General features: G+C 42.2%; 4 protein-coding genes across 9 annotated transcripts in view; 3 read left to right on the top strand and 1 right to left on the bottom strand.

The window, feature by feature from the left end:
- The window catches only part of LOC137623317 (uncharacterized), a 209,531-nt gene extending 194,076 nt beyond the window's left edge, over positions 1 to 15,455 (top strand). For 4 of the 5 annotated variants that reach the window (XM_068354117.1, XM_068354119.1, XM_068354120.1 and 1 more), the window contains exons 10-12: positions 5,092 to 5,514; positions 10,058 to 10,316; positions 13,931 to 15,455. In XM_068354117.1, the coding sequence (XP_068210218.1) occupies positions 5,092 to 5,514; positions 10,058 to 10,316; positions 13,931 to 14,050 (802 nt within the window). In that variant the 3' untranslated portion in view covers positions 14,051 to 15,455. The remainder of the gene's footprint in view (positions 1 to 5,091; positions 5,515 to 10,057; positions 10,317 to 13,930) is intronic. The other variant, XM_068354118.1, reaches the window with a different exon arrangement.
- Positions 15,456 to 32,953: 17,498 nt separating this feature from the next.
- On the top strand, positions 32,954 to 93,589 carry mRpL21 (mitochondrial ribosomal protein L21). The gene is made up of 5 exons (XM_068354112.1): positions 32,954 to 33,197; positions 78,123 to 78,272; positions 78,931 to 79,094; positions 79,821 to 79,977; positions 93,432 to 93,589. The coding sequence occupies exons 1-5, from the start codon at positions 33,131 to 33,133 to the stop codon at positions 93,533 to 93,535; spliced, it is 642 nt and encodes a 213-aa protein (XP_068210213.1). The 5' UTR covers positions 32,954 to 33,130; the 3' UTR covers positions 93,536 to 93,589.
- Positions 93,590 to 93,679: 90 nt separating this feature from the next.
- LOC137623314 (small ribosomal subunit protein uS8A) lies at positions 93,680 to 115,156 on the bottom strand. 2 transcript variants are annotated; one of them, XM_068354113.1, is made up of 4 exons: positions 115,012 to 115,156; positions 104,877 to 105,024; positions 101,828 to 101,993; positions 93,680 to 93,789 (listed from the first exon to the last, which is right to left on the bottom strand). In XM_068354113.1, exons 2-4 carry the CDS (start codon positions 105,007 to 105,009, stop codon positions 93,696 to 93,698), a joined length of 393 nt encoding a protein of 130 aa, XP_068210214.1. In that variant the 5' UTR covers positions 105,010 to 105,024; positions 115,012 to 115,156; the 3' UTR covers positions 93,680 to 93,695. The 2 variants fall into 2 exon arrangements, with proteins under 2 accessions (XP_068210214.1, XP_068210215.1); XM_068354114.1 differs by having other exon boundaries at positions 114,934 to 115,047.
- A 14,197-nt stretch (positions 115,157 to 129,353) lies between these two features.
- crm (cramped chromatin regulator) overlaps positions 129,354 to 144,179 on the top strand; it is a 118,425-nt gene continuing 103,599 nt past the window's right edge. Inside the window, exons 1-3 of the mRNA XM_068354111.1 lie at positions 129,354 to 129,920; positions 143,228 to 143,373; positions 143,553 to 143,756. Coding sequence (XP_068210212.1) covers positions 129,859 to 129,920; positions 143,228 to 143,373; positions 143,553 to 143,756 — 412 coding nt within the window. The 5' untranslated portion in view covers positions 129,354 to 129,858. The remainder of the gene's footprint in view (positions 129,921 to 143,227; positions 143,374 to 143,552; positions 143,757 to 144,179) is intronic.

Raw genomic sequence — 144,179 nt, 5'->3', positions numbered from 1 at the left:
TTAAGATAAACCCAGAACTTAACTTTGATGATAATCTAAACCTTAAACTAGGACAGGCATAGTACATTTTCCATTGTCAAGTTCAAGTTCATATTAAAATTTGCAGGGACAAAGTAGGTAAATCAATACCCTGAGATGACTTCTGCCTCCTATTCATCCTAGTATTGCTCTCTCTCACACAAGAGAATGAAAGAAACAGAAGGCAACTGTTTCTCATACACTGCACAGTAATGACTAAAGTTGGTACAGTCATGATCTGGCTGCCCATGAATGTGGATGAGTGCTGTAAAGATGGTACATGTCTAAGCTGGGTGTCAGCTGACAGCTATTGTCACAAGCACAATTTGGCTGGCAGTGACTATAGAAAAGGATTGCAAAGTATGCAAGAATTTGGGCTGGCTGTCTTGAGAGTGCAACAGATCATTGTAAAGTTGGCAGAAGCTCAAGTTGGCTGATGTTTGTGATGTATAAATTGAATCTGAACTGTGAAGTAGGAGTTGGATGGACAGAAGGAAAAGGGTATTTGCAGATGAATGAAATGTAGATACTGATAAACAGTAAGGTACCATTGTAAGAGATCATCCATTAGTAGGTTGGCCAGGGCACCAGCCACCCATTGAGATACTACTGCTAGAGAGTTACAGGGTCTTTTGACTGGCCAGATGGTACTACATTGGATCCTTCTCTCTGGTTACGGTTCATTTTCCCTTTGCCTACACACACACACACACACACACTGAATAGTCTGGCCTATTCTCTGTCCTCATACACATGACAACACAGATTACCAAACAATTCTTCTTCACTCAAGGGGTTATTGCGCTAATTGTTCAGTGGCCACTTCCCTCTTGGTAAGGGTAGAAGAGACTCTTTAGCTATGGTAAGCAGCTCTTCTAGGAGAAGGACACTCCAAAATCAAACCATTGTTCTCTAGTCTTGGGTTGTTCTCTAGTCTTGGGTAGTGCCATAGCCTCTGTACCATGGTCTTCCACTGTCTTTGATTAGAGTTCCCTTGTTTGAGGGTACATTCGAGCACACCATTCTATCTTATTTCTCTTCCTCTTGTTTTGTTAAAGTTTTTATAGTTTATATAGGAGATATTTATTTTAATATTGTTAATCTTAAAATATTCTATTTTCCTTTTTTCCTTTCCTCACTGGGCTATTTTCCCTGTTGTAGCCTCCGGGCTTATAGCATCCTGGTTTTCCAACTAGGGTTGTAGGTTAGCTAGTAATAATAATAATAATCTATACTACCCTGTGCAGTAGAAACATGGAGACAATAAAAATGCAAGAGATTTTGAAAAGGGGAAACTTCAGAGTTGTTAAAGCTGTGTAGGAATATTGAATTATGTTTGAGGAATTCGTGTAGATAAGTAATGTCTAGACTTTAAGATAGAGTGTGACCTAAAAGCTTGAGATGTTTGTACCTGTGATAAGAAGGGAAGATGAACAATGTGCGAAAAGGTAGATAAAGATATAACAAGAAGGTAGAACCACAGGAAGTAAGGAGAAAGGAAGTAGATGAAGTCCTAGACCCGATAGAAATGTGAATATAGAAAGATTGTAAGTCAAAGAAGTGGAAAAAATTCATTTCCCATCTTAACTTCATAAAGACAAGATGTATCTTATTCTCTGAAGAACAATAGCCAATGTGAGAACAATAGGTTTGGCAGTACCGTAGTTCTTTAGTAACTGTAACTTTGTTTATCGCACATGTTTTTTCACCTGATTCTGAGGTCTAGATGTTTTGCAAGGTATTCAAAGGGTACTGAGAATAATGGCCAATCAGGTCACCTGTGGCACTAAGAAACTGGACCCTATTTGTGTCCCAAATAAGGTTAATTAATTGACTGCTTTTCCGAGGGTTGTCCAAATCTGAAACCTTAATTGTAAAGTTTACTTCCTTAGAAGAGTTAGCAGTATTAAAAGTGAACTCATCTCTAGCCATAGCTGATTATGCATTAAATTGTTATCAGGAAAACCTGCAGTAGGGGGTTAGTTATATACCACTTTCTACCCAAAGGTTTGGTTGGTGATTTTAATCTTTTAAAAAAAATGTGATTTACATCTTCCCTAGTTCGCTACCTCCTGGTGTTTAAGTTTCAGAAACCTTCCTTTCTGTGTATAGGCAATTAGAATAGTTTCAGAAAACTTCTTGTCTGTACAATATATGCAAGCAGAATATGGAAGCAAATGGAATTTTAGAGGAATAAGCTCTTGTAAGTCTCCTCACATTTCTTGAGGATCTTTGTAGCATATCGTCAACCCATACCCATGTTTCCTTTTAGCCTTCTACTTTACCTCTGTTCGTTCCTGCTTCATTTCCTCCATCTTACTGCCCATCCTCTCAAATTGACTTCAGAGCATTGGGTAGTAGGTTAGCCAAGCACCAGCCACCCATTGAGATACTGAATTACTGCTAGAGTTATTGGGTCATTTGACAGACCAGACAGTAGTACATTGAATTCCTCTCTCTGGTTATGGCTCATTTTTCCTTTGCTTACAGATACTGTACACCAAATAGTGTGACCTATTCTTTCCACATTCTCCTCTGTCCTCATACATCTGACAACACAATTCTTCTTTGCACAAGGGGTTAACTACTGCACTCTAATATTTCAGTGGCTACTTTCCTCTTGGTAAGGATTGAAGACTCTGGGTATGGTCAGCAACTCATCTAGTAGAACGACACTCCAAAATCAAACCGTTGTTCTCTAGTCTTGGGTAGTGCCATAGCCTCTGTACCATGGTTTTCCACTGTCTTGGGGTAGAATCCTCTTGTTGAGGATGCAGTCGGGCCTACTATTCTATCATATTTCTTTTCCTCTTATTTTTGAAGTTTTTATAGCTTATATATAAAAGATTTATTTTAATGCTGTTATTGTTTGTAAACTATTTTATTCCAGTTGTTCATTACTTCTCTTGTAAGTTATTTATTTCCTTATTGCATATCCTCACTGGGCTAGTTTTCTCTGTTGGAGCCGATGGGCTTATAGCATCCTGCTTTTACAACTAGGGTTGTAGCTTAGCTAGCAATAATGATAATAAGAATACTGAATGGTTTCCTAGTCCCTATTGCTAAGAACATAATCTAAATTTATAAATCTAATCCATTCTGTAGCTATGACTAGACATTAGTCTTATACTTTACCTGTGTTCAAGACTTCTTCCTTCCTTCTTGCTGTAACTACCTTTATAGTCCAAATTTATAAATCTCCGCAATTTCCCTCTTGCTTGATAGGGTGTAATTTTGAATTCTGGACTCTATGTAATTCATAGATGTTGGTCTATCTATCTACCATGGCACTTCTCCCAATTTGGGGGTGGGGCGGGTTTAGCCGACATAAAAAAAGGAACAAATGGGGACTTTTCTTCTCTTCGTTCCTCTCAGCCTAACGAGGGATTCAGCTAAGTATGGTAGATGTGGGTTGTTGTTGTTGTAGATTGCCTGGCCCTTACAGCCAGGCACGGGCTCTTGCACACTTGCAGCCCGTAGGTGTTTGTTGGGTTTTGGGGTTTGTAGGTGATTTAGGTTATAGAATAATCTGCAACTTTTATTTGTAGGTGGTTTGGGATAGGATGTGGGTTAAGGATGATCAGCAACTTTTATTTGTAGGTGGTTTGGGATAGGATTTGGGTAAAGGATGATGAGGAGCTTGCTTTTCTTACTTTAGAGGCACCCTAGCCTCTTTTTGGTCAAAGGAAAGGAAGAAGGTGACGAAGGGGAGGATGCTTGGCTACCGTCGTTTAGTTGGAGAGAAAGAATTACAGAAGTAAGTCCCGATGAGTAGAGGGGCTTGGGAAGGAGTTTGGAAAGGTTTAGTTAGAGGTATTAATACAGGACAAGTAAAAACCTTCCCAAGTAGCTTGAGCTCAAGTTTTTAGGATGGGCGATAGTATAGTTTCAGCTGGATAGGAGAGCTGAAAATGAGAAATTGGTTAACGGATATTAGCGGTAGAGAAAGGGTGGAATAAACATTCCTCTACCTGAAAATACTAGAACAAAAATAAAAATAAAATTTTAGTTGTTTATTATGGTCGTTAATGAGATGTTTATGTACTTTCAGATTTAATGTTTAGTTGAGGGGGATTCCTGAGACTTAAATAAAGAGAGAAGAGAGATAGCCATTGGGAGAGGAGGTGAAAAGAGGTAAAGCATGGTTTAAGTTAGGTTATTTAAGTTCAAACTGGTGCTGGTATTACGTTATCTAGGGGGAGGGTAGCTGCGGAGAAAGGCTGAGAATATATCAACATTAGCAATAATGTGTTCTACAATTGTCTCAGTTACAGGAATGTTGAGATTGAAATCATGTCTTAGTAGGCTCGTTTCTTGATAATTCAATAGGTAGTGTTTCAGAGGTTTGTCAGTTAGTTGCTGACAGTTGTTGCACGGTCTTTCAGGTCTCTGTTGTGCTGCTGGGTCCTCGTAATTATCAATGATGATTTACCAGTTACACAGATATCCCAGTCGCAGTCTGCAAATAATGACTGCAACTTGGCGCTGGATATTTCTTGCAAGTGGGTACGGAATCAGGTTTGTTGCTTTGATGTACCATTTGGCTGATCTGGATCCATCAAGGAAAGCTCGCCTTACTTTGCTAGTCTTTTGCATGTTGCAAAAGGCTGTCGTTCGTTTCTTGATGGTTTTCAGTGAAGGTTGAAGTATGATACTGATTGTCTGGCACATTAGGGCAGATTTGGCTAGGTGATCGGCCTCGTCATTGCCATTGATTCCATTGTGACTTTGGATCTAATTTAGGGTTATTTGCCTGTTGTTACTTTGGTGAGCTAAGGCTAGGTACTGTATTACTGTGATCAGGTAGATGGTGAAAGTAGTATATGTACTCCAAAGGAATTGTTTAACTTAAACACAGAAGCCTGTGTAAAAGTAATAGAATCTGATGCTATGTGGTATTGTTCATTTGCTTTCTGTATAGAAAATGTAGATGTAAACTTGATCAAATATATGCAGTAATTAGCTAATGGCATTCTTTAAATATAATTGTTCATGTGGTACCAATTATGGAAAATGTATTTGTACATTATAACTTCTAGTGTAAACTTACTAAAAAGTGTATTTGTTTTACAGAGAACCATTAAATATGAGGTCTATGCATGAGGCACTATCAGATTCTTTAGAGAATTTAAGTCCTGCATCTTACAATCTTCGCTACTCTGTACGACCACGACATTTCCAGCCAGTTAACTGGTCCAGAGATAATTCCCCTGATCCATACAGTTCTTCAGTCCGTGTAAGACACAGAAATTGGAGTGGTGCAAGTAATTCTTCTGATTATACACCGGAGGATTTAGACCCAATGCCTTTGAATTCTGAGGGTGTCATCATGCTTCCTAGAATCCGTCGTCGTAGTGGTGGTAGAAGAATTTTTTCTGAAAATAATTCTTTGCAGCCAAGTCACACTTCTAGCCATTTGGATCCTTTTAATCGTTCTTTTAGTGAAAATATCTTAGAATCTCAGGAGACCAAGGCAGATTTTACAAACTCCCCAAGGTAAGCATTAATTTTTACTTGTCTGTACTATAGCCTAATCTATTTAACATCAAATGTATTTCTTATGAATTGAATTGCTAATGAGCAATACTGTACTATTACGGATATTATTGTTAGAATTGATATTATTATTATTGATAATAGTATTGGTTGTACAGTAGTCATAGATATTGTTTATTCCTACATGGATACAAACATCTGAGTTATTTGAATGGGTTACTCTCCGTTTGGTTTTATACGACTAAACAATAAAAAGAGGAAAAAGGGTTCAGTTGCAACCATAATAGGTTACTTAGCAACTCTACTGCTGGGAAATGTTATGTTGTGCTCTTATTTTCTACGATCACGACCTCCGCTATATTACCCTAATACTGTAGTACTTTTCGTGCCTTTTGTGATTTTCATTGTGATTATGTCTAGTGTTTCTAGTGCTATGCAGACCTGCCCCAGCTATGATGGGTGCCTTTGTGGCACCTTTATGAAGACGGTTAAGGTTGAACTACATCCCCTTTGCCCTTCATGCCATGGTAAACAATGTTCTGTGGAATCTCTATGTGATTATTATTGAGAGTGGCCATCCTCCCAGAGGGAGAGGTCCTGTCTAATGAAATGAGCCAAAAGGGATCGTTCCCCTCCGAATGAGAGGCTTTTCAAGGCTGACTGCAAAACAACTTTCTGGACACCTCCGAAAGTCATCAGCAGCAGTTTACCAAGCCAAGTGAACAGTCTTCTGTGGTTGGTGTCATATGGGGAATATTGCACTACTCAAAGCCAATATTCCCCTGATTGAGAAATCCTTTTCTGTCACTGCAGATAAAGACTACTGCTTGGAATTGAACTCAGTTTTTGAACTAGAGGGGCTTGATAACTCCTCTTCATGGGACTTCTCTGCTCACGTTGGAAGTTTTGAACAGATTTGCCCATCTCGGGAGCTTAAACCTTCCTCTTGGAATGTGACGAAAGTTTTTAGGTTCCTTAAAATAGTTCCCCATGTACCTCTGCCTAAAGCTCTGGACAGAAACCTTACCTCCTTGTCTTACCCTCAGTCAAGAGAGTGAGTGAATTACAGTCTATACTACCATGCGTTGCATTCCAAATAGTTGAAAGAACTTTCCTTCTTTTTTGTTCCACAGTTTGTGGTTACAACAAAAAAATCTGGCTATACTTGACTCTAGATTTGACTCACAATCTCGTCTCTCAAAGAGGTAACTGATGTTCCATATAATCGGTTACTCTGTCCAAAAAGAGCAGTCGGCAAATCTCTGAAGAGAACGGCCTCTCTCAGGCCTAAACTTCATAACTTGTGTAAGTGTCAGGGAATTCCGAAGACTTTTTTTCCCTGGTAAAGATAGTACTGCTTATTTGTGATTAGGTATGGTAAAACAAATTCAGAAATTTAGAAATAATGTTTAATTACAAATTTTGATATATTAACACCTCTATGGATTATGAAATTAAAAGATACAGTAGATTATTGAAATAAGGAAATAAGCAAATAACGAACAACAAAAATATTAAGTAACTTATCTGTCTGACACCCTTTTAATATCAATTACCAAAATAAATCACCATATGTCTTGTTACGAATAAATACCTCAGCAATTGCGCAAGAAAAATAAACCTTACAACACTGTACATAACACAATTTACTGTTCATGGGTCTCTATGAAATTTATCATACGCTACACCAATTTGAATGTCAGATTCAGAGTCACTTATATAACGTATGCTTCAATGTAACAACGGGAACCTGTGATAATAGTTCAAGTATTTTCAAAAAGTGCAGTAATTGCTCTGGGATTGTTTAAGGTCATGCACTGTTTCCCCAAGGGTTGAGGATTACCCTAGCTGAAAACAAAAGGAAAGAAACATACCTTGTGAAATTTAACTACACTTATGATTAACACTACACTTATTTTAATAACTTAATTCGTAAAGAATTTTAATTAAATACGCACTTATAGACAATTTTAAATACACTTTTAAAGACTTAAAAAATTTAAAGATAAACACATTTCACAAAAACTGATATAACAATATTCTGTATAAACACAGGCAGTTAATCCACTTACTGCACGGCTAGGTGATTATAACGTGACTAAAGAAAATACCAAATTTATTTTTCCTAGTCTATTATGGAATGGAAAAATACAAGGACAAAATCGTTAACAGAAACTTCGCAAATACTGTAACTTCAAATCCAGTCAATAGATGGTGTTACTGTACTAACATTATGAAATTCCCTGACAGTAAGCACAGGCTGCTTCAAAAAGAAAGTATCTAAGAACACACTTTTTCTTTTTGGTTGCATGAGACCATTATGAGAGCACCAACCACCTGATAAAATACTACCACTAGAGAGTTATTAAGTACAATACTTTAACTGGCCAGACAGCACTACATTGGACCCCTCTCTCTGGTTACAGCTCATTTTGTCTTTGCCTACATACACACACACCGAATAGTCTGGCTTAATCTTTCCACATTCTCCTGTGTCCCTATACACCTAACAACACTGAGGTTACCAAACAATTCATCTTTGTTTAAGGGGTTAACTACTGCAAGGTAATTTTTCAGTGGCTACTTTCCTCATGGTAAGGGTAGAAGAGACTTTAGATATGGTAAGCAACTCTTCTAGGAGGACGACACTCCAAAATCAAACCATTGTTCTCTAGTCTTGGGTAGTGCCATATCCCTTGTACTTTGGCCTTCCACTATTCTATCTTATTTCTCTTCCTCTTGTTTTTTTTTATATAGTTTATATATAAAAGATCTAATCTGATATTGTTAATGTTCTTTAAATATTCAAATTTCTATTATGTATTACATCTCTTCTAGTTTATTTATGTCCTTATTTCCTTTCCTCACTGGACTATTTTTCCCTGTTGGAGTCCTTGGGCTTATAGTCAATAGATGGTGTTACTGTACTAACATTATGAAATTCCCTGACAGTAAGCACAGGCTGCTTCAAAAAGAAAGTATCTAAGAACACACTTTTTCTTTTTGGTTGCATGAGACCATTATGAGAGCACCAACCACCTGATAAAATACTACCACTAGAGAGTTATTAAGTACAATACTTTAACTGGCCAGACAGCACTACATTGGACCCCTCTCTCTGGTTACAGCTCATTTTGTCTTTGCCTACATACACACACACCGAATAGTCTGGCTTAATCTTTCCACATTCTCCTGTGTCCCTATACACCTAACAACACTGAGGTTACCAAACAATTCATCTTTGTTTAAGGGGTTAACTACTGCAAGGTAATTTTTCAGTGGCTACTTTCCTCATGGTAAGGGTAGAAGAGACTTTAGATATGGTAAGCAACTCTTCTAGGAGGACGACACTCCAAAATCAAACCATTGTTCTCTAGTCTTGGGTAGTGCCATATCCCTTGTACTTTGGCCTTCCACTATTCTATCTTATTTCTCTTCCTCTTGTTTTTTTTATATAGTTTATATATAAAAGATCTAATCTGATATTGTTAATGTTCTTTAAATATTCAAATTTCTATTATGTATTACATCTCTTCTAGTTTATTTATGTCCTTATTTCCTTTCCTCACTGGACTATTTTTCCCTGTTGGAGTCCTTGGGCTTATAGTATCTTGCTTTTCTAACTAGGGTTATAGCTTAGATTGTAGTATGATCATCATCATCATCATCATCATGATAATGATAATGATAATGATAAAAGTGTCACCATGCCCCCCCCCTCAAGCACATGATTTCCTTGGACTTGCTTCAACCTTAGAGTTCTGCATGAACCACTCAGTCGCCTAAGTGCTTAGTGCGTGAGTCTGGAGGAGACAAAACACCTTCACAGGCCACATCTTGAAAGATTGCACTCATAGGTCTGTGGCATTTTTTCCTTGCATTCTATCATTGCACCTCAACAAGTGATTTAACTTGTGCTCTTATGGGACACCTAACCCTTTCTCACAGCATCAGTTATTCTGTGCTCTTATGGGACACCTAACCCTTTCTCACAGCATCAGTTATTCTCTGCATTATAAGAGTATGAAATGGGGTTATTACTTGGATCTCACCCAAATGCTGGTAAGAATAATAAGTTGGAGACTTCCTCCTACCCAAGGAAGACTCCCATTTAAACGACTCAGAAGGTTGTATCCGTGTAGGAATAAACCCCTAGCTATGCATATCCGAGTCATTTAAGCAAAGGTCCCATCTTAACTGCCACGCAAGTCTTGACCAGGATAGAATGGGACCTGTAGCATAACACATAATGCTGCCCAGCAGTAGAATTGCTAAGTTATCAATTATGGTTGCAACCAAACCCTTTTTCTCTTTTTATTGTCTGGACGTAGAAAACCAAACTAGCAGTAACCCATTTAAATGACTGGTTTGTATAGCTGGGAAAAATACAAGTTATTAGGAAATTTGTAGTTTTTTCGCAATGAAATTTATCACATATATGTTATTTAGAATGTAAAATAGATTTGTATTTTACTATGTAGGTTTTCGATTGATATAGAACATCTAAGAGCAGAATTGGGGTTCATTATTTTTTATTTTCCAGAGATGAAGTGTTTGACAAAGAAGCAGTGGTAGATAAAACATCACCTGACAATTCCAATTTCGATACTGTAGACAATCCAAAAATAAGTTGTGCAATGGAAACATCCAAATCAAATGGTGAAAATCCTGATGTAAACATGAATCAAACAGTAGACTGTGATAGTGAGGAAGAACACCGTCATTCAATCAAGAGGCAGTTATCCTTTCCTTCAACAAATGAAACCCTGGCCAAAATAAATGATGTGAAAAAATATTTACAGGTATTTATTTCCATTTTTTTTTAAGCTACTGAAAACTGTAGCGTCTTTCACCTCTCATGGTAAGTAAATCTTTTGCCACATTAGACTGCTCAGTTCTGCATGCATTTTTATTCATTTTTATTTGGCCTTATTTTGCTGTATTCATTATCCAAGTAGAAGTTCAGAAATGTGTAAAGGATGGATAGGTATACAGAGAGAAAAGGAGGAAGGCTAAGAGCCATGTTGCAGGGTCAAAGGAAAGGATTTGTAGTAATGAAATTAGAATTTATCCACAACCAATGAGGGAAAGATGTTTCACTGCAAATTTCACGAAAAAAGGTTGAAGAAACCTTACATTCGAGGTTTATCAAAAGTGAAGCATAAGAGGTTGAAATTAAAAATTAGAAATGGGGAAACAATGGAGGCAATACTTGAAAATGTAATGCATAAGGAAAATGGATATGAACTAAAGAATTATTTCATGGCAGAGAAAAGTAGGGTCAGGGACACTGAAGATTTTACAAGAGCCCTAGGAAAGATGAGCAATTAAGAAGCTCTAAGACCATCAGAAGTAACAAACATTTTCTTAACAGGAGAGTTGTCATATGTAAGCTTAAAAAAAATTTTGGCAGCATGATGAAACTAGAAAAGCACTCTGAGAGTTCAGACCTCTGCCATGGCAGCTCATTTCTTGAAACCAGCTTGTCTTTCCCAGAATCAATTTAGAGCGTAGTGTGTGACAACCATGTGCAAACTTGGTGTTAAGGTTAGGGTTAATTTGGTCCTTGACCTTTACCGTACTTATTGAGCTAGGAATTTCAAATTTAAATTACTTCAGTCTCAACATAATAATTAATCGCTAAAAGTTTTACTAATCTATGAGTAAAACTGGGCCAGGAAGTTGTTCACAAACAGACAAACATGCAAAAACACAACCTCCTTTCAACTTCATTTGCGGAGGTAAGAGGAAATAAGATATAAAGAATAGGAAGATTATACAAAAGTTACTTATAAGGACAAGAATGCAATAAAGTTTGGAAAGTACAGAAAAAAAAGAAGATTATTTTACTATCCAAAGAAACTACTGTAGCCTATTGTACATACATACATACATACATATACCAAAGGCACTTCCCCCAATTTTGGGGGGTAGCCGACATCAACAATGAAACAAAACAAAAAAGGGGACCTCTACTCTCTACGTTCCTCCAGCCTAACCAGGGACTCAGCCGAGTTCAGCTGGTACTGCTAGGGTGCCACAGCCCAACCTACCACATTATCCACCACAGATGAAGCTTCATAATGCTGAATCCCCTACTGCTGCTACCTCCGCGGTCATCTAAGGCGCCGGAGGAAGTAGCAGGGCCTACCGGAACTGCGTCACAATCGCTCACCATTCATTCCTATTTCTAGCACGCTCTCTTGCCTCTCTCACATCTATCCTCCTATCACCCAGAGCTTTCTTCACACCATCCATCCACCCAAACCTTGGCCTTCCTCTTGTACTTCTCCCATCAACTCTTGCATTCATCACCTTCTTTAGCAGACAGCCATTTTCCATTCTCTCAACATGGCCAAACCACCTCAACACATTCATATCCACTCTAGCCGCTAACTCATTTCTTACACCCGTTCTCACCCTCACCACTTCGTTCCTAACCCTATCTACTCGAGATACACCAGCCATACTCCTTAGACACTTCATCTCAAACACATTCAATTTCTGTTTCTCCATCACTTTCATTCCCCACAACTCCAATCCATACATCACAGTTGGTACAATCACTTTCTCATATAGAACTCTCTTTACATTCATGCCCAACCCTCTATTTTTAACTACCCCCTAACTGCCCCCAACACTTTGCAACCTTCATTCACTCTCTGACGTACATCTGCTTCCACTCCACCATTTGCTGCAACAACAGACCCCAAGTACTTAAACTGATCCACCTCCTCAAGTAACTCTCCATTCAACATGACATTCAACCTCGCGCCACTTTTAATTATTAATAGCTGATAAAAATCTGAAATACTGAAGTCATGCACCTAATGGTGAAGTGTGACAAGTCATACTTGGGGGAGTACATATTCTTGAAATTTGGCTTCGCATGTGTATGTTACATAATCCCCACAAACTAGATAGTTGACTATTATTAACTTTTTGTATTAAAATATGTGTGAAAGATATTTTTAATATTGTGTGAATGATTTACTAGAATTTTGTAAGATTACATGAGTTTTATAATTTTGTCTTTTAGAAATTAATTTTTCTTAATCATGCGTTTATATGGGTTGCCAGTTCCATTGCAGAGCCACATAATCTAGATTCCATACAGTATGTTAGTTCTGCTGTCAGATGTAGTGTGTGAATGATCACTGACATCTGGTAGTGAATCCAGTTTAATAAGATGTTTGCCCTATGGCCTTGACTTATAGGGAAAGGTGACATTGTTGAAATTGCGGGTCGTGTCACAAGCGGAAATCAGTTTTTCCCCCAGAAACCTTAACTGATGGTTCTGGAAGAAAGCACCACTTCAAAAGATACGAGTTACTTTACTCGTCAATAGCAGCCCCATAAGTGCCTAACTACCGCTTCCCATGTTTTAAGGCCCATGGTGTATGGCTGCTATAAAGGGTAAATCAAACATTTCAAAAGGAAGCACAGCCAAGAGGGAAATTAGCTGGCCTAACTGTACCATGCAAGGATAGCATTTTCCCTACCACGAACTACCTGCCAATCAAACTGTGCCAAGGACCAGGGACTCCCAACTGATAAGAACCTTTCAAACAAATCATTGTCTCATGGCAGGCAGGTAATTGAAGCCTGTGGTCTTGACAATAACTACTGCAATAAAGGAAGATTGACACTCATGAAACAAACATCTTTGAAACTTGTAAGCTTCCATCATTGAGAAACTAATTTAAGTTGAAGCAGGCTATCTCCAGGGCCTATCCAATGGCTCAAAGAGATCTAGTGTGTACACTACAGTCCATGCTGTGTTTTCATCCTTGTTACTTGAGAATTTTTTATGTATTCATTGGCGTTAATTGTGATGCTGGTCATAGTTTGATACTTGGAAGGGATCATGGTGTATCAAGTTTAATGTTAAAATGATTATCTTTAATTTTTCTGATGACCCTTGCAAAGGTTTTTTTTTCAAAAGCAAATTCATTGTGAATGATGGCAGTTAGACTTTTATCTCAAGGTACTCATAGGTATAGAGGCATTATCAGTGAAAAGATTTTGTTTGTGTTTAGGGTGTATATGGTCATACACCTCATATTGTAGTAGTTATGCTCTTAGGCTGCTGTTTACTCCCCATGATTTAAATCCTATGCTAACTTCAGCTACAACTCAGGCAAGATAATTCATATTGTTTATTGTGTTTCTGCAACCATTTAGATGAGAAATTTTTATGCATGACATATAAAGACGCAACTTTAAAGTTGTATACTTGGAGATCCAGTTGTGAAGTTTTTATATTTTCTTAACCTTTTAGTCAGTGAATATAATAATACTGTGCCAATTTTTTTTCAAATGAGAGGAAAATCAAATGAAAAAAAGCATGATTTTGAATGTATGCTAATATTTCTTCTTATTGAATACCTAATATTTAACCATCCTTCTTTTTCAGGTACATGATTCAGATCCACAATATATAGAAAAGCTGCTGAGAGTCGAAAGTTTTGTGAACAAAAAAAAATATGAGGGAAAGCGCCGAAAAAAGGACGAATCTAGCAGTTTAGATTATTGATGATAACTTGATATAGCAGTGATAGAAGTTATTACTCAGGTTTGCAAATTTGTAGTTTGTTACAAATACTGGTTCTTATCTCAACATGGAAATAATTTGAATTATCAGGCCAGGAAATCCTCTCTTGGATTGATTTCCATTGGGACTTTACTGTTTCTCTCCAAAAGGAGTTAACCCTAGTTACTAGTTCAGGTGGTGTAGGTCTATAATCAACCTCCATTCCATTGCCTTTCAGAACCAGTTGCCTCGACTGCAAAATCCCCTCAAATTTACTCTTGTACACAATGGCATCAATTTCATCTTCCAAAACCTGGAAATAGCTTATAACTTGGAAAAAGACTATAATGTCAGAAGCATAGTACAGTATAGGTATTGAATTGTGGTAAATACAATAAAACCAAAATTTAAAGGCATTGAGAATAAATCCCAGATAGTTTTTAAAAATTGTCTTCCTTACAGCGACGAAAATATTAAGAATTTTAATAGAATTCTTCCCAAGTTAGTAGTGCATAATTTTCTCATTGATAAAGTACAAGTTCATTAACATGAGTTTTAGAAGTGTGAAAGTGAACAAATCTTCAATTTTTTTCTGATTGTTAGGTTGCACAAATTATAACCATAAAAGTGGAGATTTTATTTTTAAAATTTTAATCATCTTTTATTTGTTTACTGAGAGTTTGCAATGTGTAATCATACCAAAACTGGGTTTTCACAAAGTAAGGAAGTTTTAAAAATGTGTTATTATACAAACAAGCTGTTTTCCTGATGAACCACATTTAGGTAACTGACAACATTAATCACTTAATACACCAAGAAAGAAAGCTTATCAGCATCATGTTCAACAACCATACACATACGTGCAACATTTGATTTTATGTTAGACACACAGTTGTGTTTTCCATGGTTAATAGGGTTCTATTTTTCCAATTATTATTATTATTATTACTAGCCAAGCTACAACCCTAGTTTGAAAAGGAAGATGCTGTAAGCCCAAGAGCTCCAACAGCTCTCTCCAGGTCTTTTTCCAATCCTTTTAACACCTTTTTTTCTGGGAGACATGACTAAACCATCCTAAATCACACCAGTCAACCCATTAACCTGTGCTGATCCCTTTATCATTTGGGAGGAACGTAGAGAGTAGAGGTCCCCTTTTTGTTTTTGTTTCTTTGTTGATGTCGGCTACCCCCCAAAATTGGGGGAAGTGCCTTGGTATATGTATGTATGTATGTATGTATGTATGTACATATTTCCATATATTCTTCCTTTCTTTTCTTCTTACACTTCATATACTACTTAAGAAGTCTATCTCAATAAATCAATTTTTTATTTAATTTTCCCTCAATATCTATAATCCACCTCCTCCAAAGAGGCAAAGAAGGTATATAGGTAAAACTATGAATAGGTGTTTTATAAACATACAGTTTTAAATATTTAACTTAGCCGGTGAATATATAGCTGCAACTCTGTTGCTCGACAGACAAAAAACTGTACAAAAAAACTCGCCAGCGATCGCTATACAGGTTGCGGGTGTGCCCATCAGCGCCAGCTGTCGGCCAGATACCAAGCTCCATGTAAACAAAGACTCAATTTTCTCTCTGTCGACGTGTCGACAAGACGTACTTTACTCGCTGTTGCTAACTGGAGTTTTTCACATCATCTTTGGTGAAGTACTATATTCTGGTTTTGAGCTTTCGCTGTGCAGGGTTTTTCTTCAAATAAATCCTTGAACTCTTTTTTGTATCGGATTCATTGTTGATGACTTAGATCGTTTTTTGGAATTTTCCCTTGACCAATTCAAAATGGCTGACCTTTCACAAGTTCCCAAGTTTAGAAAATGCAATGCTAGGGACTGTTCTAGGCGTCTTCCGAAGGCTTCTCTCGACCCTCAGACTGTTTGTTCCAATTGCCGGGGTAAAACCTGTCAATTGGAAGATCGGTGTGAGGAGTGCGTGGGCCTTTCGGAATTCGATTTTATCGAATTTGAAAAGTACACACGCAGGCTAGAGAGAGATAGAATTAGGAGAAGTTCTTCTAGGTCTATTGATGTTTCCTCTCCTCATGCCCCACAACCTATTCCTTCCCCTGTAGTGGTTGTTCCTAACCCCCCTCCTAGCACTCAGGAACCATCGATGGCTGACATGATGCGTGCCATCCATGCCCTGGGGGAGAGAGTTGAGTCCCTTGCAAGTGACCGCAATCAACTCATGGCGGATGTTAAGGAGCTTAAGTGCCAAAGTGCCGCGGGAAGTGATAAAGTGCCAAGTGAAAGTGTTGTGAACAGTGTTGCGCTTGAGGGTTCGTCTGTTCGTGCCTGTCGTCCTCCTAGTCCGGGACCTCTTGCAAGCTCCCAAGTCCAGGGGAGAAGCAATGTCGCACGACGCATGAGTTCGAGAGGCTTTAATCAGCGAACAGACGTTCCCTCCATGGTATCAGGCGTATCTCCCCAAGATCGCCCCTACCTACGTAAGACGAGAGAGCCCGTTTATACCTCGTCGTCTGAAGGTGTTTCTCGTAAGAAACTTTGGACCAAGGTCTCACGACCTTTAAAGCGTAAATCGGTCCCTTCAGGACAAGTCCAACGTCCCGGTTGTAGCCACTGGGTCAGTTCGGACTCGTTGCCGTCATCTAATGACTGCTCACCGCCTAAGAGAGGCAAAGCGGTACCGCTTCAGTCACTAACACCGTCTGTCGCCGCACCTGCTCCCGTAGACCCTAAATGGGCTTTGCTGCAAGACATGCAGTCCAAGCTTACGTCTTTGATGCAGGACTTTCATGCGGAGAAGGTTGCTACCGTACCTTCTGACCAACAACCTTCCAAGCGATCGGTTGTGCGTCCTGTTGACGCTGAGGTAACCTTCTCGCGTCTACCAGTTGAGGTGGTTCCTCCACCGATGTGATCCAGTGTGGGTTGCCAGCCACACGTTGACGTTAAGCGACGCACGGAGGTGGTTGTTGACGTTCAGGACGTTCAACAACCATCAGAGGTGACTTGTTTTGACGCGGTGCGTCAACCTCCGCGACCCGGTGTGGTTTCCACTGCTCAACCCAGACGGTCTAGACAGTCTCGGGTGGACGCTGTGCGTCCTCGCGCTCCCATGGTTCTTGACAGTTCACAGACTGTGCATCAGTTCCATGACGTTGCGTCCGGCTCCGTCACGCATGCACCAGTGCGACCGGACTCAGCGAACCAGACGTTGCCCACTCCGTTGCCGTTTCCTCATCAGTTTTCGGATGAGGAACTTTCTGATGAGGATGTTGCTGAACAACAAGACAATCAACAGTCAGAACTGGACGAGCCTAAGTCAACTCAACCATCTTTGGACTTTAGAAAAGTCTTGGCTGTATTCAAAGAGTTGTTTCCTGACCAGTTTATTTCTGTGGCTCCTCGTTCTCCGCCGTCAGAGTTTGTATTAGGCATGCCTTCTACTGCACCTGCCTTTACTAGACTCGTCCTCGCACGCTCGTCTAAGAGAGCTTTGCGGCTGATAGGAGACTGGTTAGAGTCCAAGAAGAGTTTAGGGAAGACAGCATTTGCCTTTCCCCCATCTAAACTCTCTTCTAGATCGAGCGTCTGGTATGCCACGGGAGAAGTTCTCGGCTTGGGAGTTCCTGCCTTAGCCCAGGGCGACTTCTCAAGTCTTGTAGACTCTCCCCGCCGCCTTGCCATGAGACGCTCGAAGATTTGTTGGTCACCATCGGACCTGGACCACCTTATGAAAGGGATCTTTAGGGCTTTTGAAGTCTTTAACTTTTTAGACTGGTGCTTAGGAGCCCTGAGCAGGAAAATCTCTTCGACAGATAAAGATATTTCTTTGCTCATTATGTCCTGCATGGACAAGGCCGTCCGTGATGGGTCCAATGAGCTAGCTGCCTCATTCACGTCCGGAGTCCTGAAAAAGCGAGAGTCTCTCTGCTCGTTCCTGTCTGCTGGAGTTACACCATGCCAGAGATCTGAACTTCTCTTTGCTCCCCTTTCCAAGTGCCTGTTTCCAGAAGTCTTGGTAAAGGAAATTACTGCTTCATTAGTGCAGAAGGACACTCACGATCTAGTTGCGTCCTCAGCTCACAAAGCTCCCCCTTTGCCTTCATCTTCCGCTAGACCGAGGATAGACACTCCAGCGTCTCGCTTTATTCCGCCCTTTCGTGGCAGAGCCTCCAGCAGAGGAGGTGCTCGTGCCGAAGGGAAGCGAGGGAAGAGGAAAGGATCCAAGTCCTCTAAGGGCAGAGTCTGACTGCCCGCAACTTCAGACAGCAGTGGGAGCCAGACTCAAGAACTTCTGGCAAGCCTGGGAGAGGAGAGGCGCAGATTCACAATCTGTGAAGTTACTCAGAGAGGGGTACAAAATCCCTTTTGTACGCAAACCCCCTCTAGCAACGTCTCCCATCGATCTCTCTCCCAGGTACAGAGAGGAAGAAAAGAGACAAGCCCTGAAACTGGAAGTGTCTCTTTTGCTAGAGAAGGGAGCGGTGGTCAAAGTCTCGGACCTTCAATCACCGGGATTTTACAACCGCCTCTTCCTAGTTTCAAAGAAGACAGGAGGGTGGAGACCGGTGCTAGATGTCAGTGCTCTGAATGTCTTTGTCACAAAGACGAAGTTCTCCATGGAGACCACAAAGTCAGTCTTAGCAGCGGTCAGAAGGGAAGACTGGATGGTCTCGCTAGACCTAAGGGACGCCTACTTCCACGTCCCCATTCACTCAGACTCCCAACCTTTTCTGAGATTCGTTTTCGAAAATGTGGTCTACCAGTTTCGGGCCCTGTGCTTTGGCCTAAGCACAGCTCCTCTCGTGTTTACGAGGCTGATGAGGAATGTGGCCAAATTTCTCCACTTATCGGACATCCGAGCCTCCCTTTATTTGGACGACTGGCTTCTCAGAGCCTCTTCCAGTCGTCGCTGTCTGAAGGATCTCAAGTGGACTCTAGATCTGACCAAGGAATTGGGACTCCTAGTCAATTTGGAAAAGTCACAACTGGTCCCATCCCAAACTATTGTGTATTTAGGGATGGAGATTCACAGTCTAGCTTTTCGGGCTTTTCCGTCGGCCCCCAGAATAAGTCAAGCCCTGTTATTCATCCAGAACATGCTGAAGAAGGAACGCTGCTCAGTCAGGCTGTGGATGAGTCTGGTAGGGACGCTGTCATCCCTGGAACAATTTGTGTCACTAGGAAGACTACACCTCCGTCCTCTTCAATACCATCTAGCTTTTCACTGGAAAAAGGACAAGACGCTAGAAGCGGTCTCGATCCCGATTTCCGAAAAGATAAAGTCTTGTCTGACTTGGTGGAAGGACAATATCAACCTAAGAGAGGGTCTTCCCCTGGCTGTTCAGACTCCCAACCACGTTCTCTTCTCGGACGCATCGGACGTGGGCTGGGGCGCGACACTAGACGGTCGGGAATGCTCAGGACTGTGGAACTCGAGTCAGAGAAGCATGCATATCAACTGCAAGGAGCTGTTGGCAGTACATCTGGCCTTGAAAAGCTTCAAGTCTCTCCTTCGGGGCAAAGTGGTGGAAGTAAACTCAGACAACACCACGGCCTTGGCGTACATCTCCAAACAAGGAGGTACCCACTCACTGACGTTGTACGAGATCGCAAGGGACCTGCTCATCTGGTCAAAAGGTCAAGACATCTCCCTAGTAACGAGGTTCATCCAAGGCAACTTGAATGTCATAGCAGATTGTCTCAGTCGGAAAGGGCAAGTAATTCCAACAGAATGGACCCTCCACAAGGATGTGTGCAAGAGACTTTGGGCCACTTGGGGCCAACCAACCATAGATCTCTTTGCAACCTCGCTGACCAAGAGGCTTCCAATCTATTGCTCCCCAGTCCCGGACCCAGCAGCAATACATATAGATGCCTTCCTCCTAGATTGGTCACATCTGGATCTCTACGCATTCCCACCGTTCAAGATTGTCAACAAGGTACTGCAGAAGTTCGCCTCTCACGAAGGGACAAGGTTGACGTTAGTTGCTCCCCTCTGGCCCGCGAGAGAATGGTTCACCGAGGTACTTTGATGGCTAGTAGACGTTCCCAGAAGTCTTCATCTAAGGGTGGACCTTCTGCGTCAGCCTCACGTAAAGAAGGTACACCAAAGCCTCCTCGCTCTTCGTCTGACTGCCTTCAGACTATCGAAAGACTCTCGAGAGCTAGAGGCTTTTCGAAGGAGGCAGTCAGTGCGATTGCTAGAGCAAGGAGAGCGTCCACCATTAGAGTCTACCAGTCGAAGTGGGAAGTCTTCCGAGACTGGTGCAAGTCAGTTTCTGTATCCTCGACCAGTACCTCTGTAGCTCAAATGGCTGATTTTCTCTTATACCTGAGAAAAGGACGATCCCTTTCAGCTCCCACTATCAAGGGCTACAGAAGCATGTTGGCATCAGTCTTCCGGCATAGAGGCTTAGATCTTTCCAACAATAAAGATTTTCAAGACCTCCTTAAGTCTTTTGAGACCACCAAGGAGCGTCGTTTGGCTACCCCTGGATGGAATTTAGACGTGGTGCTAAGATTCCTCATGTCAGACAGGTTTGAGCCGTTACAATCAGCCTCCCTGAAAGATCTCACTCTAAAGACACTTTTCCTGGTATGCTTAGCCTCGGCTAAAAGAGTCAGTGAGATTCATGCCTTCAGCAAGAACATCGGATTTTCGTCAGAAAAAGCCACCTGTTCGCTGCAACTTGGTTTTCTAGCCAAAAATGAGCTGCCTTCTCGGCCTTGGCCTAAATCTTTCGATATTCCCAGCTTATCGGAGATCGTAGGCAATGAACTAGAAAGAGTCTTATGCCCTGTTAGAGCTCTTAAGTTCTATTTAAAGCGTACCAAACCTTTACGAGGCCAATCTGAAGCTTTATGGTGTTCAGTTAAGAAACCATCTTTGCCTATGTCAAAGAATGCTTTATCATACTTTATCAGATTGTTAATACGAGAAGCTCATTCACATCTGAGTGAGGAAGACCAAGCTTTGCTTAAGGTGAAGACGCACGAAGTTAGAGCTGTAGCAACTTCCGTGGCCTTTAAGCAAAATAGATCTCTGCGAAGTATAATGGACGCAACCTATTGGAGAAGCAAGTCAGTGTTCGCGTCTTTTTATCTAAAGGATGTCCAGTCTCTTTACGAGAACTGCTACACACTGGGACCATTCGTAGCAGCGAGTGCAGTAGTGGGTGAGGGCTCAACCACAACAATTCCCTAATTCCATATCCTTTTAATCTGTCTCTTGAAATGTTTTTAATGTTGTTTTTATGGGTTGTCCGGAAGGCTAAGAAGCCTTTCGCATCCTGGTTGATTTGGCGGGTGGTCAAAGTCATTTCTTGAGAGCGCCCAGATTAGGGGTTTGATGAGGTCCTGTTGTATGGGTTGCAGCCCTTGATACTTCAGCTCCTAGGGGTCTATCAGCATCCTAAGAGGATCGCGAGGCTCCGTAAGGAAGACGTACTTATAAGGCAGAGTAATCGTTCAAGTCGACTTCCTTACCAGGTACCTATTTATTTTGTTTTTGTTATTTTGATAACTTCTAAAATGAAATAAAAACTCTTAGCTCATAAAATGTAAACATATTTTACTGGTCTCTACCCACCATCCTGGGTGTGAATCAGCTATATATTCACCGGCTAAGTTAAATATTTAAAAATGATATTTTAATTATAAAATAAATTTTTGAATATACTTACCCGGTGAATATATAAATTAAATGACCCTCCCTTCCTCCCCAATAGAGACGCAGTGGGACGAGGAGAAAATTGAGTCTTTGTTTACATGGAGCTTGGTATCTGGCCGACAGCTGGCGCTGATGGGCACACCCGCAACCTGTATAGCGATCGCTGGCGAGTTTTTTTGTACAGTTTTTTGTCTGTCGAGCAACAGAGTTGCAGCTATATATTCACCGGGTAAGTGTATTCAAAAATTTATTTTATAATTAAAATATCATATTATCATATATTATATAAACTTTCCCTTCTGTTTGAAAATTGAAACATATTGGAAACCTCAATGTTAAAGTTATCAACCCAAATGAGTTCTTTCTTTAAATTTGTTGATCATGAAAATGATGTATGGATAGAAAAGTACTGAAGGAACGAAGCCTTCCTCCAATTAAAAACAGATATTTACTTTAAATGTCTTGCAAACTCTTAAATTTGCCTTTTTTCTTTCATTTGTTGCTAAGAAAATTAAGACCTATATCACTCCAAAATAATGTCAAAACTGTGTTACAAGACACTTGCTATACTAAATAATGTCCCAACAGTATTACAAGACACTTGTAATCCAAAATTTCAAAACGTAGTTAGAAAGCACTTGTAATCCAAAATAATGCCCAAATGGTGTTACAAAACACTTGCAATCCAAAATGATGTCCAAATGACATTATAAGACACTTGAAATCTGAAATGTCAAAATACAAAATAATGTCCATATGTTGTTACAAGACCCTTGTAATTAGCAAGTCTTTCCTTACATTTGCTAGACATTTATTAGTACTGTATACTGTTCAGTAGTTTGTTTATAGTTACTATGTATTTTGTATTTAAAGAAGTATAGTGTGTTAGATCAATTGTTATATATTTCTAACAAAAAAGCAACTTAACTTTTTGTCTGTGTGCAATTAATAACAATTAATCATTTGGTGCTTAAGGTTCTAATCGTAAAGTTGTTAATAGTGTTTGCTGTGTGTAATGAAAGAGTTTTATGTATGTTACAAGGATAGAGTGAAAACTATTTTTCACCTAATCTGTTTGAAGAAAGTACGGATTAAGTATTTGATAACTCTTTGGTTCACAACATTCAGCTCCCCAAGTAGAAAAACTGTATTGTCATAGAGGAGATGCGTTCTTGGATAGGTACATGCATCCCAGCCAAATCAGAGCCTATTCTTCCTTGTTTGTCACTAGTTCATAGTTCTATTGCTCTAAAAAATTTGTCATTTGGTAAACTTTGGTTTTTACCTTTCACATTGCTTTGACTGACATGTGGTGTATGCATCTCATTGCAAAATAGTATGCCTTTAGTTTTAGTTACAAGGCCGTTATTGAAGGAAACCATTGTATAGTAGCTAGCAGACTTGAATGTAAGAACGACCTTCATTTTATTCAAAGAGAAGGGCTAGTAATCTTGATGTGCTTCAAGATTAAGTTTGCCTCTTGTATTTCTTATATGTATTGGTAAATTTTATGTTTTGATTAGTCTTTTCCTGTGTGCATTAATTCAGTGCATGCAAAAGGAATTGCAAAAGACATTCGAGGTAGTCAAAATATACTACTGTATATATTAATCTTCCCCCAGCCTGTTGCATCATGAATCGGGTAATCTCCTGTTTATGCCTGCTCAGTCTTTTTCAAACATCCAGTGTTTTTGGTTTATCTATCTTTAGTAATTGAGTGACTTGAATTCATTCTTTGTAATTTATGCATGTTATCATATAAAAAAGCCCTAAAACTTAGTATTAGTGATGCTCAAAAAGTTAATCAACTCGAGAGTCTAAAATTGGGACTCTCCAAAATATACTAAAAGTCATCAGTCAGAATAGTAGTTCAGAAAGAAAATGAATGGTGTATCCTTTGGATTTACCCTACAGTAGTAAGTTGTATTGGCAATGGAAGATAGGTGCATAGGTAAAACTTAAAATGTGTTGAATACTTTTAAAAGACAGAAATGCAAAAATAGTGGCTTTGGACAATATGTGATAAGTGTAAATTAGGATTTTGATTTTGTTTAAGTATTCCTTTGGCCCCTTGCCGAACTTGTTTTATATGCTTCTACTTTAACTCCATTCTCACTTCTTTTCTTCCTTCATGTTGTCCAATGGCTTTTAACTTTACATCATAGTACAACTTAACTTTTACTTTGTGGTGCTACTGAAAGGGTTTTCTCCCAGTTGCATTTGGATGCTAAATGTCCTCACACCCTATTCCTTAGGCTATATAGCCAAAATTTATGAATCCAATAATCAAAAGAAATTTTGACATGAATTTAAAAAGGCATTTATTGCTTTACTGGATATAAAGAATCTTACTACAGAATTTTGCCCTTGGATGAATGTGGTGTCAAGTCTCCCATAATATCAATGATCACTGGCTACCCATGAAGTCGTTATTGACCAAATGAAATAGATTAAAAACAATGCCAATCAATTTTTGTCATGAAACCTGATAATAGAATATTTTTAAGCTTAATCTACACCTGAAATCCAGTGAATAATTCCATCTGCTTCTGCTCTTGACATCCTTCAAGCAATTCCATCATCCTGTTCAGCTTGTGATAGATATCTAAAAGAAAATAATTTATTCAACCTCATCATGAATAGATGTTCCAAGTGGACCTCAAGCTAGTGACCCCTGTTCTCGCACTTCTGAATCTGCATCTTAGATTTGTTTTTAAATACTTTTCTGTTGTTTTCTTATCTTTTAAAGGATCTCCTGAATTTGAGAAACTATAACTTTCAGGCATATTCCTTCAGGTTTCCATTTGAGATCATTGGGTGTTTGATCCTTCCCTTCTAAATTAAAATGCCGAATTGTTATAATTTAAAGATTGTTTGCGTAACAAATATGAAATGAATTAATTTGTTACAAACCTATTGCTAATAAGGGAAATGTCTTTTTCCCAACCCTTATTTCCTGCAACTCTAGTTCAGCTTGCACAAAAAATAAGTCATGGAGTGCAAACCCTGATATCAGTACAGTGTATGATTATGCAATAAGACAATACAATTGCAATTCAATTTCAAGGGGAGCTGATTTGTGGATATTTGAAGGCATAGATAAGGACCAATTTCATATATAATGTTTTTTTTATAATTTTTTACTAAAAAATAAAACTTAGTTGGTTCACCATCCGTTGAGAGTACCGCAGTGCCTTAAATAAGCTGTCTTTCATCAAGCCAAGAGTATTGCTATTTAATGTGATGTCTTTATTTTCAGAAAAGACTTTTTATATTTATGTGATAAGACCATTTTTACTTTGATTGGTAATAAATCTGTTATCAAAGTCTTTCAAATGTGATAAAAACTATGGATAATTTTAAATTGTTGTAATTAGCTTCAAGTTTAAGCCACTGGTTACTGTATGTCCTCTAGAATGTAGACTATTTCTTAAGAGTAAAACATTCTTCTCATTGTTAATAGCATTATGAATAACAGCAGATATATTTTATTGTATGGTTACTGGATGAAGCGATCTTTATTGGAGCCATATAGGGTATAGCAATATTTTCCCCTGTGAAAATAACAAGATGGATTTTTAATCTTCACTTGATCTGTTATTTTGCAGTGTTTTGCAAACGGTGAATTTAATGGAACCCCCAAATAATTACTAAAGCTTTGCTGTCATCAGTAACCATATACAATTATGACATTAAATATGTCTATGAAAAACTGTTATTTTATCTAGTATAGGACTTCAGAAGTTTATCTTTGAGGAATGAATATACAAAAGTTGCTAAAGTAAACATGTAAATTTATGAATATATCCTTATTATTTACATTCTACAGTAATTACAGTACTGAGGATATTACATATAAGGTGAAATGAGTAGTCTGGATTGTTTTGTTTGAAACTAATTGATTTAGGTTGTACAAAATCACACAATTTCATGACAAGTTTTTATGTCCAGATAAGCATTAGATTTTTCTGTATAGAGTTCAAGCTTTTCAAGAAGGTAATTTGGACACTTTATATGAAACATTTTCTTTGTGGTTAGAAAAGTTATAAAATTTTTGTATCTTGAATTATGTAATATGAACCCTCATTCCAGTACATAAACCTTTATTCCAGTAACTCCCACAGTCAATTCCACTCCTTGAAGATAACCATCAGTTTTGGATAGGTTACTGTCTACCAATAAAAGTGGAGTAAGTTACAGGTACATGTTGGTGCCTTATTGAATTATAGATTTTAGACTTCTCAAATTCATTAGATAATACAGTACTTGATTTACCTCTTATTATCTTTGTTGTCTTGTTTTAAGTCCTCTGTTTAGATGTCAGGCCCACATTAAAAATGTGATTCGTACATTAATTTTCCCTTTAGCGTTTCCATGATAATTTTACACAAAATAGTGGTTAAAGCTCTTTTTAATTGTAATATTCTATCAATTAATTTTCCATCTTATTTTACTTTGAGGTCACTGAGATTATAGAATATCTTGTAAAGGAATCTTCCGTCAGATGTGCTTGTTCGAAGTTAGATGTTTCGTTTCAAAAATTGTATTTGACTGTTTAGAATAATTTTTGTATTTGTATATCTTTCCATATTGGTGTAAAGTAACATGGCATTTTGATATTACTGCCTCATTGGTTTCGTTCACTTCTTAAAGTCTTTCACTGTCTTATTAGTGTTTTTTTTTTTTTTTAGGCTTTGATTAAACCTCCTTACATCATAGTACATGATATTATAACCGACTAGGATCCTAGATTAAATTCCAGTCAGCACAGGACCTCTATGTTAGTTCTTTCACCTGTGTGATTTATAGAATAATTTATTTTGATAAATGGTTAATATTTATAATAGTAATTTAAAAACAAACTTGAGGCCTTCAAAGATAGTTTATAGTCAACTTCACAATGATTTGATTGAAGTACATAGATTTACATATGCTAATATTGCCAATGCTTCTAGGAATAGGAATAAAATGGAAAAAATACAATTTAAAACTTAATTGGTTTGTCAGCCAAAAATTAAACTGCCAGAGTTTTCACCTGCCAAGGAATTAGAAATTATAAGGTAATTTGTCAGCTTACTGGTCATCATACAAATGATGTCTTTGAAGGCAAGGGAGATAGGAGTTAGGCAAAGTCAAGTTGGAGAAATACTAGAAAGGAAAAGGAAGAAATTTTTAGCTTTCTGAAAAGTAAGAACTTTATTAAACTTACCCATTCAGTTACACTTCCAAGGTTTAGTTAGTATTGTTACTTAAAGTCCCATTCTCCACCGAAGAACTTTTATAAAACCTATACCACTTCCTCAGTTTTTATTGTTTGTCTGCATTTATTGTAATTTCTTCTATGTCAAATTCTCCAGAACCCAAGAGTGCAGTAGATAGTGGCAGGGGCAGTTTTACTTAGTCCAGATATATTTAGGTATGTTTATACACTGTCAGCCACATTGACGACAAAGGTGGATCCTCAAAGCATTACAACCTTTTTTTAGAATTCATTGGCGTTGTGGAAGTATATTATGCTCAGGTCAACTAACCCCAACTTCTTAGTTTCCTTTGCATATAATTTTTTGATTATGGTACATTCCTTTTAGCACTGGCTTAGATAAGAGCATATGTAAAGAAAAAAATATTATGATATAATTTGTTCACTATTAGATACTGTATTTGAATTGAGCTTCAACAAAAATTTTTAGCCTCACTGTGTACGTTTTGATACAGTTCATAATACTGTACTACAGTATACTATACATTCATAATGTACCTATTCTTTATTTTTGTCAGTCATGGCTACTAAAGAATCTTCTTTAAAAATCAAGACAGGTCATTTAAGTTATCACAAGAATTTCGTTAGGAATGATTACATACTGTATTGATTTTTATCTTGCTGTTGTATGTTAACCCTTCTAAAAATAATAATATAGTTTTGCAAGTTTTTTTATTTGTGCTATGTGTATTAAATACACAATACATAACTCTAATGTTTTGACTGCCAACTTTGCATCAATTTCCTGTTAAAAACATTCTTGCTATGATAGGTATACTGTATATCATTTTGTTAAATGTAAATGAGGGAATTAATCAAACAAAAATTATAAATTGTTGCAAGAATTGACAAATGTGGAAATACAGAACAAGATGTCATTAAATTTGCATTTGTTAACCATTAAGCATAAATGTCATTTACCTCTCAAAAAAAAAAAAAAAAAAAAAAGTGTAATAGTGAAAAGTCTGTAAATAGGAACTTGGATAACCTGATAATGCTATACATTGTATTACTTTGTACCACCCTTTATTTTAAATTCATAGTATGTAACTCAACAATTTATTCTCGGTATTCAAACTTTGTTTTCTTAACGTAGATTATGCCAGCTGGGCCTGGAAATTTTCTTGGATAATGATCTCAACACAGAATAAATGTGAATATGTTCATTAGTTACGATTTTACACAACTGTTTGCTTAGGAACTTTTTAGTGAGAGTGAGTTTGTTAGTTTTCCATCCTATACATTACATGAATATGCTTTACAACAGATGTTTTGTAATATGCTCAAAGGGTGTAGAATTATTTATCACGAGTAATTTACCAGTGCCGACTTTTACAAGCAAGACATCTTGATTTCATTGCAGTGTGTTTGCTTGTTCAGAGATATTAATCCATTTAAGTGCTACATTCATGACTTCTAGTGTAATGCATTTTGTATACAATATAGGTATAGAAAATTGAATAGTATTGTTTACCTTTATGTTTGTGACGGTTTTATATTTATGCATTAGATATTTTATAGAAAAGCTATTTGTTGTGGTGTGAACATGAGATAAAATCATTTTAGAATTTTAATTGTCGTAAACTTTGTTTCATGTTTATTTCGTGAATGAGTGATAATTAACAAGTTTTCCAAAAATTAGTGAGTTTCATTTGCTACCCTTATCTTCAATAACTTTTATGTGATAGGGTTTGATGTACTGTATTGTACAGTTGGCCCTCCTTGTTTGCGGGTACTGTACTGTATTGCGTTTGAGGCTCTCCTCTTTTAAAGAATTCCTTTTAATAGCAAACTCTAACCTTTATGAATTGTTTTTATTTTGTATACAGTCTTTTGAATATACATTAAGTGTTATAATTACTGTATAATTGTACTTTAAATACTTGTAATACACTACAGTAATGACTGTGACTACAGTAATTTCACACCATTCACCTATCATTCCCTGAGTACATCACAGATTTATAAATTTATTACAGGTATATGTAAATATGTACTGTACTGCAGACTCCTCTATATATTGTGGGTTTCTGCTGACATAAGTTTCATATTTTTTCAATTTTCATAATGTAATTTTTTGTCCAAAAAATTAGTAAAGTAAATTACAGTAATAAATGAAAATACAAATATTTGCTTGGTGGAGAGTATATAGAGAATACAGTTTGTTTATTATATCATGAAGAAGAAAATATGGAATGTGCCATAAGTGACAAAGAATCACACATATGTATGGAAAACCAAACTTGGGAAGCATTAGAGAGAGTCACCTAGCGTAGGCTGGGGATTATGTACAAGGGATGCATAACTGGTAGAGGAGACATCACCAATCCTAGTACGCTCATCAGTATCCTGGCTGTTGATTGGCTGTCGAACCACTGGTTCATACCCAACATCACTTTGCATCTTTATCTGCATTGTGTATTTTTTCTCTAAAATTGTAAATTTCTTTCAAGCCCCATAATGCTAGCTAAACATTGTGCACCTTTTAAGCCTTCTTGTTTTACTGTTTGTCTTGGTTTCAACACTTCTTAGGTTTGATTTTTGAAAGTATTTTATTGAGATACTTTATTGTATTGTCTTTTAACATAAGTCTCATTTCAAAGTTTATGACTGATCTATTTAACATTGTTACTGATCTTTAAATGTTTTATGATTTATTTTATTACTTCTCATAAAGGGTTTATTCATTGTTTCTCTATTTCTTTTCAGCACTGGGGCCCTTAGGCTTATAGCATACAGTATTGCTTTTCCAACTAGGGCTATTGCTTAGCTAGTAATAATAACAATTGCTTGACCAGTAAGTTATATTTGAACACAACCAATCCCTAGACTATTTGTATTCATTCCTACAACTCTGATTGTATTTTAACCCTTATTTGTCTTCACTGTGTAGGTCTTGATATCAACAAGATGAATTTTTGAATTTATGATTCTTTGTTTTTCTGAGGTCAGTATATGCTGACACTGAAAATAGTTCCCAGAACTCTTGGTTTCCTAAAACTGCACATCCTCAAAAGCCTGGAGTACATATTAATGAATATTTAGAAGTGTTTGAAGTGCCACAATACATAACCACAATGAATGTTGTATTGAAAAACCGTGTTTTCAATTTGTGCATGATTTTCAAGGTTTTGATGAGCCTGTAAAGGACATATTGAGGAATTTGGTGTTCCTTAGTGATGAACTTGAGGTGGAGTTAGATGTAACAAATGACAAACTAAGATTTGTTGGAGGTAATGAGCAACAGAAAATTGAAGAATATTTCCCTGATCCAGAACCAAGGAACTTCATGTTCAATATCAAAGTATCTGTCGATCGGAATCCTGGGATCCTTAAGCAGAACATATGGTGTTGAAGATTTGTTCCTGCCTTACAGGACAATTTGTTACCTCAGAGAAGGAACATTATCTATAACATTAGATTACTTCTTAGTTATAGTAGAAAACAAAAAGTTACAGTTATCACCTTATCTTGAAGCCATTGATGTTGGGTTTTACAGCAAAAGGTCTTGAGGACCAATTTTATTTATACTGTAGTTACATCTTCACCATCAACCACATCTTCATCCTCCTCCACAACTAATTCTTCACTTCCAAGTACAGCTTCCTTCATATCCAGTAAGCAGAAAAGAAGTCAACTTCAAGGTAAAGTAGCTGTTATTAATGTGTCACTATTACTAAAGTTTATTGTATCATAATATTGTAACTAATCTTTTTTCTCTCTCTCTCTTTCAAATGTTATACATACAGTACTACACAGTTGTTACCTGTACTTTACATGGAAGCTTACTTCTGTAAGTACTGTATATGATATTTATAAAATGATAGCTACTTGTATGTACCTTTTCATATTTATTATATGTATAGGGAACTCATAAGCAAATCTTTAGAGCCAAAATCCAGCCTCCATTGAAAATATACATACAGTTGGTATCTTAGGAACAATTTAATTGCATATGCCAAGTTATTACTGCTATACAGTATATAGATATATATGCAACAGAGTAAAAGACAGGTGAATACATACAAAGCAATGAAGTTAAACCTTAACTATCGTTCATAGTTCTATAACATCAAATACAAGCAAGCATCCTATTCTCAACTTCAGCCTCACATCCTCCCTCCTTACTTCTAACAGATCCGAAGTATCCAAGATGTTTGTTTGATTGTATGTAACACAACTATTTTTTTTTTTTTTTGTCTATGGTTAAGGTGTATTCACAATTATATGATATAATTGAGTTACATAAAACCAAATAAAAATCAAAGGAGAGTAATGAGATTGGTAATGATATGTAAGAGTATTTTTAAGACCTTGTGTAATACTGTAATGTCTTTTTTGTCCTTTCTTTTAAGGTCTGTTCTTTTTTTTATGGTTATAAAATTACGAATAAATACCCATTACAGTATTACGGTACTGTTTTATGGGATTTCAGTGCCTTCCCACAAATTTTAAGGTCTGACTGTAACAAAAAATAATTCCCCTAAAGGGAGTTGGTGTCATTAGTGCACCTTACTTGATCCACTTTAGGCATTACTTGAGGCTTTTTCCAGTGTCCCTTTGGTAAAGCCAAGTACTGCTCTAGAACAATGCTGAACATGACAAATCAATAAATTTTCAGAGGTGACTGGATGTAGCTAAACATGTTCCACTGACATGCATTGTGACTGGCCACCATCATCTCACAGCTAATTCATGTAAACATAAAATGATGATAAAGCAGATTATAGGTAATTATGATAGACGCATATACTTTGCTTGCACTGCACATCCATGTAGATTACCGTTTGCCAGAACAGGGGAACAGTTAGATAATATATGTGCGACTGAAGTGATTCACGACAGAGTAGAGTGGCAGCCAATCACGATGCTTGTAGATAGTTTGTCAATTTTTTTTTCTTTTTTACTGCACCTCCGTCGCAACCCTGAATTGAAAACTTGCAACTTCCTTCAAGTCATGAAAAGTTAATTTGATCATCTATATAACTGTCATTGGTGAAGAAATACAGTCGCTGCTCTAGGCTGCTTATTACATACAGTTTTACTAGCTACTGGTAGGAATGAGATGGTCCTGGCTGGTAGTTATAGACTGCAGACTGATTATCAGTTTATTTGTCTCTCCCCGCCATAGGGGACTGGCACGTGCCGGCATAAGGCGTAGTGTAGGCATTACTTAGTGGTCTGTGGAGTAGATCCATTCCTTCAGCCTCAAACTGCACTGATTTTATATCATTCTATTTTATCTCCTTTGTCGATATATTCTATCTTATTGTCCAACCTCTTCCGACAATTACCCTATTGTGTAAATCTTGCCATATACCTTAGATGCACTGAGGCGCTGAATTGTAAACAGATACCAGCTATTCAGAAATTCAGTCCATAAATCCAACATTATCTCTCAATGCTTAAAAGAAATCAGGATAGAAGTATGCATAGTTTTTGTGCAAAGGTGGGCACTTTTTAATATTAAAATTTCCGTAGTATTTTTTTGTTCCATTTATATTTTTCAAGTCAGTCGTTGAGAAATGTTTACAAATGTTAATTTTGTTTTTACTTTTATTTTATGAGCCAAATTTTTTAAAGCGAACCATACATTTAAGATCATATATACAACACAAAATATATTTTTACAAGCAAAAACAATATGGCCTATATAAGGTCTATTGTTTTAGTTACCCAAACACCTGTCCTGTATTCCTATTTTTTCATACTTCTGTTTTCTGTGTAATTGCTTACTATTATGTGAACTGTATTTATTGTAGTCTTGTCAACAGCAACTTTTTAAAATGGTGCTATTACTCTGCCACTGTTTCAAGAAAATATAAAACAATACAAGATATATTTTCCCAAGTAAAATTAATATAATTTTTTATACATATAAAACTGTTGCTTTAGTTACCCATATAACTGGCCTGTATTCCTATTTTCATACCTACGTTTTCTATGTAATTGCTTACTATTACGTGAACCGTATTTATCGTAGTTTTGAGACTAGAAGTTGACTCTCTTGTTGTGCATTCGGCACTCGGCAAGTTGTCATGGTGCATTTGGGTAGTTAACATACTTAAGTTAACACATTAAACGCCAATTGCTCTCATACGAAGCCACAACGGGTTCAACATCACATACAAACCAAGTAAACTTTTCTTCACTACCATTTAAAAGATGTTTCGACCCATCGTTGGTCGTCTTTGTAGAGCCTCCTTTGGGTTGCAGAGAAGTCTGCAAAATGGTAAGTGAATGGGTACTCTGTGTTTGTAGAATGACAGTCCAAACTAGGGTAACCTTATACCTGTACACCCAGTTTTCAATGGAAATAAACCATTACAATAATTATACTGTCGAGTTTAATAAAATTCCGGTAGCTAATATTTACAAGCTTGCTCCGGTAAACTGAGTTTTTATTTATTTATTTTTTTTTTATCTTTTTCTCCTGATTTTATTTTACGTTACCAGAAATTTTGTTTTTCAAATTGAGGTTTTGCGGAGCTTTTGTATATTAGCGGCGAGTTCCTCCCGCGTCCATTGAAAATGGACATCAGCTAACCTAAGCTTGCCTCCCTAATATAACCTACGAGCCGTGTTCTTACCTATCACACTACTCTCCTAAGGGGGGGGGGGGGATTAGGGTAATTTTGTATTGTATTACAGGGTGAGATTTTGAACAGAAAATGTTTTCCTATAGTAAATAACGTGATTTAACCGAGTTTGATGTTCATTTCAATCGGAAACATACAGATCAACCAATTCGGCTAACTTTAAGTTGCAAGGTGTCACTTCTCTTACGAATGTACTGCGAACGATAACATTAGCAACGTTACCAATAATACACAGTGTTACCAACGTTGACGTATGGTACCAACGGCACGCTGACATTACTAACGATAGTAATGATAGATATTTCCATACATACAGGTATTTTAAATAATTTCTCCCTATATTTTTTACTCAATATATAAAAAGTATAAAAAGGGCACAGAACCTAACAAACCCACCTAACCTAGCCTAGTAGTATGACAGGTCACAAAATAATATTTGATCTACATCGGACGTTGGCAGCACTGGTTACTGTATTTTTTCATGACACAATCTTTGCAACGGCGCCTCCAAAGTTTATCCAGATTATTATTATTATTATTATTATTATTATTATTAAATGCTAAGCTACAACCCTAGTTGGAAAAGCAGGATGCTATAAGCCCAGGGGCCCCAACAGGGAAAATAGCTGTTTTGTATTTTCCTCCGGATATTATAATTTCAAGAAGGTAATGTATAGAGAAGAAAAAGCTTGTTTTACGTTTATATATCGATTCCCTAGTATGTTTTCCCCACCCAAAACCCCGAGTTCCCACTGGGGGTCCCCCATTATCGGAGGATATAGATGTATATATATTTCTGAAACTATTCATTTGCGACGGGAACGAGTGTCATTTTCGAAGAGAGCGTAATTTTTTCTATAAGAAAAAGTAGTTGTTTTCCTAGGTTACATTGCCCTGTAATACACTACAATGAAATCGGGATTAGAATGTAGTTTGTTGGGACAAGTGATATCTTTCTTATTACTAGCCAAATCGTTATTCCTTATGGGGAAAATATGTTCTTTACCATGATCCGATATACCTTAATATGAAGTTATTTTATCATTTTAAAGGTATAATTTAGAGTGCTGCCCATAGTTTTTTTTTTTTTTTTTGTAGGGGAGCGTCTTATGAAGGGCATCCTAGGGCTTGCCCCCGTCTAGGCCTTGTGACTTGGGAACTATTAGGTCAGGTTAGGTGGATTTATGGTGTTTATATGATAGCGACAGTGTTTGGGGGATCGCAGGGGACCGTTAGTCCCTCCTGTTAGGTCATTAGAAAGCATTTACAAATTTAGTGAATTCATTATTTCATTCTGTTAAACTAACCGTGAAAAATTCGATGAGTGATGATTTTTACTCAATTTTCTGGTGATCACGACCGTCTTAGTATGTAGTTTGTTGGGACAATTATTTAGAAAACTAGTGAATACTATTTCATTCTGTGGTCATTCCCTTGATAAAAGAGCCGAATTTGGACATTTTTTACTCGATTTTCTGGCTGTTCTAGGCCTGTCCCAACAAACTGCAAAGGCCCCCACCCCAGTTTTGCTAGATCAAATGTCTTAACCTAAGGTACCCCTTTCTAACCTTACCTTTGGTCACATGTCGTCGCCTTTTGACCCGATGCCGGTAATATTTCGATTGAAGCCCACCCAGCCGTTACTGCTTGCCAGTACATAGGAATATGTATGTTTTTCTTTATTTGGAGTGAAGCAAGCGCACAGTCTTTCGATAGTCCTTAATGGTTTTTGCTCTGCTGTGCATGAGGGAAGCGAAAAAAAGAAAAACTTCAAGCTCCTATGTACTGGCAAGCGGTAATGGCGCGGGGTGGGACTTTATCGAAATATTACCCCAATTACCTCCGCAAAGAATAGTTATCAGGTATGTCCCTCCATTCTACTGACTACCCTAACTTACAAAGAATTTTCTTAAAATGTGAATAGCATTGGCATTTTCCAAGTCAATTGTTGGGGTCTTGGAATGTACTGGTGAATTACATTGTGCTCGCTATTGTCGAACCCTTGTGGGATATTCTCTTGTTTTCTCATGAGGTAATCATTACCTAACATTTTCAACTATTTCAAACTTCCAAAATGTTTTTGTTGAATTACCCGGATATTTTCACATTTTTCCCATTTCATATGATACGCGCTTCAGTTAGTAGGTATGCGTTATGCCATGAGGACATTGCAGTTGAGAGTTCAAACTATTGGTAAAATTATAGAACACGGAACTACATTTCCAATAGAAAAAAATAACTTCTTACAGTTAATATTGTGCTTTCAACAAAATTTACCTTTATTTCTACTGTAAGTAAACTGTTTGCCCTTTATCCCCACCCCCCTTTTCCAATGGACACAGGTGGAAACATGGGACTTTGGATGGGTGAAAACCGGAAAAAACTTGATTATTTATCACTTTTGAGTTGTAAAAGACCACAGAACCTAACAAACCCGCCTGACCTAGTCTAGTAGTTCCCAGGTCACAGTCGGCGTCAATGACCTTAGATGTCAGGATGCCAGAAAACTTTCAATCAATCAATCAATCCCAGGTCACAGACCTAACCGTGGGGCAAGCCTCTTACTCCCCTTCTCAGGTTATAGACTTGTCCGGAGCAAGCCCCCCCCCCCCCCCCCCCTCCCCCCGACTCCATTCCAAGGTCACAGACCTACCCAGGTCATAAACTCTTAAAAGTAAATCACAAATAATTCATTACCTTATGACTGGCACGTACGTCTTTTTTATTCTTGGCAATCTTCACTGTCTAAATACAATAGAAAATGTGTTGGTCTTCCTTAATAGATAATTCGGAATCGCACTTCTTTTACGAACAGGAGCAGATACATGTGATTTTCAATATTAAACTTACCCGATAATCATGTAGCTGTCAACTCCGTTGCCCGACAGAATTCTACGGAGGGATACGCCAGCTATCACAATACTAGAAGGGGGTGTATTTACCAGCGCCACCTGTGGCCAGGTACTCAAGTACTTCTTGTTGACACCTCCTCAATTATTCCTCTGTCGTGCTTCCGGCAAGACGTTCTGGGATACGCTTATGTTCTTGGAGTATTTTCACGATTTTGGTGAAGTATTTCTCTTTGATTTCGGCTGTCGCTTTACTGGAAACTTCTATATTAGCTTAGTTAGCTTTTGGAATTAATTTGATTAATTATGGTGACGAGAGAGTTTGAACTCTCGTTCACCTTTCAATGGCCGACCCTTCCCTTAGACGGAAGTGTTGGTGTCTAAGAGAGTATAGACTCTCTTTCTTAATTTTGCTTAACGAAAGTTATAGATTTATTTTATATCTCTCCGCCTCTTATAGGCCTCTTCGATTAACTTCCTTTTATTATAAACTCATTAAAATTAATTTTTATATTTGTTTATATTCGACCTTCCTAATAGTAGGCGGTCTTTTACCGAAGTTAATAAACTTTGAGCCCGTCATTTCGGTTTTACCTGTTAACATATTATGCTATTTCCGCCACAGAGTTTGAAAGATTTTCTTTGACAGTCTCGTACTGTTTTCAAAGTTGAACTAACGTTTTGTTTTGTCTCTGCAGTTGTTGACGTTCAGAACGTTCAACTTGCACTCTATCGTTACGATAGAGAAAGAATGTTCACGGTTTCACGTTGCAGTAAGAGTAACCGTGTCTAGCGTTTTGTTCATTCTTTCTTTACTTAATGGTTTTGATCCTAATAAAGGAACTTTTCAGTTTTTTCCTTTAACAATAATATGTTTTAACGATATATATGTTTGGGCTCTTCTCTCAGGTTCTAAGTCGAGAGAGAGAGAGAGAGAGATAGAGACGGAGGGAGAAAGAGGATAAACGTTTCATTCAAGCCTGCCAGGCGTACGAGTAACGTCGTTATCGTTTTTGCTCTTCTCCCTAGTCTCTTTAGGGGAAGAAACTAAACGTTTCTAGAGTGATCTAGTGTTTAGTCTCTTTCCAACCACTGAATTATCTTTCATTAGATTTTTCTGTTACATTGTAATTCTGTTTTCGCAATTACTAACTTTGAGAAAGGATAGAATTGCGTATTTCAGGTACTGTACAAACCACTTAAAGTTTCGAGTTCAGTGAAATAAGTGCAAACAGAAATCAAAGTGATAAGTGATTAGTGCGTGAGGGTACTTTTGTGCGCGCCAGTCGTCCTCCCAGTCCGGGACCTCTTGCAAGCTCCCAAGCCCAGGGGAGAAGCAATGTCGAAGGGCATAAGGGTTCAGCAGGCCTTGATCGGCGCACAGAAGTATTCTCGGTGGTTGTGGGCGTGTCTTACCGAGACCGTCACTCCCACCCGCAGACGATTGAGCCCTTATTTTGCTCGTCTGCAGAAGAGATTAGGGGAGAAAATAAAGGCAGAGTAACGCTGGTCTCAGGTCTCAAGACCTCTTAAACGTTAAGTCCAGACCTATGCCAGACGTACGAAGTTAAAGTTCACAACCCGAATGCAGTCATTGGGTTAGCTCTGACTCTCCTCAGTCATCAGTTGATTACACTCCGCCTAAGAGGAGTAAGGTTCTGCCACAACAGATCTCTGCTGTTAAGGCTTTACCTCAGCAGAACTTAGTGTCTGCCGACCCCAAGTTAACTCTACTGCAGTCCATACAGTCACAACTTTCGGTCTTGATGCGTGAGTGTCGGGCTGAGAGTGTTGCGCCTCCGCCTCCGCCTACACTCCCCCCCGCCTATGATCGCTCCGCCTGATCACAGTACCTCCTGCCAGGCGTACGATGTTGTGAACTCTACTACAGTCCATGCAAGCACAGCTTTCGGACTTGATGCGTGAGTGTCGGGCTGAGAGTGTTGCGCCTCCGCCTACACTCCCCCCCGCCTATGATCGCTCCGCCTGATCACAGTACCACCTGCCAGGCGTACGATGTTGTGAACTCTACTACAGTCCATGCAAGCACAGCTTTCGGACTTGATGCGTGAGTGTCGGGCTGAGAGTGTTGCTCCTCCGCCTCCGCCTACACTCCCTCCACCTACACTCGCTCCGCCGGATCGCAGTACCATCTGCCAGGCGTACGATGTTGTGGACTCTACTACAGTCCATGCAAGCACAGCTTTCGGACTTGATGCGTGAGTGTCGGGCTGAGAGTGTTGCTCCTCCGCCTCCGCCTACACTCCCTCCACCTACATTCGCTCCGCCTGATCGCAGTACCACCTGCCAGCAGTTCCACCTGCCAGGCGTACGATGTTGAGCCACGTGCTGAGTTTGCTGTTCCCTGTGGTGTTCAGCCTCCGCCTTCCTTAAGGCAACCTTTACATTGGGATCAGGAGGATTATACCTCTCTTCCTCCGCCTCCACTTGCTGCTCCACCAGTGATGCAACACTCGGTTGAGGTACAACAACCTCTCCCGTCCATGAGTCAGTCTCCTCAGCTCTCGCTGCAGCGAGCTCAACCCTCCACAAGGCAAGCACCACAACACCTTAGCCTTGCGCCTCAGGAGCCTCAGCTTGCGAGACATTTACCTTGTTCTGCGCAGCCTCTTCCTCATCGCCCTCCGCTCACACCACAGGAACTGGAACTTGCTACTCCGCTTCCGCCAACCGCTCAGCAAGCGCACCCTTGGGTTCAACCACTCATGCTAGGAGTCAGCCTCCTCCACCCATGCGCCTTCCTTCTGCTTGTCTTTTATTCAGCCTTTGCAGACTGAGCCTCAGGTGTTCCCTCATCGGAGTCTTGAAGAGGAAACCACAACTATTGTTGTTCCAGCTCGTTCTGACTCTGCTGTTCAGCATACCTTACCTCCATTTTCATACCATGGTTTAAACCCCATGCAAGCATGCATAAAGCACTCTAGCACTGGTCATGGAATTTCTGAGAAATGTTAAACGCCATGCACACGCTCTGCTTTCCTTACAGCAGGCTCTGCTTACAGCAGGCTCTGCTTACTACATGCTCAGCATACAGCATGCTCTGCATTCAGCATGCTCTGCATACAACATGCTCTGCATACAGCATGCTCTGCATTCAGCATGCTCTGCATACAACATGCTCTACATACAGCATGCTCTGCATACAGCATACTCTGCATACATCATGCTCTGCATACCTTACCGCATGCTTCTCAACACATCTTGGGTTGTTGCCAACTCACTAGACTGTCAAGCAGTTTCATAACGTTGCCTTCTAGTCTGCTGCTTTTGCACCAGTGAACCCTCACTCAGAGAACTTAGCTTTTCTAGGATAAGGTCCCTGTAGATGAGAAAGTTCTTTTCTCCCTCCTTCTGATATTCCCTTGAGGACTCTGTCATTTGGAGGGAGCCTTTAGCTGCATAACCTCTTATGGACTTTTATTTAAGCATAACATGCTTACAGGGAAGGTAATGGTTCCACTTCAGCCGCTAATCCCGTCTGTTACCACACCTGCTCCCATAGACCTTGAGCTGTGTTGCATGACATGCAGTCCAAGCTTAGTCCTTGTTACAGGATTTTTTGTTTACGGAGTCAATGTGTCACGGGGAAGACGTTCAACAACCAACAGAAGGGACTTGTTGTGACGCAGTGCGGCAACCTCAGCAACCCGTTAAGGAGTTGTCTGTACGACCCAGACAGTCTAGACAGATTCGGGTTGTCACTGTACTTCCTCGCTTGCCCATGATTGACAGTTTACAGACTGTGCAGCAGTATCATGATCTTGTGTCCGGCTCCGTCAGACGACTGGCTTTTAAGAGCTCCCACAAGTCGTCGCTGTCTGGAGATTTTCAAATGGACTATGGATCTGACCAAGGAACTGGACCTCCTGGTCAATTTTGAGGAGTCTCAGCTCGTTCCATCCCAGACCATTGTCTCCTTGGGTATGGATCTTCAGAGTCGAGCTTTTCGGACTTGTCTGTCGGCCCCAAGGATCTTCCAAGCCCTAGAATGCATCCAGAGCATGCTGAGAAGGAACCGATGCTTAGTCAGGCAGTGGATGAGTCTAACAGGGACACTTTCATCGCTGGCCCTGTTCATCGAGTTAGGGAGACTCCACCTCCGCCCCCTTCAGTATCATCTAGCTGCTCACTGGATAAAGGACATGACGCTAGAGACGGGCTCAGTTCCTGTTTCCGAAGAGATGAGGTCTACTCTAACGTGGTGGAAGAACAGCATTCTTCTCAAGGAAGGTCTACCATTGGCTGTTCAGACCCCCGACCACCGTCTCTTCTCGGACGCATCGGACACGGGCTGGGGTGCGACACTGGACGGACAGGAATGCTCGGGAACATGGAATCAGGAGCAAAGGACACTTCACATCTATTGCAAGGAGTTGTTGGCAGTTCATCTGGCCTTGATAAACTTCAAGTCCCTCCAGCTTAACAAGGTGGTGGAGGTGAACTCCGACTACACCACAGCCTTGGCTTACATCTCCAAGCAGGGAGGGACTCATTCGAGGAAGTTGTTCGAGATCGCAAGGGACCTCCTCATTTGGTCAAAAGATCGAAAGCTCACGCTGGTAACGAGGCTCATTCAGGGCGATATGAATGTCATGGCAGATCGCCTCAGCCGGAAGGGTCAGGTCTTCCCCACAGAGTGGACCCTTCACAAGAATGTTTGCAGCAGACTTTGGGCCCTGTGGGGTCAGCCAACCATAGATCTATTCGCTACCTCGATGACCAAGAGGCTCCTCTTGTATTGTTCTCCGATTCCAGACCCAGCAGCAGTTCGCGTGGATGCCTTTCTGCTGGATTGGTCCCATCTCGACCTGTATGCATTCCCGCCGTTCAAGATTGTCAACAGGGTACTTCAGAAGTTCGCCTCTCACAAAGGGACACGGCTACGTTGGTTGCTCCCCTCTGGCCCGCGAGAGAATGGATCACCGAGGTACTGCAATGACTGGTCGACGTCCCCAGGACTCTTCCTCCTAGAGTGGACCTTCTGCGTCAACCTCACGTAAAGAAGGTTCACCCAAACCTCCACGCTCTTCGTCTGACTGCCTTCAGACTATCGAAAGACTCTCAAGAGCTAGAGGCTTTTCGAAGGAGGCAGCCAGAGCGATTGCCAGAGCAAGGACGACATCCACTCTCAGAGTCTATCAGTCTTAATGGGAAGTCTTCCGAAGCTGGTGCAAGGCCAATGCAGTTTCCTCAACCAGTACCACTGTAACCCAGATTGCTGACTTCCTGTTACATCTAAGGAACGTAAGATCCCTATCAGCTCCTACGATCAAGGGTTACAGAAGTATGTTGGCAGCGGTTTTCCGCCACAGAGGCTTGGATCTTTCCTCCAACAAAGATCTACAGGACCTCCTTAGGTCTTTTGAGACCTCAAAGGAACGTCGGTTGTCCACTCCAGGCTGGAATCTAGACGTGGTCCTAAGGTTCCTAATGTCATCAGGATTTGAACCGCTCCAATCAGCCTCTTTTAAGGACCTCACATTAAAACTCTTTTCCTCGTGTGCTTAGCAACAGGTAAAAGAGTAAGTGAGATCCACGCCTTCAGCAGGAACATAGGTTTCACATCTGAAACGGCTACATGTTCCTTGCAGCTCGGTTTTTTGGCTAAAAAACGAGCTTCCTTCCCGTCCTTGGCCTAAGTCGTTCGAGATCCCAAGCCTGTCCAACATGGTGGGGAACGAACTGGAGAGAGTACTTTGCCCAGTTAGAGCTCTTAAGTACTATCTAAGAAGGTCAAAACCATTACGAGGACAATCAGAAGCCTTATGGTGTGCTATCAAGAAGCCTTCTCTACCAATGTCTAAGAACTCAGTTTCTTACTACATCAGGCTTCTGATTAGAGAAGCAAATTCTCATCTGAAGGAAGAAGACCTTGCTTTGCTGAAGGTAAGGACACATGAAGTGAGAGCTGTGGCTACTTCAGTGGCCTTCAAACAGAACCGTTCTCTGCAGAGTGTTATGGATGCAACCTATTGGAGAAGCAAGTCAGTGTTCGCATCATTCTATCTCAAAGATGTCCAGTCTCTTTACGAGTACTGCTACACCCTGGGTCCATTCGTAGCAACGAATGCAGTAGTAGGCGAGGGCTCAGCCACTACATTCCCATAATCCCATAACTTATTAACCTTTCTCTTGAATACTTTTTATGGGTTGTACGGTCGGCTAAGAAGCCTTCCACATCCTTGTTGATTTGGCGGGTGGTCAATTCTTTCTTGAGAAGCGCCAAGGTTAAAGGTTGTGATGAGGTCCTTTAGTATGGGTTGCAGCCCTGTATACTTTAGCACCTTTGAGTTGATTCAGCCTCCCAAGAGGAACGCTGCGCTCAGTAAGGAAGACGATCTTATTAAAGGCAGAGTAACGGTTCAAGTCGACTTCCTTACCAGGTACTTATTATTTCATTGTTATTGTGGATAACTGATTATATGAAATACGGGATACTTAGCTATCCTTTAGTCTTGTACACTGGTTTTTCACCCACCCCCCTGGGTGTGAATCAGCTACATGATTATCGGGTAAGTTTAATATTGAAAAATGTTATTTTTATTAATAAAATAAATTTTTGAATATACTTACCCGATAATCATGATTTAATCGACCCTCCCTTCCTCCCCATAGAGAACCAGTGGACCGAGGAATAATTGAGGAGGTGTCAACAAGAAGTACTTGAGTACCTGGCCACAGGTGGCGCTGGTAAATACACCCCCTTCTAGTATTGTGATAGCTGGCGTATCCCTCCATAGAATTCTGTCGGGCAACGGAGTTGACAGCTACATGATTATCGGGTAAGTATATTCAAAAATTTATTTTATTAATAAAAATAACATTTTTAAAGCATAAACAAAAGAGTAAAATTAATATTTCAAGGGAATAGAATGTCAATATTTTGTTCAGTTTTTTGTGGATTTATTCCCCGAAAATAATTTTTAGAGAAGAACAGGTTAGTTTTACCATTTTGAATTCGCCTGTTAATTTTCCCCACCCAAAACCCCGTTCGCACTGGGTGGCCACCATTACCTTACGATATATAAGGGTACATCTTATTAACCATTTATTTGTGACGGAAATAGATAATTTGGGTAAATATATGATGTTTTAATTTCTAGCCAAATACATGAACCATATATTTTTCCTACTTGTTATCTTGTGTTTTATGCATTTTTTACCATGATTATTGGGGCAAACCACCCATTCATGAGTGTTTGGACCCCCTTATATGATGATAAATTTGGAGGACCCCAGTGGGAAACCGGGATTTTTTGGGTGGGTAAATGTCACAAATGAGTGATTTGCACCAATAATAATGGACAGAAATGCAAAATAAGCACAAGGTAACGAGTTGGAAATACAGTACTGTATGTATATACTGTATGGTTCAATGTAAGTGGCAGAAAACAGGCAAAAACGTGATTTATTACTTTTGAGATTTGTAAAAGGGTACAGGACATAACAAACCCACCTAACCTAACCTAGTAGTTCCCAGGTCATAAACCCTAGGTGGGGGGCTCCAAGCCCCTTGGACCCCCCCCCCCCCTTCCTAGCGGTCATACAACCCCTAGCCGAGGGGCACAAACTAAAAGTAAATCACGAATAAATCCTTACATTATGATAAAGTACATCACAAATAAATCCTATATTATGGAAAAGTAAATTGCAAATAATTTTTTTTTTTTTGTTTTGGCAATCCTTACAGAAGCTTTGCAGTAGAAATGTGCTGGTCTTCCCAGAAAATTAAGTCAGAATCGGACCTTTGAGGCATTATATCGCGGTTATTTTTTAATTTCACGTGAGTAACAATAGCTTTACTCTGAACGGAGAGCATTTCCATTAAAATCAATTCCCGACATAAATGAAATTACACTATGCAAGTATTTCGAAATAGGTGTACTTTCCATAAGTTCCCTCTTGAAGATATTTTTATGTGATGGTGGTTAAGTTAAAACTGAAGGGGAAGGTAAAAAAAAAATGGCTGTTGTAAAAAACATCCGGGAACTTGGGAAGAAGTACTAGTAAGTTGTTAATTATTTAAAAAAAACCACCTGACAAATACGTCATTGTAAATGCACAGAAAGCTCCCCAAACCATGGTAAAAATGCACAATAAGTCCCCTTCTGTCTCTCAGATGTAAGTAATGAACTTAGAGTTAGAGATAGACTTCACATTTTAATAGACCGATACGTAAGTTGTTATGCCCCAGCACCCATTAAACGTATAGAGAAAAATATCAAACTAGCCAGCACTTTTCCATTTCTTATAGCGAATTCCAGTTTCGCTAGAAATTGAAATATCATATATTTACCGATAACTTTCGAAGAAAACGGGTGTTTTTTTTTCTATATAAAACCTCATACCTTTAGTAGTAAAGCTTTTGCCGTGTTTTTCTATAATGATACCGATCTATTTGGGTAGTCTTGTCATTATTATAACTCCATTTACCAGATATTGTCATATGTTTAATTGTCAAAGGATTCAGTATGTTTATAAAGGTAAATGGAAATACAAATGGTAGTGTGTAGGTAGATGGGTCACTAAATTCTCAGTCAATATACTCACCTATTTCGCTAAAATGCATTGTGCAGCATGTACTTATTGTAAGAGCTAAAGAGCAAGGATATATTTTTTAATTGCAAAAGAAGCGAGTCATAGCTGAGCAAAGACCATTAAGTGAATTTTTAGTGTTCCTTCAATAAAGAAACTCATGATTAAGTGTTGTTGATGACAGACATGGCTAATAAGAACTCATTTTCTATGTGAGTGGCAAGCCTGGTGACCCAATGATCTGTACTCTATCCGTGTTTTATTAGTGCTAGTGATATTGTGCTAATTTTCTTTTAAATGGCCAGACCCATAGGCATCATAGTTCATCTTGAGGAAAGATGGGGTTACAGGGGACAAAACCCCTAAGGAGAAGGAGGTAACCCCCCACCCCCCATCTAGGCTAGGTTAGGTAGGTTGGGTTAAGTTTTCACATAAACTTATTTTTAGGGTTAGAGATGATTTAACTCTAGCACCTCATTTCTTAGCCTCCTCTTTCCGAGAGGAAAATATTAATCATCCCATAGAGAGTTGGGAATTCTGGGAAGACTCCAGCATTCCACTTGCTGAAGAACTTACTATTGGTTACAAGAATTCCAACTAAGACTTTTCAAGACCTGCTTATGTAGAGTTGTACCAGCTTCTTTGAGAGGGTATCGACAGGTTGAAAGCACCGTGCCTGTATCTAGTCCCCTTCTCGCCTTATCTCCATTTCTGGAAGAAATTAGTAATGCTCACCAGCTAACTGCCAATTTCCGGCATTTATCTTGACTCGGAAGATCTTTTAGTACAGTACAGTATATTAATAATTGTCTGTTTTAAACATCTGACTTACCTGGTAGTTATATATATAGCTTAGTCCTTGACGTCATGGCAGAAATTTCAAAACTCGCGGCAATCGCCAATTGGGTAGCCAGGTGTACCACCAGTGTGCCCTCTACCCAGGTACCTGGAACCATTCCAATTACTGTATTCTTCAGATCTTCCCTGCCGCTTCACCGGTGACATCGTTGGAATTTCGCTCGCTGTAGCTTGTGTTAATTGCAGTTATTTTGGTGATGTACAATTTGGCTTTGGTTTTCGCTCGTTTGGATTTGTTTTTGGATTTTTCTTGGACCCGATTAGATTTTGTTGTTTTGACCCTTGCTTGTATGATCCCTCTTTAAAAATTTTCATAATGTCTGACACGTCTTCAAGTGTTAGGTGTGTGAGATGTAAGACCCGGCTTGCTAAAGCCTCTGTTGATCCCTACTCTATTTGTGTGAAATGTAGAGGTAAAGTGTGTGAGTTGGTTGATTGTTGTGATGAGTGTGTTATTTTGTCTGAGAGTGAGTGGTTGGAGTATGACCGCTACACTCGTAAGCTTGAGAGGGATAGGATCAGGAGAAGTAAGAGTTTATCTCTTTCTTCTAGGGATTGTTCCCCTCCCAGTGTCAACGAACCTATTGATCCTTCCCCTGTTGTGGTAGTTCCAGATCCCACTACTGTTAAACCTAATGAACCAACTCTAAAGGACATGATGGTGGTCATTCAATCTCTGGGTGAGAGAGTGAAATCGCTCGCAGCGGAGAGGACTAAATTATGGTCCGATGTCAAGGAATTAAAGAGTGCAAGTGTCAGTGCTAAAGGTTCAGTGAAATTAATCCATGCAGTGGAGGGTGCGTCTGCTCGGACCTGTCGTTCCCCTACCCATAGACCTCTTCCAAGCTCCCCAACCCCTGGGAGAAGGAATGTCGACAGGCAAAAGGAAGCGAGAGGCGTTAGCGCCCGAGCAGTCGTCCCCTGGAGCGTTCCTGTTGACGTTTCCCAGGATGCTCGCCCTCGCCATGGGAAAGGCGAGGTAAAAGTGTTTTCGTCCTCATCGGATGACGCAGCGCCCAGACGGGACTGGCGTCTTGTATCTAGACCTCTGAAGAGGAAGATTGCTGCTGTTGAGCAGCGTCGTGTTATGACGCCTCAGACTCCAGGTTGCAGCCATTGGAGCAGTCCGGAGCGTTTTCCTTCCTGCTCCAAGGAGTGTTCTCTTGCCAAGCGCCCTTCTACGTCAGTAGGAGATAGAAGGAAGTCGGAAGCTGTCAGGCATCCATCCTCATCGGTTGGAAGACAGTTATCGGAGGCTGGCATGACCTCTGTGCTTGCTCCTCCTCCTCCTTCGGATTGGTACTCGTCCCCTGAACAGTCTGCTCTTTCCTTGAGCGACGTGGAGGAAGCAGCGTCTCCTGATTGGCCACAACAGCAAGTGGATCTGAACCTAAGTGTACTGCAAGATATGCAGCAGAAACTCTCCTCCCTCATGAAAGTCTATCAGCCTGTAAACAAGAAGAGAGCTGCCCACCAAGACACCGAGCGTCAGGAATCTTCACGCCTTGACGCTAAGTGTCAGGAAGTTAAGCGTCGAGAAGAGGAACGTCATGCCAAACGTCGAGTAACTGGCAGTCATGACGCCGAGCGTCTATGAGTTGGACGTCGGGACGCCGTGCGTAAAAACCTTGGTCGTTATGAAACCGAACGTCGAGATCGTGAACGTCTGGTTCCGAGCGTCAAGTGTTGGAACACCGTGACGCCAGGTGTCGTGATATTGGACGCCATGACGCCAGAAGTCAGGACAATAAGAGACCTGTCAGAAGAACGGAACGACGACTGTCACCTTTCCCCTAATTATCCCTTAGAGGAAGTCTCGGAAGGAGAAGACCCAAAGAACCAGCATTCATCGGTGAATTTAAAGAAACTCGTGAAAGTTTTTTCTGAAGAGTTTCCTGATTATTTTATTCCTGCTGCTCCTCGTTTCTCGCCTTCAAAGTTTACTCTAGGGAAGGCGTCAAAGGAATCGCTTTTTATGAAAATGGTGATGTCTCGCTCATCTAAGAGAGCCTTAAGGATGATGGGGGACTGGATGCAATCGAAGAAGGACCAGGGAAAACTGTTTTTTCTTTTCCTCCTGCCAGGTTAGCATCCAGATCTAGCGTTTGGTACGAGACTGGAGAAGCTCTCGGCTTGGGAGTTCGTGCCTCTGCCCAAGGGGACTTCTCGAGTCTGGTGGACGCCCCTCGTCGGACAGCCATGAGGACCAAAGTGTTTTAGTCAACGTCGGAGTTGGATCACCTCCTCAAAGGCATTTTCAGAGCTTTCGAGGTGTTTAATTTCCTCGACTTGACTCTAGGAGCCTTGGGGAAAAAGGTGTATGCTTTGAAGGATGTGGACACAGAAGGCCTCGTCCACATTATGTCTTGCTTGGACAAAGCCTTAAGAGATGGGTCCAACGAGTTAGCGGCCTTTTTCTTGGCGGGTGTCCTTAAGAAAAGAGCCCAAATGTGTGCTTTTTCTGGCAAATGGGGTTACGCCCATACAGAAGTCGGAATTACTATACGCACCTCTTTCTTCGTCCCTGTTTCCTCAAGAGCTGGTCAGAGAAGTCTTCTCCGCTTTAGCCCAAAAGGCCACACAGGATTTGGTGTCTAAGACAGCAAGGAATGTTTTACCTACATCCTTCTCAAGCCGCAAACCAAAGGAGGGAACACCATCCCATCAGTTTTCTCAGCCCTTTCGAGGGAAAACATTCAGCAGGGGTAGTAGCAGACCCGAGGGAAGGAGAGCGAAGAGGAGAGGCTCGAAACCAGGGCGAAGCAGGGTCTGACTGCTTTCGCCTTCAGACAGCAGTAGGAGCCAGGCTAACCAACTTCTGGCAAGTATTGGAGAGGAGAGGAGCAGACCTTTGGTCCGTACAGTTGCTCAAGGAGGGATACAAAATCCCTATCATAGGAAAACCTCCTTTAGTAGTGACTCCCATAGATCTCTCGGCCAGATACAGAGAGGAATCAAAGATACAGGCGATGCAACATCAAATGTCCCTCTTATTAGAGGAGGCAATAGAGAGGGTGCGAGATTTACGGTCACCAGGATTTTACAACCGCTTGTTCCTGATTCCCAAGAACTCGTGGGGATGGAGACCAGTCCTAGATGTAAGTGCACTCAACGTCTTCGTTCAGAAGACGAAGTTCACTATGGAGACAACGAAATCAGTCCTAGCAGCTGTCAGAAAGGACGACTGGATGATCTCTTTAGACCTCCAGGATGCGTATTTTCACATCCTCATCCATCCGAACTTCAGGAAATTCTTGAGGTTCATGTACAAGGAGTAAGTTTTCCAGTTTCGGCCTTAGCACCGCACCTCAAATCTTTATGAAGTTAATGTCAAATGTAGTGGGAATGCTGCATTCAAGAGGTATCAGAGCCTCTCTGTATCTGGATGACTGGCTACTCAGAGCTCATTCCTACGATCGCTGCCTGGAGGATCTGCAGATGACGTTGAAGTTATCAGAAGAACTGGGTCTTCTGGTAAACAGAGTCAAGTCTCGACTGACACCATCCCAAGAGATTCTGTATTTGGGGATGGAGATTCGGAGTCGAGTTTTTCGGACTTTTCCATCTGCCTCAAGGACGGAGCAAGACCTTGTGAAGCTTCAATGCTTTCTAGAGAAGCGAAAGTGTTCTGTGAGGGATTGGATGAGTCTTCTGGGAACCCTTTCCTCGTTGGAGTAGTTTGTCTCCCTGGGAAGACTGAATCTTCGCCCTCTTCAGTTCCACCTCAATCTACATTTGGGACTGGGAAAGGAGCTGGAGACAAAATGCATCCCTATTTCAGAATCCACAAAGCGATGCCTTCAGTGGTGGAACGACCCCGTCAAACTTCAAGAGGGTCTTTCTCTGGAACAGAGGAACCCAGACCTTGTGTTGTGTTCCGACCCCTCGGACTCGGGGTGGGGAGCAACACTGGGAAAGTTGGAGATCTCGGGTTCCTGGACAAAAGATCAGGAGATCCTCCACATAAACCAGAAGGAGCTGTTGGCAGTCCTGTTAGCCCTCAAAGGCTTCGAAGGGTCAGTCCTGAATAGAGTGGTACAGGTCAATTCAGACAAAACTATAGCGTTGGCCAACATAGCCAAACAAGGCGGAACCCACTCAAGGTCCCTTTACGAGACTGCGAGAGAACTCCTTTATTGGACTAGAGAAAAGAACGTAACCCTAGTAACAAGATTTATTTAAGGGGAAAGAAACGTGATGGCAGGCAGTCTCAGCAGAAGAGGTCAACTCCTGTCTACAGAATGGACGCTTCATCAGGAAGTCTGTAAGAGCCTGTGGCAGACTTAGGGTCGTCCTTATATATACCTGCTCGCAACCACGAAGACGAAGAGACTGGAGACTTAATGTTCCCCAGTGCCAGATCCCAAAGCAGCTCACATCGACGCTTTCCTCATGGACTGGTCCCACCTGGACGTGTACGTGTTTCCTCCATTCAAGTTTGAGCACAAAGTGATGCAAAATTTTGTGTCGCACGAGGAAACCACAATGACTCCAGTGGCCCCCTTTTGGCCCACAAGAGAGTGGTTCACAGAAGTACTGGAATGGATGGTGGACACACCGAGAAGCCTCCCATTGAGAGTAGATCTACTCAAACAACCCCACTTGGAAAGGTACCATCAAAACCTCCATGCTCTACATCTAACTGCCTTCAGACTATCGAAAAACTCACGAGAGCTAGAGGTTTTTCGAAGGAGGCAGCTAGGGCGGTTGCGAGAGCAAGGAGGTCTTACACCATCAAGGTTTACCAATCCAAGTTTAGAGAATGGTGCAGAGTCAACTCTATTTCCTCTTCCAGTACCTCTTTGACTCAGATTGCTGACTTCCTTCTATACCTTAGAAGGAAGCGTAACTTTTCGACCTCAACCGTCAAGGGATACAGGAGCATGTTAGCAGCTGTCTTCAGGCATAGGAATTTGGACCTGTCCAATTATAAAGATCTCCAGGACCTTCTCAAATCCTTTGAAATGACTAAGGAACGACATCAGGAATTGCCAGCTTGGAATCTGGACATACTCTTGAATTTCCTAATGAATAACAAGTTTGAGCCTTTACATTTAGCCTCATTTAAGGACCTCACCATGAAGTCTCTTTTTGGTCAGTTTGGCTACAGCAAAAAGGGTCAGTGAGATTCATGCCTTCAACAAAAATGTAGGCTTCAGAGATAACAAGGCTATCTGCTCCTTACAGCTAGGTTTTCTTGCTAAGAACAAACGCCCTTCACAACCCTGGCCCAAGGCTTTTGAGATTCCAAAACTTTCGGATTTGGTTGGAGAGGAATCAGAGAAGGTCCTGTGTCCAGTAAGAGCCCTGAAGTTCTACCTGGAAAGAACAAAGAATTTATGGGGTAAGTCTGAAGCACTTTGGTGCTCAGTGAAGAGACCTTAGCTACAGATGTCTAAGAATGCACTATCCTTTTTCATCAGGCTCTTAATAAGGGAGGCTCATTCACATTGTATTGAGGCAAACCTCAAGCTTTTGAAGGTCAAGGCACATGAAGTTAGAGCTGTGGCAACGTCTGTAGCCTTCAAGCAGAATAGGTCTTTGCTAAGCATTATGGACACGACATTCAGGAGGAGTAAATCTGTGTTCGCCTCACACTATTCGAAATGTGTCCAGACTCTCTATGAGGACTACTACACCCTGGGACCATTCCCGTAACCTAATACCCTTTTTCTTCCCTTGGAACCATCGTATTTTTATGGTTGTTTGTGGAGATTGGACGCAGTCTTCCACAATCATTGATTTTAGTCAGGTGGTCAGTTTGTTCCTTGGGAGCGCCCGGAACAAGGGTATAGGAAGAGGTTCTGTCACATAGAGGTTAAACACCGGTTTGACAGCTCCTAGAGGTCTTCAGCCCCCTGGGTGGATCGCTGGATCTCTTAAGGAATGCGGACATAATGAGGCAGGAATTCATTGAAGTTGGTTTCCTTAACAGGTACGAACCCTTAAGCTTGTTTATTAACTCTTAGGTAAATTCCAACAATGTTGGCTGTCTCTGACCCTCCACCAAAGGTGTCACTCAGCTATATATATAACTACCAGGTAAGTCAGAAGTTTAAAAATGATTTGTTCCAACACAAATACTTACCTCGAACTACTTTCTTAGGAGTTACCTGTAATCTCCTCTCTACCGACCAGAGTTTTGTGTAGTATACCCTATACCCGTTTTCTATGGAGGGTTAACCCGGGAGTGAGAGAACGTGCCCCGAGGGTAACCTTTGAGCTAGGTCGAGGTCCGCTTGGGTCCCGTAAGCCAGTAAGTTCTCTGGTCGCGACGTGATACCATACTCTCACGTCGCTCTCGTCTCTCTCGACCCTTTGTGTCCGCCTCGTGTGTCCCGCGTGGTTACCGTGTGGTATCTTTGTGCTTATCCCTTGTGTTCTTGTGTGTTCACTATCCTTCCTTGTGCTTCCCAAGTGTATCCCTTTGATTCCCTTCGTTCCTGTGCCTTGTGGTTGTGTGCTATGGAGCAGATCCGCCGTTGTCCTGGGCCTAGAGCCGGAAAGTCGTGTGGAGCGTTCCTTTCCAAGCCCGAAGTAGACCCTCACTCCCTTTGCTCTTCCTGTAAGGGCAGGATGTGCTCGCCATCGGATACGTGTGTTAGTTGAAGTGAGATACAGTGGGTGCGTTACGGCACTAAGAAGAAGTCGTCGAAACGTTCGCTCAGGAAATCTAGCATCTCTTCGCCGTTACTGTCACCCAGTGGATGGTCCGACGGGGCTTCGGTCTCGACTTCCCCTACCCTGAGTAGGGGACGAGGTAAGTCCGTTGCGGGGAAAGAGCCGAGGGTTCTTCCCCAGGAGTCTAATGTGTGTGAAGTGGGGGTTGCTGGGGCTTCTCAGGCTAGTGGGGGGCCTGGTAGTGCTGTGTCGGGGGGTTCTTGAGACTCTGCCCTTGTGCTTGGGGGGCACGTTTCCTCCGACGACCCCTTGTGGTGTAGTAGTGTTGTGCCTGTTTCTTCGCCTGCTTCGTGGGCCTGTGTTTCTGGTTCTTCAGCAGCTGGCGACGCCCAGGGTAAGTTAGACTCCACGGTAAGTGAGTCCTTCGGGTGGAAGCTCCCTAAAACGCCAGGTAGGTCCCCAATGCGGATGGAAGAGGGCCTGGATACCTGGTTCCCTAGTGTAGGGCGTCAACCCTCTTTTCCAGCTCCTCTGACAGCGGTTCCAGAAACCTTCCTGGAACCCTCTACCTCTGGTACGCAGCAAGTGGCGAAGCCCTCCGTAGCCCCCGCTTCTGCCCGTCGTGCGGGTGGTACAGTTTCGTCGGGCTCTTCGGATGGTGGGGCTTCGTTCTCTTCAGAAGAGGAAACCAGGAGGAGACATCGGCGCCGGAGGGAGCGGTCCAGGAGCAGGCGTTCCCGCTCAAGATCCCGTTCGAGGTTCAGCAGGAGGAGGTCCCGCTCTCCACGGAGGAAGTACAGGAGGAGTAGGTCCCCCGATGGTGATTGGGTCTTCGTTCCCTGTAAGTCTGAATTGCAGCGTTCCCCGGACCGGCAGTCCAGGGATTTCTCGCCACGTAGGTCATCCTCCAGACGAAGATATGACCCTCGCAGGGAGAAATGTGAGAAGGCCGCTTCAGGCAGGCGTAAGGCCGCGAAGCTTCCGGTTCACCCCGCCCAGCGGGGGGAACCGTGTTTCCTTACGGGCAGCCTGGCCGAATCAGCACAACTGGGTCGGCCCTCGGACTTTAAGGAACGGTTCCCTCCGTCGGGTCAGCCCACGGGATCCGCGTCCTCGTCCCCCAGAGAGAATAAACGAACGGTAGTCCTCGCCGGCACGGCGATGCCAGTTCTGACCCCCGAACCTGGTGCGGAGGTTTCCGCCGGGGAAGACCGGTACCACCGCAGGGGAGTGCCTGTTATTCCAGAACCGAAGCGCCCGGTGGGAGTGCCCGGTGACCCGGCTCCTCGGGATCAGGCCGAAGGTTCTGCGGACGGTAGAGAAGGTTCCCCAACCGAGGACTCGGCCTATCGGAAGGTTATAGGCCTGATTCGAAGGCATCATAGAATTGAAGAACCGGTTACAACCGATGAGGACTACTGGAGGTCCAGCCTGACCCGCTTGATGCAGGCACCCGTCCAACAAAAAACCTCCCTGGCCCTGCCTGTGGCCTGAGATCTCGTCCTGGGACGGGCTCATGTCGATGAGTTGTGGCAGGCAATGCCGAAGCTCCCAAAATGCAGAGCTCTTCGAAGTTGCTCCAAGGGCTCAAGACACAGAGTAGGGTTTATGTGCCACAGGGACAACGACCGGGAGCCTGCCCTCGACGCTCTGGGACAGGGTGCCACGGAGGACAGAGCCTCTTCAGCCCCGATTTGTTTTTCGCAGTCGATGGCTGCGATGAGGGAGGAGATGTCGAAAGACTTGGTTCACGTCTCCTCTTGGTTGGACTGGTGGGCTTCCACACTGGTAGGTGTTCAAGCCACATATGACTTGACGGACCCGGAACAGCAAAGCCTCCTGAGGGAACTTATCATCTCCGGGGGCAAGACCCTGAAGTTCCTCACGTATCAGTCCCTTGCCCTGTCACCGAATTGGGTTCTTCGCAAAAGGGACACTATTCTGGCGAAGCTTTCCCGGAAGGTCCCAGACAGGGAGGCGAGGGCCATGAGGAGCCTTCCTGTGTGGGGTGACTCCTTGTTCCCCTTGAAAGAGCTAGAAGAGATCATGGAAAAGGTGGCTAAACGAAAAGAAGTGAACGCTCCCAGGCCTTAACCGGTAAGGAGGCCCCCCTACAAGAGATCAGCATCAGACGGTCCCTCTACTTCTCAGGCCCCGCCTAACCTGACGAGGAGAGAAGCCCCTTCTTCCTCGTGGGCTTCAGCACCTCAGCCCCCCCCCCGTAGAGGAGCTCCAGCAGCGTCAGCCTCGTTTAGAATAGGGTATTCCGCCTCCAGGAGAGGCCGTTCAGGCCGCTCCTCCAGGAGGAGGTAGAGTGGGAGGCCCCGTACTCCTGCCCAAGCCTCAGGTTGGGGGATGCCTCAGACTACATTGGCAAGCATGGAAGGCTCACGGAGCAGAGCCCTGGACAGTATCCGTACTGAAGGAGGGGTACAGGCTACCGTTCTTGACGGAACCCCCGCCTTTACTTCCGGCCAGCCTGTCAGAGTGGCTGGCACCCAAGGACCCGTTGAAGAGGGCGGCTCTTCAAGAAGAGGTGTCCACGATGTTGGAAAAGGGCGCCATGGAGGAGATCCTGCACCCAGGGCCAGGTTTCTACAGCTGCCTGTTCCTGGTAGAAAAGGCGACAGGGGGGTGGAGACCGGTGATAGACCTGTCAGCTCTCAACAAGTTTGTGCGAAAGACAGATTTCAAAATGGACACTCCGAAGTCAGTCTTGCTGTCCTTGAGGGAGAAAGACTACATGATGACCATAGACCTCAAGGACGCATACTTCCAAATCCCGGTCCATCCCTCAAGTCGGAAGTTTCTCCGGGTGAAATGGGGTACCCAGATCCTGCAATTCAAGACCCTCTGCTTCGGGTTGTCGACAGCTCCCCAGGTATTCACGAGAGTCTTCACGACAGTCTCGGTGTGGGCTCACGAGCGGGGCATTTGCCTCATCCGGTACCTGGACGACTGGTTGCTTCTTTCCTCCTCAGAGGATGTTTTGAAGGAGCAGGGTATAAAACTTTTTAAGTTTTGCAAGGGTCTGGGTATCATGATCAACCCAGAAAAATCGAACCTATCTCCCTCCACCAGAATGACCTATTTGGGGATGACACTGGATTCCCTACTAGTGAAAGCTTTTCCGTCAGAGGAGCGGGTAAGCAATCTTATGAAGATCCTTCTTCCTTTTCTGTCAGGACAACCCAGGAGGGCGAAGGACTGGCAAAGGCTAATAGGTCATCTGGTGTCATTGGAGAAACTGGTTCCCCAGGGGAGACTCAGACTCAGGGCCCTCCAATGGAACCTGAAGAACTTCTGGAACCAACTGGACTCGCCCCAGAAATTAATTCCAGTCCTGCCAAACACAATACCCTCCCTGGAATGGTGGCATTGCCGGTCGAACTCGCTCAAGGGGATGCCCTTCGCGACCGAACCTCCCGAGTTGCTCCTATTCACAGACGCCTCCAACCAGGGATGGGGAGCCCATCTCCTAAACGGGACAGCGAGAGGAACCTGGATGGACGGGGAGAAAGACCTACACATCAATGTCCTAGAGTTGAAGGCAGTCCAGAAAGCTTGCCTGCACTTCATCGATCTACTAAGGGGAAACACTGTGGCGTTGATGTGCGACAACGCCACAGTGGTCGCGTACATAAAGAAGCAGGGAGGCTTAAAATCAAGGGAGTTGTGCGATCTCGCCCTAGAGATCCTAGATTGGGCGGAAGCGAACCAGATAGTGTTATTGGCAAGGTTCATCCCCAGGAAAAAGAACGTCCTAGCCGACGGTCTCAGCAGGATGGGTCAGATAGTAGGAACAGAATGGTCCCTCCTCCCAGAAGTATCCAGGCTCATCATTCAACGGTGGGGTTCCCCGGTGATGGACCTCTTTGCAACCAAGCTGAACGCACAACTCCCCGTGTATTGTTCTCCTGTCCCAGACCCAAAGGCAGCCTTGGAGGATGCCTTTCAGCACAAGTGGGACAACCTAGACGTGTACGCTTTTCCCCCCTTCACGTTGATCAGGCAAGTGCTCAACAGATTAAGGGCTGCCCGGAACTTAAGGATGACTTTGGTACGCCCTGGTGGCCGGAGAGAGAGTGGTTCGCAGACCTAAAAGACCTGACGAGCCATCCTCCGTGGCCACTCCCCGACAGGTCAGATCTTCTACAACAGCCACACTTTCTCAGGTTCCACGACAACCCACAGTCTCTACGCCTTCACGCCTGGAGACTATCGAGCGCCTCCTGAAGAAGGAAGGATATTCGTCAGGAACGGCTAAGAGGATGTCGCGATACCTTAGAAGGTCATCGGCAGCGGTCTACCAAGCGAAGTGGGCCTCTTTCACGAAGTGGTGCACTTCGAAGCGCATAAAACCCCTCAAAGACTCGGTCCCAGATATCGCAGACTTTCTAGTATATCTCAAGGACGAGATAGGGATGTCAATCCCAGCTATAAAAGGAGTACGAGCAGCCTTGGGTCAAGTCTTCCTTCTGAAGGGCATCGACCTGGGCTCCTCTAGACACATCTCTATGCTGGTCAGGAGTTTTGAACAGTCCTGCCCCCCTCAAACTGTTAGGGTTCCTCAGTGGGACTTAGCTAGGGTCCTGTAGATGTTACGTAGCCCCCCGTTCGAACCAATGAAGGATATTGTAGACAGGGATCTCACTCTCAAGACAGTCTTTTTGTTGGCCTTGGCCTCTGCGAAAAGGGTAGGTGAGATCCATGGGCTGTCTTATGACGTCTCTCATTCGAAGGGGTGGAAAGAGATCTCTTTCAAGTTCGTCCCTTCGTTTGTGGCGAAAACCCAGAACCCAGCAGTCTGGGATCCTAAATTCGAGGGGTTCTCTCTGCCAGCTATTCCTAGGACTGGGAATCCTGATGATTTGAGGTTATGCCCTGTCCGTGCCATTAGAAAAATCTTTGAGAGGATTGCACATCTCCGGCCAGGCATCAAGAGCCTTTTCGTCTCCACAGGTGTTACAAAGAAGCAGGTATCGAAGAATACCATATCCTTTTGGTTGAGACAAGTTATTGCCAGGGCCTACAAGGAGGAGGGACTAGCCTTGCCAGGTACTCCCAAGCCCCATGACATCAGAGGTCTGAGCACTTCCTTAGCCTTTGAGAAGAACATGGCTGTGGGCCAGATCCTTCGAGCGGGCACCTGATCGAACCAGTCGACCTTTACTGCCCATTACCTCAAGGATTACTCAAGAAGGTCTTTAGACGGGTTCTCCATTGGGGCAGTCATCTCTGCGCTCCAAGTGATTTAACGGTGAAGCCCCAGGCACAATCGTGGATAGCAAAACCAGGAGACACAGGTTTGTTCCTTTTCACCCTAATCCCCGTTTCCTATCCCTATCGGAGATAACCACACTTATGTAACCATTGAAGAACACGTCTCTGCAACTTTGTTACTGGACTCAGCATCAGAAGAATTTTTCAAAAGGTGAGTACTTAGACACTAACGTGAGCTCTTTGTGTAGTTTACCCTACCGTTCGTTTTCCCAGTTTGGTTTTTTTTTAGAACCTAGTTCATATCTAGGCTTCTTGGCGTCCGCTTGCTGGGTCTGAAGGTCAGGAAGTCACTCCCACCTCCTAAAGTGTAAGTCTCCTAAGAAAGTAGTTCGAGGTAAGTATTTGTGTTGGAACAAATAAAAAATTTTAAGTAATTTTTATTTTTCCTAACATACTTACCGAGAACTACTTTCGGGTAATGGCCCTCCCTACCTTCCCCGAGTGCCTTTCTGCCCTTGCAGGGACTTTTTGCAACATCCGAGGAACTTACTGACTCACGGGACCCAAGCGGACCTCGACCTAGCTCAAAGGCTACCCTCGGGGCACGTTCTCTCACTCCCGGGTTAGCCCTCCATAGAAAACGGGTATAGGGTATACTACACAAAACTGGTCGGTAGAGAGATTACAGGTAACTCCTAAGAAAGTAGTTCTCGGTAAGTATGTTAGAAAAAATAACAATTACTTAAAATTTTTGATATTTTCATAATAAAATAAATTTTTGAACATACTTACTTGGTAGTTATATATAATTTAACTCCCACCCTCCTCCCCTCTAAAGACCTAAGGGCATGGAAGATCTGAGGAATAGTTGGAATGGTTCCAGGTACCTGGGTAGAGGGCACACTGGTGGTACACCTGGCTACCCAATCGGCGATTGCCGCGAGTTTTGAAATTTCTGCCGTGACGTCTGGGACTAAGCTATATATATAACTACCAGGTAAGTATGTTCAAAAATTTATTTTATTATGAAAATATAATTTTCAATATTAATCTTACCCGATGATCATGTAGCTGTCAACTCCGTTGCCCGACAGAAATCTACGGTCGGGATACGCCAGCGATCGCTATCCAGGTGGGGGTGTACACAACAGCGCCATCTGTGGTCAGGTACTCAAGTACTTCTTGTCAACAAGACCTCAATTTTTCCTCTGTCGTGCCGCCGGCAAGACCTACATGGATACGCTGTTGATTTTGGAGTCTTTTGTTCACGTTTTGGTGATGTATTTGCTCTGAAATTTAGCCTTCGCTGTTCAGGAAGCTTTATCCTTAGCTTAGCAAGCTTTTGGAATTAATTTGATTCATTGGTTAACGATCTTTGCTTTATTTTGGAATTCCCCCTTGACTACCTCTAAATTCAAGATGTCTGACCATTCCCAAGTTCCTAAATACAGGCAGTGTAGTGTTAGGACTTGTAATAGGCGTCTTCCGAAGGCCTCTATAGATCCTCACACCGTATGTTCCAATTGTAGGGGAAAATCCTGTCAATTGGAAGATCGATGTGGGGAATGTGCTGGGCTTTCGGAATTCGATTTTAATGAATTCCTCAGATATACACGTAGGTTAGAGAAGGAGAGAGATAGGAGGAGTTCTTCTCGCTCTGTGGATTTTTCCTCTCCCCATGCCCCTCAACCTTTTCCTTCCCCTGTGGTGGTGACTCCCGAACCTGCTACGAGTGCTCAGCCTGCAATGGCTGATATGTTGCGTGCCATTCAGGCTCTCGGTGATAAGGTGGAGTCGTTGGTTAGTGACCGCAATCAGCTCTTGGCAGATGTCAGAGAGCTGAAAGCGAAGAGTGCAGTGGGAAGTGTTAGTGCTAGTGCTGTGCATAGTGTCAGTGTCAGTGTTGCGCATGAGGGTACATCTGTGCGTGCCAGTCGTCCTCCCAGTCCGGGACCTCTTGCAAGCTCCCAAGCCCAGGGGAGAAGCAATGTCGAAGGACCAAAGGGTTCGGCAGGCCTTGATCGGCGCACGGATGTATCCTCAGTGGTTGCGGACGCATCTGCTAAGGATCGTCCCTTCCACTCCCAGACGAATGAGCCCTTACATTCCTCGTCTGTGGAAGAGGTTTCCAGGAGGAAACGGTGGACCAAGGTCTCACGACCGCTCAAACGTAAGGTCCCTTCCGAGCTAGTCCAACGGCCCAGGTGTAGCCACTGGGTCAGTTCGGACTCGCCGCAGTCATCTGATGACTGCACACCTCCCAAGAGAGGTAGAGTGGTCCCTCAACAGGCCTCTGCTCCGTCTGTTGTTGCTCCAACCACAGTAGACCCTAAGTGGTCCATGCTGCAGACTATGCAGTCTCAGCTTGCGGCTTTTATGCAGGAGTATCATGCCGAGAAGGTTAACACCTCTCCTGTTAACCTACAACCCGCAGAGGTTGTGCGCTCAGCAGATACTGCGGCTGCCTGCTCCCACACCCCACCTGTGAGAGCTCCTCCACCGATGCGCAGTCCTCACTGCCAGACGCATGTTCTTGCTGCACCATCTGCTAACATGCGTGAGCTGCCGCATCAGGAGTTGCCGGGTTCCAGCACTATGGGCATTCTCCTCAGCCCATGCAGCATGCTCTGCAGACCTTACAGCATGCTCCGCATACCATGCAGCATGAGCCGCATACCATGCAGCATGAGCCGCATACCATGCAGCATGAGCCGCATGCCTTACAGCATGCTCTGCATACCATACCGCATGCTCCTCAGCCCACCGCAGACCCTCCCACACACCGGCCCTCTGCTTTTGTTGTTGCCAGCTCACAGTCTGTCCAGCAGAGGCATGATGATGGATCCGCAGGTACGCATGCACCCGTTCTGCAGGATTCAGCCGTTCAGCTTGCTGCTCTGCCTTTGCCACTCACAACTCAACTTTCGGATGAGGATGTATCGGAGGATGAAGCTGCTCATCTGGATGATCCTCACTCTGATGTTGAAGGACACAAGTCTTCGCCACCCTCCTTAGACTTTCGCAAAGTCCTTGCTTTGTTCAGAGAATTGTATCCTGAACACTTTGTGTCTGCAACCCCTCATTCTCCTCCCTCCGAGTTTGCTCTGGGCATGCAGTCTGCTGCGCCTGCCTTCACCAAGCTTGTTCTCGCCAGATCATCAAGGAGAGCTTTGAGGGTTATGGGGGACTGGTTGCATTCCAAGAAGCAACTGGGAAGGACCTCTTTTGTGTTTCCTCCTCCCAAGCTGGCTTCTAAGTCGAGCGTCTGGTATGCCACGGGAGAGGAACCTGGCTTGGGGGTTCCTGCCTCTGCCCAGGCCGACTTCTCAAGTCTGGTTGACTCTCCCCGCAGGTTGGCTATGAGACGTTCAAAGATCTGCTGGTCCTTTTCCGATCTTGATCATATGTTGAAGGGAGTCTTTCGTGCCTTCGAGATATTCAACTTCCTCGATTGGTGTTTGGGAGCCTTAAGCAGGAAGACTTCCCCTTCTGACAAGGACTCGGCCATGCTGATCATGTCCAGCATGGACAAGGCAATACGGGATGGGTCTGGTGAACTTGCGGCTTCATATGTATCAGGGGTCCTCAAGAAGAGAGAACATCTGTGCTCCTTCTTATCTGCTGGTATCACTCCTTGCCAGAAGTCAGAGTTGCTGTTTGCTCCTCTCTCCAAGTGTCTGTTTCCGGAGGAGTTGATTAAGGGGATGGCTGCCTCTCTTATCCAGAAGGATACGCATGACCTCATGGCTTCTTCTGCATGTAAGGCTAAAACCTTACCTTCCGTGCCTAGACCCTTCCGCCCTTTAGCAGTTGATACACCTGCTTCTAGGTTCATCCCGCCCTTTCGTGGCAGAACCTCCAGCAGAGGAGGTACCCGTGCAGACAGTCACCGTGGCAAGTCCAAGAAGGGTTCCAAGTCCGCAAAAGGCAAGTTTTGACTGCCTTCCTCTCCAGACAGCAGTAGGAGCCAGACTCAAGACCTTCTGGCAAGCTTGGGAGAGCAGAGGTGCAGACGCTCAGTCTGTGAAGTGGCTAAGGGAGGGATACAGAATTCCGTTCTGCCTCAATCCCCCTCTAGCTACATCTCCCATCAACCTCTCTCCCAACTACAAGGAGAAGGACAAGAGGCTAGCGTTGCAACAAGAGGTGTCGCTCTTGCTACAAAAGGAAGCAGTGGTCATAGTCCGGGATCATCAATCCCCGGGCTTTTACAACCGTCTCTTCCTTGTAGCCAAGAAGACAGGAGGTTGGAGACCGGTGCTGGACGTCAGTGCTCTCAATGCTTATGTCACCAAGCAGACGTTCACGATGGAGACGACGAAGTCGGTCCTAGCAGCGGTCAGGCAGGAGGACTGGATGGTCTCGTTAGACCTGAAAGACGCATACTTTCACGTCCCCATCCATCCAGACTCCCAACCTTTCCTAAGATTCGTCTTTGGAAAGGTTGTGTACCAGTTCCAAGCCCTGTGCTTTGGCCTAAGCACGGCACCTCTTGTGTTTACGAGACTGATGAGGAATATTGCGAAATTCCTTCACTTGGCAGACATCAGAGCCTCCCTCTATTTAGACGACTGGCTTTTAAGAGCTCCCACAAGTCGTCGCTGTCTGGAGAATCTCAGATGGACTATGGATCTGACCAAGGAACTGGGCCTCCTGGTCAATTTAGAGAAGTCCCAGCTCGTCCCATCCCAGACCATTGTTTACCTGGGTATGGAGATTCAGAGTCGAGCTTTTCGGGCTTTTCCGTCGGCCCCAAGGATCAACCAAGCCCTAGAGTGCATCCTGAGCATGCTGAGAAGGAACCGATGCTCAGTCAGGCAGTGGATGAGTCTAACAGGGACACTTTCATCGCTGGCCCTGTTCATCGAGTTAGGGAGACTCCACCTCCGCCCCCTTCAGTATCATCTAGCTGCTCACTGGATAAAGGACATGACGCTAGAGACGGTCTCAGTTCCTGTTTCAGAAGAAATGAGGTCTACTCTAACGTGGTGGAAGAACAGCATTCTTCTCAAGGAAGGTCTTTCGTTAGCTGTTCAGACCCCCGACCACCGTCTCTTCTCGGACGCATCAGACTCGGGCTGGGGTGCGACATTGGACGGACAGGAATGCTCGGGAACATGGAATCAGGAGCAAAGGACACTTCACATCAATTGCAAGGAGTTGTTGGCAGTTCATCTGGCCTTAATAAACTTCAAGTCCCTCCAGCTAAACAAGGTGGTGGAGGTGAACTCCGACAACACCACAGCCTTGGCTTACATCTCCAAGCAGGGGGGGACTCATTCGAGGAAGTTGTTCGAGATCGCAAGGGACCTCCTCATTTGGTCAAAAGATCGAAGGCTCACGCTGGTAACGAGGTTCATTCAGGGCGATATGAATGTCATGGCAGATCGCCTCAGCCGGAAGGGTCAGGTCATCCCCACAGAGTGGACCCTTCACAAGAATGTTTACAGCAGACTTTGGGCCCTGTGGGGTCAGCCAACCATAGATCTGTTCGCTACCTCGATGACCAAGAGGCTCCCATTGTATTGTTCTCCGATTCCAGACCCAGCAGCAGTTCACGTGGATGCCTTTCTGCTGGATTGGTCCCATCTCGACCTGTATGCATTCCCGCCGTTCAAGATTGTCAACAGGGTACTTCAGAAGTTCGCCTCTCACAAAGGGACACGGCTGACGTTGGTTGCTCCCCTCTGGCCCGCGAGAGAATGGTTCACAGAGGTATTGCAATGGCTGGTCGACGTTCCCAGGACTCTCCCTCTAAGAGTGGACCTTCTGCGTCAACCTCACGTAAAGAAGGTACACCCAAACCTCCACGCTCTTCGTCTGACTGCCTTCAGACTATCGAAAGACTCTCAAGAGCTAGAGGCTTTTCGAAGGAGGCAGCCAGAGCGATTGCCAGAGCAAGGAGGACATCCACTCTCAGAGTCTATCAATCTAAATGGGAAGTCTTCCGAAGCTGGTGCAAGGCCAATGCAGTTTCCTCAACCAGTACCACTGTAACCCAGATTGCTGACTTCCTGTTACATCTAAGGAACGTTAGATCCCTATCAGCTCCTACGATCAAGGGTTACAGAAGTATGTTGGCAGCGGTTTTCCGCCACAGAGGCTTGGATCTTTCCACCAACAAAGATCTACAGGACCTCCTTAGGTCTTTTGAGACCTCAAAGGAACGTCGGTTGTCCACTCCAGGCTGGAATCTAGACGTGGTCCTAAGGTTCCTTATGTCATCTAGATTTGAACCGCTCCAATCAGCCTCTTTTAAGGACCTCACATTAAAAACTCTTTTCCTCGTATGCCTAGCAACAGCTAAAAGAGTAAGTGAGATCCACGCCTTCAGCAGGAACATAGGTTTCACATCGGAAACGGCTACATGTTCCTTGCAGCTCGGTTTTTTGGCTAAAAACGAGCTTCCTTCATGTCCTTGGCCTAAATCGTTCGAGATCCCTAGCCTGTCCAACTTGGTGGGTAACGAACTGGAGAGTACTTTGCCCAGTCAGAGCTCTTAGGTACTATCTAAAAAGGTCAAAACCCTTACGAGGACAATCAGAAGCCTTATGGTGTGCTGTTAAGAAGCCTTCGCTACCAATGTCTAAGAACGCAGTTTCTTACTACATCAGGCTTCTGATTAGAGAAGCTCATTCTCATATGAAGGAAGAAGACCTTGCTTTGCTGAAGGTAAGGACACATGAAGTGAGAGCTGTGGCTACTTCAGTGGCCTTCAAACAGAACCGTTCTCTGCAGAGTGTTATGGATGCAACCTATTGGAGAAGCAAGTCAGTGTTCGCATCATTTTATCTCAAAGATGTCCAGTCTCTTTACGAGAACTGCTACACCCTGGGACCATTCGTAGCAGCGAGTGCAGTAGTAGGTGAGGGCTCAGCCACTACATTCCCATAATCCCATAACCTTTTTTAACCTTTCTCTTGAATACTTTTTATTGTTGTTTTTGGGTTGTACGGTCGGCTAAGAAGCCTTCCGCATCCTGGTTGATTTGGCGGGTGGTCAATTCTTTCTTGAGAAGCGCCTAGGTTAGAGGTTGTGATGAGGTCCTTTAGTATGGGTTGCAGCCCTTTATACTTCAGCACCTAAGAGTCGTTCAGCATCCTAAGAGGACCGCTACGCTCAGTAAGGAAGACGTACTTAATAAAGGCAGAGTAATGGTTCAAGTCGACTTCCTTACCAGGTACTTATTTATTTTATATTGTTATTTTGAATAACTAATAAAATGAAATACGGGATACTTAGCTTCTTTGTTAACATGTATGCTGGTCTCCACCCACCACCCTGGGTGTGAATCAGCTACATGATCATTGGGTAAGATTAATATTGAAAAATGTTATTTTCATTAGTAAAATAAATTTTTGAATATACTTACCCGATGATCATGATTTAAAGGACCCGCCCTTCCTCCCCATAGAGAACCAGTGGACCGAGGAGAAAATTGAGGTCTTGTTGACAAGAAGTACTTGAGTACCTGACCACAGATGGCGCTGTTGTGTACACCCCCACCTGGATAGCAATCGCTGGCGTATCCCGACCGTAGATTTCTGTCGGGCAACGGAGTTGACAGCTACATGATCATCGGGTAAGTATATTCAAAAATTTATTTTACTAATGAAAATAACATTTTTTAAATATTTAACTTAGCCGGTGAATATATAATAGCTGCAACTCTGTTGCTCGACAGACACATACATAAAAAACTCGCGAGCGATCGCTATGCAGGTTGCGGGTGTGCCCACCAGCGCCAACTGTCGGCCAGATACCACTCTCGATGTAAACAAAACCTTCAATTTCTTCTCTGTCGACGTGTCGACAAGACATACTTTTACTCGCTGTAGAACCTGGAGTTTTCTCAACATATTTGGTGAAGTACTTCATTTTGGTTTGAGCTTTTGCAGTGCAGGTGTTTTATCTTCATCTTAAATCTTGAACTCGTTTTTGGATAGATTTAATTTTTGATGACAAAGAGAGTATGGACTTTCTTTGACTTTTAAATGGCCGACCCTTCCCTTAGACGGAAGTGTGTTTAGGCTTTTAGCAATTATCTTATCACGTTATAAATTAATTATAGATTTTCCTCTATATATTTTATATCTCACCGCCTTTATTAGGCCTCTTCGATTAACTTTCCATTTATAATAAACATAAAAATAAATTTTAATGATTTGTTTATATGCGACCTTTCCTGAGAGTAGGCGGTCCTAACTTGGAAACCGAAGTTAAACAACGTTGAGCCCTTTCAATCGTAAATAGCTTTTAAAGAGCTAATGATTTAAAACTTTTTAAATGAATATTTTTAATAGATATTTTATGAAAGATTTTCTTTGAATAGTCTTCGTACTGTTTCAAAGATGAACTAACGTTTAGTTTATTTATGCTACGCAGTTTGCGCTCTATCGTTACGATAGAGAGAGAGAGAGTATCACGGTTTCACTTTGCAGAAAGAGTAAATCGATTCTGACGTTTTGTTCATTCTTCTTTCAAAGCTTAAATGTTTTAAATTCTATTTTAAAGGAACTTTTTAATTGAAAAACCTTTCAGTTTTTTCCTTTGGTCAAATAACATGTTTTTTTGACGAAACGTAATTGGGCTCTTCTCTTAGGTGCGAAATCAAGAGAGATAGAGACGGAGGGAGAGAGAGGAGAGAAAACGTTCCGTTCAAGCGCGTAACGTTGTTCTCGAGTTACTCTCGTCCCTAGTCTCTGTACGGGGAGAAAGGATAAAACGTTTTTAGTTTTTTATTCTCGTCCCCAGGCAATGTACGGTGAGAGATTGAAAACATAGTTTTGAATGAACTAGTGTTTAGTCTCTTCCCCAGCCACTGAATTTTTTATCTTAAAAGATGTTTACTGTTTTTTGCTGGTATTAATGTGCTTGCATTATACGACTGATTTCGCAATTACTACCGTTTGATGAGGGTAGAATTGCGTGCTTCAGGTAGAAATCAGTAAAAGTTTCGATTTCAGTGAAATAAGTGCAAAACAGAAAATCGTAGTGATAAAGTGATATTGCGCAAAGTGTTATCAGTGTTGCGACTGAGGGTTCGTCTGTTCGTGCCTGTCGTTCACCTAGTCCGGGACCTCTTGCAAGCTCCCAAGCCCAGGGGAGAAGTAATGTCGTACGACTTATGAGTTCAAGAGGCCTTGATCAGCGAACAGACGTTCCCTCTATGGTATCGGGTGTATCTTACCAAGATCTCCCCTACCATAAGGCGAGAGAGACAATTTTCTCCTCGTCATCCGAAGGCTTTTCGCATAAGAAACCTGAATCAAGGTTTCGAGGCCCTTAAGCAAAAGTCAGTCCTTTCAGGACAGGTCCAGCGTCCTGGTTGTAGCCATTAGGACAGCTCTGACCCTATGCAGTCATCGGAAGACTGCTCGCCGCCTAACAAAAGCGTAACACAGACTCCGAGTCTTTTTGTTGGCAAGGTTTTGTGGTCACAGACGTTACCCTCGTCTCTTACCGCAACCATTTCCGTTGATCCTTAATGGGTTGTACGGCAAGATATGCAGAATAAGCTTGCCTCCCTTATGGAAGACTATTCTGCCGATAAGTCCGTTGAGCCTAGCCGTTTATCTCATCGAGATCCTGGCTTTCAGCCACCCTAACGTTCCTTTGTGCGTCCTGTTGACGTTGGCGTAGCTAAGTCACGTCAGTCAGGTTGTTTAAAACCACACTCGATGCGGTCTCGTGTGGATTTTCAGCCATATTTGGACTTTAGGCCACTTGCTGATGCTCCTGTTGACGTTCAGGACGTTCGCTAACAATCGGAGTTGACTTGTTTTGACGCTGAGCGTCAACCTCCGCATTCTAGAGTTGTTTTGACTGCTCAGTCTAGGCGGTCAAAGCAGTCTCGAGTGGACGCTGTGCGTCCTCACGCACCTGTTGTTGTTGACAGTTCACAGACTGTCAAGCAGTTACATGATGTTGCGTCCTGGTCTCTCGCACCTGTTGTTGTTGACAGTTCACAGACTGTCAAGCAGTTACATGACGTTGCGTCCTGGTCTCTCGCACCTGTTGTTGTTGACAGTTCACAGACTGTCAAGCAGTTACATGACGTTGCGTCCTGGTCCGCTACTAATGCACCAGTGCGTGTGGACTCTGCTTGTTAAGCATTGCCACCACGGTAGGTCTCTCCCTTGCTTGAGACTCAGCTATTATCGGACAAGGTCCCTTCAGATGAGGAAGTTGCTGTTCCCCCTCCTACTGATATTCCCTTGAGGACTCTGTCAGACGGAGAGGAGCCTAAAGCTGCTTAGCCCTCTATGGACTTTAAATAAATCATGCTGATTTTTAAGGATCTTTGTCCGGATCTTTTTGTAACTGCTGCTCCTCGTTCGCCTAAACGTCAGAGCTTACACTAGGCCTAGCTACTTCGAAGCCGTTGTTTTATAAGCTAGTGCTCTCTCGCTCTCCTAGAGAGCTTTACGTTTGCTAGGCGACTGGTTTATCACCAGGAGGAGTTTGGGGGATACAGCCTTTGCTTTCCCTTCTTTTAAACTGGCTTATAGAGCGAGAGTCTGATATGACACGAGAGAAGTTCTCGGCTTGGGAGTTCCTGCCTCTGCCCAGATAGACTTCTCAAACCTCATAGACTCTCCCTGGCGCCTGGCCATGAGACGCTCCAAGATTTTACAGGTCAACTTCACAGCTGTTTTCGAGCCTTTGAAGTTTTGCTGTACAATTATGTCATGCATAAACAAGGCTTTCAGGGATGGCTCCAATGATCTGACAGCCACGTTCTCAGCAGGAACAAGTCCCTCAGGGATGGCTCCATGATTTGGCAGCCATGTTCACTGCAGGAGTACGTAAGAGGCAAGTGCGCTCAATGTGTTCATTGTCAAGACAAACTTCACGATGAAGTCTACCAGGCTGTCTTGACAGCATTTATGGAAGGCGACTGGATGGTCTCTCTCGACCTTCAGGAGGCATACTTCCACATTCCTATACACCCGGATTCCCAACCGTTTCTGAGGTTTGTTTACAGGAATGTGGGGTACCAGTTTCGAGCTATCAGGGATCCGAACCTCCCTGTACTTGGACGACTGGCTTCTCAGAGCATCGTCCAGCCTTCGCTGTCTGCAGGATCTACATTGGGCGTTGAGTCTGGCCAGGGAGCTGGTAGACTTTCCAAGAAGTCTTCCTCTAAGGGTAGATCTGTTACGTCAGCCCCACGTAAAGAATGTCCATCAAAGCCTCCCCGCTCTTCGTCTGACTTCCTTCACACTATCGAAAGACTCTCAAGAGCTAGAGGTTTTTCGAAGGAGGCAGTCAGTGCGATTGCAAGAGCTAGGAGAGCTTCTACCATTAGAGTATACCAGTCGAAGTGGGAAGTCTTTCGAGACTGGTGCAAGTCAGCATCTGTGTCCTCGTCCAGTACCTCTGTAGCCCAAATCGCAGATTTTCTTTTACATCTGAGAAAGGTCCGCTCCCTTTCAGCTCCCACGATTAAGGGCTACAGGAGCATGTTGGCTTCGGTCTTTCGACATAGAGGCTTAGATCTTTCCAACAATAAAGATCTCCAAGATCTCCTTAAGTCTGTCGAGACCTCTAAGGAACGTCGTTTGGCAACTCCTGGATGGAACTTAGACGTGGTCCTAAGGTTCCTCATGTCAAGACAGGTTTGAGCCATTACATTCAGCCTCCCTGAAGGATCTCACCCTCAAGACACTTTTCCTAGTGTGCTTGGCTTCGGCTAAAAGGGTCAGTGAACTTCATGCCTTCAGTAAGAACATCGGTTTTTCTACAGAAAAAAGCCACTTGTTCACTTCAACTTGGTTTCCTGGCCAAAAATGAACTGCCTTCTCGTCCTTGGCCTAAATCTTTTGATATTCCTTGCTTATCAGAGATCGTAGGCAATGAACTGGAAAGAGTATTATGTCCTGTTAGAGCTCTTAAGTTCGATTTAACTCGTACTAAGTCATTACGAGGGAAATCTGAGGCATTATGGTGCTCAGTTAAGAGACCTTCATTGCCTATGTCAAAGAATTCTTTGTCATATTTTATCAGATTTTTTTAATACGAGAAGCTCATTCTCACTTGAATGGGAAAGACCGATGTTTGCTTAAGGTTAAGACGCACGAAGTTAGAGATATAGCAACCTCTGTGGCCTTCAAGCAAAATAAATCTCTGCAAAGTATTATGGACGCGACTTCTTGGTGAAACAAGTCAGTGTTCGCGTCATTTTACTTAAAAGATGTCCAGACTCTTTACGAGGACTGCTACACACTGGGTCCATTCGTTGCAGCGAGTGCAGTAGTGGGTGAGGGTTCTACCACTACACTTCCCTAATTCCAATATCCTTTTAATCTGTCTCTTGAAATGTTTTTAATATTGTTTTATGGGTTGTTCGGAAGGCTAAGAAGCCTTTCGCATCCTGATTGATTTGGCGGGTGGTCAAAGTCATTTCTTGAGAGCGCCCAGATTAGGGGTTTGATGAGGTCCTGTTGTATGGGTTGCAGCCCTTGATACTTCAGCTCCTGGGAGTCTGTCAGCATCCTAAGAGGATCGCTGGGCTCCGTAAGGAAGACAGACTTACAAGGCAGAGTAATCGTCTAAGTCAACTTCCTCACCAGGTACCTATTTATTTTGGTTTTGTTATATTGATAACTGCCAAAATGAAAAAACTCTTAGCTTATACGCTGTAAACATAATTAACTCTGGTCTCTACCCACCTCCTTGGGTGTGAATCAGCTATTATATATTCACCGGCTAAGTTAAATATTTAAAAATGATATTTTAATTATAAAATAAATTTTTGAATATACTTACCCGGTGAATATATAAATTAAACGACCCTCCCTTCCTCCCCAATAGAGACGCAGTGGGATGAGAAGAAATGGAAGGTTTTGTTTACATCGAGAGTGGTATCTGGCCGACAGTTGGCGCTGGTGGGCACACCCGCAACCTGCATAGCGATCGCTCGCGAGTTTTTTATGTATGTGTCTGTCGAGCAACAGAGTTGCAGCTATTATATATTCACCGGGTAAGTATATTCAAAAATTTATTTTATAATTAAAATATCATTTTTTGTTCCCACATTGTGATAGATAAACATTTTGAGGAATCGGGTGAAGCTATGTAAGGAGATACTGTTTAAATTGCTTGCATGTTATATTGTATAGTATATGCAATGGCCATGTGTAGAGACAGTATAAGCCATATCAAATGAAAATGCTAATTGTTATTAGATTTCTTATTTCCTTTCTTGTTCTTTTTTACCTATAAATTTCAGGAGGGCAAGGATGATAAATTAAGTTTTCTATATATTTTCCCTCCTTAATATATCATCCTATCAACCCCTTCTATTTATTGTAATACATTACCGCATACTATAATGGAATGATAGGTAGATGTAAACTATATTGTGTTGTGGGAATATCTTAAAATAGTGAAAAGGTTTGTGTATGTCCATGATCAGCAAAACTGTACTAGTCAGGGTTACTCATACTAGGTTGGTTTTCTGTGAGCAATCTGACTAAGATCTTCCACCAAATTGATAGCGTGGTGATGAAAATGACCAAATCCCAGACATGACAAAGACATATTTGAGGCCTATGTCTTGCAGTGGACTAGGAACAGTTGCATTTGTTATATATTGTCTATGTTTTTAGTTTGTATCGGGTATTGTTGCCAAATGTGAGAGAATTTGTAAGGCATAAGAGATACAGTAATAAAAAGATCATTAGACCTCCTAACACATTTAACTTATCATGTGATATAATTTCCAACTATCTTTCATAATTTTACAAGGATAATTTTTTGTAAAAAAAAAAAAAAAAAAAAAAAAGCTCACTTAAACATCCAATAGTCATAACTCAAAGTTTGTGATTTTGGTTATTTGTAACTTTTCAATATTAAACTTAGCCGGTGATTATATAAGCTGCAACTCTGTTGCTCGACAGAAAACTCTACGTTAAAAATCCGCCAGCGATCGCTATACAGGTAGGGGGTGTACATCAAAAGCGCCATCTGTCGGGCAGGTACTCAGTACTCAATGTAAACACAGAACTCAATTTTCTCTCTGTCGGGCTACCGGCAAGACCTACTAATTCGCTGTGCTAACTGGATTTGTTTTCACAACTATTGGTGAAGTACACTATTCTAGTTTTGAGCTTTCGCTATGCAGGTGTTTTATCTTCATCTCAAAACTTGAACTCGTTTTGGATAGATTTAATTATGGTGACAAAGATAGTATGGACTTTCTTTCACTTTTAAATGGCCGACCCTTCCCTTAGACGGAAGTATGTTTAGGCTTTTAGTAATTATATCACGTTATAGATTTTCCTCTATATATTTTATATCTCTCCGCCTTTATTAGGCCTCTTCGATTAACTTTCCATTTTTTATAAACATATAAAAATAAATTTTAATGCTTTGTTTATATAGAACTTTCCTGAGAGTAGGCGGTCCTAACTTGGAAACCGAAGTTAATCAACGTTGAGCCCTTTATATCGTCTTTAGCTTTTAAAGAACAAAGGATTTAAAACTTTTTAAATGTAATTTTTTATGAAAGAATTTCTTTGATAGTCTTCGTACTGTTTTCAAAGATGAACTAACCTTTAGTTTTTTATGCTACGCAGTTGTTGACGTTCAGGACGTTCAACATGCGCTCTATCGTTACGATAGAGAGAGAGTGTATCACGGTTTCACTTTGCAGTAAGAGTAAATCGATTCTGACGTTTTGTTCATTCTTTCTTAGCTTAAATGTTTTAAATTCTAATTTAAAGGAACTTTTTATTTGAAAAACCTTTCAGTTTTTTCCTTTAGTCAAATAACATGTTTTTTTGACGATATATAATTGGGCTCTTCTCTTAGGTGCGAAATCAAGAGAGAAAGAGAGAGAGAGATAGAGACGGAGGGAGAGAGAGGAGAGAAAACGTTCCGTTCAAGCGGGGTAACGTTGTTCTCGTGTTACTCACGTCCCTAGTCGCTGTACGGGGAGGAAGGATAAAACGTTTTTAGGTTTTTATTCTCGTCCCCAGGCTATGTGCGGTGAGAGATTGAAAACGTAGTTATATGAACTAGTGTTTAGTCTCTTTCCCAGCCACTGATTTTTCTTTTTATCTTAAAATATGTTTTCTGTTTTTTGCTGGTATTATGAGCTTGCATTATACGACTAATTTCGCAATTACTACCTTTTAATGAAGGGTAGAATTGCGTGTTTCAGTAGAAATAAGTGCAAAACAGAAAATCGAAGTGATAAAGTGATATGCGCAAAGTGTTACAGTGTTGCGTCCGAGGCGCAAAGTGTTACAGTGTTGCGTCCGAGGGTTCGTCTGTTCGTGCCTGTCGTTCACCTAGTCCGGGACCTCTTGCAAGCTCCCAAGCCCAGGGGAGAAGTAATGTCAAACGACTTATGGGTTCGAGAGGCCTTGACCAACGAACAGACGTTTTCCCTCTATGGTATCAGTGTATCTTACCAAGATCTCCCCTACCATAAGACGAGAGAGACGTTGTTTCTCCTCGCCATCCGTAGGCTTTTCGCATAAGAAACCTGTCACAAGGTTTCGGAGCCCTTAAGCGAAAGTCAGTCCTTTCAGGACAGGTCCAGCGTCCTGGTTTCAGCCATTAGGACAGCTCTGACCCTATGCAGTCATCGGATAACTGCTCGCCGCCTAACAAAAGCGTAACACAGACTCCGAGAGTCTTTTTTTTGTAGGCAAAGTGTTGCGGTCACAGACGTTACCCTCGTCTATTACCACAACCATTTCCGTTGATCCTTAAGGGGTTGTATGGCAAAACATGCAGTATATGCTTGCCTCCCTTATGGAAGACTATTCTGCCGATTAGTCCGTTGAGTCTAGCCGTTTATCTCATCGATATCCTGGCTTTCAGCCAACCTAACGTTCCTTTGTGCTTACTGTTGACGTTGGCGTAGCTTAGTCACGTCAGTCAGGTTGTTTAGAACCACACTCGATGCGGTCTCGTGTGGTTTTTCAGCCGCATTTGGACGTTAGGCCACTGGCTGATGCTCCTGTTGACGTTCAAGACGTTCACTAACAATCGGAGTTGACTTGTTTTGACGCTGTGCGTCAACCTCCGCATTCTAGAGTTGTTTTGACTGCTCAGTCTAGGCAGTCAAAGCAGTCTCGAGTGGACGCTGTGCGTCCTCACGCACCTGTTGTGGTTGACATTTCAGTTGTTGACAGTTCACAGACTGTCAAGCAGTTACATGACGTTGTGTTCTGGTCCGCTACTAATGCACCAGTAAGAGACTCAGCTTTTATCGGACAAGGTTCCTGTAGATGAGGAAGTTGCTGTTCTCCCTCCTACTGATATTCCCTTGAGGACTCTGTCAGATGGAGAGGAGCCTAAAGCTGCTTAGCCTCCTATGGACTTTAATTAAATCATGATGATTTTTTTTAAGGATCTTCGTCCGGATCTTTTGGTAACTGCTGCTCCTCGTTCGCCTAAACGTCAGAGCTTACACTAGGCCTAGCTACTTCGAAGCCGTTGTTTTTAAGCTAGTGAGTGCTCTCTCGCTCTCCTAGAGAGCGTTACGTTGGCTATGCGACTGGTTTTCCACCAGGAGGAGTTTCGGGGATACAGCCTTTGCTTTCCCTTCTTTTAAACTGGTTATAGAGCGAGAGTCTGATATGACACTAGAGAAGTTCTCGGCTTGGGAGTTCATGCCTCTGCCCAGATAGACTTCTCAATTCTGGTAGACTCTCCCTGGCGCCTAGCCAGGAGACGCTCCAAGTTGTTTACAGGTCAACTTCACAGCTGTTGTCGAGCCTTTGAAGTTTTGCTGTACTATTATGTCACACATAACAAGGCTTTCAGGGATGGTAAACGGTTCCGCCTCAGTCGCTAACCCCGTCTGTTGCCACACCTGCTCCCGTAGACCCTAAATGGGCTTTGCTGCAAGACATGCAGTCCAAGCTTGCGTCCTTGATAGAGGACTTAAATGCGGAGAAGAACCTTCTGGCCAACAACCTTCCAACCGGTTGGTTGTGCGCCCTGTTGACGCTGAGGTAACCTACTCGCGTCTGCCAGTTGAGGTGGTTACTCCACCGATGCGACCCAGTGCGGGTTGCCAGCCGCACGTTGAAATTAAGCGACGCTCGGAGGTGGTTTTTGACGTTCAGGACGTTCAACAACCAGCAGAGGTGACTTGTTTTGACGCAGTGCGTCAACCTCAGCAACCCGGTAGGGTGTTGACTGCACAACCCAGACGGTCTAGACAGTCTCGGGTTGACGCTGTGCTTCCTCGCGCACTCATGGTTGTTGACAGTTCACAGACTGTGCAGCAGTTCCATGATATTGCGTCCGGCTCCGTCACGCATCCACCAGTGCGACCGGATTCAGCGAGCCAGACGTTGCCCACTCCGTTGCCGTTTCCTCATCAGTTTCGGATGAGGAACCCTCTGATGAGGACTTTGCTGAACAACAAGACGATCAGCCCCCAGCCCTGCTATCCATCCAGAAGATGCTGAAGAAGGAACGCTGCTCAGTCAGGCTGTGGATGAGTCTGGTAGGGACACTGTCATCCGTGGATCAATTTGTGTCACTAGGAAGACTACACCTCCGTCCTCTTCAATACCATCTAGCTTTTCACTGGAAAAAGGACAAGACGCTAGAAGCGGTCTCGATCCCGGTTTCCGAAAAGATAAAGTCTTGTCTGACTTGGTGAAAGGACAATATCAACCTAAGAGAGGGTGTTCCCCTGGCTGTTCAGACTCCCAACCACGTTCTCTTCTCGGACGCATCGGACGTAGGCTGGGGTGCGACATTAGACGGTCGGGAATGCTCGGGGATATGGAACTCGAGTCAAAGGACAATGCATTTCAACTGCAAGGAGCTACTGGCAGTACGTCTGGCCTGGAAAAGCTTCAGGTCTCTCCTTCAAGGCAAAGTGGTGGAGGTGAACTCGGACAACACCACGGCTTTGGCGTACATCTCCAAGCAAGGAGGGACCTACTCTCTGACGTTGTACGAGATCGCAAGGGACCTCCTCACCTGGTCAAAAGGTCTAGACATATCACTAGTAACGAGGTTCATCCAAGGCAACTTGAATGTCATGGCAGATTGTCTCAGTCGGAAGGGACAAATAATTCCAACAGAATGGACCCTCCACAAGGATGTATGCAAGAGACTTTGGGCCACCTGGGGCCAGCCAACCATAGATCTCTTCGCAACCTCGATGACCAAGAGGCTCCCAATATTTTGCTCACCAATCCCGGACCCAGCAGCAGTTCATATAGATGCCTTTCTCCTAGATTGGTCACATCTAGATCTATATGCATTCCCTCCGTTCAAGATTGTCAACAAGGTACTGCAGAAGTTCGCCTCTCACGAAGGGACAAGGTTGACGCTAGTTGCTTCCCTCTGGCCCGCGAGAGAATGGTTCACAGAGGTACTTCGATGGCTAGTAGACGTTCCCAGAACACTTCCCCTAAGGGTGGACCTTCTACGTCAGCCACAGGTAAAGAAGGTACACCAAGGCCTCCACGCTCTTCGTCTGACTGCCTTCAGACTATCGAAAGACTCTCGAGAGCTAGAGGCTTTTCGAAGGAGGCAGCCAGAGCGATTGCTAGAGCAAGGAGAACATCCACCCTTAGAGTCTACCAATCGAAGTGGGAAATCTTCCGAAACTGGTGCAAGTCAGTATCCGTATCCTCGACCAGTACCTCTGTAACTCAAATAGCTGACTTCCTCTTATATCTGAGGAAAGAACGATCTCTTTCAGCTCCCTCTATCAAGGGTTACAGAAGCATGTTGGCATCAGTCTTCCGTCACAGAGGCTTAGATCTTTCCAACAATAAAGATCTACAGGACCTCCTTAAGTCTTTTGAGACCACGAAGGAGCGTCGTTTGGTTACACCTGGTTGGAATTTAGACGTGGTACTAAGATTCCTTATGTCAGACAGGTTTGAACCGCTACAATCAGCCTCCCTGAAAGATCTCACCTTAAAGACTTTTCCTGGTATGCTTAGCCACAGCTAAAAGAGTCAGTGAGATTCATGCCTTCAGCAAGAACATCGGATTCTCATCCAAAACGGCTACATGTTCTACAACTTGGTTTTCTAGCCAAAACGAGCTGCCTTCTCGGCCTTGGCCAATATCATTCGATATTCCAAAATTATCGTATGGTTGGAAATGAACTAGAAAGAGTCTTATGCCCTGTAAGAGCTCTTAAGTTCTATTTAAAACGAACTAAACCTTTACGAGGCCCGTCTGAAGCTTTATGGAGTTCAGTTGAGAAACCATCTTTGCCTATGTCAAAGAATGCTTTATCCTATTTTATCAGACTGTTAATACGAGAAGCTCATTCCCATCTGAATGAGGAAGACCAAGCTTTGCTGAAGGTAAGGACACATGAAGTTAGAGCTGTCGCAACTTCCGTGGCCTTTAAACAAAATAGATCTCTGCAAAGTATAATCGACGCAACCTATTGGAAAAGCAAGTCAGTGTTCGCGTCTTTTTATCTTAAGAATGTCCAGTCTCTTTACGAGAACTGCTACACTCTGGGACCATTCGTAGCAACGAGTGCAGTAGTGGGTGAGGGCTCAACCACTACAATTCCCTAATTCCATAACCTTTTTAATCTTTCTCTTGAAATGTTTTATTATTGTTTTTGGGTTGTCCGGAAGGCTAAGAAGCCTTTCGCATCCTACTTGATTTGGCGGGTGGTCAAAGTCATTTCTTGAGAAGCGCCTAGATTAGAGGTTTTGATGTGGTCCTGTTGTATGGGTTGCAACCCTTGATACTTCAGCTCCTAGGGGTCGCTCAGCATCCTAAGAGGATCGCGAGGCTCCGTAAGGAAGACGTACTTAAAAAGGCAGAGTAATTGTTCAAGTCGACTTCCTTACCAGGTACTTATTTATTTTATGTTTGTTATTTTGAATAACTGCTAAAATGAAATAAAAAATCCTTAGCTCATAATAATGTAAACAATTATTGCTGGTCTCTACCCACCCCCCTGGGTGTGAATCAGCTTATATAATCACCGGCTAAGTTTAATATTGAAAAATGTTATTTTTATAATAAAATAAATTTTTGAATATACTTACCCGGTGATTATATATTAAAGGACCCTCCCTTCCTCCCCAATAGAGACCCAGTGGACCGAGGAGAAAATTGAGTTCTGTGTTTACATTGAGTACTGAGTACCTGCCCGACAGATGGCGCTTTTGATGTACACCCCCTACCTGTATAGCGATTGCTGGCGGATTTTTAACGTAGAGTTTTCTGTCGAGCAACAGAGTTGCAGCTTATATAGGCTAATCACCGGGTAAGTATATTCAAAAATTTATTTTATTATAAAAATAACATATTTCACTGTTTCATTGTGTAGTCCTCATGTCATCATATAAATCTCCCTGGAATGTATTTCTCACTATTGTAGACGGTATTGTTTTAACTAGGTACAGTATGTTTAAACTTAGCTACTGGTAATAGTTAATTGTTTAATCTGAAGCTTTATGGTTAATTTCCTGTCATTTTCAGAATTTGTTGCTAGCAGGGGACCTACTCTACCTATGTGGATGCAAGTAAATGGCTTGAGAACTCCATCCCATACTTCATATGTTAACCATCCATTTTCCCAACAAGAAATTGTTGACGACACTATGGTAGCTGATGAAACTTCTACAAAAAGTGAGTATAGTAATCGCATTGGTAGCAAGTTGGTCTGTGTATCGCTTACAGAACATTCATTATGAGAGGTAATGAATAAAAAACTTTAAATATTTTAAGATCAGCTACAATGTTAGATTAGATCTGTCCTATTTAGATTATGAAAAGTGTCTTGAATTAGTCTGTTAACAGAAAAGCATTTTTAAGTTTTAAGAAGTTTGGACCTCTGACGTTCAACCATTTCCAGTTTAGGAAGATCATTCCACAGTCTGGCCAAACCTTTACTTCTTTTAAAAGACTTGGGTTTGCATACCAAGGAAACAGACAAATTACTTCTTTTTACTCTATCCCCCCTCAATATAAAACCAGCTCTTAGGTTTTTTATTAATACAGAGGAAGTAAAAAAATTAGCCATGGAGCCCATGGGTAACCATATTTACAAGCATCATCTTACTAGGAGCTGATATTTTCTTTTACTAAAGAGTGTCTTGGATTCACCTAGATGCCCTAGAAGACATTGTTAAAAGTAAGGGTTCATCTTGACCAGAAAGTTCTAATTATGCCATTTGTTATTACTGACTGCTTAGGCATGGGAATTATAGATTGACAGTTTTCTATCCAAACTTTTTAGTCTTCATGATCTCTCTGTGGACATTAACTCATTTCTTTTTTATTTCAGTTGTAATAGATAAAGTAAATCAACAAATAGCTAATGGCCAGTGTGGAAGGTTATTTGCTGTGGTGTACCTTGCTAGTTTACAGCATCTCGTAACTCCAGAGGACTTGCTGATTATTGAAGGAACTTTTGCACCTAATTTAGGTGATAAAATTAGACTGGAAAAGGTAAAATATAATACGTTTTACAAGCTTTGATTTTTCTTTATATGAATTGGGTAATGTTCTCAATGATATATGGGACCTATTTATATCTCTTGGCCAAGTAATCCCTCTATCTTAAATCATATTAATATTTTATGTATGCCAGAAACCCGACTAAATTTTGAGGCAGGTAATTTCAAATTTGAAATTTTACACTATTTTTAATTTTATAAGCACCACGACACGTTAGGTTCTCTCTGGTGGTTATTATACTGATAGGGCAAGTTGCCGCCATATCATAAGTTTATGATTTAGAAGCTCGTGCTTTACCGATATTTCTTATTAAGTATTGAAAAGAATATTTTTATCAAGATTTAATATTTTGATTGTACATTTCTCTTGGCTAATATTTTATTGAATAGCAATTTATTTGTCTACTATTCTATTTAGCCCAATTATTGCATTATTCAATGACTCATGATATCTATCAGTTTAGTCAAATTCAGAAGTCCAGTGACGCACTTAATTGAGTTTAGTACACAGTGTCTACAAACTACTGTTTGATTTGACTAAACATGTTAGGAAAAGTCCAGAAACTTGTTAAACCTAGAAATTGTTCTTTATTTTTCAGAAAATCAACATCATTAGTTTTATATCTGGTCTTCTTTTTATTGAGTCTTTCTTTTGTCTTGTGCATCTTATGCCTTTATACTGATTTGGTCCAAGGCCTCAACTCTAATTTCATTTTAGGTGTTATGTGTTGGTGGAAGAGACTTTACCTTATATGGCCGACCTCTGTTAAGTAAAGATTTAGTCTACGTTGAAGCAACTGTTATAGAAAAGAATCTTTCACACAGCAAAATCCATTTCTTCAGTTTGAGACGCAACAATAAAAGGAGAACTAAATGTAAGTAAACTTATCAAACAATGGTTGAAAGTTATTATTTGCTATATGTTCTGAATTTTTCTTAGCTGAAAATTTAATTTCAAAATAACATAATTAGTCAAATGGATAGAGTATGAAAATATCTCCTGATGGGAAGTTTTGCCCTGAAAGGTGGAATGCTCAAAAAGTCTGTATGGTGTTAAAGTCAATTACTTTTTTATGTACAGTTTAGTACCTACTGATGCACAATAACGTAGTATTCTATCCCCATCTAAATCTTACAGTTATTAGATAGATTTTCCTTTCACTTGCAACCAACTATTGTCTCGCTCGCTTCCCCATTCACCCTTCGTATACATATTGAGCATCATATATTCCTTTATTTCTATTAAACAACCTGCAATTCATTTGCTATCCATATCAAGAAGGATGAGCTTCAACCAAAGTAAAAACATAAATTCATGGTTGCTGTATGGTAAAATTACCTTGTTCCCACTGCTATCATTTATATTTTTCATTCTTATGTAAACAGCACAGTTGAATTTTCTGCATATTAGTGTAATCAATGATCTCTTCTTGTATCGATGTATATCTTCCAAATTTGTAAAGCCTAGATTTTTCAATATTAAACTTACCCGATAATCATGTAGCTGTCAACTCCGTTGCCCGACAGAATTCTATGGAGGGATACGCCAGCTATCACAATACTAGAAGGGGGTGTATTTACCAGCGCCACCTGTGGCCAGGTACTCAAGTACTTCTTGTTGACACCTCCTCAATTATTCCTCTGTCGTGCTTCCGGCAAGACGTTTTGGGATACGCTTATGTTCTTGGAGTATTTTCACGACTTTGGTGAAGTATTTCTCTTTGATTTCGGCTGTCGCTTTACTGGAAACTTCTATATTAGCTTAGTTAGCTTTTGGAATTATTTGATTAATTATGGTGACGAGAGAGTTTGAACTCTCGTTCACCTTTCAATGGCCGACCCTTCCCTTAGACGGAAGTGTTGGTGTCTAAGAGAGTATAGACTCTCTTTCTTAATTTTGCTTAACGAAAGTTATAGATTTATTTTATATCTCTCCGCCTCTTATAGGCCTCTTCGATTAACTTCCTTTTATTATAAACTTATTAAAATTAATTTTTATATTTGTTTATATTCGACCTTCCTAATAGTAGGCGGTCTTTTACCGAAGTTAATAAACTTTGAGCCCGTCATTTCGGTTTTACCTGTTAACATATTATGCTATTTCCGCCACAGAGTTTGAAAGATTTTCTTTGACAGTCTCGTACTGTTTTCAAAGTTGAACTAACGTTTTGTTTTGTCTCTGCAGTTGTTGACGTTCAGAACGTTCAACTTGCACTCTATCGTTACGATAGAGAAAGAATGTTCACGGTTTCACGTTGCAGTAAGAGTAACCGTGTCTAGCGTTTTGTTCATTCTTTCTTTACTTAATGGTTTTGATCCTAATAAAGGAACTTTTCAGTTTTTTCCTTTAACAATAATATGTTTTAACGATATATATGTTTGGGCTCTTCTCTCAGGTTCTAAGTCAAGAGAGAGAGAGAGAGAGAGAGATAGAGACGGAGGGAGAAAGAGGATAAACGTTTCATTCAAGCTTGCCAGGCGTACGAGTAACGTCGTTATCGTTTTTGCTCTTCTCCCTAGTCTCTTTAGGGGAAGAAACTAAACGTTTCTAGAGTGATCTAGTGTTTAGTCTCTTTCCAACCACTGAATTATCTTTCATTAGATTTTTCTGTTACATTGTAATTCTGTTTTCGCAATTACTAACTTTGAGAAAGGATAGAATTGCGTATTTCAGGTACAAACCACTTAAAGTTTCGAGTTCAGTGAAATAAGTGCAAACAGAAATCAAAGTGATAAGTGATTAGTGCGTGAGGGTACTTTTGTGCGCGCCAGTCGTCCTCCCAGTCCGGGACCTCTTGCAAGCTCCCAAGCCCAGGGGAGAAGCAGTGTCGAAGGGCATAAGGGTTCAGCAGGCCTTGATCGGCGCACAGAAGTATTCTCGGTGGTTGTGGGCGTGTCTTACCGAGACCGTCACTCCCACCCGCAGACGATTGAGCCCTTATTTTGCTCGTCTGCAGAAGAGATTAGGGGAGAAAATAAAGGCAGAGTAACGCTGGTCTCAGGTCTCAAGACCTCTTAAACGTTAAGTCCAGACCTATGCCAGACGTACGAAGTTAAAGTTCACAACCCGAATGCAGTCATTGGGTTAGCTCTGACTCTCCTCAGTCATCAGTTGATTACACTCCGCCTAAGAGGAGTAAGGTTCTGCCACAACAGATCTCTGCTGTTAAGGCTTTACCTCAGCAGAACTTAGTGTCTGCCGACCCCAAGTTAACTCTACTGCAGTCCATACAGTCACAACTTTCGGTCTTGATGCGTGAGTGTCGGGCTGAGAGTGTTGCGCCTCCGCCTCCGCCTACACTCCCCCCCGCCTATGATCGCTCCGCCTGATCACAGTACCACCTGCCAGGCGTACGATGTTGTGAACTCTACTACAGTCCATGCAAGCACAGCTTTCGGACTTGATGCGTGAGTGTCGGGCTGAGAGTGTTGCTCCTCCGCCTCCGCCTACACTCCCTCCACCTACACTCGCTCCGCCGGATCACAGTACCATCTGCCAGGCGTACGATGTTGTGGACTCTACTTCAGTCCATGCAAGCACAGCTTTCGGACTTGATGCGTGAGTGTCGGGCTGAGAGTGTTGCTCCTCCGCCTCCGCCTACACTCCCTCCACCTACATTCGCTCCGCCTGATCGCAGTACCACCTGCCAGCAGTTCCACCTGCCAGGCGTACGATGTTGAGCCACGTGCTGAGTTTGCTGTTCCCTGTGGTGTTCAGCCTCCGCCTTCCTTAAGGCAACCTTTACATTGGGATCAGGAGGATTATACCTCTCTTCCTCCGCCTCCACTTGCTGCTCCACCAGTGATGCAACACTCGGTTGAGGTACAACAACCTCTCCCGTCCATGAGTCAGTCTCCTCAGCTCTCGCTGCAGCGAGCTCAACCCTCCACAAGGCAAGCACCACAACACCTTAGCCTTGCGCCTCAGGAGCCTCAGCTTGCGAGACATTTACCTTGTTCTGCGCAGCCTCTTCCTCATCGCGCTCCGCTCACACCACAGGAACTGGAACTTGCTACTCTGCTTCCGCCAACCGCTCAGCAAGCGCACTCTTGGGTTCAACCACTCATGCTAGGAGTCAGCCTCCTCCACCCATGCGCCTTCCTTCTGCTTGTCTTTTATTCAGCCTTTGCAGACTGAGCCTCAGGTGTTCCCTCATCGGAGTCTTGAAGAGGAAACCACAACTATTGTTGTTCCAGCTCGTTCTGACTCTGCTGTTCAGCATACCTTACCTCCATTTTCATACCATGGTTTAATCCCCATGCAAGCATGCATAAAGCACTCTAGCACTGGTCATGGAATTTCTGAGAAATGTTAAACGCCATGCACACGCTCTGCTTTCCTTACAGCAGGCTCTGCTTACAGCAGGCTCTGCTTACTACATGCTCAGCATACAGCATGCTCTGCATTCAGCATGCTCTGCATACAACATGCTCTGCATACAGCATGCTCTGCATTCAGCATGCTCTGCATACAACATGCTCTACATACAGCATGCTCTGCATACAGCATACTCTGCATACATCATGCTCTGCATACCTTACCGCATGCTTCTCAACACATCTTGGGTTGTTGCCAACTCACTAGACTGTCAAGCAGTTTCATAACGTTGCCTTCTAGTCTGCTGCTTTTGCACCAGTGAACCCTCACTCAGAGAACTTAGCTTTTCTAGGATAAGGTCCCTGTAGATGAGAAAGTTCTTTTCTCCCTCCTTCTGATATTCCCTTGAGGACTCTGTCATTTGGAGGGAGCCTTTAGCTGCATAACCTCTTATGGACTTTTATTTAAGCATAACATGCTTACAGGGAAGGTAATGGTTCCACTTCAGCCGCTAATCCCGTCTGTTACCACACCTGCTCCCATAGACCTTGAGCTGTGTTGCATGACATGCAGTCCAAGCTTAGTCCTTGTTACAGGATTTTTTGTTTACGGAGTCAATGTGTCACGGGGAAGACGTTCAACAACCAACAGAAGGGACTTGTTGTGACGCAGTGCGGCAACCTCAGCAACCCGTTAAGGAGTTGTCTGTACGACCCAGACAGTCTAGACAGATTCGGGTTGTCACTGTACTTCCTCACTTGCCCATGATTGACAGTTTACAGACTGTGCAGCAGTATCATGATCTTGTGTCCGGCTCCGTCAGACGACTGGCTTTTAAGAGCTCCCACAAGTCGTCGCTGTCTGGAGATTTTCAAATGGACTATGGATCTGACCAAGGAACTGGGCCTCCTGGTCAATTTTGAGGAGTCTCAGCTCGTTCCATCCCAGACCATTGTCTCCTTGGGTATGGATCTTCAGAGTCGAGCTTTTCGGACTTGTCCGTCGGCCCCAAGAATCTTCCAAGCCCTAGAATGCATCCAGAGCATGCTGAGAAGGAACCGATGCTTAGTCAGGCAGTGGATGAGTCTAACAGGGACACTTTCATCGCTGGCCCTGTTCATCGAGTTAAGGAGACTCCACCTCCGCCCCCTTCAGTATCATCTAGCTGCTCACTGGATAAAGGACATGACGCTAGAGACGGGCTCAGTTCCTGTTTCCGAAGAGATGAGGTCTACTCTAACGTGGTGGAAGAACAGCATTCTTCTCAAGGAAGGTCTACCATTGGCTGTTCAGACCCCCGACCACCGTCTCTTCTCGGACGCATCGGACACGGGCTGGGGTGCGACACTGGACGGACAGGAATGCTCGGGAACATGGAATCAGGAGCAAAGGACACTTCACATCTATTGCAAGGAGTTGTTGGCAGTTCATCTGGCCTTGATAAACTTCAAGTCCCTCCAGCTTAACAAGGTGGTGGAGGTGAACTCCGACTACACCACAGCCTTGGCTTACATCTCCAAGCAGGGAGGGACTCATTCGAGGAAGTTGTTCGAGATCGCAAGGGACCTCCTCATTTGGTCAAAAGATCGAAAGCTCACGCTGGTAACGAGGCTCATTCAGGGCGATATGAATGTCATGGCAGATCGCCTCAGCCGGAAGGGTCAGGTCTTCCCCACAGAGTGGACCCTTCACAAGAATGTTTGCAGCAGACTTTGGGCCCTGTGGGGTCAGCCAACCATAGATCTATTCGCTACCTCGATGACCAAGAGGCTCCTCTTGTATTGTTCTCCGATTCCAGACCCAGCAGCAGTTCGCGTGGATGCCTTTCTGCTGGATTGGTCCCATCTCGACCTGTATGCATTCCCGCCGTTCAAGATTGTCAACAGGGTACTTCAGAAGTTCGCCTCTCACAAAGGGACACGGCTACGTTGGTTGCTCCCCTCTGGCCCGCGAGAGAATGGTTCACCGAGGTACTGCAATGACTGGTCGACGTTCCCAGGACTCTTCCTCCTAGAGTGGACCTTCTGCGTCAACCTCACGTAAAGAAGGTTCACCCAAACCTCCACGCTCTTCGTCTGACTGCCTTCAGACTATCGAAAGACTCTCAAGAGCTAGAGGCTTTTCGAAGGAGGCAGCCAGAGCGATTGCCAGAGCAAGGACGACATCCACTCTCAGAGTCTATCAGTCTTAATGGGAAGTCTTCCGAAGCTGGTGCAAGGCCAATGCAGTTTCCTCAACCAGTACCACTGTAACCCAGATTGCTGACTTCCTGTTACATCTAAGGAACGTAAGATCCCTATCAGCTCCTACGATCAAGGGTTACAGAAGTATGTTGGCAGCGGTTTTCCACCACAGAGGCTTGGATCTTTCCTCCAACAAAGATCTACAGGACCTCCTTAGGTCTTTTGAGACCTCAAAGGAACGTCGGTTGTCCACTCCAGGCTGGAATCTAGACGTGGTCCTAAGGTTCCTAATGTCATCAGGATTTGAACCGCTCCAATCAGCCTCTTTTAAGGACCTCACATTAAAACTCTTTTCCTCGTGTGCTTAGCAACAGGTAAAAGAGTAAGTGAGATCCACGCCTTCAGCAGGAACATAGGTTTCACATCTGAAACGGCTACATGTTCCTTGCAGCTCGGTTTTTTGGCTAAAAACGAGCTTCCTTCCCGTCCTTGGCCTAAGTCGTTCGAGATCCCAAGCCTGTCCAACATGGTGGGGAACGAACTGGAGAGAGTACTTTGCCCAGTTAGAGCTCTTAAGTACTATCTAAGAAGGTCAAAACCATTACGAGGACAATCAGAAGCCTTATGGTGTGCTATCAAGAAGCCTTCTCTACCAATGTCTAAGAACTCAGTTTCTTACTACATCAGGCTTCTGATTAGAGAAGCAAATTCTCATCTGAAGGAAGAAGACCTTGCTTTGCTGAAGGTAAGGACACATGAAGTGAGAGCTGTGGCTACTTCAGTGGCCTTCAAACAGAACCGTTCTCTGCAGAGTGTTATGGATGCAACCTATTGGAGAAGCAAGTCAGTGTTCGCATCATTCTATCTCAAAGATGTCCAGTCTCTTTACGAGTACTGCTACACCCTGGGTCCATTCGTAGCAACGAATGCAGTAGTAGGCGAGGGCTCAGCCACTACATTCCCATAATCCCATAACTTATTAACCTTTCTCTTGAATACTTTTTATGGGTTGTACGGTCGGCTAAGAAGCCTTCCACATCCTTGTTGATTTGGCGGGTGGTCAATTCTTTCTTGAGAAGCGCCAAGGTTAAAGGTTGTGATGAGGTCCTTTAGTATGGGTTGCAGCCCTGTATACTTTAGCACCTTTGAGTTGATTCAGCCTCCCAAGAGGAACGCTGCGCTCAGTAAGGAAGACGATCTTATTAAAGGCAGAGTAACGGTTCAAGTCGACTTCCTTACCAGGTACTTATTATTTCATTGTTATTGTGGATAACTGATTATATGAAATACGGGATACTTAGCTATCCTTTAGTCTTGTACACTGGTTTTTCACCCACCCCCCTGGGTGTGAATCAGCTACATGATTATCGGGTAAGTTTAATATTGAAAAATGTTATTTTTATTAATAAAATAAATTTTTGAATATACTTACCCGATAATCATGATTTAATCGACCCTCCCTTCCTCCCCATAGAGAACCAGTGGACCGAGGAATAATTGAGGAGGTGTCAACAAGAAGTACTTGAGTACCTTGCCACAGGTGGCGCTGGTAAATACACCCCCTTCTAGTATTGTGATAGCTGGCGTATCCCTCCATAGAATTCTGTCGGGCAACGGAGTTGACAGCTACATGATTATCGGGTAAGTATATTCAAAAATTTATTTTATTAATAAAAATAACATTTTGTACAGTAACTAAATGTCTATCTGCAAGAAGTGGATCCACACTTGAAATGTGCAATATCAAGTATTCATATATTCATTACTCTTGTGATGTGCCGATTGTATCTTAATCAGAGAAGCCTGTACTAAATTATTATACAGTACTTATATTTAGCTACAATTACAGCAAAAAATAAGGAATAAAGTATTAGTTTGGAAGCAGTTTCCTGCATTCCTCTTCCTCTGGTGCACTCCCCTGCTTAGCTGGCAACATCTTCCCATATAGATTAAGTTAGTGGTTTTGGTCTAGATGAATTAAAAGGGGTTCTCAGACCAGAGTTTAATGAATTATTAGACTTGACAATAGGCTTGGTAATATTGTAAAATATTTAATTTTCCAATGTATACTTTGAAGGTTTTGAACATTTTTGCATGAGCTCATTCCTCATTTAGTGGCTTAGGATATGCAGAGTATGTGCCAGCTTTTGATAACGTTCTTTCTTTGGAACATGTCTCGCCAGTTACTTATTCAGAGCATATACATATCTCCTTCAGAGAAGTCTTGTGTAAAGTTTTCTCCGGGTATGTTGTTAGATTTATTTTCTCAGTTTCAGCAGAGAGAGTTACAAGCTCGATTTTAGTTGTATTCAAACGCAAGTGCTTAAATTTCACTTTCTAAGTTTGAGATTTAAATTATACTGCCCCCCCTCCCCCCTCTTCAAAGGAGAATTTTGACAAGTGGCAGTAATTAGTCTATTGAAATTGCCTGTACTGTTTAATTCAGAGGGTCAGCTGTAACTGTTTACCTTAACCATTATATTTAAAGATAGATCAATAACCACTTTTAATTTCAGAAATATATTCTGGTATAATTTATAATTGCATTTTTACTAATTACTGTATTGAAAAGCATTTTGTTCCGACACTAATACAAACCTTTTGGCTCTTTATTATAGAATATACTTTCACTGTAGCTGGAAGACTAGCCATAAGACTTTTAGTGAGGTATAACTACCCCCCTGCTAGTTAGCTGGGAGTTAGGTGGTAGTACCGGCAACCCCGTTCACACTCGCACACGCACTTGTTCTATCATCACTTTCGCTTTTGGCTTGGGATTGGACATTGAACCTTTTTGACTGGCCTTTGAATAATTAATTCTTTTAGTTTTGCTTTTGCAGGGAAGTCAAAAAGGGATTTGTTTCTTTTTGGGGTTTTTCTTGGGAGCGAAGAAACCTCTTCTTACTTCGTTCTTTTCGATCACTTCCCTTTGATGCCAAAAAACCCCCTAGGACTAGAATACTCCACCGCTTCCCCTAACCCAACACTCGCCATCCTTAGTGCTAAATACCTTGCTTGTTTCTTGATGTATAGCACACAAGTACAGTGTGAACAGCGCAAATCGCTTTATGCAATACTGTTATGACATGGTCTTCTCACCTGTAACTGTGTGTGCTTCAGTTCACTATACTGTACATCTATACAATAGAGAGTTGCCTTGCACAGACATTCAAGTTACCTGCAAAGGCACATGCGCAGTCTTCCACATCGACATTACTGTTCTCGTCACAGCTCGCGAATGTTCGACACGCTTCTCTGACATTTGTCTACTACCATTACTACTACTACTACTACCTGCTGTATGTAGTACCATGTCTGGGACTGGCGATCAGTTGCTGTCCCTTTATCTTCTCCCTGTCTGTAACCATTTAGGTCACTTGATTTGGTATGTAGTTAGCTTACATGTTGGCACCTTCATAATAAATGGTAAATGAATGACACGAGTTACGTTGTTTGCGCATGCACTCTTGCCCATACACCTCTAGACCTCACCCAGAAGATAGAGACATAGAATGGTACATTGATTCTCGACAATTGCTGCATATGAGAAATCTTTCCGACTGCTTGCATCTGCCGCATCCCTCTGTGATTCCGAATCAGAACTTGGGAATTATAATCCTTCAGGGTTATGACCTCTGACTTCTCTCTACAGGTTACAGAATGCATTGGAACTCTCACATGGGTTTGGTCTCAAATTCCTGATGATCTCCCTAGTGTCAACAGGACCTCATTGGAAAGGCATTCGTCTGTTAAGAAGAGAGAATAGAGACTGAAGAGGGCGACAAGCCGCCACTTTCTACTTGACTCGCTACTAAAGCCACCTGTCCTCCTTGGAGTGTTAGGTGACCAATGGGTGAGAATCAGATTCCCCTATCCCTATAATCTAAGCTCTTCAGACTCCTCAGAAGAAGGTGGCCCCTACTTGTGGCATCACACGTCCTCCGGACTGTGGTCTGAATCCTAACAACATTTCCACTTGAACCTCGTGGAGTGTGGACAGTTCCAACAGCTCATTTCAGGATACTCCATGGTGTTGATGAATGATGACACCACGGTAGTGTCTTGTATGCAAACAATCGAGGAGTTACTTCTTCACAGCACCTACAGTATGCCAACTAGCTGGGGTAATGCTTAGATGGACGAAGACAACTCGGCACCCTTTCAACCTTGCTCATCCCATACAAGGAAGATGTTCTTGTAGACATCTGAGTAAAGCAACTTGGATAGTTGTATCTTAGTGGTCTTCAGATCATCAATACCCAACAGTCAGAACTTTATAGGTTTCACCAACAGTAGACCTGTAAGTGGCGCCACGTCTGATCAACACTTTCGACGTCCTGCTCATCACTACCTTTTCCCCAATCACTGGGCGAGAGGCTTTCCATCAGGAGACAGCATAGATGTCGACGCATTCTTTCCCCCCCACCCTCTTGTCAGCATAGTAAGATTACTCGTCTAGGAAGTTTATCCAAGCTCGTCGATGACCCTATTAACTCCGATGTGGCACCAGGCAGAATGGTTAGCGAACTTTCTACATCTGCTCTGAGATGTCGAGGTATTCCCCTCCATGCCATGATCTTCGCTGACAATCACTCGAGTTTTTCCTTAACCCTTTGCTACGATGACGTCATAATATGCCTGGTGATACAGACGGCAACATCTGGATAAGTCATTAGTCATACCTCACTTCACGAAAGAATCTGCTTATGAAATTTTCACGCTGTGAAACGAGATGCGAATATTTTTATGACTCACTTTGCAAAATGTTTCTTATTATGAAAAGAGGTTTGCCAGCCAGGCCGAGAATAAAATAGTCACCCATAATAAAAGTTCAAGAAAATTAACACAATAGAAAATGGAGCTGTAGTCTATAGTGCAGTACATATGGTCCTATATATTTTGTATACGTACAGCATCGTACTGTATGTATGGTAATATTTTCCATTTATTATTACATTGTTTTAATAACTACTTAATTTACAGGTTTTAACAGTTAGTTTAGGTATATTGAATGGTTCAAATGTATCTGACTGTACAATATTTCATTGTGGTTATACTGTAGCTTGATTATAAGATTTAATATGGTATTTTGTAGGGCTTACAACGAATTAAGCGATTTACATGTAAAATGTGACTCACAACACAAAAAAAATCACTTTACGAAAGCCACTCCAGAGCGAATTAATTTCGTGTTGTGAGGTATTACTGTATTATTATCATTACACGCTTTAATATAAGTCATATGCAGGTTAAAATTATTCGTTTATCCTACAATACATTATACATGGTCGTGTATCACACTTCACTCGAGAAATTTCACTAAAAAATTTCCTCTCCCCGACATCAGCCCCTCTTTCTTTCGTCAGACAACCAACAGTGTTTAAGATTCTAGCCTTTATTTATGATTGTGAAAGAGATATTTTAGTCTGGTATCATTATTTGAATCTATTTTTATATTACCATATCAGATCACACCACTCTATCAAATAGCCACATTCCCTACCAGAGTCATTACTCAAATCCCCCTGTCATCCTCTTCCTAGAGATGTAGGGATCGTCACATCTCGCCCTACCATCAAGAGAAATACTTGTGATTCTAGTCCTTATTCATGATTATGTAAGGATTCATTTTAGCGCATTTCTATGTTGCATTCATGGTCAGATCACAAAAATACGTCCTACAAAGCTTTCTTCAATTTTCTGGCCTCTAACTGTTCAGAAATTCCTTGATAGTGGTCAGAAAGTTCATGAGGCCCTTGTTTGCAATTTTAAACAGTTGAGAGTCTGTGTGTTATTTCTAAGCATCATTATTGAATTTTTAAGTAATAGATTGCAAAGAAGTGTTGTTGATGGGCACCTTAGTGAGTATAGGAATGTGACATCTGGTGTTCCTCAGGCTAGTGTTTTTGGCCCATTACTTTTCATGTATACACGTGGTTTGACGCAGATGATGCTACACTTTTGCATCAATTCCATCCCCTGAATGTAGTTGTGGGGTTGCTGTATCCCTTATTAGAGATTTATCTAAAATTAATGTTTGGTGCAAATTAAGGAGGCATGAAATTGAATCCTAACAAAACAAAGTATAATTGTAAGTAGGTCAAGGACAGACTCCTTAACATCTGGATGTCAGCATTGATAATGTTACTTTAACTCGGTATGACTTTTAAAAGTTTAGGTGTGATTCTGGACAGCAAATTGACTTTGGAAAAACAAATAAGGTCTGTGGCTTGTTTAATTGCACAAAAAAAATTCTTGAGTGTCTTTCAAGATGAATCTATTCTGAAGTGTTTTAATTCTTTCATTCTATCTTGTTTCGAGTATTGTTCTCCAGTCTGGTCTTCAGCTGCTGATTCTCATCTTAATTTGTTGGACAGGAACTTAAGGTCTATTAAATTTTTTATTCCTGATTTAGATGTTAATCTCTGAGAAGTTCAATTTGTTCCTTATGCATGTTGCATAAAATTTTTCCCAATTCTGATCATCCTTTACATTCAGATCCTCCCGGACAGTTCCATCCTGTTCGTAATACTAGGCATGCAGCCAATTCTAATAGTCGGACCTTCTCAATCATGAGGCTCAATACTAAACAGTATTCTAGAAGTTTTATTCCAGCTCTGACCAAGTTGTGGAATGATCCTAATTGGGTAGTTGAATCCATTGAACTTCAAAGGTTCAGACTTGCAGCAAATGTTTTGATGTTGCTGTTCTTAAAATATTTTGTGTTCATTTTTTCTCATATCTTTTATTTATTTCCTTACCGGGCTATTTTCCGTTGTAGCCCTTGAGCTTATAGTATCTTGCTTTTCCAGTTAGGGTTATAGCTTAGCTAGTACAGTAGTTATATTAATAACTCCTACAAGTTCCAGCCACAACATAAGCATGACACTTTACCAAAGTATCATCTCATGTCTTTTATATTTTGTATTAGTATTGGTCATTGTTCTCACATGAAAAAGCTGTCAGTCTCTATTTCCAAGGCAGTGAAATATCCAAAACAGGAATGATTGTTCGTTGTAACAATCACACCCAAAATAGAATGACAGAGACGAACGAACAAACTGTCTATTGAACTTCATGTTTTTTTACCTTTATTGTATTTGTTTTGTATATACACAAATTATCTAACAAGCTCTCAAGGTTAGCATCGTTAGGATAAAAAGTTACTAGTGTCATTTTACTAGAAGTGACACTATGGAATAGGTATATAACAAGTAGCTGGTGTTTCACAAATTATTCTATCAAGTTATGTATGTAGTTTTTGGCTCTAATTGATCTATTTCCATACTCTGAATGTCACCATTATTCCCACCTACCAGGTCAGTGATTTAGCAGAAAATGGGAATTTCATACATAAAACTTGTGTAAATTTCTAAAGTATTGCAAGTTACCAGCCACTTCTCAATTGTAGTAGCTACTTTGGATTCTATTTTATACATTTCACCAGTGATAGCATGGTTTTTACATAATTCATGGCATTTTTTTCTTTTTCCCTAAAGGTCTCCCCATTCATATGATTAATAGCACAATAAGAATAATAACCCTCTAGGGGAAATTAATGTTAATATTTTCCACGTACAATTACGATTCTACAGCATTTACTTTCCATCCCAGATATGATGGCTCCTATGACAACCTGGCACCTTGCATTTTTTCTGTAGCAGCAAATATTAGCATTGAAAAGTTAAAACTATAAAATGGTTCATTAATTTATCAAATCCAACCTTTATGAAAATATTTGTTTAGGGCCTCTGTGTTAAGGACACATCTTTCTATATACTAAGGACTACATTATGCAATTTATTTAGTGTGCTCTATTTATCAACAGTTCATCGAAGCCAACAAACCTTACTTCGAATCAACACTGTTAAGGTGATGCACAAGATCAATGAAGTCAAGGATGTGGAAGGGGTAGACGGAAGAATATTCTGAACAAGTGTGTATATAGTTATGTAAAGTTTGTAAAAAATAAAACTTAGTAAGAAATGTGTGTATATTTCCATAATACCTCTTATCAAAAACAACAAAAACTTTAGTTTTTTCAGCTAATTGGAAATCTTGGAAATGAAAAAAAAATTTCATCTCATCTTTATTAGAAGAAGAAACCTAAAATCTTGCCACCCAGATGTTTCCTTTTTGCTTCTTCGTGGTCCATAATACCTCCAGAGGTTGTAAGAACGACATACCTGTTAAAAATTAAACAATTATTAATAATCAATAAGCATTAAATCTTAAATTAAGCAGCTTGCATCAAAATTGTACATTGAAATATAGAGTAAACTTGTTAAGACAGGCAAACTTTTGTGCATTTCTATTCCCACAACCCAAAAATAGAGCTTATATTATGGAACTTTTATTTTAGACAAGGCTAGAAAATAAATAGGTTTTTAAAAAGCGCATCTTTGAAGAACAAAACTAACTGTAAAACATTAACAACAAATGAGGTAGTTTATGCAACTTGTTTGTATTGTCTTAAATTTGCCAACCAGTTTTTTCAAATTTTAGTGTATTAGTATTGCCACAGAATGTCAAACATTTCCTGCTGTACAGGAATTGGACACATGGTCATGATCGTGTCAAGCTCACAATACTTTTAATCTGATTGGAGTGGGGAATTATGTGCTCATTATATACATGGTCACTGCCATTTAAGGTCAAGTCTCTAATCTAATGCTTGACAGAGAGGTTTGCATGGAGCTACTTCCATGAAGGTAGGACATTAACTACGTTCCAAAACAGTCTGTCTTCCAGAAGGTAGGACATTAACTATGTTCCAAAATAGTCTGTCTTCCAACTGAGGTCATATGCACTTCAAAATTTTGTATGAGGAGAAATCTCTGCTGGGGGGGGGGGGGGGAATTGTCCACAAACACCCACAACAAAGAAAGACCACTTTGCCTTGATAAACAGAGGCAGACAACTCCTGAAGGAATCCTACCATTCTCTTAGCAACTGGTCTCGAAAAGCCTCTTTTTGCAAGCAGTTGTTGGATAACCTACAGGTGTGAAGTTAAAAGCGATGAGATCTCTTTGTGGAATCTTAAAACGAGTGGTTGTCAGAGTACATCAAGAAATGTAGGGAGCTCCCTCGGTGGATCTTTAAGCATATGTATTTGGTCCAGAAACCATTCTACATGTTGCTACAGAGTTATTAGGGTCTGACAGATTTTGAGATACTTTCTTACTAGGCAGAAGGGAAAAGGATGAGTAGACATTCATCTGTCCCACGATGTTGGAAGGAGCTCTGCCAGAATGCCCGGGAATCTATTACTGGGAAGCAGTACACCGTAAGCTTTCGGTTTAGGGATGTTGCAAATAGGTCAATTGCCAGCAAACCCCACGAATTCGAAACTGCTGGCCATCTGTTGATTAAATAGACTATTCGGAGCCTACTATGAGTAGTCTTGCTTAGATGTCAGCTAGCACATTATTCTTGCCTGGGATGAATCACGCTGAAATGGCTATCAATTTTTTTTTTCTGTCCACCTGAGGAATTCCACAGCCAGCTAGCATAAGTGCTGTGAACTTGTTCATTTGTGTGACACCACTGTAGTGCTATTGCTTATCAGCACTACAGAGTATCCTGAAACGACGGAAGTGCTCGAGGCCAAGAAAGGGTGCCCTCATTTCCAGGTTTATCTAGTAATGGTGCTCGGATTTAGACGATGGAACAGATGAGAGGTGGGCATCTGTGGAGCAACAAATCCATGGGAGGAGAAAAGATCTACTCTGAGCAGGTTGGTGTCCGACACCTATCTCAGGTCTCTTCTTCTGCTCTTAACCTACAGGCATCAGTGCTCCATGGGTAGATTGTAGAGATCTGATGTGCAGACGACCATTGGGAACTAGCTTCTCTAGAATAGTTAGGTGTCCCAAAAGACTTTGCCACTGATGTCCTCGCAAGAGGAACATCCGGTCTACCTCTCTATTCATTCCTCTTGACAGTAAGTCCTTGCCTTATTTGAGCCAGACTCTCATTCCTAGATATAGCGTGTCTAGGGCTGGTTGGAGTGAACTCCTCGTAATATACCATGATCGACAAAATACAAAGTTTTTCTCGAAGAAGGGACTCCCTAGTAGCCTACAAGAATCAGCCAATTGTCTTGAGTAACAAAGCAGACAAATGCCGATCTTGTGTGCCCCAGTAGATAATACTAGGGTGAAGCCCACGTCAACACCTGGGGGGCTGTGGAAGGGCCGAAACACAGCACCTTGAACTGGTATATCTTCGTAATTCCTTGGGGATGAATGAATGGGGATCTGCACATCCTTGAGGTCTAATGCTATAACAAAGTCCTGCGGTCTGACAATCCCCATCTTGAACGGAATCTAATGTACGAACTTGTTCAAGGTCGAGATTGATGACTGGCCACCAGCCAAGAGATTCCTGAAAGCAGGAGTGACCTCTATACCCAGGGCAGACAGTGAGGATCTGTCTTCCCCCCTCCCCCAATAACTAGCAGAAGGTAATTACACCTCACAATAGCTTTAATGGCTGGTTTCAGCTCGAGCTAAAATACTCCTCCTATGTAAAAATGAAAAATTTTAAGTAATTTTTATTTTTCCTAACATACTTACCGAGAATTACCTCTTCGGAGGGTCCTTGGACCTCTCTCAATCTCGACCAAGATTTCCCGTGCTACCCCCCCATCTCGCTCCCGACAGTTCCTACCCCCGCCGCCAGGATAATTCCTGCGGCCCGGATTAGGGCAGGTCACTGCCCCTCCCGGGACAGGATCTCATTAAGTCCTCCGTTTAGCCCGACTCGGCAATAGAAGAATGGCACTCGGGGACGGAAGGGAGGGCCATTACTCAGAGGTAATTCTCGGTAAGTATGTTAGGAAAAATAAAAATTACTTAAAATTTTTCATTTGTTCCGACACGAATACTTTACCTCGAATTACCTCTTCGGAGACTTACACTTTAGGAGGCGGGAGAGCCATTCTGCCACTTGGTTAGGCACATGGTGCCTGGAGGGCTACGTAATGCGGGGGTACAGAGAGCGGATAGGGGGTAGCAGGGAAAACTTACGCTTATAATTTTAGGGTTACCTCTTGACATTTTCTCTACTGAGTCTTCTCCTGACGAAGTAGGGATGAGACTATTCACTTGTTGGGGACGTCTTCCAGCCTGCCACTACACAGCTTGGAGGGCGGCGATGACTGTCCCAATGGAGAATCCATCCAAAGACTTTCTTGAGTAGTCTTTGAGTTAATGGGCCGTGAAGGTCGACTGGTGTGACCAAGTGCCGGCCTGCAGGATCTGGCCCACTGCCATATTTCTCTCAAAGGCCAAGGAAGTGCTCAGGCTCCTGATGTCATGGGGACGTGGAGTGCCTGGTACTGCCACCTTGTCTTCATCATAAGCCCTAGTGATGACTTGTCTCAGCCAGAAGGAAATAGTGTTCTTGGGCACTTGCTTCTTATTAACGCCTGAAGAGACGAAGAGGTTCTTGGCACCCGGACGGAGATGGGCCGTCCTTTCCAGGTATTTCCTGACCGTCCTGACCGGGCATAACTTCAGGTCGTCCGTATTGCCTGTCTTGGGGATGGCTGGAAAAGAGAAACCTTCAAACCTCGGGTCCCAGACTGCTGGGTTCTGAGTCTTTGCTACAAAGGAGGGTACGAACTTGAAAGATACCTCCTTCCACCCTTTGGAGTGTGCCACGTCGTAGGAGAGACCGTGGATCTCACCTACCCTCTTAGCCGAAGCTAAGGCTAGCAAGAAGACTGTCTTGAGGGTGAGACCTTTGTCCCCGATATCTCTGAGTGGTTCAAAGGTTGGACGATACCACATTTTCAGGACCTTGGCCAGGTCCCATCTAGGCACTCTCCTGACTTGGGGAGGGCAGGATTGTTCGAAACTTCTAATCAGCATCCCTATGTGTCTTGAGGTCCCCAGGTCGATGCCTTTCAGGAGAAAGACTTGGCCTAAGGCTGCTCGTACTCCTTTAATAGCCGGGATTGGCATTCCTATTTTATCCCTAAGGTACACTAGAAAATCAGCTATGTCAGGGACCGAGGCTTTGAGAGGTCTTATTTGTTTTGTCGCGCACCATTTCGTAAAGGAGGCCCACTTCGCCTGGTAGACTACGGTAGAGGATTTTCTTAGGTATAGGGACATCCTCTTGGCTGTGGAGGAGGAGTACCCCTCCTTCTTCAGGAGTCGCTCGATAGTCTCCAGGCGTGAAGGCGAAGAGAGAGAGGGTTGTCGTGGAACCTGAGGAAGTGCGGTTGACTCAGTAGATCTGACCTGACGGACAGAGGCCACGGCGGTTGACTCGATAGGTCTTTAGGTCCGCGAACTACTCTCTCTGTCTAGCCACCAGGGCGCTACCAAAGTCATCTGTAGGCTCCGAGCCACCTTTATTCTGCTGAGCCCATGTCTTATCAGCGTGAAAAGGGGGAAAACGTACACATCCAGATTGTCCCACTTGTTCTGAAAAGAGCCTTCTAAGGAATCTTTCGGGGTCTGGTACAGGGGGGCAATAGACTGGGAGTTGGGCGTTGAGGTTGTTGCAAAGCGGTCAACCACCGGGGAGCCCCATCGTTGAATGATGAGCTTGGCTATTCCTGGGGGAAGGGACCATTTTGTCCCTACTATGTGGCCCATTCTGCTGAGGCCGTCGGCCAGGGCGATTTACTTTCCGGGAAAGAACCTTGCTAACATCACCCCTTGATTCCCTATCACTCAGTCGAGATTCTCTATGGTGAGATCGCCCAACTCCTTCGATTACAAGTACCCTGCTTGTTTATGTATGCCATTACCGTGGTGTTGTCGCTCATCCACGCCACGGAGTTCCCCTTTAGCAGACTTGCGAAGTGTAGGCATGCCTTCTGGACTACTTCCAACTCCAGGACATTGTGTGGAGTTGTCTGTCCCCTTCCAACCAGGTCTCTCGTGCCGCTTCGTCGAGGGGAAGGGCTCCCCATCTCTGGTTGGAGGCGTCTGTGAACAGTAGGAACGGCTGACTAATGAGCCTGAGGTGTCATACCTTATTCTCCGAAGGGAAAAATTCTCCCCGAAAAAAGGTCTAATGTTATTCCCCAGTAGTTCATTCCGGTGGAAGGGGATAGATTTTGCTACTTCGGGTTGATTCAGTTCCCCAGATCCTTGCCAAACTGGAGGAGACTTCTCCCTTGTTCCTCCAAGAGGACCTTTGAGGCGGGAAGAAGCTACCAGCCGTCCAGGTATCTGCTAAGGCGAATGCCTCGTTCGTGGGCCCCCCTGCGACAGCCGTGGGGACTCTCACGAACACTTTGGGCGTTGTTGACAGACCAAAGAAAACTGGGGTCCTGAATTGCAGGAACTGGGAACCCTATTTCACCCGGAGGAACCTCCGACCCGAGGTGTGGACCGGAATCTGGAAGTATGCGTCCTTGGGGTCGATGGAATTCTACAAGCTTTCTCCCTCAAGGACAGCAGGACCGAATTCTGCGTGTCCATTTAGAAGTCCGTCATCTTGACGAACCTGTTGAGAGCTGACAGATCTATAACCGGCCTCCCCCCCCCCCGGTCGCTTTCTCTGCCAGGAATAGTCGACTGCAGACACCTGGTCCTGGGAGAAGAACTTCTTCCATGGTACCCTTCTCTAGCATGGACAACACCTCCTCTTGAAGGGCGGTCCTCTTTAACGGGTCTTTAGGATCTAGCCATCTATCCAGTTGGCCGGAAAAGGCGTGGTTGGTTCCGTTAGGAATGGAAGTCCGTAGCCCTTCTTTAGTAAGGACACTGTCCAAGGTTCCGCTCCTTGAGCCCTCCATGCTTGCCAATGACGCCTGAGTCATCCTCCAACCCGAAGGTTGGGTGGGGATAGGGAGCCTCCCACTCCTCCCTTCTTCTAGAGGGGAGGCCTGACCTGCCTCCCCTAGAGGCGGGGTAACCCGACCTGAAGGAGCTAGAAGGCGCTGGAGCTCCCCTGTGGAGGGGCTGAGGCGTTGCGGACCAGGAGGACGAGGGCTTCTCTCCTCGTAGTGCTGGTAGATGCTTGGGGTGTCGCGGCACTATCCGAGACAGATCTCTTCTAGGGTGGTCTCCTAGGAGTCGTAGGTCTGGGGACGTTAGCCTCCTTCTATTTCAAGACCTTCTCCACTATGGTTTCTCGTTCCTTCCGAGGAAACAGAGATTCTCCCCCCAAGGGAAAGCTGCGAGGGGTCGCGTCCCCCTGTCTGGTGCCTACCAAGACACTTACGCCAGAACAGTGTTTCGCTTCCAGAACACCCAGTTAGCTGTTAGTGTGAGAGACTGAAAAGCCACTAACCTAAGGGTTGAAGGCCTTGCTGGACTTATAGTTTTATAATTTATTTATGAAAGATTTATTTTAATGTTGTTACTGTTCTTATATTTTATTTTTCCTTGTTTCCTTTCCTCGCTGGGCTATTTTCCTTGTTACGGCCCCGGGACTTATAGCATCCTGCTTTACCTACTAGGGTTGTAGTTTAGCAAGTAATAATAATAACAACAACAACAATAATAATAACAATAATAACTTATTGCAGACTATTTAGCTTCACGACTATCATGGTCCCTGAAGTCTGGGCTTCTCGTTAAGAATTATTCTAGATGTCTAATGATGTCAATACCTAAGAGATTTATTGCTCATGACGATCGATATCCTTTCAAGTGTAATACCTGAAAGAACATGAAGAGTATACACATTCGTGTAAAGGACACACCTGGCAATCATGTAAAAGAAAAAGATGATTATCTCAATATAAAACATGAATGGGTTTCCGTCTTTTTTCTTTTTTTTTTTTTTTTAATCGATTCCAATAGGGCACTCCCCGGTCGCTTCGGTTCTGGAATCCCAGGCACTCCCTTGCGGTGGTACCGGTTTCCCCGGCGGGGAGCTCCGCACCCGGTTCGGGGTCAGAACCGGCAACGCCGTACCGTCGAGGACTACTGTTCGTGTATTCTCTCCGGGGGACGCGGACGCGGATCCTCGTGGGCTGCCCCAACGGAGGGAACCGTTCCTTCTAAGTCCGAGGGCCGAACCAGCTGCGCTGATTCGGCCAGGCTGCCCGTAAATAAGCCCGCTTACACCTGCGGGCGGGCTGGGGGACTCGGACGCGGATCCCCGTGGGCTGACCCGACGGAGGGAACCGTTCCTTTTACGTCCGAGGGCCGACGTTCCTTTTACGTCCGAGGGCCGAGCCAGCTGTGCTGGTTCGGCCAGGCTGCCCGTAAATAAGCCCGCTTACACCTGCGGGCGGGCTGGGGGACGCGGACACGGATCCTCGTGGGCTGACCCGACGGAGGGAACCGTTCCTTTTAAGTCCGAGGGCCGAACCAGCTGTGCTGATTCGGCCAGGCTGCCCGTAAAGAAGCTCGGTTACACCCGTTGGCGAGGTGAACCGTAGGCTTCGCGGTCTTACGCCTGCCTGAAGAGGCCTTCTCGCATTTCTCCCGGCGAGGGTTATATCTGCGTCTGGAGGATGGCCTTCGTGGTGAGAAAAAACCCTGGTTGTCGGTCCGGGGGACGCTGCAAGACAGACCTGGGGGGCTCTTTCTCGGCGAGGCCCTCGGCTGCAGAAGAGACTGAAAAATACGCTAAAGACATTTTCCCCCACATGGGGTCATCAGAGGAGACGTGGCCTACTTGCACGAGCTAAAATACTCCTCCTATGTAAAAACCAGGTTTGTATATAGCACCAGAACAAAATAACTTTCCACCACATCCACACAAAACCTACAGACTATCTTACCATATCCCCACACAGAGCTAAAAACTTCCACTATATTCACAAAAACTAATGACTATCCATACAAAAAATTAGACTTTCTACAATATCCACACACATTGAACTTTAAAAAAGATAGATATATTAATAATTCAATGCTATGAATAGAAAGTCAAGAGCAACATTTCCTTCAAAAATGGGAAAGGACACACAAGAGTAAAATATTAACCAAGATAATGCATGGAAAATTAAGAAGCAAAGCAAGTTCATAGATTTACCAAGCAAGCTTGTGCAAAATATTTACAAGTTCAATGGAAAAAACAGACGACTGGATGAATATATAAATACAATGTCTACACGAATGCAACGGGAAAAACAATTGCGATAGCAAAAGCCACTCAATATCATTTGATTAAAAATAAAATTGTCATACAAAGGTAAAATTCCTAAACAATGACCCAAAAAATCCCAGAAGCCTATACAATACTTGTAAAAACAAAGCTAGAAATAAACAAATATCTAGTGTAAAGCATGGTGAAACTTACCCAAACTGACGAGATGGCAAAAGGTTGGTGGTCCATTTTTCAATTGAATGTATAGAAACATCAAATCTGGGAGAGATGACACCACATTTGATAAGACGACCTGTTAAATTTACAACAATCTTGCCAGCACGATGATCATCAACTATTTCAAATTCGCCAATATAGCCTGAAATAAACAAAACATATTTACAATGATGTAGTGTAAATATCCCATGGAGGTTAAATGGCTAGAGATGCCCCAGAGCGGAATAAGTGAAGTCGACTGCCTAGGCCAATTGCAGGCAAACAGGTCACGACCTGATGCCTGGGAGCTCATTAGACGTCCATTATCTGCATCGACATGCTACAAATTATTCCCGCTCTTCACTTAAAAATGCTGACCTCTTGTAATGCTTATGGATGTACTAAGATCTGACAAAAATTTAAAACCTACTCTTACATCTCATTGGCAATTGCTCAATTTTCAATGTAATGCTGTATAAAATTGTAAACTGAGAAAATTACTGAATCCTAGCAGCAGCAAGAACATTGGCTCTGCCATTGAATTCAACCCTATCAAAACCTGTACTATCAATAGTCATTGTTTACATTGTTTATTATGATTATTATCGTTGACTTTATCATTTCTTCTACATCATTAATATCTTTATTAAGTTTGCTTTATAGTTTTCCTTAGAAAAAAATGGGTTCGAGCTACGCATAGATGAGAAAATTTTTCTCCAACTACTAGTTCACGATTATGCGCTCTTCAAGGATGAAGATTTTGATAGATCGCTAACAAATTTGAAGAGCTGAGCGTGATAATTTGTTAAGGCAATGTTTGGCTAAGCTGCATTCAGTAGGGGTCAAAATTATCTCTGACTTTTGATGGACTATCAACGAATGCTGCTATGGTCAAAGATCTTGGTTGTAGTCTAGATTTTGAAATTATAAAAACTTTTTCCTTCATCCAGTGATGCAAGAGCAGATATTTATATCTTTTGACCCATGCCATATGCTGAAGTTTATAAGAAATTCATTAGGGGAAAAAAAGTTTGTTGATGGGGAGGGAAACTTTATCAAGCGGATTTCATGGAAAAATGACATAAGCTTCACGAATGTGAGTGTTTGAATTTAGGGAATAAATTAATAAGACAACATCTGGCATTGATTAACATGCAGTGCAATTACTAAGTGAATCTGTTGCAAAATCACTGCATTTTTGTCTTTATAACAATTTTATAGAGTTCAAAGGATGCAAAACAACAATATTTCATTACCATTATAAATAATTTGTTTGATGTGATGAATTCAAGGAATTTGTGCGGATGGCATTTTAAGACCGATACAAAAGGATAATGAAAGAATCTTTAAAGATTTTCTGAGCCATGCTGAATTATATACAGGACAACTTAACTTCGATGTGGTAAACCTTTGTTGAATTCCAATAGCAAACCTGGCTTTCTTGGATTCATGATTTGTATACGGAGTTTGATTAAAAGCTATGATAATTTTATTGATTGTCCTGAACCCCTTTTTAAAATTTTTGTTAACTTATAAGATGAGCCAAGATCACCTAGAACTCTCTCTTTTTTTTTTTTTTTTTTGGCCAAGTTGGATCTATGGGTTGGATGTAATAACCCAACTGCCCGTCAGTTTTCTGCCGCTTACAAAAGAATTTAAGTTCATAACGACTTGCAGGATGTGTTCAAAGGGAACGTGTACCTCTGGAATCTGTAAATATTCTTTCAGTTTCAAGCAGAGTAAAGGACTGCTCTTTCATACAACTCCTCTGTTCAAGCCATAAATTCTTCTACTGACAGGAACCAAATTTTGAATGACGAACGTTTTGAGATAAAACAAACGGCTGATTTTCATGACGATGAGGGTTCCACGTATCTTCCAAGTAGTCAATATTTGTCATTGTGTTCAAGTAGCATTGTTGCCTATATTACGGGATTTATTGTCTTTAAACTGTGGAAGAAAAATAATTGCAGATATTTTTATGCTGCTAAAAAGTTTTCCGGTAGGCCCTGCTGCTTCCTCCGGTGCCTTAGATGACCGTGGAGGTAGCAGCAGTAGGGGACTCAGCAGTATGAAGCTTCATCTGTGGTGGAAATGTGGGAGGTTGGGCTGTGGCACCCTAGCAGTACCAGCTGAACTCGGCTGAGTCCCTGGTTAGGCTGGAGGAACATAGAGAGTAGAGGTCCCCTTTTTTGTTTTGTTCTTGTTGATGTCGGCTACCCCCCAAAATTGGGGGAAGTGCCTTTGGTATATGGATGGATGGATGGAAAAAGTTTTCACCAAAATTACTATAGAAAAACAATATGAGAAGTCTTCAGACATATACAAAACTGATACACTTTAGTAGCCAGTAGTCACTTACTGGATGAATGGTATTTCACGTACGATTTAGAAAAAAAAATCCAAACGACAAATCCTTTCCTCTGACCTCAATGATTACTTCACCCTAGAGGATTGATTGATTTAAAGTTTTCTGGCATCCTGATCACTCAAGAGGACACAATTCACTTTATCTTAAATACTTCATGATTCTCTGACCGGATTTAACTACTCTCCCAAGCTGTTATCCTCTCTTTACAATTTCAGATACCCGTAGCATATCTGATCTGGATGGATAAATCCTTTAATCCTTGTACCTGATGAAAACATTAGAAGGAATTATCCGTTTACAACTGATATTTCTATCTCTGTCAATCTTCCATTTCCCCGTCCAAGGATTGATCATCCTTAAGACTACCGTAATACTTGAGAGTAAAGCGGAAAGGGTAAAGCGATAGCCGATTACTCTCCTCCCAGGTCCTTTCTGCCTACGATAAGAGGGCGTGTCGGCTATGACAGTAAGCTTCACTGTCTCCCATAAGCATTGACTACCTGCGCCACCTCCAACCATTTTACCTCCTTGAAATATCCATATAATGTATGACGCTAAAGGCAAAAGCAAAAAATTAGGGAAAAGATTACATATATACTCTAGATGGTAATCCTTATTGATTCATAAAAGCTTAGTGTAATAGGTAATGAAAAAACAAAAACCAAAAACACTTACCATGCTTCATCATTACTGAGAGAAATTTGACAACAACTTTGGAGCAGGGGCGGATCAGCACCTGCCTCTTGCTACGCTTTTCAGCATTGTTTATACTCCTAAGAGCATCTGCCAAGGCATCCATACGCACCATCTTGCTTGATTATGCCTGTCAAAAAGAAGATTTTTAAAGTTTCACTTAGTATAAATTAGCATTATAATACTGTTGATGTTAAAGAATAGGTAAGGTGCATTTGTTAAATAACAGTATTGAACATGCATCATCCACACCAGACATTCCAGTAAATCACCATTAAAAGGGCATGGAAATATAGCTTGTAAAATTAATACCGACGAAACAATGTAAGCTTACTATAATATCAATGGCACAAATTCATACCAGAATAATTTTAAGATTTTTTAAACCTAACCTATCTCGTGTAAACCAATACAGCAAAAAGAAAATACAGTAAAGAACAGTAGAATGTTATGACAAGTAAAGTAATTTAAGGATAAGAAAATATATATTTTGACCCATAGTTATTTCTCAAATGAAGGTTAGTGCACCTTTATGGGTGCTATTTTGAACACTTATAATCAGCAAATCCTTAAATAACATGGATGAAGATATCAGCTTCTAATCGAACGACTGAAGAGAAAGGAGTAGTTAGTGGTACAGATGAAGCCCTTTCAGAACGCAAATCTACCCACAACTGCAAGCGAAGGAATCTACCCGCAAACTGCAACCAAAGGACTCTACCCGCAAACTGCAACCAAAGGAATCTACCCGCAAACTGCAACCGAAGGAATCTACCCGCAAACTGCAACCGAAGAAATCTACCCGCAAACTGCAAGCGAGGGAATCTACCCGCAAACTGCAAGCGAGGGAATCTACCCGCAAACTGCAAGCGAGGGAATCTACCCGCAAACTGCAAGCGAGGGAATCTACCCGCAAACTGCAAGCGAGGGAATCTACCCGCAATCTGCAACCGAAGGAATCTACCCGCAAACTGCAAGCGAGGGAAACTACCCGCAAACTGCAACTGAAGGAATCCACTCGCAAACTGCAAGCGAAGGAATCTACCCGCAAACTGCAAGTGAGGGAATCTACCCGCAAACTGCAAGCGAGGGTATCTACCCGCAAACTGCAAGTGAGGGAATCTACCCACAAACTGCGAGCGAAGGGTTCACCCAAAGCGCGAACTCCGAGATGCATTCATTAGGACTGTAGTATAGCGGGAGAAGGAACGGGTAAACGGACAAAGTCACAATCATTCTCTTTGAATAGAACAAAGACACAGGACAAAAAAATTACAAAAAATTATACGCTACTACATGTAACAAATTTATGAAGTTTACCTAGGGGGAACTTTCAGAAATTACTAAAAACTTATTTAATCGTACAGCATTTTTGGCATGTATCTGAAGTAGTAAGACCCAACAGTCCTTGAGTGGTAAGAGGCACACCTGATTTCACCAGAGATGGAGGGGAAAAGTGTTCCCAACAATGGAAATGGAGGAAGTTCAGAGGTGTGAGATGGTCGGCACAGCAACAGAATGGCAGGGTGAACATTCAGGTGGATAGCGCAGGAGAGATTTCAGGAATATACCCAGAAAAATCACTCAAGAGCCCATGTCGGGGATTAAGAGCTACTTATACAAGTCAAGTATGCTCGTAGGGGGAGATGGCAAACTACAAGTATGAGAACACTTAGCCAGTAACAGGCAAGCATCAGCCAGAGGAATCTTGACAGCTCGAGTGAAGTCTGAAAAGGGATCAACAACGAACATAGAAACACTGCCCACATGTTGTAGAGCAGGCAGAACTACATCGTCGAATTACTTGACAAACACTTGTCACCATCCTACGTCACTGTGTCTTGGGTAAGACCGGGTAACAAAAGAACAGACTAGAGAAGATCTGGGCAAGAAAAGAAAAATCCAAACTTCTTGCTAGTCTTGGGAAGCAGAAGCAATTGGGAAAACGATCGCATTCAGCTTTTTTTTTCCTCAGTCATGGAACTTCTCCCATTATTATTATCATTATTACTGGCTAAGCTACAATCCTAGTTGGAAATGCAAGATGCTCTAAGCATAAGGGTTCCAACAGGGAAAAATAGCCCAGTGAGGAAAAGAAATAAGGAAATAAATAAAAAAAATATGAAAAATAATATTGGCCTCTTCAACATAAAAACATACATATGCTGCAAGTTTGAACTGTTTAAGTTCTACCTATTCAACTACCCGTTTAGGAGAATAATTTCAGAACTTTGTCACAGCTTGAATAAAACTCCCAGGATACTGTGTAATATTGAGCCTCATGATGGAGAAGGCCTGACTATTAGAATTAACTGCACTATTAGGATAGAACTGTCCGGGAAAATCTGAACGTAAAGGATAATCAGAATTATGAAAAATTGTTATGCAACATGCATAATGAACTAATTTAACGACTGTGCCAGAGGATAATACCTAGATCAGGAATAAGAAATTTCATGACCCACAAGTTCCTGACCAAAAGATTAAGATGAGAATCAGCAGATGAAGACCAGACAAGAGAACAATACTCAAAACAAGGTAGAATGAATGAATTAAAACACTTCTTCAGAAAAGATTGATCACCAAAAATCTCAACTTTTTCCATAAGCCAGTTTTTTGTGTAATAGAAGAATAGACAGACCTGTTTTTCTCAGAAGTAAATTTGCTGTAGAGAATTACACCTAAATTTTAAAAAATCGTAGAGTTAAAGAAACTTTATCAATGCTGAGATCCAAATGTTGAGGAGCCACTGTCCTTGACCTTGACCTACTTTCGGTCATACTTGAGTTTTGTTAGGATTCAACTTCATGCCCCATAATTTGCACCATGAGGTAATTTTAGTCAGATCTCTATTAAGGGATGCAGCAATCCAGGATCTACCATCAGGATATGGAATTGATGCAGTGTAGCCTCATCTGCATATGCAACAAGCTTGTTTTCTAGGCCGAACCACAGGTCATGTGTATATAGTACGAAAAGTAATGGGCCCAGAACACCAACCTGAGGAACACCAGATATCACATTATTATTATTAAGTAATGGGCCCAGAACACCAACCTGAGGAACACCAGATATCACATTCCTACAATTATAAGCTCTCCTTAATGAATATGATGTTCCAAACACTTATTTTGAACAAATTTCCAGATTTAAGACGAAAAATAATTCAGGAACAATCAGTTCATCCATATGGAACAAGAAATTCAAACTTAACTCTCCCTTTCATACGTATTAATAGATGCGAGCAATCGTATCTATACCAAGGTATTAAACTTTGGAATACTCTGCCCGCTTATCTAAAGGCACTGCTTAGCGTTCGGTCTTTTAAGAAATCATATACAAATCTCCTGTTATCTGGGTATTAAGCTTTATTAATAAATATTTATACTTGCCTACCTAACCACAACGCAAGTTTGTTTCATTGTTTAGAATATTTTTTTATTTGTAAAACTAGTTCTTTTACTGAGTTTTTTGCTTAATATCTACAATTTTTTCAATGTATATACCATTAGCTTTCATATACCATCTTTCCTTATCATATAAATATGCATTTCCATTTGTTTTTAGGCTAAGATTCTCATTTATATGTATCTATTTGTATACATATGATTATGTATATGTATGCGTACTTTTTGTATATCTATATCCATATTTACTTTATTTTTTATTTTTACTTAATTGATGATATTATTTTGTTGTATTATTGCCCGAAGAGCTCTGCTCCACATGGGCTTGGACTGAGTCTTTTTTTCTTTTTGTAAATCTTTGAATGTAAATATTTTTTGTCCAATAAACATTATTATTATTATTATTATTATTATTATTATAATTATGGTGTCAATCAACAACAAAGTTAATCTTCTGGCTAAGTTCACTCAGCCAGGGAGATGAGTGAGCTACCCGGAGAGGATGACCACTCCCTCCCTACACACAACAAAAAGGGGATTCAGATGAGTATGTCTTCAACACACTGGACATATCAGATGACTATCAACTTCAAAGCAGATCATTAATGTCCCAAAAGATGTCAACTGTGACTGGTTTCTAAGTTGCCTATAAATAGCAGTAAAATTTTGCAAGGTGATGACTTAGTAAATGACAAGTTGATGTCCGACTGAAGATGGTTAGAGCCAACTGATGAGGAGTTGGGAGGCTCTCAGTCCTGAATTTTCAACTGTGATGTGACTCACCAGAAGACTGAGTTCTAACTAAATATCTGATAATGATGTGTTGGTTTGTGATAATGGTATCCACTACTGTTTGTTCTACCGAAATGCCTTGTGAGGAAATGTTGGTTTGTGTTGTACCACGGATTGTTCTACTGATCTATCATTCGATACATTAGTTCATGATCCTTTATTAAACTATTGACTGTTCTACCAACACTATTACTATTATGTTGGTTTATGATGTTTCTGCTGTCAGCTGTTTTACCATCCTGTCTTATGAAGATATGTTGGTTAGTGATGTCCTGTTCTCTTGACTGTTCTGTTAATCTGTCTTGTGAAGACAAGTTAGATTGCGATGAATCTGTATTGGGATTTCTAATAACATGTCTCAAGATACCTTGGTTTCTAACTGTCTTCTGATAATGTTAACTACCGAGACCTTTTGTTAAATCAGTTTAATACCGATTTGTCAGATTCCACCATGTGTCAGAAATAACTCGTTGCTTGTCGTTCAATGTTTGTGGATCCTATGAGTCCGACCATGTTAAAGCTCAAATTGTAATATCTAAATATATTATTGTTGATATTCTCAGTACCACTCATGAACTGAACTGCCTATGACAAACCATTTTGAATTAGAACTTTTTATTGGCATGATGTCTGGTCGGAGGTGGCTCGGTTTTTGTTGTACTTGATTAGTCCAATTAGGCTGTTCAAAAGCACCACTTTAGCCATTTACTGCATTTGATGAATTATCTAGCCCGGTCTTTAAAAACTATGTTAGACCCTGACTGAAAAGACATTGGTTAAAAATTGTTTGAATTTTGACACTTTTAGGGTACTTTTGATTTTTCTTTGTAATGATTTATATTTTTCATTCTTCGTCCATTTTCTATAAATATCACAATTTCGTAGATAACTTACATTTTTTCCCAGCTAATACAAACCTAGACTGATTTATTATGGATATTCTTTCAGGAAAGCTGGACGGTAGCCAGTCATACTTTTTGGTGCAAGGTAGCAACCCTACCCAATGAAATTTCAATTTGAAATTTGTAAATTAGTTACAATTTACAATTTTTGTGATGAAATCATTTGATTTATAATCATAAGACACTCTTATGTGAAAAGTTGTTGGTTAACGACCCAACTTTCCCTAGGCAAAAGAATTTGTTATATGTACAGTAGAATAAAATCATCTATATGGTATACAACCCGAGAGAAAGGTTTATTTTTTTTTACTATATATTAGTTAAGATTAAAACATTGTAATGAATTGTAAATGAAAAGTATAATTGTATTTTAGAAGTTACTTGTACTGTAGATTCTTGAAAACGGCGAAGCCTGTGGACGTACATATTTCTTGACGGTTTAACCCTGAACTTTCGAGAAAAAAGGTGCCAGGAGATATAAAAGTACGGGTGACGAGTTAGAGAGACTTGATTCTTTCACTAGTGTGAATTTGTGGAGACATTTTTGTCAGGACCCGGCATATTAATTGCTTTTCCAAGGAAGACAAGGAAACCTTGGAAGATCAAATATCATAAGAAGCTTTTACATTTGAAAATGCTTTCTGGGAGATTTATATCGGTGACCTTCGGAATTCATCGTTCCCATCTTCATCCGTCTCTCAAAATCACACTTACAAAACATAGGCTATAACTAAGCAGTATTTATGTAAATTATCAACCAATATGTGAACTCTTGAGTATTTTGCAAATACTGTCAATAACATATTACAGTACATATATTACTGTTATGTTCCTTCGCCGTTACTGTTTTGCCATTTTCTATACATTACTGTTTTGCCATTTTCTATACATTACTGTTTTGATAAGGCTGACCGTAACAGTAAACATGTCCCCTTTTCCTAAATGAAAATGGAAATGGCCACTTGTTTAGGATGACGTTAATGCAGACATAATTCTTAAATACATATAGAAAACTTGTTTCAATTGTGCAACACAGCTGCGTTAAACTTTGTATTCCTTTTAACTATACAGTACTTCAATAGGAAATGTAAATGTTTGCCCAAATGAACATTAGCTCCACCCACTGATATCGGTGCTCTAATGGAAACACTGTAGTTCTTCTTAATGTATTACATACTATTGGCTATGTCTCTATTGACTTTTTTTTAAAGTAGATATACATTATAATTATGCTTTTTTCCGCTCCCGTCTCGACCGATCTTTACTTAGAACGGGCTAATCAAAAACTAGACATTCTTTAATGACACTGTTTGATTGGTTCCAGTTAAAATTCGTTAAAAGAACATGCTTTAGTGGTCAGATGTGCATTTTCAATCACAGTTGCCATGGTTATGCTCTTAAATAGAAGTGAATATATCCTACACACAGCCATTAAACATATTTCTAAGTAATAACAAAGAATGTTTTACATTTCTACAAAATCTCATATTCTATCTGAAATGGTGTCTGAAGTGTTCCAAGCCATGCAATGACTGGATTTGAAAATACAGATGATAGTTCGACATTACTGGCACTGTCACGGTAATTTTAGAACTACTAAACTAAATAGCGTATCCATTGCATTTTCTCTGAGCAATTATGAGGCTAGTTTTGTGAATAAGTGCGATTTTAAAGCTAAACCCGTCGCCCATATTTTTACACCAGATTCAGATCACTCATACTCCGCTTATGGGTGTCATTGAAAACTTAGGTCTCAGGCTATGTTAAGAATACAGCTGCGTAAAGGTGGCCACCAGGAGGAATGGGGACTTTCCCCTAGGTAGGGATATGACTTCTAGGAAAGTAAGGTTAACTGGTGGTCTTGTATTTATAGTTTCATAGAAAATAGCATGAGAGAATACTGTAGTTCTTGAGAAGTCAGATGACTGCAGCAGTTAATCCAAAGTTGTTTCACCCATTTATTTTTGTATGAAAAAGCCCTTTACTTTTTTAGTTTTCCTGTTTTGTTGGTTTCCGCAGTTATCTCCGGTAATTCCTTAGTTTTCATTTTATACCACTCAAAACACAGATTCCCTCTTGGGGTTTCCCCCATTACTTGGGTGGTGATAATCTAAAACCCATTAGATCAGAACACTAGTGTAAAAATTTCTATGTAAATTAGCTGGTTGGTAGTGGACCAAAATCTTACCAAAAGATCTGACTGGAGATTAACGAAAGTGTGATATAAAAATAAAAAATTCGAAATTCAAACTTGTAACATAAGAACTACCTGTTGGGAATTTTATGAACTGTTCTTGGGGTCTTTCTGTGCCATAGCAACCAAACCAAAAAGGGTAAATGGGAAAGGGAATATGTATCCAAGTTAAGAGTTCTTTCACACACTTATTTGCACGATGCATACGAGCATTCGTGTACAAATGCACAGGGGAACCATAAGTACAGAAAAGTAAGCGCTCGAACCATAAAATTTTCCGGTACCTGTAATCGTTTCTTACATGAAGTATTCAGATAATCACAGATTCACTGATTTCTTGGGACAATATATTCGCCCACTCATCATTATGCATAGCGGAACATACGCTGTACAACTTCCCAGAACAGAGGACCAATGAAATAATGCTAAATTGTGAACAAAGCTTAGAGTGAATAAGTTAACATTAGTTCATTGACTTACTCATAGATATAACATATGGGTGACGACAATAGGAAGAATTCTCGTTTTCCATGCCCAGCGGACACAACAGCCAACTTGTCTTTACAGATGTAATCAAGGGGGATGGAGGATGTAGGGTGATAGCATGAACATAAGCGGATCGCAAAGGTTAATAACCACCATCATTGGGGGATGATGACATGATGGATACGTAAAATAATAGTTACGGGCAGAACAACATTGTAAACAGCTGCTTTTTTCCATAGTACATAATGTATTTCACTGAATTTGACTTTCATTTCAACAGCAAATGAACTAAAAGCCAGTTAGACCATCTAAGAACAGGGAAAGATTTTAGAAACTTAATGGTTTTGCTCAGCTGTGCGATAGCTTTACTCACAGAAAGAGAAAAACATCAAGCCCCTACGTACTGGCAGGCGGTAAATGGTGAGCTGCGAACGCTAACCCCATTGATTATTATTTCTTAGATAATGAAGATTTTATTTGCATTGAAAAGTGTTTGTGTCATTCGTTAAGAAAATAGGAAACACCTGTCTTTTTTGGTAGAAAAGCATCTTCCGTCAGTGAACTTTTCTGAAAATAAAGGAAGGCACAAAATTTGTAGAACAGCCGACACATACAATGTCTTACGGAAGTAATTTTAGGGATGGGGGACGTGAACAGCACAAACTTGAGCGGATTGCAAAGGGCTATAAGGACCACCTCAGGGGATGATGACAGTGGTAGAGGGTGGAAGTACCTTTTAAGGTTAGGACAACATAGCAAGTCTCTCTTGGTGTTATGGGACTGAAATTTCCTTTCAATTTTCCTGAACCAAGTTCAAGTTCAGGGTAAGAGACAGAAAACAAAAAACATTCTCTTTTATAATGACTTATCGCTACAAATAAAACTAAATTATTTAAGAAATGATCAATAGGGTCTACGTGCTCAGCTCAGGATATACCACTTGCCAGTACATAGCGCTTGATTTTTTTTTTTTTTTTTTTTTTGCCACAAGCAAGCGAGTGCACAGTGGAGCAAACCCGGAGTCTTTGTGTATCAGTGTACAGTACCTACAGCGTACATAAAAATGGACACCAACTAACCTAAACATCCCCCCTTTAACCTACAGGCCGTGTCCTAACCTATTTATCTAATGTGGGGGGATACACCCACTACGACTCCTTTACACCCGTATTCTTAGTATACTGTCATCGTACATACAGGTGGGCCACTATCATACAAACACCTAGTTTTTCTTTAGCCGCAAGCAAAACTAGCGCGCAGTGGAGTAGAAATCCGGGCCTTTGTGCATCAGTGTCCAGTTCCTCCCGTTTACATGAGGATGGACACCAACAAACCTAACCATCCTTCCCTGACCTATAGGCCGTGTCCTAACCTATTTACCTAACGGGGGATAAAGCACGTTCTACCCCCTCTACATTGCCATATTCTTAGTCAGCCACCATCGAACAAACTTGGCCGCTATCATACACCCAAAAACCATTAGATTTCTAAACTATCCAGGGTTTTTGGTTTATTTACAGTTAAAATGAAGGTCAAATTCAATGAAAGCACATCATGTAATACAGGATTCAGTGTTAAAAATGTTGTTCCGTCCATAACTATAGTTTTAGCAATATTTTAATTCTTTTAAACAATTTCAGGTACTGGATAGACAAAAGCATTGACGAGTGTTGGCCAAAAATACTTTCACTACACTATCATAATTTCTCGCAGCAAATCAGTAGCAAAACAAGAATACAATAAAATTAAATATAGGCTGTTTGGGATAAAAGCTGAAAACACATTAGCTTCCACATTGGTCACACATGAATTGGCATACTGAACCTACGCACCGTAACGATACCTTTTATATCGAGCCTATGAATTCATTCAGATTAACAAACATTTGAGTATTAATTACACACTATAATAAACAAAATTAAACACAGGATTATAATCAACAACCCAACACACAAGGTCCTGCGAAAGTACAATGCGGTTTCTCTCAAATACCACTGCAAAGACTATGCTAGAATATCCAACAAAATATAAGCATAAAGAAAAGCTTGTTTCCTTATAACATGAATATAACCAAGCAGAAGAATTACTTTTTATACAAATATGAGATATATTAGCAAAAGTACAACACCAGCACACATTGTAATTTCCACCCAATCCAACTTATTGCCGCTCACGTGTTGTAAACACAACCGGTATTTCTACCTTTAAGCAGTTAATAAATGGTCCTGCTACATTTAATTTAGATTATGGTCATCTACCTTCAATGTCTGTGCTTATGAAATACACTTCTGGTTCCCAATAGTCACAGATTTATTGAAAAACACACGTGAATTTACCTCTGCACGACTGAACGCAGAATATGGCCGACTCAGAAAGAACTGTGAGGGAGTGTCATCTTGCGAATTTATTATAAATTTGGTCAAAATTACCCATATCATAAATAATATACTGTCACTAAATATTATCTATGTATCATTAATATTCTGTGTGATTAATATTTTATTACCTATTTCGTAAAAGTTATTCAAAATGTTGTATTTTCAATAGTTGTCTCACCCAAGAAATTGAGCGCGCTAAATTCAAATCAAGTTCATAATTGAAGTTACCAAGTGTCTAATTTAATTGTGCCTCGTTGACTGGTCACATTGAATCGTTATAGAAAAAGAAATATATTCATTTAACATTTGATTTAATCATGTGCTTCTGTTAATGCAGGTTTCGTGTTCATTTGGAAATTGTATCCTGTCACTTCATAAATTGAGTAGTGTATGCAAGTCGATGCTACTTTTACTTTATTTTTTAAGGGTTGTTTACTTGGTCTTAAGCACTACAGTACCTAAAAATTTGCCTTTGTATATATATTTAGATATTTAAAGCAAGACTTGGCGTATTCCGCGGTATCTGTCAAATTTACGTTATCAAAGCACTTAAATAACGACTTTTTCTTAAAGTAACCCCTGGATTATCTTCTTATGTTATCCCATCAATTTAAGCCACATTTTACCATTTAAGCAATATTTCATTCCCATGCCATTTTTATCCAAGGATCTAAAGATTAAATATATCACTCTTATTGCCAGATAAAATTGGATAGTGCAAATCGCCAGAAAACATGTCAATTCATTGTCTGATAGCAAAACTTAACCAATTGTTGAAATGTGATCTTGAAGTTCGGAAAGTTATTCATGATAATGGCGACACAAAGTTATGTTTCGATGGGGTACTTATAACATATGTCATACTGTCAAAAGTAAGTTCAAGACTGATGATAAAGTGTGTGGGAAATGCTCAGGAAACCACACCAAAGCTTATGATTTGGAATCGAAGACATTAGCAAATAATATGGACCATGGTTACTAAGGATGTCATAAACTACGTCTATGTTAGTCTGTTGATAATAAAGCCATTCAAATTCGAGAATTGATAGACGAGAAATATTTCATTCAAGGAGAAACTGTACTCTTTCTTGTTCTCAAAGTGCCTCTATAATATGATTTTAAATAACCGCCAATTATGCAGTGCGATATACAAACGACTTAGGAATGTATACGATTATTATTATTATTATCATTACCTGTTAAGCTACAACCCTAGTTGGGAAAGCACGATGCTACAAGCCCAAGGGCTCCAACTGAAGAAAATAGCCCAGTACGGAGAGGAAATAAGGAAATAAATAAATTACAAGAGGGGTAATAAACAATTTAAATTAAATATCTTAAGAACAGTAACAACATTAGGATATATTTATCATATATAAACTATAAAAACTTTTTAAAAAATTAGAGGGAGAGTAATAAGAAGTGCCCGTGTACCCTCAAACAAGAGAAGTCTAATTCAAGAGAGTGGAAGATCATGGTACAGAGGCTATGGCACTACTAAAGACTAGAGAACAATGGTTTGATTTTGGAGTGTCCTCATAAAAGAGCTGATTAGTATTGCTAGAGAGTTTCTTCTACCCTTACCAAGAGGAAATTAGCCACTGAACAATTACATTGCAGTAACTAACCTCTCGAGCGAAGAAGAATTGTTTGGTAACCTCGGTATTGTCAGGTGTATGAGGACAGGAAGAGTGTGTAAAGAATTGGCCAGACTATTCCGTGTATGTGTAAGCATAGGGAAAATAAGCCGTAACCAGACAGGAGTCCAATATAGTACTGTCTGGCCAGTTAAAGAACCCAATAACTCTCTAACAGTAGTATCTCAACGGGTGGCTGGTGCCCTGGCCAACTTTCTACCCACTACCAAACAAGACAAGAGAACAATGGTTTGATTTGGAGTGTTCTTCTCCTAGAAGAGCTGCCTACCCTAGGCGAAGGTTATCTTTTATCCTTACCAAGAGGAAAGTAACTACTGTACAATTACAGTGCAGTAGTTAACTTATACTTCAGAAACTTCTAGCCTTGCTGAAGCCTTTCACAATAAGCTATCCAAAGAGCTATGGAAAGACTAATGATGGCAATAACACTAGGGGACAGAAAAATAACATGATTACGAGAGCAAGCTAAAGTAGAGGATATTCTAATAACATGTAAGAAAAGGGAAAAGAAATATTATTTCAGATTACAAAAAAATATATATCAGATGAGTAAAAAAGAACATTGATGAATAGAACAACAACAAAAGCGACCATTTAAAAGAAAAAAAAGTATGCAGTAATAATCGAAAGTTAATATTTTGAAATTGAATGAAACGGACATTTGTCCTGAGGTACACCATTTATGATAAGATGGGAAGTTGGGGCTTTAGTATAGAAGGAAGAAGATGAATATGAACTATAATGAAAATGAATTGTTTTTCATCATCATCATCACCATCTCCTCCTACGCCTATTGACACAAAGGGGCTCGGTTAGATTTCGCCAGTCGTCTCTATCTTGAGCTAATTCAATACTTCTCCATTCGTCATCTCCCACTTCACGCTTCATAGCCCTCGGCCATGTAGCTCTGGGTCTTCATACTCCTCTAGTACCTTACTGGAATTGTTTTTACGTACAATTAAATTCAACGAGAAAGTGGTTGAACCAAGGATCTCACTATAAATGATACACTTGGTGAGATGTGTCCTATGTGAATGTGATATTGTAACAGTTTACAAACCTGCGAGAACAAAGACCAGCATCTTCTTTGATTGATTGATTGATTGATTGTGAGTGCATCCTCTCTGAAGAATTTAGTTAACTCATTGAGATGATTATCATGGAGAATAATGAATGAGTTATTTGTGGAAACTTCAATCTTTGGATGGATGACGCATTAAATCCTGATGCTTTAGCATTTAGTGAGTTATTGAAATCATGTCATTTGGTGAATAATGTCGACTGTGCAACTATCTTAACTGAACGAGCAAGGTAAAATGACAATGGATGTCCTGTAGAGTCGGGTTCCCCTGCTGTGTAGGACCGGAAAAACAGCCGTCAAAGGAGTATTTCGATGAATTGTTAAATGTAGGATGTTTTAAATGGACAATGCGTGTGGAAGTGAATACAAGGTGATTGAAAATGTCTAATTAATGAAATGCACCAGGAGTTTATGATGTCACAAGTAGGATATTTATTGATAGAGTAGTTTTTGAATTTTTTAAAGTATATATATATATATATATATATATATATATATATATATATATATATATATATATATATATATATATATATATATATATATACTGTATATATGTATATATAATAAAGATTTATTTCAATATTGTTACTGTTCTTAAAATATTTTATCTTAATTATTAATTACTTCTCTTGTATAGTCAATTCTTTTTAGTGAGGCAGATTTGCACCGACTCGCGGGAAAAGTTTCCTGATCGCTGATTGGTTGGATAAGACAATTCTAACCAATCAGAGAGCATGATACTTTTCCGAGCTAAAAGGGCACCCATGCGAGTCAGTGCAAATGTTCCTCATTATAGAAAATGGAGAATAGTTTATTTCATTTCCTTTCCTCACTAGGCTATTTTCCCTGTTGGAGCCCTTGGGCTTATAGCATCTTGCTTTTCCAATTATAGTTGTAGCTTAGCAAGTAGTAATAATAATAATAATAATAATAATATTTTGTTGAAAATAATGGCTGCCTCAGTTGCATTGATCTTATACTCCGTCTTCTCAATGGCTCTTATTATCTTCTTTTCAGGATTACTGCATACAGCCAGTAACTGAGCAAAAGTTATCCTTCATGGTAGGTAGTCAAATTCAGGAATAATTGGTGAATCAAGGTTTTAATATAAAGTTTACAAATCAGGTAAAATTTACAATTCTGGTAAAAGAATACAGTGAACAAGCTACGCATTTCAGGAGTGCTGTCTCCCTTCCTCAGGCTTGAGTGTTGGAAACGATGAGAGCTACGTCCTTATGTACGACAAATCTGGATTAGGCAGAGAGGTAGCGACACTACCTAGGAAATGTTCCTCCTCTCCTCCTGTTGAAGGAACAACACACGGAAAAGTAACCCAACTAACCATGACATCTCCAACCAAGACAACCCAACTGATCAAGATATAACCAACCCTGACAGCTTTGATCAGCGACAGGATAGTCTGCCTAGCCTGCATGCCTTCTCAGCGAGCGCTCCCACCAATCATAGCCCAGCTCCTAGAGGACAAGATAGTGACTCATGTCCCATGAGTGAGTGGGAAGGCAGTCTGACTGTTCTACAGCCGCTGTCAGCGAGCGGCTTAGCCAATGAGGATCAGCCATTCTATTCACTCTCCCCCCGACGCTCGAGGCAGCCAATGTAAATTCTCTGCCTCTCTGCCTAAGCCAGATTTGCCGTACATAAGGACGTAGCTCTCATTGTTTCCAGCACTCAAGCCTGAGGAAGGAAAACAGCACTCCCGAAACGCGTAGCTTGTTCACTGTATTCTTTTACTGGTATTCTAAATTTTATCTAATCTGTAAACTATATATTAAAACCTTGATTCACCAATTATTCCTGAATTTGACTACCCACCATGAAGGATGACTTTTGCTCAGTTACTGGCTGTATGCAGTAATCCTGAAAAGAAGATAATAAGAGCCATTGAGAAGACGGAGTATAAGATCAATGCAACTGTGGCAGCCATTATTTTCAACAAAACTTGTCTGAAAGAGGGTCTACTACCCAAATATACAAACTTCAGACTGCACGACCCCTCAGCCCGAGATGGCCCAAGGACCAGTAACTTCTATAAGACCCTCCTTCAAAGACAACTCTGCAACAAGAATAAGGTGAAGGGAGAACTCTTGGAGCACCTGAGCAGCCTGTTGGAGGAATGGGAAGACATTAGAAGGAACCCTCGCAGATCAGGTTCGGAATCTGTAACCCTTGATGATACCAACATTAGCAGTGATGCATCCAGCGACGACAACACAGACGACCACTATGAAAAAGCTGTCCTCCTGTCTCTAAACAGCTTGACATACCCATACAACATCTGCCAAGCTATCCATACCCTTAAGGACCGTGACTGGGCTAAGAGGTTGCGGACTATTCACAAGAAGCTTATTGACATTAATGGAGGCAAACTTCGTATCCCTGAAACCAAGCAGGACTATATAAATATTTCCTCCTATACCCCTACTACCAGCCAGGAAGAAATCCTCCGGCTGGGGCTATCATATCCCGCCCCAAACCCACGGACAAGAGGCTAGAAGTCGAACTTTTAATAGACTCTATCTTCAGTCATCAGGAGAAAGGGAACCTTAAAACAACTGATGACCTCCAGCCCCTGCTCTTGGCTAAAGCTCTTACGGATCGTGGACGATACAACAATGGCATCGTCTCCAGTGACATGAGGGAGGTAGCTAGAGAGCTGAGGAAGGAGGCCCATGTGACCGTGAGGAGAGTTGACAAGACTGCTGCCTTTGTCTTGATAGACACGGAAGAGTATCACAGCAAACTCGACCTGATATTGGGAGATTCATCCAAGTTTGAAAAGCTCCCCTACAACCGCATCGAAGAGATCAAGAGAGAGGCCAACAAAACAATTGAAACTATTAATGCAGCCACAAACGCCGTCTACTTCCAGACCATCACTGGGGATTTTAGCTCTGGTTACCCATATGGTAATGTGAAGACTCATAAGAACGGCAACCCACTCCGACCTATTATCAGCCAGTGTCCAACGCCGACCTACAACCTGGCAAAAAGACTCAACAGCCTCTTGACCCCTTATGTTCCGGACGAGTACAGTGTCGCCTCATCTACCGAGTTCCTCAGTAAGCTAAAAGGATCCCCCAACAGTGGCACCATCGCTTCCCTGGACGTGGAGTCCCTCTTTACAAACATACATGTTGGAGATATCATCGACTTGATCATGGAGAGAGTCTACGGGGACCCTTCTACTCCAACCCTGAACATTCCTGAAGAGGCCCTCCGCACTCTGCTTGAAATATGTACTAGTAAGGCCCCTTTTACCACACACAGGGGCCACACGTATATACAGAAGGATGGTGTAGCGATGGGCTCTCCCCTTGGTGTACTCCTTGCCAACTTTTATATGGGAGTTGTTGAAGAGAGGATTTTCTCACGAATATGTCGTCCAGACGTGTACGTGAAATACATAGATGATACTTTTGTCATGGCCCCTTCTACCCAGGACATCGAGACTCTCCACAGAACATTTGAGGAATGCAGCTGCCTGAGGTTTACTGTCGAACATAGAAAGATGGACGGCTGCCCTTCCTGGATGTTCTCATTTCTCAAAACCTTACCGGATTTGATACCAATGTATACATTAAGCCCACTAACCTTGGCTTATGCTTAAATGGAGACAGTGAATGCGCTGCCAGGTACAAGGCCTCCACCATCTAAGCCTACATCCGCAGAGCCCTCTCCCACTGCTCCTCTTGGGCTGCCACACACCAAGAACTTGACCGAGTCGCCCAGGTTCTGGTGAACAATGGCTACTCTAACAGACAAGTTAGCTGTGAAATCAAGCCAGCCATGGACACCTGGTACCAGGGTGTACAACCGACTGTGAACACCACAACTACCATCAACCTTTACTATAAAGGGTTCATGCATCGGGATTACCAGAAGGAAGAAAAGGCCATGAGAGATATAATAAAGAGTCACGTCTCCCCTGTGGATAAAAACACAGAGGTCAAGTTGACTATTTATTATGAAACCAACAAGACTAGGTCTCTCATCATGAGGAACAACTCAGCCCCGCCAACTCAGGCCATCCTCAGACAGATCAACGTGGTCTATTCCTACACATGCCCTGTTCCAGGATGATCTGGACATTACATAGGAATGACCACCATGCATTTGTCTAAGAGACTGTCCTGTCATGTTCAACAAGGTGGAATAAAAGCTCATGCCGTCCACGTACACAACAATAACATCAAACGTGAGGAAATGATTAAGAACACTAACATCATTGGCCGTGCTCCAGAGAGCAGGAGACTTTGCATACTTGAAGCTCTTTTTATACAGAGAGAAAAACCGACACTCAACTCTACCCATTAAATGTTCCTCATCCCCTCCTGTCAAAGGAACAACTCACGGAAAAGTAACCAAACCAACCATGACATCTCCAACCGAGACAACCCAACTGATAAAGACATAGCAACCAATCCTGACAGCTTTGATCAGCGACAGGATAGTCTGCATACCCTCTTGGCAAGTGCTCCCACCAATCACAGCCCAGCTCCCAGAGGACAAGAGAGCGACTCATGTCCCATGAGTGAGTGGGAAGGCAGTCTGACTGTTCTACAGCCGCTCTCGGAGAGCGGCTTAGCCAATGAGGATCAGCCATTCTATTCACTCCGCCCACGATGCCCGAGGCAGCCAATGTAAATTCGCTGCCTCTGCCTAAGCCAGATTTGCCGTATATAAGGACGTAGCTCAGTGGCTGTATGTAGTAATCTTGAAAAGAAGATAATTAGAGCCATTGAGAAGATGGAGTATAAGATCAATGCAACTGAGGCAGCCATTATTTTCAACAAAACTTGTCTGAAAGAGGGTCTAATACCCAAATATAGAAACTTCAGACTGTACGACCCTTCAGCCCAAGATGACCCAAGGACCAGTGACTTCCGTAAGACCCTTCTCCAGAGACAACTCTGCAACAAAAATAAGGTGAAGGGAGAACTCTTGGAGCGCCTGAGCCGCCTGTTGGAAGAATGGGAAGACATTAGAAGGATCAGTGCAACTGAGGCAGCCATTATTTTCAACAGAACTAGCCTGAAAGAGAGTCTACTACCCAAATATCATAATAATAATAATAATAATAATAATGATAATAATAATAATCTATCTATGTACCAAGGCACTTCCCCCAATTTTGGTGAGTAGCCGACATCAAACAAATGAGAAAAAAAAAACAAAAAATTGGACCTTTCCCTTACACTCCTCCCAGCCTCATGAAGGACTCAACCGAGTTTGGCTGGTACAGCTATGGTGCCACAGCCCACCCTTCCTCGTTATCCATCACAGATGAAGCTTCATAACACTGAATCCCCTACTGCTGCTACCTCTGCGGTCATCCTAGGCGACCGGAGGAAGCACCAGGCCTACCAGAACTGTGTCACAATCACTCGCCATTCATTCCTATTTCTAGCACGCTCTCTTGCCTCTCTCACCTCTATCCTCCTATCACCCAGAGCTTTCTTCACTCCATCCATCCACTCAAATCTTGGTTTTCCTCTTGTACTTCTCCCATCAACTCTTGTGTTCATCACCAGACAGCCGTTTTCCATTCTCTCAACATGGCCAACCACCTCAACACATTCATATCCACTCTAGCTGCTAAATCATTTCTTACATCCGTTCTCGCCCTCACTACTTTGTTCCTAACACTATCTACTCGAGATACGCCAGCTATACTCCTCAGACACTTCATCTCAAACACATTCAATTTCTGTCTCTCCGTCACGTTCATTCCCCACAACTCCGATCCATACATCACAGTTGGTACAATCACTTTCTCATACAGAACTCTCTTTACATTCATGCCTAACCCTCTATTCTTTACCACTCCCTTAACTGCCCCCAGCTCTTTGCATCCTTCATTCATTCTCTGACGTACATCTGCTTCCACAAGTAACTCTCCATTCAACATGACATTCAACCTCGCACAACCTTCCCCTCTCGTACATCACATAACCTTACTCTTGCCCACATTAAAATGTATTGATTGTGCCAGTAACAATGATAATGAAAGAAAGACAGTCAATGGAAGTATTGAGAGGGAAAGAACACTTTAGGTGTCCCACCTAGAGAAAGGATCACTCCTATACTAATTGATTTACACTGGCTGCCGATGAAAGCGAGAATTGAATTTAACATATGTACAATAACCTACCAAGTTATCAGAACTGGTCGTCCAAAATACTTAAGAGAATTGCTACACATTGTGCAGCCAACAAATCGTCCTCACACGAGAATAGTTACAGATGATTTCAAACTATTGGAACCTGGATATATGTCTATTGCTGGCTCCAGAGCCTTTAAAGATGAGGCCCCGAGACTATACAATAAGTTCCTATGAGACATCCGGATGATTGAAGATATTCAGGCTTTCAAGAGGAAACTGGAGGCTTTCTTATTCTGTGATTACTTCGATTGTGACGATTTGACAGTAAATGAGCTATACGCGATGTGAAAAGCAGCCCTTGAGGTAAAGCAAATAAGTGGTACAAGTGTCAACGTCTGTTGTGAAGAGTGAAGGTTACGAGTGTAGCGCGCATTGTGGCAATTGGTTCAAACAGATACATCACGGAACAACCTACTTAGCAAATTAACCAATACCTGCTGGGGAGCAGATCCAAAAGCCCCGTAAGCAAACAGCTCCAGCAGTCTGCCGAATAATCACTGGCACATTAAAGGCAACAACCTTACCATTTCTTTATAGGGTGGCCAGCATTGTACCACCTCAAATTCGAAGAGGTGCTATTACCAAAAAAGAAAGGGTCAAACAGATGAATTATTCAAGACATTCAATTCATGGACATCAGGCAACAAGATGGCGATTAAAATAAAGAAAAACCTTCATGGCCATGGAGGGTCCTGACTCCTGGAGAACTGGACATCCAAACCACACTGATGAAATGGAGGGAGAGTGACTGTAGACTAATTCAATAAAGCACCTGGCGAATACCTACCATGCGGAACGTCAAGTAACAGACAGGAATGGACCATCTTAACAAGAGCAAGATCCCGAGTCGGGAAAACAGGATATAGACTTCAGAAGTGGGGATGTGTTACCAATGCTGATTGCCCTTGTGGTGAATTGCCCCTGACCATGGATCACATCCGCTTCTGCCCAGCGGGACTCCATGTTTTGATGTAGATCTACTGGAAGCAAATGACGGAGCCATCCATTGGATACACGAGAGGTGCAATAAGATATGAAAATGATGAGGTGAAGAAATTATGATAATCTTGAAATGAGAGGAAAAATCTCTATGCGACACACACGGACCTAGAAAAAGCTCATAGAAAAAATAATGAAGGAAAAATTAGTAGATATTTGGAAATGTATGGTATGGACAGAAGAATGTATAAAGATTATAAAAAGGTTTTATGATGGAAGTGAAGTGTGTGATAAGAGTATGTAGCCATGAAATTGTCTGATATACTGTGAAAATATGCTGGAAAGGTTGTTCTATATGGAATCCATTATTGTTCAAAGTCTATTTAGCCAAAATCGATATGAGAAGTGAGAGAGAAAGACCGGGTAGAGAAGGATATTACGACATAAAAGAAAGAAAGTGATTTGTGAAGTGGATGTGAAGTTATTAATGTTTGCAAATGAGTCTCTGCTGATTTAGGGCAATTAAATGAAACTGTAGAAGTTGGTAGAAGAGTTTGGAAATTGTGCAAAAGAAGTTTAAAAGCAAATATGGACAGGTTTAAGGTAATGCAAATATATTAAAACCAGGGTGTTATAATTAAAGTTATTATGGATAACAGGAGAAGTTGAGTTGTTGATTTGTGCAAGTGTCTGGTAGATATAATAGATTGTTATTATTACTAGCCAAGCTATAACCATAGTTGGAAAAATAGCTTTAAACTAAATAAAGAGGGGCAGCAAGTTTAAATAAAAACAATAGTAGATAATATGACAAGGCTATAAACAAAGTAAAGAAAAGAATTAACATAGAGAATTATTATTTTTCTTATTATTATTTCTTGCTAAGCTACAACCCTAGTTGGAAAAGCAGGATGCTATAAGCCCTGGGGCCCTAACAAGAAAAATAGCCCAATGAGAACAGGAAACAACGAAACATAAAATATTTTAAGAGCAGTAACATTAAAATAAATATTTCCTTTATGAACTATAAAAACTAACAAAACAAGAAGAAGAGAAATAAGATAGAATAGTGTGCCTGAGTGTCATTTCAAGCAAGAGAACTCTAACTCAAGAGACGGTGGAAGACCATGGTAAAGAGGCTACGGCACTACCCAGGACTATAGAACAATGGTTTGATTTTGGAGTGTCCTTCTCCTAGAAAAGCTGCTTCAACCCTTCTACCCTTACCAAGAGGAAAGTAACCACTGAACAATTATAACGCAGTAGTTAATCCCTTGGGTGTAGAAGAATCGTTTGGTAATCTCAGTGTTGTCAGGTGTAGGAGGAGAGAGGAGAATCTATAAAGGATATGCCAGACTATTCGGTGCATGCGTAGGCAAAGGGAAAGTGAACCGTAACCAGAGAGAAGAATCCAATGTAGTACGGTGCATGCGTAGGCAAAGGGAAAGTGAACCGTAACCAGAGAGAAGGATCAAATGTAGTACTGTCTGGCCTTACAGAGGACTTCATAACTCTCAAGCGGTAGTATCTCAACGGGTGGCTGATGCCCTGGCCAACCTACTACCTACAATTAGCAGAGGAAAGAGGAGAGTGGTAGTAAACAGGTCAAGCAAAACCGAGAATCTTCATACTATTGTTAATCGTAAAACCTTGATCTCACGTTAACTGCCCATTTCAATCTATCGTCAACGGTAACAACTGGTTACGTACTTACGGCCAGCTGACTGGATGAAGGCATCAAGATCTATATTGTATATACTGACGTCGGAAACGTAAACAGTTACCTCATGTGTTGTTCCGGTTGTTAGAGCTGGTGTTTTTTGTTTTATCACGTTCAAGAGAAGTTAGGATTTCACATTTCTTGAATGGATTCGTGACAAATTTTCTTCATTATTAGTTCATGAAATCTGCTGTCCTCACCTTCAGCTTAATGTATACAGCATGATAGTGAGGTAATGCCATGCAAGCTGGCGAATATGGAAGCGCGAAAAGAGTGGGGTTGTCTAAATGGATGATGAAGCCTACTTGTAAGTTAATTATACGAGATCTTGGGAATTACAAAACGTAATTAGCAATATGCAGACTGGGTTAACCTTTATTATGGTTGAAAGGCAATGCCACAAGTGGTATAAACGGGAAGGATGTTGAATGATAGGATTGCACACTGAGGACAAAGAAACGGTTCTAATAGTTCCCTGTCGCTCGCTAGGAGCAACGGAGTCACACCAATCGACGGGTACGGCTTGCTTCTAGAAGCCACGAGAGTCGAAGTTTGGGAGCGCTTTCACGCTTACATTTTTCTTTATAAAATTAACACGATGTTAGTAAGGTAATCCATCTTTTAACGCAAAACCAGAAAAAACACGAGAACGTGAAAATAATCAGACACGGTTGATCTTAAATTAGTTTGTAAATGTAAAATTCAATTTTACTTGTTTGCTCAAAATAGTATCTTCCGTTCTTTAGATATCGAAATCTTTGAATGAGTACATATTTTTGGAAAAATGAAAATGAAATACATACAGCCCTACTGTTACAAGTCGGTATGCTCTTTTCAGAGAAATTGTAGCAGCGATGGTACTAATCAATTCTTCAACACCGGTGAATAGGCCTACTTGAAATTACTTGATAGTCAGTCAACATTATCCATGTTCTATCGAGTCCATGTTTTTATGTAGTTGTGCAGAACTATATCATGCGATTGCATACACTAAAATGAGTATTTAAAAGATTGCTTGCATGACACAGTACACTGTATACAAATTTGAAATTATTCGTCTTATGAAAAATTAAGAGGAGGAATACCCCAGGGAAGTGTCTTAGATCTTATTCTATCCTGAATGTATACGACTGGTATTCTAGATATGTTCTGTAGTTAGCGCTAAACCATACAACGCTTTTTCAGATGACACTATATTTTACTTTTCCTTCAACGGAATTAAAGATACGCACGAGAAATTGAACTATATATTAACTGGAATGCATGGATGTAGAGCAAAGAATTATGTCATATTGATGAAAAATAATTCAGGGGCTTTGTTGACAAAGTTGAATATTTCTAGTACTTTCCTGATTTCCCATCTGGGATTGTAGCTTGGCTAACAACAACAGCAACAATAATAGCAATAATGATAATAATAATAATAATTTGGCCAAAAAAAAAAACCAAAACTGTTATTTGTCGATCAGTGCCAGAATAATGTAATAATTAAAAAAAAAAATATCCTCAGATAAATTGATATGGTTAAATAAATTGCTTGGCAAAGTTTTATTGCGACTTTGTAATTAATCGAGTAGTAAGAGAATAGATTACAGTAATACGATCTATAATAATCTAAGAAAAGTTACAAAAAGTTCAATCTTGATATTAGAAGTTCAAAAGATATCACGATCCTCAAGTACATTTGGAATATTTGATTTTTAGATGTTATTATAGCGTGGCTGTATGGCTCATCGCATATCAATGTACACAAGTGTAGGCAACATTGCAAAGTATTTTACTTTTGAAAGTCTTCCTCCGATTATATATATCGGAATTTTTACCAACAAACGATTCTTTTGTGATGTCATAATTCCTTTTGTTAATCATTATTCATGGTTATAATAACGTTTTTGCTAAATTCATTGGACTTTCCTCTTGACGATTCCATTTCAACCCAATTTGATTTAACATGTCCAAGTAGCTACTACCTGATTTTGTCAAACAGCATTTCTTGGAGAATATGATTTTAACCCTGTTTTCTAATAAAGATATGTTCTAATATCGGTTTGCAAAATATCTATAAGTTTTTCTTATGGTTCTATCAAATTTCCTAGGTTCCATTGTCATTCTTTTTCTGATTTTGGAAACTTTTAACTTATTTTAGAGTGAACTAGATCTAAAACCAAGCTATTTTGCTAACGTGTTAATTTCTTTTGTTATAACACACCATAAACTTAATTGGTTGTAACCATATAAATTATGATATAATGCTATGTTATCAGATCTCAAATGTCTAACCTTTTATACCATTTCCACGCCTGCGTGCTCATTAAAGTAGAAGTTTTGTTGACACAAATTAAAAGAAAAATTCAGAATGATGTGCTCAAGTTGAATGAACTATTTTTTCTCTTCGTGGTTTTTGTAATATGAATAAGCATTCACAATTACGTCTGCTGAAAAGAAAGGTTCCAGAATAATAATTGACATGAACTTCAAGGGGGAGAGTTCTTTTTTGGCGGGATGTGTTCGAAAGTGTTACTTTTTCAAAGTTTTGCTTGTTATTGAAACTTTTAGGAGAAGAGATAACTTTCATAAATGTAATCTCATAGCAATAAATTATAAAAAAATGAAATATAATTAATATTTTTCAAGTTACAAGAAGAAGATTAGTGTGATTTTCTCTGTGTTGTCGATGTCAACAAATGAGTCTAATCGGACACAGTCAACGTCACTGAGCGGGTATTAGGACACAACAAACAGACGATATTGCATTACGAGCTTGTGTGCCTTCATCTTCATTAACAATTCATATAGACACATTTTTCGAAAGCTATAAGACTTTCTTGACTAAAAAATGAATAATAATTCCATAAGAATCGCATCTAAAATAATACAGGAAAATCTAAGTTTCCATGCAAGAAGGCCTTATGTAGAGTGCTCGAGTTCAAGCAATTGACACAACAAACGATGAAGTGGGATTCGTTATTGCCTTACAAAAACTGAATATCCCTTCTGATAGACCTGTGAATTTGTGAATAGTTACGGAAGAAGTTCGCGTCCATGTTGAAAGTGTATTAATAAACGATTGCCAACCTATGAGGTGTAAAATAAACGTGAAATACTGGGTGGTGGTGATCGGGGCGAATGACCGGACTGGAAGATTTGGAGAAAAATGACTGATTGCTGAGGTGTGGGCCCATGTAGCTTCACCATGTAGGCTGCAACAACTCTCAGGAAGATGGTCAAGCGGAAACGGACTCTTAGTGTCAAGGATAACAGTGAAAATGTGAATCAAACAAGGTATAAAAATGGAGACAAAAAAGTAGCGACCGCCATCTTTGTTTAGTCGTCCGATGTCGATATAAAAATCCCAATTCTGAAATCCAATTTAATTAGTTATTTTTCTGACAATTCAGACACTGTCTTGCTTTAAGCATGCGAGTAGAGGTACTACAAACCCTTGTAGGTGCAAAATGTCGTAATTTATTGTACTTATAAGTAAAACATCAATATTTTTCATCTCCGGAGTCTCATCCAACATGGCTACCCGATTCCTGCATTGGTGTTTGTTTCTTAATTCCTTCGAGTTTTCCACTCGAAATTTAAGAAATTAATGAAATAATAATTAGGATAAACCCAGTGCTATCATAAAAAGTGATATATTTACCTAGAATCATTTTGTTTTGTTTTAGAATAGTTAATTCCTGATTAAAATTACTGTGACTGGTTGCTTGCTCAGTTAGGATAGGTAGGCGGTCCCAATTTATCTTTCTGGCCAGGGCATAGGAATTACATATTTTTACATTCGATTATATTGAACAATGATTAGATCTTAGTTATTTGATATTAACCAGCAAGTTCATGATAAATTATAATGACTTTTAATAACAGTAATCAAAATGACATGTTAGGTCATGCCCCCTTTTCCTAATATGGAGGCGAGCACTCTCCATTTTAGCTTTAATTATGATATCAGAAAGTTGAACATTAAATGAAATAGGTTCTACCAGATATATTAATTACTGTCAGCAGGTTATTGTGCTTGAACATTTCAGTGCAAAGAATATATATGAAATAACTATGGACCAAGGTGCCATTAGCTTCCATATATATATTTAGGTATTGGATGTGGAGGAGACCAGCCCCTTGATAGGTGTTGACATATGTAATTATATAGTTAATTGATATTTTACTGTCACTGCTACACATGAAAGAATATATAGACATCTTATGCTATACCTCAGACTAGCTAGACAGTACTACATTGGATCCTCTTTCTGGGTATGGCTCATTTGTCTTCCCTTACACTTACTCTGAATAGTCTGGCCTATTCTTTACATATTCTTCTCTGGATTCATACACCTGACAACACTTGAGATTACCAAATAATTCTTCACTCAAGGGGTTAACTACTGTGCTTTAATTATTCAGTGGCCACTTTTTCCTTGGTAATGGTAGAAGAGACTCTAGCTATGGTAAGCAGCTCTTCTAGGAGAAGGACATGACAAAATCAAACCATTGTTTTCTGGTCTTAGCCTCTGGACCATGGCCTTCCACTGTCTTGGGGTAGAGTTCTCTTGCTTGAGGGTACACTCAGGCACACTATTCTATCTTATTTCTCTTCCCTTTGTTTTTTTGAAGTTTTTATAGTTTATTTGCAAAAGATCTAATTTAATGTGGTTACTGTTCTTGAAATATTTTTTTATTGTTTATTTTTCTCTTGTAGTTTCCTTAACTTGCTGGGCTATTTTTTCCTTTAGTAGCCCTTAGGCTTATAGCATTGTGCCTTTCCAACTATGGTTATAGTCTAACATATGATAGTAGTGATACTAATGATAATAATAGTACTGTCAAGATTAAAATGATTGAAACAAGCATTTTGGTCATGCCAGCCTTTTTGCCAATATAGTTAGTTCTAGGCAATGTCAAGTGGAGAATTGATTTGGTGTTAATGCCAAAAAGATTCTGTGGAACTACCCTCTCTCTAGCTTTGGCTGTAGCTGCATGTACTGTTCTCGGTTCCTTTCTTCCGGAAGTGTTTTTCACCCTGAGATTGTATGATCTCCCTGCCCCCAGTGCTGGTTGTATGGCCCAAATTATATATATATTAAATCAAATTAGTTATTACAAAGAGCTATACCCAGAAGCTTTTTTGATCATGGCCATTCCCAGTATTCTAGAAGTTTTTTTTCGAGCTGTGACCAAGTCGGGTAGTTGAATTAGTAGAACTTCAAAAGTTAAAACTTGCTGCAAAAGGCTGACATAAGTCTTTTTATAGTTTATATTTGAAATATCTTTTAATGTTGCTATATTTTATTTTAATTGTTCATTACTTCTTATCTTGTTTATTTATTTCCTTTCCTCACTGGGCTATTTTTCCCTGTTGGAGCATCTTGCTTTTCCAACTAGGGTTGTAGCTTAGCTAGTAATGATAATGATAATAATTATTGGCAAATTTTTTACCTGTGTTGGTTTGTGGTCATCGATAGAAAAAATGGCTGAAGTACAGTATTTGCAAAGTGAAGGAAAATTATATTTGTTGCTTGTTCTCAAGTCCAACATTTTGAGGAGAGGATCCATATTTAAGTAAATTTAAAAAAAAAATGGCTGGCTACGCAATCGTTAAATTGTCAGTTTATGTATCATCTCCTGGCCACTATACTGTTCTGCTTAGGTTCAGGTCTGAATGTTGCCCTTTCATTGGCTCATCCAAATTTTTTTTATTTATTCCATTTCTTTGTTTCCTTTTCCCCCCCTTTTTTTTTTTTTACACATGGGGTTATTTATTTTCTTTCTGTTCATTCCTCTTTTTTGTAAGTAGTTGTTTTATTTCTATTTCCTCTTTTAGGTATTAATTTTATTTATTTTTTTCTATTCCCTCTTTTCGGTAGGCAATTTATTTTGCTTTTTCTATTCCTTCATCCTTTTTATATACAATTTCATTGTTTTATTCTTTCCTTTATGCATGTACAGTAATTTATTTTCTTTTTTCTATTTCTTCTTCCTTATATAAAACCTTTCCAATTATTTTCTTCCTTTTATTCCTTCATCCTTAAATAAAATATTTATAGATATTTCTTTGTCTTAATATACCTGCTGTAATACCTTTTTTTATTTTTTATTTTTACTGATTTATGTACAGTGAAGCAGGAAGGTCTAGGTCTTCTGATTTCACAGCTTACACATCATAATGGCTTTTCATATCGTGTAATCTTAAGGTTGTTGTAGCCTTGTACATTATAACTGAATCTAGTCTCTTATCATAAAACATTTCATACTTGGTCATTTTCCTTTGCATGTAATTCTTAAACCCCTTTTTCTTTTATCCTTTTCCTCCTTTTACTATTCTTTTTATATTATCTTGGTCTTAATCTCTTTTATCCCTACTTCCTGAAGATTCTATCTTTCATAGCCATGTCTTTCATCCTTCTGTTATTTTCATCTGCTTTGGTTTTTTTCAAAAGATTTCTCTTATTAGCTTATTTCTTCCCTTTTCTATTCCTTTTACAAACTTTAGCCCTCCTCCTCTCCAAGTTTTCATTTTGAATAATCTTATCTCCCCATATTATTTTCTCTAGCTTCTGTTGTACTGTATTTTAATTTGAATTTCTGTGACACTGAATACTGCCGTTTCGTATAGTATTGCTGGTAAGGCTGCATCTAGTCCTTTTTCCTCTTTTGCCCTGTTGCTCTCCATTAGTAACTTTCGCAGCAGCTTTTCCTCTAACAAAAAGAATACCAGCATGAGGCTCAATACTACACAGTACTCTAAAATTTTATTCCAGCTGTGACCAAGTTGTGTTATCATCTTCCTAATTGGGTAGTAGAATCGGTAGAACTTCAAAAGTTCTAACTTGCAGCAAATGTTTTTATGTTGAACAGGCTGACATAAATCTTTTTATAGTTTATATATGAAATATCTATTTTAATGTTAAGGTTTGTAAAATATTCTTTGTTCCGTAACCAAAATACAAACCACGCTATTTACATAGGGTTTACTTTCGGCGTAGCTGAAATGACGAGCCATTAAGTTTTTAATGAGGGTTAACTGCGGGGATAGGGAAGGGGTAGCTTGCTACCCCTCTCCCCCACACACCTGTGAGTTGTCTCACTTCACTTTTTGGCTCGGACGAAGACAGACGTTGCTGTTTTTCGTCCTCGTTAATTACAGCCTTAATTTGTTTTTTGTCTTTTCCTAGTTCTGTGTGCTTGGAAGTTGGCCTCGACCGTTGTCATCGTTATGCGCAAGTGCCCTGGACTCGCTGGCCGCCCTTGTGGGACCTTCATGTCAGCGGAGGACACCGATCCTCACACCCTTTGCCCGCAGTGCCGAGGCCGACAGTGTGATAGAGAGAATACGTGCAGTAAGTGCAGGGAGTGGTCTGCCTCCCAGTGGGAGAAGTTCGGCCGCCGGCGTAAGAAGAAGTCTAAGAGAGACCGTTCTCCTTCAGGGGCAACCTTGAAGAAGGAAGGCTCCAAGGACTCCTCTTCCGCCGCCCGAACCTCCTCCTCCCACTCGATCGGTCTCTCGTGAGAGGCTGCCGAGTGGTAGCTCAGGCCCTAGTGGTGTTTCCCGACCTCGGGGTGCGGGAGAGGGCGTTGCCTCCCTTAGCGTGGCAGCTCCCTCTTCTCCTCTGGGGGAGGATAATTTGGATTTTGAGGAATTTGATCAATCTGTTGCTAATAATGATTTGTTTTAGCTTTGGGGTTCCTTGGGGCTTAAGGGCACGCCCTCCAAGGAAGCCCGTTTTGACCTGATCCAGTTGGGGGCTGCGGTCAAACAGTTGCCGCTAATACCGGAGGTATTCCCTTCGGATTTTGTCGACACTGTTTTGGCCGAGCCTTCCGACGGGTCTGGTCAAACCTTTGATACTGCTCCTGTTGCGGACGTTGCTGTTGTCTCTCCTCCTCCCTCCGAAGTTCCTCCGAGGGGGGAGGTGAGTCCCACGGTCTCTCCTGCAGGCGGGTCTCCCCCTCGGGGGAGCGCGCTGACAGAGACCCCTCTTCGGAGGACGGTTGACCCGGACGCCCTTCTTCGTGGTTGTATTCGATGTAAGGCCCGTTGGCCTCTTCGCAGCAGAGGCCTTCCTTCTCCCTATAAAGGAGTTAGGAGGCGCCTCTTTGGGTCGTCCTCTCCTGATCCTCCCCCTAAGGAGGAGCCCCCCCGTCAGGAGCACCCCGTCACAGCAGTGCCCCTTGACCTCTCCGCGGATCGTTCGCGATCCCCTACGACTGCCAGACCTTCCGACCTGCCTTCTCCGTTCCTGACTGCAAATGCGGTTTGCGCGCCTTTTCACCCTGTTATCCAACAGGCACTGATCCCTTCGGGACTAAGGGACTCTACTCACGGTGTGGGTGAGTTCCTTGCGCGTCAGGGTTTCCCCTGCGCGTTCGCGTGCAGTAGCGCTCAAGCGCTCCCCAGAGTTAAAGTCTTCGGACTTAACTCGCCAGCGCTCTCCTGTTCGGCAGCGATCACCTGCTCGCCAGCGCTCCCCTGCGCGGCAGCGATCACCTGCTTGCCAGCGCTCTCCTTCTTGCAGGTCTCCTGCGAAGCAGCGCCCTCTTGTTCCTGATGTGCGCATTGCGTGCCCACGTTCTCCTGTTAGCAGCCGTGCTTTTGCTCAACCTATGCCTGATGTGCGCCTAGCGCACCAACGATCATCATCTCGTCCACGATCACCTGATCTGGACTTAGGCAAGGGTACTAACCCGTTGCCTCGCCCACGCGCCCCTGCACGCCCTTCTGCTCCGGCGCAACAGCGAGCTAAAGCCCCTGTTCACGAGCGTTCACCTGCGCGTTCGTCCACCTCTTCAGATGTGCGCAGTAATCTTACTGTGCGCTAACGTTCTCCTGCGCGTTCACGCAATCACTTGCCTGTGCGCAAGCGCTCTCCTGAGCGCCCTCGCCCTCTTCAGTCTGATCGCCCCAGGTCTCCGACTCGCTCGCACGACAAATCGCTTGCGCGCAGTCATTCGCCTGTTCGTGGTACGCTCCATCGTTCTCCGGAACGCACGCGACATCACTCGCCATCGCGCCAGTGTTCTCCAACGCGCCAGAGCTCTCCGGCTGGCAAACGCTCGCCAAGTCGCTCGCGACTTTTTTCGCCTGACCATCGCCGTTCTCCTACGCGCCACCGGCGATCGCCTAGTGCTCGGCGCACACCTTCACCCGCGCGGTCTCGTGCTCCTTCATGTGCGCTCCAACACGATCGCGCACCATCGTGTCCTTTCGCCTGCGCGCCCCGCGTGAGCGAATGCACCCACGCGCATTCTTCCACATGCGGCAATGCGCCCGCGCTTCGGAAATCGCCCGCGCGCGATTCCTTGAATGCCTTTTCGCGTGAGAATCGCCGCGATTCCCATACCCGCAGGGAACATCATCACGGCCAACCGACAGGGACACGGACTTCCAGATCAGCCTCTGGATCGCCTCCGCGCAAGCGTAGGTCTACCCACCAGGACCAGGAAGGATCTACGGAGAGGTCCATGCAACACTTTTTTTTCCTCTTCTTTTCAGACAGGCCCCATGGTGTCCACTCCGAAGGATCAGGAGATCCCCTTCCCTCCAGCGGGAATAACTGACACTGCGTCAGTTACCCGTTAGCCTTGGTTCCGTCACATTATGAACGCAGTGGTTCAGGCTGTGAAGTCTGCCCTCGTTGATATGGGACTTAAACCAACGGCAGGCTCTCTCCCGCTGAAGAGAAGGAGAGGAGTGGACTTCGTGGTGACTTCTCCTGGGAGAAGTTGGCTCCCAAGAGGTCGGTTAGGAGGACTCCTACGCCTTCTCTTACGCGTGCTGTTTCTTCTTCTCCTGTGGACGAGTTTTGTCCTTCCTCAGGAGAGTCCAGCGAGGCAGGGTTGTCTCCCACGGCACCAATGGGAGGAATCCCTCCTCTTCGGAGAGAAGCTGCTCGCGGGAAGCCCCCTTCCGGACCTCTTTGCTGGAGTCCTGTATTCCTCCTAGGAGGGAGCCTAAGGACTCCAAGACGATTCCTAAATCGTCATCCAGGGTACGTCCAGAGCCAACTAAACCCCGGGAGGAACGTCCACGTATCTCCCCAAGATGAGCCTTTGGGGACCGGAGACTTAGCTGCCAGTCCGCAAGGAGGAGACCAGTTCGAGTCGGAACACGCTTTCTGGCAGGTCCTAGGCTTGATGAGGCAGCTCAACAAGTTTAAGGACCCGGAGACTGCCCCTCGTGAGGGCAAGGACACGGTGCTAGACGAAGTCTACGGCACCCAGAAACCCCCTAAGTCCAGCGCAGCTTTGCCTTGGTCCAAAGGGGTGAAAGGGGCCAGGGACACAGTCGAAGCTCAGCTCTCCGAGCTCGCCTCCTCCGGTCGTTCTTCTGCCGGGTTCAAACTCCTCCCACCTCCTCGAGTACATCAGAGGAGGTACTTTGAGATCATGGGGGAGTCTAGTATGGCCCTTCCGCTCCACCATTCCGTGGAAGAGCTGACCAGAGGAACTCCTCTCGAGAAGCTCTCCGCCCAGCAGGTGACGTTCTCGGCGTCGGAGATCCTGAACCTTGAGAAGGTCGCGAAGAGTGCCATGCAGGCAACTTCGTGGCTGGACGTTTGGCTGAGATCTCTGGGCATCCTATTGCACTCTGAGGATCTGTCCAAGGAGAGCAATAGGAAAGCTTTGGAGACCTTCCTCCTCTCGGGCACGCGTTCGATCGAGTTCCTCGCTCACCAGGTGGCTAACCTGTGGGCTAACTCGATCCTCAAGCGTCATGACGCAGTGGCTGAGAGGTTCCATCCGAAGGTCCCCGCCGTGGACGTCTGCAGGCTCAGGCACTCCTCCATTACTGGGAGGGATCTGCTTGAGCCCAAGGACATAGAACGAACAGCCGATAGGTGGAGGAGATCGAATCAAGATTCTCTCCTCCAGAGGGCCCTGACATCTTGGCCCTACAAGCCTCCGGCACCTCAACAGCAACAGCAGCCTCGCAAGACACTGAAGCAGGCTCCGGCAGCTAAGACGGGTGTCTAAGCCGCAGCCCTTTCAGACCAAGGACAGAAGGCGCGGCAAGTCCTCTAGGGGAAGTAAGAATCCTAGAGGCAGCGGCCGAGGCCGCAAGCCCTAGGATTGGCAATCCCCCCTCGTGTCCACCTGTGGGGGGATGCCTTCAAAGTTGCGTGCACAGGTGGCAGCAACTTGGGGCCGATTCTTGGACGGTCTCTGTGATCGGCCAAGGTTATCGCGTCCCATTCAAGACATCTCCTCCTCCCCTGTCAGCGAATCCAGTGTCGCTGAACTCCTATGCCATAGGATCGGCAAAGGGACTAGCCCATCGGGCAGAAGTCGAGACCATGCTCAAGAAGGATGCTCTCCAGGAGGTTGACGACGGCTCCCCAGGCTTCTTCAGTCGACTCTTTCTTGTAAAGAAGGCGTCTGGAGGCTGGAGACTGGTCATCGACCTCTCGGCCCTGAACAAGTTTGTCAAGCAAACTTTGTTCAGCATGGAGACAGCAGACACGGTCAGACTTGCAGTGAGACCGCAAGACTTCATGTGCACACTGGATCTGAAGGACGCGTACTTCCAGATCCCAATCCATCCGTCTTCCAGGAAGTACTTGAGATTCAGTCTAGACAGCAAGATCTACCAGTTCTAGGTGCTGTGTTTCGGTCTCTCCACAGCTCCTCAGGTGTTCACCAGAGTGTTCTCTCTGATTTCGTCTTGGGCACACAGGAACGGCATACGTCTCCTCCGTTATCTGGACGACTGGCTGCTCCTGGCAGACTCGGAGTCGACCCTTCTTCGACACCGAGATAGGCTTCTGGAGGTTTGCCGAGACCTGGGGGTCGTGGTAAACCTTGAGAAGTCCTCTTCTTCCGAAAAACGACTGGTATATCTAGGCATGATATTAGACACCGATCTCCACAAAGCCTTTCCATCAGATGACAGGATAGCAAGGCTGAGGAGGGTGGCAGAACCTTTCCTCAGGCGGGAAGAGCTTCCCGCCCATTCGTGGTTACGTCTTCTAGGTCACCTTTCCTCCCTGACACGTCTAGTTCCGAACGGCCGCCTCAGGATAAAATCCCTGCAATGGCGGCTAAAGTCCCGGTGAAATCAAGGCTCCGATTCTCTGGGCTTTCTTGTTCCTATAGGATCCATGGAACTGACGGACCTTCGGTGGTGGCTGAACGACGTGAACCTTCGGAAGGGAGTGGATCTTCTCGTCCTCCCCCCAGAATTGACTCTGTTTTCGGATGCGTCAAAAGAAGGGTGGGGGCCCCACATTCTGAAGCAAAGGATCTCAGGCCTCTGGTCAGAATCAGAAAAGTACCTCCACATCAACCTGCTAGAAATGAAGGCCGTTTTCCTGGCTCTTCAACAGTTCCAACGGACCCTGGCGGGCCACTCCGTAGTGGTGATGAGCGACAACACCACGGTAGTGGCTTGCATCAACAAGCAGGGTGGTACCTTTTCTCGACAGCTATCCCATCTTGCAGTAAAGATTCTGAGGTGGTCCGAAGCCCACTCGGTCACACTTTCGGCTCGATTCATTCCGGGCAAGAGGAATGTGCTCGCTGACAGTCTGAGCAGAGCGACGCAGATAGTGAGTACCGAGTGGTCTTTGGATCCTCAGATAGCCAACAAAGTCCTGACTTTGTGGGGTTCCCCGACAGTAGATCTGTTCGCGACAGCCTTGAACTCCAAGCTGCCCCTGTACTGCTCTCCAGTCCCGGACCCCAAGGCTCTCTGGTAAGATGCTTTTCAGCAGAGGTGGGACAACATCGACGTTTACGCCTTCCCACCATTCTGTCTGATGAGAAGGGTGCTCAACAAGACCAGACTATCGGTCAATCTCTCCATGACTTGTAGCTCCGCTGTGGCATCACGTGGAATGGTTCCCGGACCTTCTGCAGCTCCTGACGGATCTTCCGAGGGAACTCCCCCCACGACACGAGCTACTCAGACAACCACACTGCAACATCTTACACAAGGCCGTAGCGTCGCTTCGGCTTCACGCCTGGAGACTATCCAGCGTCTCCTCACGGAGAGAGGATTTTCGCAACAGGTTGCGGACAGGATGTCTCGCCACCTACGCAAGTCCTCTATCGGAGTCTACCAGGCGAAGTGGAAAGTCTTCTATGGTTGGTGTCGTGGGAGAGGTATCTCTACTCGATGCCAGTATTCCAGCAATAGCGGAGTTTCTTGTGTATTTACGAGAGGAAATGCGCCTTTCAGTTCCAGCGGTGAAAGGCTATCGCTCAGCCTTAAGCCTGGCGTTTAGGCTGAAAGGAGTGGACATTTCCTCTTCGTCAGAACTTTCTCTACTCATACGCAGCTATGAGCTTACCTGCCCTCAGTCAGAAGTAAGACCTCCTCCCTGGAACGTGGTTCAGGTCCTCAGGGCTCTGAAGAGAGCCCCGTTTGAACCATTACGCCAGGCGTCTGATCGCCACCTGTCTTGGAAGACGGCTTTCCTGCTTGCTTTGGCCTCGGCCAAGGGGGTCAGTGAACTTCATGGTCTTTCTTACGACGTCGCCCATTCAAGGGGATGGGGGGAGGTAACGTTCAGGTTCGTCTTTGAATTTGTTGCCAAGACTCAGAACCCTGGGGTGTCAGACCCTAGGTTCGACTCCTTCAGGGTAACGAGTCTTCGTTCTGTAACAAGTGACCCAGACCATCTGTTACTTTGCCCAGTGAGGAATCTGAGGCATTACTTGAAGAGAACAGCTGCAGTCTGTCCTCAGGTGCAAGCGTTATTCGTAAGCACAGGAAGGACAAAGAGGATGGTCACCAAGAACACCATCTCGGCCTGGATCCGGAAGGTTATTCAACATACCTTGGATCCTGACCCTCCTCCGTCAGGCCGCCCTAGAGCGCACGATGTCAGGGACATCGTTATGTCCCTGGCATTCAAGAGAAATTTCTCTGTGACGCAGGTTTTGCAAGCTGGGGTGTGGAAGCGCCAGACGACGTTCACAGCCCATTACCTGCAGGACGTGACCCACAGGAGCTTCGATACATTCTCTATTGGCCCTGTGGTGGCTGCACAACAGCTGGTCTAACCTCAGGCTCCTGAATGGACAGGTGGTAAAAGGTTGGGGGCATTGTTACCCGGTTTTAGTCTGCGTGATTGAAAGAGTATGTCTGGCCCTTACTTCTTTCTTCATTCTCCCCTCCCTTGGGGAAAGCAGCATCCTGGTCTCTGCATAGCTGACCTCAACCTCTGCAGGTAAACCATGCTCCCTTGTGCTCCTAGTATTAACTATAATACTGTTTGCGTCCCCCATACCCTGACGAGGTGGTATTGGGAACGTCCTAGCCTAGATTTCTATTTAAAGAACTCCAGGTCAACTGCCTAGGACGGGTCACACTTTCTTCTTTCACACACAACTTATGTAGGCCGCGCATCCATAGCAAGCTTCGGAGAGTGCGAGGTGCAGGGACCCCCTTTCTTGATTGCTGCTCACTCGGTTTTCGGGTCCCCGGGTAAAGCCAAAGCCAGTAAGGCTGGGGACTTTCCGCCCTTCCTAAGGGGTAAGTCACCCCATGTAGATAGCGTGGTTTGTATTTCGGTTATGGAACAAATGACAAATTCGGAGATAATTTGTATTTTTCCTAACCATACAAACCTTAGCTATTTACACATATTTGCCCGCCAGCCCTGTCCCCCAAGTCAAGTCCTACCTCTAAGTGAAGTGAGATAACTCGCAGGTGTGTGGGGGGGGGAGGGGTAGAAAGCTACCCCTTCCCTACCCGCGGCTAACTAGCGGGGGTTAGTTAACCCTCGTTAAAATCTTAATGGCTCGTCATTTCAGCTACGCCGAAAAGTAAACCCTATGTAAATAGCTAAGGTTTGTATGGTTAGGAAAAATACAAATTGTCTCCAAATTTGTCAAATTTTGATTGTTCATTACTTCTTATATCGTTTATTTCCTTATTTCCTTTCCTTGCTGGGCTATTTTCCTGTTGGAGCCTTTGGGCTTATAGCATCTTACATTTCCAAGCAGGGTTCTAACTTAGCTAGTAATAACAACAACAATGATAATAATAATAATAATAATAATAATAATGATAATAATTACAATAGTATTAATCCATTCATTGCTATTTTTTTCATTATAGAGCCACCATACAATTAATTTTAATCAGAGGACATCACAGAGCTTGGTCTTGCCCCATGTTTTACTCCAACCTTTCACTTTGCTCCTATTCAATAATTTTTGGTGCCGCCTATTGTTGTCTCTTAAGTTTTCCATTAATCAAATAGGATTTTCATGTCCCTTTAATCTCTGTAGCATTTGAGTAGTGATTCATTTGGTAGCCTATTGTGAGTGTTCCTGCCTTGCAATCTGATGGACTGGGGTTTGAGACCTGCACAAGCTCAAAATATTTTTTTAGTGTGCAAGCTCACTGTCTGTGAGCTAAGGATAGGGCTGTGGGGGACGAAATAAGTTTACCCGCGGAGTCATCAGCAGCCACTGCCTTTCCCTCCCTAGTTCTAGCTTGGGTTGAGAAGAGCCTTGGGTGCTGGTCGTATGTAAAATATGGTTTGTCTGTTGGGCATTGTCACTGTCGTTTGTCTCTGCCATTCATGAGCCACCTTGATACCTTTAAAGCCATGTTTTATCAAGTACAAAATATGGCTAAATGATTAATTACAGTAGTATGACAGCTTTCGTTGTACAAACATAACTATTGTTTTATGCCTTCTTACAAGTAAACCCTGACAACTCTTACCGTATGCTTTTTGTATAATTCCTCTCTTTAGCCTTTTAATTATTATTATATTCTGTTTGTCAAGAGTTTTCTTGCGATTGTGAGAAACATGTACACAGTTTTAGTATGCCCAAGATTTTAGGATAAATGCAAAGGTAACCAATTCCTTGGGTAAGTTTTCTATGTTATGCATGCATTTTACTTCCAACTTTTTACTCTACTTTCTATCACTACAATTATTTTTATCCATTGATCCATTAATATTTATCATGGACTCAAGTGGATGTGTTATTGGTAGGTTAGTTGCACATTATGGATTCTGTATGGTACGTTAATTTGTCTTATCTTCTAAGCCATGCTCCATCTGTCTTGTACACTTTCAGGCCTTACAGTATATTACTATTTCCATCTGATTCAGTTCTTGAAATCGATGACCTTTCTTCAAGATTATCTCCTCCCTCCTAGCCATAATCCTGTATTCATACACCTACCATTATTTACTGATTGCGCTCATTTCTCATAACATGGCCAAATTTCTTCACTCAATGGAATTTTCACCTTTCCAGTCTTTGGGCATCACTGTTCTCAATAAATTCTGCAGATCTTATGTGATGTTTGTATCATACTCTTATTGTGAGTCTCAGCCTGTTGTTGTCACCTTCTTCTGTCTCTTCCATTTTCTTCATAAGTACCCATGTCAAGAGAAATTGGAAGTATGAAAAAGACCCATTTTAACTTTATAGAGGAGAACAGGGTCTTGATTGCTATGGAGAACAATGTAAAATAGAACTGTTGTAGTAGTTGCACTGTATTGTGCAATTTAGTGTACCAGAGTGTGTGTAATTTTGTTGGTACAATATAGTATGCATAACCATCTACAATTGATTAGGCTGAATTTACTTATAATATGTTTTTGAATTTTCAGCGATGCTGGCCTGATTTATGAAACCAAGCGTTCAAAGGTTGCTGACCTTCCCTTGAGAGCTGAAAGACAAGACAATGGGGTAGAACACTCCAGCTCTCTCCAAAACCTCACAATGCCTCCAACCTCTCAGACCCTAACTTCATCAGGTGAGAATAGTTTCTACTCAAAAGTATTGCATTTTGAAATGTTTAAGAAAGAATTTCTCGTACTTCTTGGACTGAATTGCTGTGATATGTGGTGATAATTTTTAGTTGCTAACCTGGCACAATTAAGTTGGTCGTCTCATTATCTTGCAAGGAATACCACATCTTATTTTGTTTCACAGGTTCATCAGGTGTAACAGTTCCTCTAAGCATCTCACAGTCACTCCCAAATGTGCCTTTACCTTCTGCCCCCAATGTTCCGCAATCCAGACCAACACCTCAACTTCGCACAAGTGCCCGTGTTCTGAACAAACAACGCAGAGAAGAAACTAAAGCTGATCTTGCTAATATAATTGCCACTGCCAATAAGAAAGCAGAAGCAAATGGTACGTATGGTATTTATTTGGAGTTTAATTTCTAATTGTCACATTCTGCTTTATAGATTCATCGTTGTTGTTTTGTGAATTTCAGATAGATATTCATCTCATCATTTAATATTTATTCTTACGTGGATAAAAACTAATGAATCATGTATGTAGGTTACTCCTAGTTTTGTTTTCTACGACCAGACAATCAAATAAGGAAAGGGGTTGATTGCATCACGATAGGTTGCCAGGCAACGCTAGTGCGTAGGTGTGTTATCCGCTGCTTGAATGGCTTTCTCTTATCTCCTGGTCGTTGTGCTAAGAGGAGGCAGTCACTCCTCTTTTCTACGATCACCACTTTATATCCACACAATGATACCCTTTGTGGTGTAATTTTTTTGTCACTGACACAAGCTGTGCTTTTGTTATTTTGTCTGTTGTATT

This window comes from Palaemon carinicauda, chromosome 30 (genome assembly GCF_036898095.1).
Source record: "Palaemon carinicauda isolate YSFRI2023 chromosome 30, ASM3689809v2, whole genome shotgun sequence".
NCBI classification, from domain to species: domain Eukaryota; kingdom Metazoa; phylum Arthropoda; class Malacostraca; order Decapoda; family Palaemonidae; genus Palaemon; species Palaemon carinicauda.
This window is presented reverse-complemented; position numbering and strand designations above follow the sequence as displayed.

Excerpts from the sequence above, each read along its gene's own strand:
- mRpL21 (XM_068354112.1), top strand. The coding sequence starts at position 33,131 with ATGTTTCGACCCATCGTTGGTCGTCTTTGTAGAGCCTCCTTTGGGTTG. Across the intron at positions 78,273-78,930 it reads TGATGAAACTTCTACAAAAA|TTGTAATAGATAAAGTAAAT; the intron begins GTGAGTATAGTA and ends TTTTTATTTCAG. Across the intron at positions 79,978-93,431 it reads CAATAAAAGGAGAACTAAAT|TTCATCGAAGCCAACAAACC; the intron begins GTAAGTAAACTT and ends ATTTATCAACAG.
- LOC137623314 (XM_068354113.1), bottom strand. The coding sequence starts at position 105,009 with ATGGTGCGTATGGATGCCTTGGCAGATGCTCTTAGGAGTATAAACAAT. Across the intron at positions 101,994-104,876 it reads CTCAGTAATGATGAAGCATG|GCTATATTGGCGAATTTGAA; the intron begins GTAAGTGTTTTT and ends TGTTTATTTCAG. Across the intron at positions 93,790-101,827 it reads TTGCCATCTCGTCAGTTTGG|GTATGTCGTTCTTACAACCT; the intron begins GTAAGTTTCACC and ends AATTTTTAACAG.